General features: G+C 38.1%; 22 protein-coding genes, 1 long non-coding RNA gene and 2 other non-coding genes across 36 annotated transcripts; 11 read left to right on the forward strand and 14 right to left on the reverse strand.

Moving 5' to 3' along the window:
• Nucleotides 1-644: 644 nt before the first annotated feature.
• LOC140776719 (small ribosomal subunit protein eS26x) lies at nucleotides 645-3097 on the forward strand. The gene is made up of 5 exons (XM_073120536.1): nucleotides 645-754; nucleotides 843-935; nucleotides 1007-1091; nucleotides 1197-1327; nucleotides 2808-3097. The coding sequence occupies exons 1-5, from the start codon at nucleotides 752-754 to the stop codon at nucleotides 2871-2873; spliced, it is 378 nt and encodes a 125-aa protein (XP_072976637.1). The 5' UTR covers nucleotides 645-751; the 3' UTR covers nucleotides 2874-3097.
• A 1031-nt stretch (nucleotides 3098-4128) lies between these two features.
• LOC140775558 (uncharacterized) lies at nucleotides 4129-12197 on the forward strand. Of its 2 annotated transcripts, XR_012106775.1 has the most exons (10): nucleotides 4129-4757; nucleotides 6477-6662; nucleotides 7352-7444; nucleotides 7611-7793; nucleotides 7911-8013; nucleotides 8083-8268; nucleotides 9009-10231; nucleotides 10593-11008; nucleotides 11524-11783; nucleotides 11879-12197. XR_012106775.1 is itself a non-coding variant. In XM_073118935.1 (9 exons), exons 1-9 carry the CDS (start codon nucleotides 4512-4514, stop codon nucleotides 11579-11581), a joined length of 2694 nt encoding a protein of 897 aa, XP_072975036.1. In that variant the 5' UTR covers nucleotides 4129-4511; the 3' UTR covers nucleotides 11582-12197. The 2 variants fall into 2 exon arrangements, 1 of the variants encoding a protein (XP_072975036.1); XM_073118935.1 differs by having other exon boundaries at nucleotides 11524-12197.
• A 3403-nt stretch (nucleotides 12198-15600) lies between these two features.
• On the forward strand, nucleotides 15601-19595 carry LOC140775678 (probable serine/threonine-protein kinase WNK5). Of its 2 annotated transcripts, XM_073119082.1 has the most exons (8): nucleotides 15605-16221; nucleotides 16921-16958; nucleotides 17077-17304; nucleotides 17404-17627; nucleotides 17715-17872; nucleotides 17971-18304; nucleotides 18432-18773; nucleotides 18865-19595. In XM_073119082.1, exons 1-8 carry the CDS (start codon nucleotides 16138-16140, stop codon nucleotides 19362-19364), a joined length of 1908 nt encoding a protein of 635 aa, XP_072975183.1. In that variant the 5' UTR covers nucleotides 15605-16137; the 3' UTR covers nucleotides 19365-19595. The 2 variants fall into 2 exon arrangements, with proteins under 2 accessions (XP_072975182.1, XP_072975183.1); XM_073119081.1 differs by having other exon boundaries at nucleotides 15601-16221; nucleotides 17404-17872.
• Nucleotides 19596-19835: 240 nt separating this feature from the next.
• Nucleotides 19836-22547, forward strand: LOC140775880 (uncharacterized). Its single transcript, XM_073119359.1, has 3 exons — nucleotides 19836-20467; nucleotides 21024-21345; nucleotides 21740-22547. The coding sequence occupies exons 1-3, from the start codon at nucleotides 19860-19862 to the stop codon at nucleotides 21947-21949; spliced, it is 1140 nt and encodes a 379-aa protein (XP_072975460.1). The 5' UTR covers nucleotides 19836-19859; the 3' UTR covers nucleotides 21950-22547.
• Nucleotides 22548-27033: 4486 nt separating this feature from the next.
• On the reverse strand, nucleotides 27034-28303 carry LOC140776081 (transcription repressor OFP1-like). Its single transcript, XM_073119643.1, has one exon. The coding sequence runs from the start codon at nucleotides 28189-28191 to the stop codon at nucleotides 27208-27210; it is 984 nt and encodes a 327-aa protein (XP_072975744.1). The 5' UTR covers nucleotides 28192-28303; the 3' UTR covers nucleotides 27034-27207.
• Nucleotides 28304-33078: 4775 nt separating this feature from the next.
• On the forward strand, nucleotides 33079-34004 carry LOC140776218 (uncharacterized). Its single transcript, XM_073119848.1, has 3 exons — nucleotides 33079-33469; nucleotides 33588-33651; nucleotides 33746-34004. The coding sequence occupies exons 1-3, from the start codon at nucleotides 33161-33163 to the stop codon at nucleotides 33913-33915; spliced, it is 543 nt and encodes a 180-aa protein (XP_072975949.1). The 5' UTR covers nucleotides 33079-33160; the 3' UTR covers nucleotides 33916-34004.
• Nucleotides 34005-35453: 1449 nt separating this feature from the next.
• On the reverse strand, nucleotides 35454-37731 carry LOC140775936 (U-box domain-containing protein 16-like). Its single transcript, XM_073119436.1, has one exon. It carries the CDS (start codon nucleotides 37699-37701, stop codon nucleotides 35677-35679), a length of 2025 nt encoding a protein of 674 aa, XP_072975537.1. The 5' UTR covers nucleotides 37702-37731; the 3' UTR covers nucleotides 35454-35676.
• A 1932-nt stretch (nucleotides 37732-39663) lies between these two features.
• On the reverse strand, nucleotides 39664-40569 carry LOC140776483 (uncharacterized). The gene is made up of 3 exons (XR_012106891.1): nucleotides 40440-40569; nucleotides 40071-40204; nucleotides 39664-39930 (listed from the first exon to the last, which is right to left on the reverse strand). It is a non-coding gene; the product is annotated as an uncharacterized lncRNA (long non-coding RNA).
• A 6843-nt stretch (nucleotides 40570-47412) lies between these two features.
• LOC140776129 (uncharacterized) lies at nucleotides 47413-48130 on the reverse strand. Its single transcript, XM_073119711.1, has 2 exons — nucleotides 47799-48130; nucleotides 47413-47713 (listed from the first exon to the last, which is right to left on the reverse strand). The coding sequence occupies exons 1-2, from the start codon at nucleotides 47973-47975 to the stop codon at nucleotides 47597-47599; spliced, it is 294 nt and encodes a 97-aa protein (XP_072975812.1). The 5' UTR covers nucleotides 47976-48130; the 3' UTR covers nucleotides 47413-47596.
• A 579-nt stretch (nucleotides 48131-48709) lies between these two features.
• Nucleotides 48710-54162, reverse strand: LOC140776578 (uncharacterized). 2 transcript variants are annotated; one of them, XM_073120319.1, is made up of 11 exons: nucleotides 54005-54162; nucleotides 52890-53885; nucleotides 52590-52684; nucleotides 52362-52481; nucleotides 51980-52067; nucleotides 51419-51510; nucleotides 51223-51327; nucleotides 50674-50783; nucleotides 49388-49475; nucleotides 49277-49312; nucleotides 48710-49131 (listed from the first exon to the last, which is right to left on the reverse strand). In XM_073120319.1, exons 2-11 carry the CDS (start codon nucleotides 53863-53865, stop codon nucleotides 49048-49050), a joined length of 1794 nt encoding a protein of 597 aa, XP_072976420.1. In that variant the 5' UTR covers nucleotides 53866-53885; nucleotides 54005-54162; the 3' UTR covers nucleotides 48710-49047. The 2 variants fall into 2 exon arrangements, with proteins under 2 accessions (XP_072976420.1, XP_072976421.1); XM_073120320.1 differs by lacking the exons at nucleotides 48710-49131; nucleotides 49277-49312 and having other exon boundaries at nucleotides 49426-49564.
• A 952-nt stretch (nucleotides 54163-55114) lies between these two features.
• LOC140776577 (uncharacterized) lies at nucleotides 55115-62104 on the reverse strand. The gene is made up of 3 exons (XM_073120318.1): nucleotides 60236-62104; nucleotides 59050-60098; nucleotides 55115-55388 (listed from the first exon to the last, which is right to left on the reverse strand). Exons 1-3 carry the CDS (start codon nucleotides 61637-61639, stop codon nucleotides 55256-55258), a joined length of 2586 nt encoding a protein of 861 aa, XP_072976419.1. The 5' UTR covers nucleotides 61640-62104; the 3' UTR covers nucleotides 55115-55255.
• Nucleotides 62105-63184: 1080 nt separating this feature from the next.
• Nucleotides 63185-66380, forward strand: LOC140775813 (phosphoglucan phosphatase LSF2, chloroplastic). The gene is made up of 5 exons (XM_073119255.1): nucleotides 63185-63567; nucleotides 63966-64168; nucleotides 64873-65043; nucleotides 65562-65772; nucleotides 65913-66380. Exons 1-4 carry the CDS (start codon nucleotides 63288-63290, stop codon nucleotides 65763-65765), a joined length of 858 nt encoding a protein of 285 aa, XP_072975356.1. The 5' UTR covers nucleotides 63185-63287; the 3' UTR covers nucleotides 65766-65772; nucleotides 65913-66380.
• A 174-nt stretch (nucleotides 66381-66554) lies between these two features.
• Nucleotides 66555-69892, reverse strand: LOC140775814 (uncharacterized). Of its 2 annotated transcripts, none has more exons than XM_073119256.1 (6): nucleotides 69747-69892; nucleotides 69263-69359; nucleotides 68106-68302; nucleotides 67784-67981; nucleotides 67028-67087; nucleotides 66555-66871 (listed from the first exon to the last, which is right to left on the reverse strand). In XM_073119256.1, the coding sequence occupies exons 2-6, from the start codon at nucleotides 69351-69353 to the stop codon at nucleotides 66713-66715; spliced, it is 705 nt and encodes a 234-aa protein (XP_072975357.1). In that variant the 5' UTR covers nucleotides 69354-69359; nucleotides 69747-69892; the 3' UTR covers nucleotides 66555-66712. The 2 variants fall into 2 exon arrangements, with proteins under 2 accessions (XP_072975357.1, XP_072975358.1); XM_073119257.1 differs by lacking the exon at nucleotides 69747-69892 and adding an exon at nucleotides 69673-69722.
• Nucleotides 69893-70616: 724 nt separating this feature from the next.
• On the reverse strand, nucleotides 70617-70697 carry TRNAS-UGA (transfer RNA serine (anticodon UGA)). The gene has a single exon. It is a non-coding gene; the product is annotated as a tRNA-Ser (tRNA).
• Nucleotides 70698-70757: 60 nt separating this feature from the next.
• LOC140776104 (WEB family protein At2g38370-like) lies at nucleotides 70758-74123 on the reverse strand. The gene is made up of 2 exons (XM_073119679.1): nucleotides 73757-74123; nucleotides 70758-72379 (listed from the first exon to the last, which is right to left on the reverse strand). Exons 1-2 carry the CDS (start codon nucleotides 73919-73921, stop codon nucleotides 70907-70909), a joined length of 1638 nt encoding a protein of 545 aa, XP_072975780.1. The 5' UTR covers nucleotides 73922-74123; the 3' UTR covers nucleotides 70758-70906.
• A 521-nt stretch (nucleotides 74124-74644) lies between these two features.
• Nucleotides 74645-74725, reverse strand: TRNAL-AAG (transfer RNA leucine (anticodon AAG)). The gene has a single exon. It is a non-coding gene; the product is annotated as a tRNA-Leu (tRNA).
• Nucleotides 74726-75044: 319 nt separating this feature from the next.
• On the reverse strand, nucleotides 75045-76857 carry LOC140776567 (peroxidase 4-like). The gene is made up of 4 exons (XM_073120306.1): nucleotides 76552-76857; nucleotides 76274-76465; nucleotides 76005-76170; nucleotides 75045-75765 (listed from the first exon to the last, which is right to left on the reverse strand). Exons 1-4 carry the CDS (start codon nucleotides 76801-76803, stop codon nucleotides 75368-75370), a joined length of 1008 nt encoding a protein of 335 aa, XP_072976407.1. The 5' UTR covers nucleotides 76804-76857; the 3' UTR covers nucleotides 75045-75367.
• Nucleotides 76858-79887: 3030 nt separating this feature from the next.
• On the forward strand, nucleotides 79888-81726 carry LOC140776149 (biogenesis of lysosome-related organelles complex 1 subunit 1). Of its 2 annotated transcripts, none has more exons than XM_073119749.1 (3): nucleotides 79888-80020; nucleotides 80734-80939; nucleotides 81288-81726. In XM_073119749.1, exons 1-3 carry the CDS (start codon nucleotides 79921-79923, stop codon nucleotides 81375-81377), a joined length of 396 nt encoding a protein of 131 aa, XP_072975850.1. In that variant the 5' UTR covers nucleotides 79888-79920; the 3' UTR covers nucleotides 81378-81726. The 2 variants fall into 2 exon arrangements, with proteins under 2 accessions (XP_072975850.1, XP_072975851.1); XM_073119750.1 differs by lacking the exon at nucleotides 81288-81726 and adding an exon at nucleotides 81053-81281.
• A 524-nt stretch (nucleotides 81727-82250) lies between these two features.
• On the reverse strand, nucleotides 82251-83932 carry LOC140776026 (cationic peroxidase 1-like). Its single transcript, XM_073119567.1, has 4 exons — nucleotides 83687-83932; nucleotides 83276-83467; nucleotides 83008-83173; nucleotides 82251-82807 (listed from the first exon to the last, which is right to left on the reverse strand). Exons 1-4 carry the CDS (start codon nucleotides 83891-83893, stop codon nucleotides 82422-82424), a joined length of 951 nt encoding a protein of 316 aa, XP_072975668.1. The 5' UTR covers nucleotides 83894-83932; the 3' UTR covers nucleotides 82251-82421.
• A 2951-nt stretch (nucleotides 83933-86883) lies between these two features.
• LOC140775335 (uncharacterized) lies at nucleotides 86884-87979 on the forward strand. The gene is made up of 3 exons (XM_073118567.1): nucleotides 86884-87121; nucleotides 87228-87318; nucleotides 87501-87979. The coding sequence occupies exons 1-3, from the start codon at nucleotides 87064-87066 to the stop codon at nucleotides 87667-87669; spliced, it is 318 nt and encodes a 105-aa protein (XP_072974668.1). The 5' UTR covers nucleotides 86884-87063; the 3' UTR covers nucleotides 87670-87979.
• A 759-nt stretch (nucleotides 87980-88738) lies between these two features.
• Nucleotides 88739-90109, forward strand: LOC140775334 (BTB/POZ domain-containing protein At3g56230-like). Its single transcript, XM_073118565.1, has 3 exons — nucleotides 88739-88999; nucleotides 89097-89270; nucleotides 89390-90109. Exons 1-3 carry the CDS (start codon nucleotides 88838-88840, stop codon nucleotides 89867-89869), a joined length of 816 nt encoding a protein of 271 aa, XP_072974666.1. The 5' UTR covers nucleotides 88739-88837; the 3' UTR covers nucleotides 89870-90109.
• Nucleotides 90110-91189: 1080 nt separating this feature from the next.
• On the reverse strand, nucleotides 91190-93260 carry LOC140776476 (transcription factor bHLH61-like). Of its 3 annotated transcripts, none has more exons than XM_073120198.1 (4): nucleotides 93125-93260; nucleotides 92614-92721; nucleotides 92339-92509; nucleotides 91190-91558 (listed from the first exon to the last, which is right to left on the reverse strand). In XM_073120198.1, the coding sequence occupies exons 1-4, from the start codon at nucleotides 93200-93202 to the stop codon at nucleotides 91481-91483; spliced, it is 435 nt and encodes a 144-aa protein (XP_072976299.1). In that variant the 5' UTR covers nucleotides 93203-93260; the 3' UTR covers nucleotides 91190-91480. The 3 variants fall into 3 exon arrangements, with proteins under 3 accessions (XP_072976299.1, XP_072976300.1, XP_072976298.1); XM_073120199.1 differs by having other exon boundaries at nucleotides 92344-92512; XM_073120197.1 differs by having other exon boundaries at nucleotides 91191-91558; nucleotides 92339-92512.
• Nucleotides 93261-97449: 4189 nt separating this feature from the next.
• Nucleotides 97450-101842, forward strand: LOC140776806 (RNA-directed DNA methylation 4). 4 transcript variants are annotated; one of them, XM_073120664.1, is made up of 10 exons: nucleotides 97450-97687; nucleotides 97770-97853; nucleotides 98477-98571; nucleotides 99287-99361; nucleotides 100020-100064; nucleotides 100646-100797; nucleotides 100905-101023; nucleotides 101183-101261; nucleotides 101369-101442; nucleotides 101530-101842. In XM_073120664.1, the coding sequence occupies exons 1-10, from the start codon at nucleotides 97570-97572 to the stop codon at nucleotides 101688-101690; spliced, it is 1002 nt and encodes a 333-aa protein (XP_072976765.1). In that variant the 5' UTR covers nucleotides 97450-97569; the 3' UTR covers nucleotides 101691-101842. The 4 variants fall into 4 exon arrangements, with proteins under 4 accessions (XP_072976765.1, XP_072976767.1, XP_072976768.1 ...); XM_073120666.1 differs by having other exon boundaries at nucleotides 99290-99361; XM_073120667.1 differs by having other exon boundaries at nucleotides 99290-99361; nucleotides 100023-100064.
• A 55-nt stretch (nucleotides 101843-101897) lies between these two features.
• On the reverse strand, nucleotides 101898-103549 carry LOC140776805 (EP1-like glycoprotein 4). The gene is made up of 2 exons (XM_073120663.1): nucleotides 103077-103549; nucleotides 101898-102905 (listed from the first exon to the last, which is right to left on the reverse strand). Exons 1-2 carry the CDS (start codon nucleotides 103464-103466, stop codon nucleotides 101898-101900), a joined length of 1398 nt encoding a protein of 465 aa, XP_072976764.1. The 5' UTR covers nucleotides 103467-103549.
• A 984-nt stretch (nucleotides 103550-104533) lies between these two features.
• On the forward strand, nucleotides 104534-107334 carry LOC140776216 (DNA N(6)-methyladenine demethylase ALKBH1D-like). Of its 2 annotated transcripts, none has more exons than XM_073119844.1 (4): nucleotides 104534-104765; nucleotides 105447-105794; nucleotides 105883-106227; nucleotides 106813-107334. In XM_073119844.1, the coding sequence occupies exons 1-4, from the start codon at nucleotides 104607-104609 to the stop codon at nucleotides 107086-107088; spliced, it is 1128 nt and encodes a 375-aa protein (XP_072975945.1). In that variant the 5' UTR covers nucleotides 104534-104606; the 3' UTR covers nucleotides 107089-107334. The 2 variants fall into 2 exon arrangements, with proteins under 2 accessions (XP_072975945.1, XP_072975946.1); XM_073119845.1 differs by having other exon boundaries at nucleotides 104538-104765; nucleotides 105474-105794.
• The last annotated feature ends 537 nt before the right edge of the window (nucleotides 107335-107871 follow it).

The following is a 107871-nucleotide window of genomic DNA, read 5'->3' on the forward strand; positions in this document are numbered from 1 at the left end:
AGTAGTAATTTTAGAAAATTAAGGCATATGAGTTGGAAACTTTGAAACTAAGGTAGTCAGTCACCTACTATGCTTCATTCCCTTATGTAGGGCTATCTTTTATTTTATTTCTCTCAGTTAATTGTGTGGTGTCACTCTCAGTGTGTTAATTCCTGAGCTAACGGATGCTTTCAATCTCAAAGGAGTAAACAAACAAGAAAAAGATGCCAGCAAAAGTTTCCATGCTTGTGACTTGTTTTGTTTGATCTGGAGTCACTTTCATTTAATGTCACATATTTCTTGTGGTAGGTCACATATTTCTCTCTCTCACTCTCTCTTTTCCAAGATGATGAGAAGACCCACCAGTCATTCATATCTATGTCTGAGATTAATAGCTTGATATTGTGCTGTGCTTGAGATTATCAAGTTCTTTTTTTTTTTTAATTGTAATTCTTCGAAGTTACTAAAGATAAGGAGTGAAACTATAATAAACCTAAAGTATAGGGCGTTATCTATAAATTGTCATAGAAAATTTCATTTGTTGGGCTCGATCCGAGATGTAGCCCGACCCGTTAAAGCTGGAACTAGTGGGCCGGGCCTAACGGGCCGGGCTTGTCGTCACGATCTTATTGTCGTCCATCGGTCGGCTAGGATGAGCTCTCGTTATCGCATCTTGACCTATAAATAATCATCCATCTAGTCGCATTACTAACCAAAACCCTAACCGAGGAGAAGAAGCCGCCTTCATCCTCTGAGCACTCCATCTACGATCATGGTGCCCAATCCCTAACACTAGATAACACTAGATCTCTTATAATTTCTTGTTGGATCGACGATTTGATATCTTTCCTTCTTCTCTGCAGACCTTCAAGCGCAGGAATGGCGGCCGAAACAAGCACGGCCGTGGCCACGTCAATTTTATCCGCTGCTCCAACTGCGGAAAATGCTGCCCTAAGGTAGTTCCTTTACCTCTTTTTCCATACTCGCAACCTGCGGTTTGATATTCGGTTCTCTATATCGAGTGAAGGATAAGGCCATTAAGAGGTTTCTTGTGAGGAATATCGTGGAGCAAGCTGCGGTCAGGGATGTGCAGGAGGCGTGTGTTTGTGATGGTACGAGTTTTTCTTTCTCGATCTTTAGTGATTTGTAAGGTTTCTGTTGTGAATTTGTTTGCTTTTGATCTTATTGGGAACAAAAATTGAAATACTTTTTCGTAGGGTACACTCTTCCGAAGCTTTATGCTAAGATGCAATACTGTGTCTCTTGTGCTATCCACTCTCACGTTGTAAGAGTGCGATCTCGGGTGGCAAGGAGGAATCGCGAGCCACCTCAGCGTTTCAGACGCCGGGTATAGTCTTTGCACTTGTATTTGTTGGCTGTTATCTTTTTGTTCCTTTTAAATAATTAGTTTATTATTGCTGATATCTATATTGGAACTCATTAGTGGGCCATTAATCTGCCTGGGATTTTATTTCTCTTTTATTCTGAAATTTTCTTAATTAAAATTGACGGTCTCTTCATAAAGTAATTTAATTGATGAAATAATTGACTGTTTGAGAATGTAGTACGACGTGAAGTTTATTTTTCCTTTTTTCTTGTTTATTGCATCCGTGAATTCAGATTATTCAAGAAAAATAGTTCTTTTGGTGTGCACACTTTCTACCATGATGTTGTGTCTAGGGCATCTTCCAAGAGCATATATTAGAGATTATGATTTGAGTCACTATATTTAGGGAAATAATGGGTGTTGATAGGTTTTGCACTATAAAGTTATGCTTCCTTGTGGTGTCATGAACCTATTACTAACATTATTTTTGGTCTGTTGCTTTTGCAAGGCGTTGCATTCATTGGGAATTACCTTTATAATGGATGTGTCAACAAAAGCGTAAATTTATGCGTTGTGCATTGTAGGACTATAAATTTGATGAATGCTGCTGTTGTAGTTGTTCATTCCCTGCTGGCACATAAATTTTGTTGCTTCCATTTATTCATGATAGTTTTTTTTTGTATTTTCCACTTATTGCGAATATCTTCTTTTAGCTGGAGGTGAATTTATACTTATTTTTGTTTTCCTCATCGAGTTAATTCTTCAAATGTCACACTGCAGAAGTGTGGAGGGGTCATTGTAGGCTTATAATGTATTAGTTTATTAATTTATCTTTTTTTCTGGTTTCTTGTAAACCCACTTGGTTTGAAATATGTTAGCCTTGAGTCCAACTTGATCTCTGCACATTGGCTGAGATTGCAGTTGTGTTCTGTTTGGAAAGCGGCACTGAACTAAAAGGATTTCTAACCTAATTTAGAATTGTAGGCTTTGATTTATGGTTTATTGGCTTATGATCTTTTATTACTGGGACTGTATGTTTGCCCCATTGGCTAGCATATGGTACCTCTGGGATGAACCAGTCCTTGATGGGTGACCATCATCTGCTTCACTTTGTGACTCTGTGAGCTAATAAAACTCCACTTTTAGCTGATCATTAAAGATGGGACAATCCCAGACAAGAAAAGAAGTTCTCCAAATTGTGTACACCTATTTTATGAAGCTGGGGATTTATCTTATGCAGATTGTATTAAGTATTGGCTTACATATTCTGTTAGATTATGAAGAGATATTAAGTTCCAGACATCTCCTTGAAGTTTAGTTTCTTATTTTGTATTAATTGTGCCCAAGATTCCTTTAGTTTTGATACTTGCATTTTAACAAGATTATATATGATTATAAGTATAATAATTTATTTTTCCCCATATTAGGGTGCAAACCATTTTAATCATTATAATATATGATTATGCTGTTGTAAAGGAAGAATCTTTTGTTTGTGATGCAGGATGATGTGCCGAGGCCTGGGCAGGCCCCTCGTCCAGCTGGAGGAGCTCCTGCAGCTCGCCCTTGATGTTTCCATCCTTTAGCTTATCTAAAACTTTTTGCCTTTCAATCGAACTCTGGCTAGGGAACTCTAATAAGAGCTCTTAATCTATTTCTTTGGGAGTCTTTTTTGTTTTGAATTCTGTGATGCTTATTCAAAGACATATGTATCTCTTTTACTTTCAATGTTCCTGATTTTGAACAAGATACTATACAGTTTCTGATATTGCAAGCTTTGAAACCATATTGTCACGCAGTTGAGAATTATGCTGATTTAAACTTGTGCTTGATTGAAAAATCTATCAGATTAGGTAAAATAGGTTTTACTGTAGCTTTTCCAGTTTCAACGAAAGAATTGTTTCATTGTTTGGCCTCCGAAGTAGTTGTCAGCTGTAATTTGTTGATCGAATGCTGAGAAGTTGAATGTATAATCGAATTTATTGGAGTAATGATACTCTTTCTAGTTATGAATTGAACTATTAAACTCAAGAATATTAGAGAGAATTGAACTATTAAACTAAAAAGTTCTACTTTGCTCAAGATATATTAGAGAGAATTGAACGTTTCTAAGATGATCAATTCCTTCGAAATTGCTGAATAGTTCGAGTCATACGTTATCTCCTCCCCTCTTAAGCGTTGTATTTAATTCAACCTCAAAAGACCTCTTTGTCATCAGGCCTACAACTATCCCAAGTCCAATTTGACTGGTTCATGCAGGCTTACAAAACGTGGTGGTAGAATAAGTTTTATCTAAACCTCCATGAGACAAATCTTCCACATCCCAACTACCGTTCTCATTCTTAGTATAAAGAAAGCAAAATTAGACACCCCCTGAGCTGAAGTAAACCCTATGAGTATAGAGAGCAGTTGTATTTATATAGATATTCTTTAATTAAGTTGGAGACCAAGCACTTAGACGTATATCAAGCACTAATCTGCCCTAATGAGGAAAAAGATATTGTTTAGATCCACTTAAATGCTCTAATTGGTCCATTCCCTCTATATACAACTCTTTATCTATGTTTTATGGTATGCACAAAGCTTAAGATCTAATTATTGTATTTATTGTACTTAATGTTTCATTAGGTATCACAATCTAAAATTAAAATAATGATTGAGTCCAATCTGCTAGCTTGTAATAAAGAAACGGGCAAATCTGAAATTAATTGTCGAGTCCAATCTGATGTGGTTAGGTTAGAACGGTCCGTTTATCAATTTTTTTTTTTTTTTTTTGGTTTGTAATAAAATAGAACAAAAGACAAACCCTTTTCCTTTCCCCTTTTCTCTGCATCTCCCCCAAATTCCCCGAGACGAAAGAGGAACCGTTGGGTTTTCTCGCTTCTCTTTTGGGGGTTTTTAAAGAAGACGAGAGACCAATCCCTAGAAATCTTCTAATCGCATCACAGGACCTGAAACCTCTGCTATCAAGCCCAAGCCCCAATTTCGTACGAAGAAAAGTCCCTCCTTTGCCGCTGTCTTACGTTCTTCCGCCGACCAGATCGCAATTTGGCGCCGCGCCGCCGAGCCGATCATTTTGGATCAGGAAAAATGAGATCTTGGCTCTAAATCGTCGATTATTTGGTAGCGAGATGCTTCTTTTGCGGTTTTGAGTCTTGGGTCGGTTAAAAAGTCCCCCTTTCACCTTGCCGGAGTCGAATTCAATAGGATGGGCGACCTCCAAGCCTGGCCTTTGCACGTTAATGGTAATTTGGGAGATTCCAGTCCACCGCTATCGCAATCGCCTCGGCCGAATCCGGAGCCGTTGGATATAAAGATCGATGCCTGGCGGTTGGCGGAGCAAGCTACCAGAGAGCTAATACAACATATTCAACCCACAGTTGCCTCCGAGCGGAGCAGGAGGACCGTGATAGAGTATGTTCAGCGGCTGATCAGGGGGTATCTTGGCAGCGAGGTGATTCTTTTAGTTCATCTTCTTGTGTCAAAATAATATATTTTTTTTCTTTGTGAAATCAGCTTAGTTTTGTATGGTTCCCATTCTAGCTAACAAATGGGCTTTGTCTGTTGGGTGTTGTGATCTAACCGTGTTGTTTGTTTTATATTGCTCGTTAAGATTATTTTTGCATGTCCTTTTGCTTGCTAGGTGGATCTTTCTGTGGTTCTTTCATGCATCCTTGCTTGTCGATCTTTTTACATCATCATCTTAGTTCTCAATTGCCATGCAATTCATCCTGACTCTGAATATAGAAGGTTCCTGCATGACATTTTCTTTGCTGACTTCTGAAAAAATTATGTGATTTTTGTCCAAGTGTGGAGGAATCTCTGTCGTATCTGTTGGTGTTTCTTGCCCTTTGGTTGAAATGTAATTTGCTTTTACTATCTCCATAAATTAGTTAGTTCAGCATGATGTGGTGACTATGTTGCATCATGATTCACATGTTGACTCATGTCTAGTCTGTGAGATTAAGTGTGTTTAGTAGCTAGAAGTTGGATTTCAAGTGATTAACTTCAATGAAGTGACTCTCTTCTTTTAAATAAGGAAGTCAATTTGAAGAAGTGAAGCTGTTTTTGGTAGGTTAAAAAGTCACTTTTTAAATTTATTTTCTACTACCAGATATCAAAAGTAAAGAAGTTTCTGAAAGTGACTATTTTCTTCCCTCAATTTCTAGCAACCAAACAACCTCTAATAGTAAGCACATTTGTTATGTTGAGTTTGCCGTCTTGAAGAACTGTCTCATATTCTTTTTTCATCCTTTATTAGTCAAAGGGTTGCTTGTTTGCCTTCCATCTTGCCATCTGATTTATTTGCATTGAGTATCCATCTTATTATCTGAGCTTTTCATGCAAGGTACGTAATTGTTTTATTTTTGCAAACATAATTGTCTACTTCTTATGTTTTATTTTCTTTTGTTCTTCTTTCTAAATCATACAAATATGCATCTCACTGCGTAATGTTGTTGTTTGTGCAAATGGTTATCTTGTGTAGCTTAAAGAGCAGCAATGCTTTTAAAGCTTTAATCTTATCACAAAAAAATTGATCCTTTCCCAATGCTACCAATTTAACAGATTTCTTCTTAACTTTTTGTATAAATGATTTTTTCATCTTGAATGACTGCTCCCAGCTCTCCTTATGTAGGTCCTGTTCATTGTTATTGCAGGCAAAGTTGAGATAGTTAGATAATTATCACTTTTGTGAGGAAGTTACTTCTAATACCTGGCTATCAGAACAATAATTACAATAATACTTCTATTCTTATATTCTAACTATATACTTAAGACACACTAAGAAAGACAGATATACCATTGGCTTGATATTTCCCTTGATAACTTGGTTGCAGTTCTGTGGATAGTTGACAGATACATTTCATGACCTGGCACCATTTTTGCTCTTTGACCTGACATTAATAGTTCGAATGCAACTGTTTGTTGAACTCCATTCATGCATTTTTTTTTGTGCTAAACCTACTGCTTGGGGTCTGCAATTCTACTAGTTATTCTGTGATGAATATTTATGCAATATGCGGAAGAGTTTTGGTTAAACAAATTCAACTCTGCTACTTTCCATCTTGGTCTTAGCTCATAGTCTGAATGTAATCAATGTATGTGATACTCCATCCTTCTCTTGTACTTTATAAAAATGTCAATCTTTATTTTTCCACAAAATTTTCTGCAGGTATTTCCATTTGGATCAGTTCCATTGAAGACCTATCTTCCTGATGGAGATATTGACCTGACCGCATTTGGTATCCAAAATTCTGAAGATTCTTTGGCAAATGATGTACATGCTGTTCTCGAATTAGAAGAACACAACAAAGATTCTGAGTTTGAAGTGAAAGATGTGCAGTACATTCATGCTGAGGTTCTCATTCTCCTGGATTTCCCTTTATTTTGGTTAATAAGAGGTTGTCAAAATACTTGTAAAATTTATTCTTGTCTTGGTTAACCTTGTTTGATCTGCACTCTAGCTAAGCATCATTTTCCTGGTAACATTATGCTTGAGTTGGTGGTAGCTGATTGACCTGGCTTTCACTCATTAGATGGACCTGAAGCACTTCGAGCTTTTGGTGCTCATCCGGTTATTTTTTTGTGTATCTTTCACGAATTGTGCTGCCCTCGAAGAAGATGGAAGATGTACTATCTAAATGGCATTCTAGTAAAATTCAAAACACTCCTTGGATATGACATTATGTTCACTAACCAACTTAGATTCTGTTCCATCTATGTTATCAAGCAAACAACATATTGAAAAACTATAATCAATTTATATAACCATCCATAGGCACATATGTACAATTGGAAAGAAGCAGAAATAGTTATGTCCTATCCAATCATCTATATATCTTCATGCTAATTGTACATTATCGTCTTCAATATGACAATATTAATGCTTTATTTCTTCTCATTGATCTTTGAATTAGTTTTCATTGTCATTTCAGTAAATCATGGCGATTTGGACAAAGTACTTCTTATCTCTTTTCTTACTTTCTTGTAGTTATGCTCATAATATCTGGACATGCTGTGCTCTTTCCTGATAGATTCTCATGGCAGGTTAAACTTGTCAAATGCCTTGTTCAAAATATTGTTGTAGATATCTCTTTTAATCAGATTGGCGGACTCTGTACTCTTTGCTTTCTCGAACAGGTAATTTGACAAAAATTTCCTCTTCCTATATTGACTATTGTCTGTTTTTCCTCAAAACACACGATCACCTTTTAAGATACTATGACAAAAGCACAAAGCACTTTTGGTTTATGTTTCCTTTTTTGAGGCCCTTGCGAAACAGGTTACATTCTATTGCTGCCTTCAGGTTGATCAACTCATTGGAAAGGACCATCTCTTCAAGCGCAGCATAATGTTGATAAAAGCTTGGTGTTATTATGAAAGCCGTATTCTTGGTGCTCATCATGGTTTAATTTCTACATATGCGTTGGAAACTTTAGTACTGTACATCTTCCACATCTTCCATAAATCTTTGGATGGTCCTTTGGTGGTGAGTGTTCTGAGGGATGTTAGAATCACTACTTTTGAACCTCAAATTTCTTTACTGTGAAAAAATGGTTATTTGGTTCACATTCATAAATGTTAAAACAACAACTGCCTTTTGTAGGTTCTTTATAGATTCCTGGACTATTACAGCAAATTTGACTGGGAAAATTACTGTGTCAGTTTATATGGTCCGGTTGCTCTTTCTTCTTTACCTGAACTAGTGGGTAAGTGGGCTTACATATAGTTGCACGAACTAGAATTGGAAAGTTGGTGACCTTTTTCTTGCTTCACAGCTGAGCCACCAGAAACTCCGGGAAATGATTTGCTTCTCTCAAACGAGTTTCTAAGAAGATGTGTGGATAGGTTCTCTGTTCCCCTAAGGGGATTTGAGCACCACTCCCGGATATTCCCTCAAAAGCATCTAAACATAGTTGATCCACTGAAACAAAACAACAATCTTGGGCGCAGTGTCAGTAAAGGTCAGTATATTTCCTTTAGCTTTTCAGGTTGTGAGCAGGACCCTAGTACCATTTGTGATAAATGGTTTGGTTTCAACCCATCACGGACTAATCAAACCTGAATTCTGGTAGGGTTTGGGTTGAAATTCTAAATTATGTTTGAAATTTTGAATGGTATTGAGTAGTTCAATATGATCTCATTTTGTGTTATGTTCATTGAAACAAAATTCAAACCTGACCACAATCTGCAATTTCCACATGATTGATCCAGCTTGAACACAATTGGACTTGCTATGCATATCATAGGAATTTGTATTTATATATATGCTTTGAGTGCCATCGACATGGTCCCTTGCTGCCAGATTGTTAATGGTATGTTCAAATTTTGGGACAGTACCATGCCGACACCAAGGTACATGGGTATGGTTTGGCCTGCATGGTTATGCTAGGCTGTGTCGATGCTGCAGTATTGTGCCAAGTGGCAGCCTTTGCTGCCTGGCACGTAAATTGATGATGTTTAAGCTGACGTACATAGTTGACCTGGCGTGTACTCAATCCAACCCTTTATTCCTTTTTGGGTTGGTCTAGAGTGGCAAGTGCTCAACTATCTATAGTTGGGTGAGTTTAAAGTTCTGATATGTTATAGTTGGGTTGAATACTAGTTGTTCATCAACTTGATGAGACACCTGTGTTGCAGTCCTCATTCCATCACTTCATCTTCTGGAAGTTACTTTCCATGTTCTGACTTATATCACTTACAGGTAACTTTTTCCGTATACGTAGTGCCTTCATATTTGGCGCCCGAAAGCTTGGGCAGATACTTCTACTACCTGCTGAAAGTATTGGGGATGAAGTCAGTATGTTCTTTAGAAACACATTGGAGAGACATGGAAGTGGAGAAAGACCAGACGTGCAAGATACTCAACCTGGTGGCTTAGACAGTACAGCAGTCGATCAAAACTACATCAGTCTTATTTCATCAGATTTGAATTTTGAAGCAGGCAAGAAAGACAAGTTGAATATAGCTTCACCGACCAATTATTCCTCTGGAGTTTTGTCTGAGCAGTTCAATGATATCAGCATTTCGACTTCACAGAAAGATTGTGGAATCCCAGAGAAATTTGAAGGAGATTCCTCTAGTGAACATATGAATGCAAGTTGGCGTCCGTCGACCCAATCAGAATCTAATGGTATGATCGAAGGGATTGCATTATCAGGTAAACGGTTGACTGTTGATGACAGTGATCTTGCCACCAGCAGAGGCCCTCACTCAAAAACTGATGAAGAAACTTCTACTGCTTCACCGTCGACTAGTGAAACAGGCTGTTCACCAAATGGAAAAGCTTACTATGCTCCCCATCTTTTTTTCCTTCCAGAGAATGGTGCTAAGAATGAAGTAGCAAATCATATCAATCCATCAAATAGTGGCACAACAACCAAGGTGTACTCCAGCAGTATTATACCATTTGATGACGAGCATAGCTATGAAACTGAGTCATCAGGAAGTCCTAAACCATGGTCTTGGAACAGCGGTATCACTTCCACTGCAGGCTCCTGTGATGGGCCAACAACATTAAGTTGGAATGCTTCTCCATCAGAAGATCCACATCGCGCAGACTGTTCAACAGCAAGAAAAGAGATAAATGGAAATGGAAGTCCCAAAGTCACCAATTTATCAGATCTTACAGGAGACTATGAAATCCATTTTAGGAATCTTTTATATGCTCAAGGGTGCCAAGATTACATCGTGGGCCCAATTTTGCTTCCATTTCAACGACCAACCCATGCCCAGTACCGGAACAAACACTCATGGAATGGCCTTCATCGGCCGAATATGTACACATATCCAGGTTCAAATGGAGTGATCCCTGGACCACCTTTTTCGCCTGGCTGTTACTTGGTAAACCACCCAATTTTATCTGGTGCTTACAGCACAGAAGATATTCCAAAACCAAGGGGAACAGGCACATACTTTCCAAACACGGTACGTTATGCAAAAGATTATACTTGGGTCTGCTTATTGAGTTCAATAAGGTAGAGGTTCTACTGGTTCTATTTGATTAGATGTCAAGTCTGCTGTTAGTTGTCTGTGTCGGATTATTCCAGTATCATTGGCCAAACTGGGTCCTACTACAAATTGATTCGGCATTTGTGATCTGTGCCTAAATCATTGACCCAGTCTTTGATCGGAAGTGTTTCCTTCTCAGATCTGATTGCCTTATCTACTTTAATCTATTTTTTATTCTGACAAGTAGGTTTTAGAGGATAAACTCACATATGTCTGTTGGCACAGGCTCTTGCTACCAGATTCTAACCTTCTCAAGTGATCTCTGTGTATTTTGTAGAATGTAAGATCATATAGGGAGAGACTATCCCCTGGAAGAGGAAAGAAGTCACCTGCAAATCCAATGGCAAAACCTCATAAGAATAACCGAGCAGAAGTACCTGCGGACACAATCTCTGCAGAGGAAGCCATTCATGAACCAGCAATGCATTCACAGATTCCCAATGGAAGCAACCGTGGAAGACCTAATCCGGCAGAGATAGCACAGTCTCCTCGGCCTGCCATGAGGGGGGTTTCCCATGGCAATGGTGTTGTATATCCACAAGAGAACAAACTGGAATTTGGCTCCTTTGGTCCTGTTCCAGTAGTCACTTTGCCAGATGTTAGCAACAGGCTGGATTCTGCGAGCCCTCGTAGTCATAGCCCTAGCTCTGTGAACCCTATGCAGAAACCTGGCATGAGCTCCAACCGGGAAAGGTAAATATTTTCTCACAGGAATGACAAGGGCAAATGATTCAATTTTTTTTGGCTGATAAGTTCATACTAGTTAAAGATGCCATATGCGTACTATCTGCTCTACTGAAAGCACTTGTTGTGGCATATAGGAGATAATCTTGGAAGTATCCGCAATATTAATTTTATTTTTAGAAATTCAGATGCTTTAAGGAATTATCCGATACATATCAAAAGTATTAATCTGACGAGTATTATAGCCGATAAAAGTATAGAACTATCCGTGTTTCGTAGATCTTAAGAATATCAAATATGATGTGCAGTTTAGACAATTGAAATATGATCGTGCTTTCAACTCATTGTCTGATCGCAGAGTAGCTCTATTATGAAGTAAAGCAGCCCTATCGTATCATACACATTAGCATATAACAATAATCTACTTTGTGTGCAGAGGCACTAAATGTCTTAATAATTTGTGATTCTTCTTACTTTTATTGATCATTACGATAGTCTTGGAGTTTCATAATATGAATTTGCAGGACCATCCAACCATACCGTCTCAAAGATGTAGGCGATTTCCCACCTCTAACCGGCTGAACGCAGTGGGAGGATTTTCATATTTACAGAAGAAAGTAAACCACATATAGGAAGAAATTAGTGTGAGACAATGGTGCTGACTAATTGGTGCATATTCTCTTGCAACGGTTCTCATCAATTGTGGAGAGTGAATCTTAGAATGTTGTGGTTTACTACCAGCATGTACATTCCAATAATTTCCCTTTTGCCTTCTCCTGGTCAGGTGGTTTGCTGAATCCTTTCCCCTTTCCATCCCAATTTTCACTTCTTCAGGCAGTGCTAGATACTCAAAAGTTTGTCTTTGTTTTGTCATAATAGATGTGATACTCATCAGGGAATTAGGGGCTGTTTCATAGCTCATCATGTAATCTTATTCAGGTGAGTTGTTCTGGTTAATCTAAAGGGCTGGTAATCCTCTCAGTTCTTATTGACAGGAGAAAATGTGGGTTTTTTTTTTTTCTAACTTTGTACAATAGGAGAAATCTAGCAAATGGGTAGTTCTGATTGTGTTTATTCATAGTTCTTTTGTGCTTGTGTGCAAGTGCATACAATGAAATGCAACATCCGCATAAATCAGGATTTTGAATTGTTGGCTAATGTACTCATTAGATACGAACTCTTAACAAGTTTCTTTTTTAATTATTGTTTTTCTGATGATAAGCTAATGTACTATTTGTTCTCACTTTCTTGTTCATCCTGGTAAGTTTTCTCGTCTAGGTTTCAAAAATTTTGATCTCTTTGCACTTAGAATTGGCATAGAGAAAAGAAGGTGGTTAGTAATCCCAGTGCAATGTCACTTTATAATTAATCTATAGGGAGATCTTGGTCTTTGTATCTAACTCTCTACATATTATCCTTGAATCCAGTGATGATTGAAAAAAGAAATGGTTGCATTCTTTCTTCCATTTGTCTAATTACTGTAGAATAAGTTTTAAAGAAGTACTAGATAATAAATTTACTTATAATCATATTAGAATTATTGCGCATAAAACTGTTTCGATTTTTTTTGAAAAAAAAAGGGAATCGAAAGATTAATTATTAAATCTTTTATAATTATTTAGAATTCCCTAATCAAGGTGATTGCAATTAGAAACAATAGAATGTCTAATACGTAGAATTCTATAATGATGTATTTTGTTGGCAGCCGTGGTAATCCAAGATACCACCATTTCTAAATGTGACAGTCGCCTCTAGTTGCATTAAGAAACTATTTCCTCGATAAGTACTTCTAATTATTCAATATTCTCCAGACTCCATAAAATAATAGCAATAATGGTATCATTGTATTATTAATGGATGCATACATTATCAGGTCAAGTTTGGGATAACCAGACTCCATAGAATAATAGCACTAATGGTAGTAATATAGTATATCTATATTATTAATGGATGCATATATTATCGTCTCAAGTTTGGGATAACCTCATTAAGTGGACTCGTATTAAATAGTAGCAACAACGATGGCGTTGAAAAATTGATTCACAGATATAAATTCATACTATCTACATTATTTTGGACATTATTTTGAACAATAATAGCTAATCTACAAGTGATCTAGATCTGAATCCTGACAAGTACTTAAAAGTATTCCACCAAAGTATAATTAAGTACTCCTCTTACTTGCATCACATTATTGAGCTCAAATAGATTGATGTCGATATAGTTTGTATTTTATATCAACAAGATGGATAATTGGGAATCTAGAGGAGAAAAAAGAAAGTAGATGATAGTGCCCGTTTAATATCTCCTTGTATAGAAATAGTATATTAGAGTGTCATATAAAAATTATAGAAACTACGTATAAAATCACTTAAATACATAGTGTTATCTATAGAAAGTAACACTTAATCTTTTGTTAATATAAGAGCCAGGTGATAGATGGAGATTGAAAGGCATGAGACACTACTTGACTTTGAAATGAGACTCCCTAAGTTATCATACACTAAATCCAAACTAGAATAGACTTAAAAAAATATTTATGTTACATATACTAAGGTAAAAATAAATCATGCGGATTAATCCTTCACTATCGGACTTTTTTTTTTCTTACCCACACCTAGAATGGTGGGCCCTCAAAGCCTCCATTATTGGTGAGATTTGGGTCCCACATTCGACATCAAACTATTTTATCTCGGTCACAATAATTACGAAGTGAGACAGGGTCAAGTTATATGCAGCGAAGGGTATTAATTTAATCCATGTTAAACTTAATTTGAGTAATGTTTCAGAAAGAATTTAGCCATTTAACAATATATATATATATATCTAAATTATAACGTTACGTTAGGTATTAATGAATATAATATAGTTTGTCTACGAAATTGAAATAAGATAATGCATCTAAGAAAAATACGAATGATTCTGTGAGTACTTTTCTCCTTCCCACATGATTTGATCTACAGACAATGGCTACAAGAGAGAAGAGAGGATGGAAAACAATTCTTCACACTTATCCTAGTCAAGTTGACATCTGGAGGATGAACCATTTATTATTTAGTGGAGGGATCTTTTTCAAAGGAAAATGCCTGTCAATCATGATGCATATATAGCCTTTTTCCAGCAACTCTGCAAGGAAAGGAGGAAAAGCTCGTTGCTGCTTCTGTGCACCAAAAGATCTACTATTTGCACAGTAGACAACACAAATACTGTGAGGTTGTCGAGATCCCACGTGTGCATCCGATGGCTTTGATTGTATCTAAAGGAAAATATAAGAAATCTATAAGATTTTATCAAAGTCGTGATCGATTGGAACAGTTGAATATACTTGATCGATACGTTAACGTGCACAATTATTAAGAAACAATTAGCGAAATATTGTGATAGATCTAAAATGTAGCGAAATCGAATCCAAATTTTGTATATCTTACTTATATACTGTGCTAACTCTATAGTTTTTCTAAAAGTTAGGTCATGTTGATCTTATGAAAACAGTGCATTGACGAAAGTTTAAAGTCGCATGCATTGGGATAAATATATTTATTTTGTGGGACAAAATAAGGACAAAAAGTATTTAACAAAGTGATTCACATTGCCAAGTCAATGAATTTAAAAAAAAAAGAAAAAAGAGTTGAAGAATTTAATATCAATACTTGAGTTCACCAAATCCGACATGTTGACCAAGCCGTAAGGTTTGCCATAATTTGGAATCTTCCGTTTGGTGGTCACAAACGCCGTTTATAAATCCATCGGTTTCTTTTGTGCATTTACGCCCTTCTAAAATCTCTTATTTACACACATATATACCCCTTCAAACGTTTGGGTTTTACATATACCAGGTACAATATAGATTATTAAGCTTTTAATGTAAAATTAATTACGCTAAAACTCCCTAAAGTATTATCGATTTTCATATGCACACCTGCCTATCTTTTTAATTTTTTTTGATATACATTAATATTCTGAACTTTAAAAAAAAAATTCTCTGTTACTTTATAATATTAATGGAAAATATAAAATAATAATTATACGCTCAATTATTCTCTTTTTATTTCACAAGCTTTTTACAACATTAATTTTTTTTATTAAACTTAACGAAATAATGCTAAATGATTAAAATATTTCTACCATGTTTATTTAAAAATATATAGGTTTTGAGGTAGTGCAGCGAAATTACTAAAATAGTCATATTACTTAGTTAAATTTAACAAAAGAATTAATGGTTTTAATTTAGTCAAAGTATAAAGATTGATTTAAAATTTTAAATTACATGGATAAAATAATTTTGAATATAAGTGCGAGGGGTCAAATGCATTTAACCTTTTTTTTTTTTATAACAGTGTTTTTTAATAAAAAAAAAACAAAGGATTTAATGTGGAAATAAGAAACCCCACCCCCTCTAAATCCACGTCGGTATTTGACCCAAATCCTTCCCATTCCTAGTGGCGACAAACCCGTTAAGCACGTGGGCCCCAACACCAAAGTGCCGTCTCCTACTCTCTCACCAACTCTAATGCCACGTCCGCACAAACCTCTCTCGCTTTCTTTCTCTCTCTCTCTTCCCTCCCCCACTTCTGCCCTCCCCCCATCTCTTTAAACAAATACAACTCTCCACTATCTCCAAACCTTTCTCTCCTTCGTCTCCTCTCCTCTTCTCTCCTCTCTCTCCTCTCTCCTCTACTCCTCTACTCCTCTATTCCTCTCCTCCTCTCTCTCTTATTAGCCTTTTGCTCTTATTATTCCACAAATGGTGCTTTCAAATTGGAGCCGTAGATTCTTCAAGTTCCAGAAAGTTATTCCCATAATATCCTTTACGTGACAGGGCCAGAAAGTCCTAGCTAGCTAGAGAATTCGATCACTCAACTCGATCGCATAAAAACCCCCCTCGTGCCTGTTAACGTCAATGATTGGGAGGTGCTTCGACTCCTCACGTGCCGAGGCAGTGGTCGACATGGCTTGGATCCTGCTAAGGATCGACTACTCCAGGCTCTTCTGGCTCCTCTTCGGCGTCTTCTCCTACGAGAACCACGACGGGAAGCCACGGATCTAGCCATTATTCTCTTCTTATTCTTCTTCTTCTTCTTCTTCTTCGTTCATTTACTACTGGTGCAACAAAGCAAAGCTCGAGTTAATTAGCCGGCATGTTAGAGCCGCGACGGCGGGCCGGGAAGGCCATCGACGGCAATGGATACGCCGAGACCGATCCCACCGGGCGGTATGGTCGCGTAAGTTTATTCACTTTTAGTCCTTGTCGTTGTTCTTGGAATAATATTTAAGTTCTTATTATAGTGAATTATTGAATTAGATTTAACTATAATCTTACACAATTTATTTGAAGTAATTAATTGGATTATTGGTGTGCAGTAGGTAAGGAGGTGCATGCATACGCGATCTCACTTATTTTATACCATCAAGCGTTGAGTTTTCTTTTTTATATAGTATCGATGAAATTATTACAGGTGTTAGGGTTGGTCGATGTACCAATGAGATGTATAAACTAATTAATTGATACTCCTCTATAGGGAGAAATATAGTTTTGATTCAGTTGTTCAAGGCTAGATTAATTTCTTTTAAATTTAAGAATAGGCTAAAAATAAACCAAAATTTGAATCTTCAAATGCTATCATGATTTGATTTGTAGAGCCAATGCTAGCTAGTGGTAGTGAAATACCTCTCTTTCTTTTTCATGCCAATAACGATTGATAAGGGATGATATATGATTTTCCATGAAAGGTCCCCTTCAAGGGGCGTCCAATAGTGGGCATCTTGTTGGTGCACTGAATTCGATAGATGGGACACTTTGGCATTAAGATTTCTAAGAAGTTAACCCAAATTACATTAAAAACTTTTCCGTGGTAGGTAATTTAGGAAAAATATATTAAAAATTATTTTGATTTTGATTCTTTTCTTACTTATTCTTGCAGTTTGATGAAGTACTTGGAAAGGGAGCCATGAAAACAGTGTATCCTTATGCAAACAAAATTATATTAGCTCTTATATATATATATATATATATATATATATAAAACAAAACATAATTTAATAATGAGAACAGAGCATCCTTAACTTAGGATTCACAGCTTCAGAGCATTTGATGAGGTTAATGGGATTGAGGTGGCCTGGAACCAGGCTAAGCTCTGCGACGTGATGCGATCCCCTGACGCATTGCAACGCATGTACTCTGAGGTCCATCTCCTTAGCACACTTCACCATGAATCCATCATAAGGTTTCATACCTCTTGGATTGATGTGGCGAAGCGAACTTTCAACTTCATCACTGAGATGTTCACCTCTGGCACACTGAGAGAGTGAGTTCTCCAACTCAACTCTCCCTCTCTCCTCTTTCTTGTTCTTTTCTACTAGCTATGTTCACTCGATCAAAGAGATGGAATTAATGAATAATTCAGGTATCGACAAAGGTATCCAAGAGTTGACATCAGAGCAGTGAAGAACTGGGCCTGCCAGATCCTGCATGGTCTTGTGTACCTCCATGGCCATGATCCTCCAGTGATACACAGGGATCTCAAATGTGACAACATCTTTGTCAATGGCCATCTCGGGCAGGTCAAGATCGGGGATCTCGGCCTCGCGGCGGTGCTCCGCGGTTCACAATCTGCTCACAGTGTGATAGGCAATCTATCCTTCACTCTTAACATCTATAGATTCTATATAAGTTTCAAACCTCTGTTCTCTGTGAAGAATAGCCTTTTTGTTGCAGGAACACCTGAATTCATGGCACCGGAGCTCTATGAAGAAGATTACAATGAGCTTGTGGATATATACTCCTTTGGCATGTGCATGCTTGAGATGCTTACTTCTGAGTACCCTTATAGCGAGTGCTCCAACCCTGCACAAATCTATAAGAAAGTCACTTCTGTAAGTCATTTTTAATAACTATGTCATGCTTGGCTATGTATCCTTTGCCTTATCGATGTGTCTCATAGTGTTTGAAGTGCTTTTGGTTGTATATATAGGGAAGGTTGCCGGACGCCTTCCACCGGATTCAAGATCCCGAGGCCCGGCGTTTCATCGGAAGGTGCTTGGAGACCGCGTCGAGTAGATCGTCGGCGAAGGATCTCCTACTTGATCCTTTCCTCTTATTAAATGACCATGGTGGTCCTATACCCAGTTTGCTGACCCACGCCGGTAAGTCCGTTGCCCGGCCGGAGATTAAGAGTAATACAGCGGCGCACTTGCTAGACGTCGGCGGGCCTAATTCTGTAGAGAGAACCGATATGAGGATCACTGGGAAGATGAACCCAGATGATGATACCATCTTCCTCAAAGTTCAAATTGCAGATAAAGAAGGTATGAAGCTTTGCATAGATTATACGAACTACAATTAAAGTCATACATTTGTTTGTTACATATTAATTTTTAATATCCAAAAACATTCGTTCTAAAAATGTATCTCGATGTGATTTTAACGGATTAGGCCATGTGAGGAACATATATTTTCCATTTGACATTGTGAGCGATACGCCCATGGATGTGGCGAACGAGATGGTGAAGGAATTGGAGATAACCGATCGGGAGCCGTCGGAAATAGCGGAGATGATAGCCCAAGAGATCATGATGTTGGTGCCGGATTGGAACGAATTAGGTGAGAAGCATGATCACCATGAGTACACCTACGGAGATGATGAAGAGGATGGAAGCAACCATCCTTTTTACTATCCATCCTCTGCTACTTCCTCTCAAGGATCGTCTTTTGGAATAGGGCCCACGTATCCTCAGGGATTTAGCCAGCAGAGGACGCTAGAAGACTGGCTTCGAGGTATACCATTTTGAAAATTGCTTAAAAATTTCTAATGAAAAGATGTTGGAGATTAATGACTCTTCTCTTCAATCAAATCTTATGTGCGTAGATGACATCCTCCGTGACGATGACGACATGAGCTCTACCCATTCCGGTAAATACTCTACTGTGAACTACTACTCATGCAACGAGCAGGAACACCAAAGAGAGGATACTACTCCAGCTGCAAGCAGCAGCCACAAGTCTACAAGGTTTTGCCCCGAAGAGAACCCAGCAGTACTGGATGCATCTCTTTCCAACAAGCTACGCAAGCACTGCAACATAGCAGCACAGGATCACTCTCGTTCTCCGAGTGGTGCCGGAGGCAAGCGGCCCGCCGACGGCCGCCGCATGATGAGGAACAAGTCGATGGTGGACTTTAGAAGCCAGCTCCTGCACCGGGCCTTAGTGGAGGAGTTGAAGAAGAGGGTGTTTAAGACCGTCGGCGCTGTCGAGAGTATCGGATTCCAAGCGCCTTCCGATAGGTTTTCGCGCAATGCTTCGTCATCATCGTCGTCGCGTGGAGATGGTAGGAAGCTAAGGCAGGGATTTACGTGGGGTAGAAGTTAGAGATTTTTTCCTTTTATTTTTGGCCTTCTTCTTGTTTTTCCTCATGCAGTACTTATCTGCTAGGTTTTTTATGCCTAAATGGTGTTACTGGTTATATAAGGAGAGAAGCAGGTTGTTTGTGGATTGTGTTGGTGTATAAATGTGCATATGTTCTAATTCACATTTCAAGTAAGAGTCTTCCCAGTTGCAGTTAAAAGTATGCCTCAGCAATTGAAAACTAGTTCTAATAAATTCTGTAACTTATTTTAGTTTTTGAAATGTTTTATTGTATGCCGATCCTTTGCAATTGAAAAATAATTAAGATTGAATTTTTTTTAAAAAAAAATTAAGAATGCACCCACTCAATATGCCGATCTTCTGCAGCCCCTACTAGCCGAATTTACTGCTGCCGAATTTATTGCGTCGCCAAGTCCTACGTAAGTAATTTCCTGCCACTAAGACTACAGAGAATCCGCTGCCTGACTCTTTTACCTCCTCCAACATTGGACGGTAGAGATGGATGGATCAAAATCCTACACCGGTACTTCCACTTCTCCATTCACTCTCCATAAACGAAGCGTGGCACCCGAAAACCACCTTTTCTTCGCTGGACGATCGGATCCGATGACGGCTACGGCGAATCGACCAAACCGCCGCTCCCGATCGAGAGCGCCGCCGCCGACGCCGATCAAGACGGCCAAGGGATTTCGATCTGCCGCCATCGACGACCGAGTCCTCGCCGAGTTCCTCGAGAGCTCGCTCCAGGTCCCCAACCTCCTCCTCCGGCGATCCTCCTCCTCGATCGGCGAGGAGATCGACTTCGCGGCACTCGTCGCGCGGGACGAGGCGGCGGTGCGGCGCCTTCTCGCAGCTGCGAACGAGGTCGGCGCGCTTCGGATCGGAGGAGGGGATTACTTGCCGATGGAGGAGTTGAGATCGGCGATCGAGGTTGGCGGCGGGGTTTTCGGGATACCGGAGGAGAGGAAGAGGGAGATGGGGAGGTGTTTTGGGAGGAGGGATGGGATATCGGAGCGGTTCTTTTGGTATCGGATGGCGAGCTCCGAAACGCATCGGAGTTATCGGGTTCTTGAGGAGGCGCTGCCCGACACGTATCAGATCCTAAGGTGCACTTCTCTTCTCGGACTGCTTAGCGACCGTGTAGACTGACGTGCACTACACATGAGTGATTTGAGGTGCTTTGGTGCCTTGATCTTCGTAATTGATGATTAGTGCATTTTGGTTTTATTAAAACTAATAGTCTTAGTTTTTAAAGTACGTTTAAGAATTGCCCTTAGAAATAGAGTGATGCATGTAATATCCACCTAATTAAACAAACATGGCACTTAATCGTCTTAAAGAAAAAGACAGAACAAAGATTGATGCTTGTAGTTGCCAATTCTACTATAGTGTATAGCTTCACAAACAAGATGAAGAGGTGGTAAAATGCAATGTTGTATGTGAGGGATTATTAGTATCTCATGTTTTTCTGTCATTTTGTAAATTTAACGAACTGAAATTTACATTGTTCTTGATTCAAAGCTTAACTTATAATGATGCATAGATTTACTACCTTTTAACCCCAGTTTTTAGTTATTGAACGAAATAGGATGAAGTGCCACCTTTCTCCCCATACAATTATAATAGGAGGCTAAACTCGATTTTAAACTTTCATGGTACCAGAGAAAACATGGAGAATATTGCAGTTAAAATGGAGACGGTTGCAGAATGTATTGCCACAATTCTCTCCAAAAATGTCAAGAAACAAAGTCATTCCATGCCATTCAACAAGGCCACTTCAATTCTGTGCTTGACAAGATACGATTCTGGTAACTTGCAAGGGAATCAGAGCAAGTTTGATGCTGCCGATACTCCTCAGTCTTATGCCTTGACCCTCCACCTCTCAGGATGTGATGAAGAATTCTGCCTTCGTACTCCAGAGTGCTCAACCTCTTTCAAGGTTTCTGCAGGCTCCACACTTGTAACAATCGGCAAACAATTCCAGGTTACTTGCTATCATTTTTTTCCTTTACTTGATGGGCCTGCTATGCATCCTCATGTATCGTAAGGGCGCCCATAGTTTACAGCATTCAGGTTTGTCTTTCTTCAAGCTTATATGCATGCTTGGCAACTGTGATATCCAAAAACACTACAAATATGTTTTGATGATACTATGATTTGTAATCAAGCACCAAAATTTGGTAGTTTTAGACTTCAACCAGGCCCAATTCCCTAAGTTGCAATCTAAGTCGCACCGCATTAATTCTTTCCCAGATCATAACATATTGCAATAAAGGTTACACAAGATATTTGTTTACTTTTGTGGTTGATGGTCATGGTCTTGCTAGGTGATTGTGGTTGCATTGCCTCTTATAACCTAGTTATCTACCTTGATCCAGGATTGGTCCAATGGTGAGCTGAAGAATGCAATGGGGGAAATGCTAATCAATATGGCTAGGAAATCAACTCCCTTTATAACTATGGAATTCTTTTATTCCACAGAATCTCTGCATCATGAGCTTGATAATGAGAAGAAGACCATCTCTCTATTGTATCAGCTCATAATAGTCGTGGTTCTCCTTACCTTCTACAGGCTCTGGTTTGGATGACTAAAACATAATATGTGAAGTAGTGTGACTGCTATGATTTTTACAATGCCGAAATCTGGTTTGTGTGGTTCTGCTGGTCGAAGGACTTTTGTTTTGAGCATTGCTTCATGTCAAGAAGCACCCGGAGACTGATAGGATTTGAGTCTCTGATCCAGTATTACTTCTCCATTGACAAGTTTGAGCAGTTGTATCAAAAAAATGATACAAGGCGCTTGAAGTGATCGCTGACCTGGTAGCTCGAAGGGTTTCAGGCTACCCGTAAGGTATTTTTTGAGGTTTGCTGCATTCTTCCATATACAGAGATCAAGGGATCGCGGAAGAATGTTTTGCATGCTTGGTTTTGGATTGAGTATGGTTTCGCCCATGAAAGTGTTCTGTTTGGAAGTTTGTTCCCCTTGGAGATGCTTTGCCCAGTTGTACATTCATAGATTGTTCATCAAGCAGGTACCTGTATGTCAAGGTTTGTAACTAAAATGTGGTTTTGTACTTAAAAGTATTTTCTTTTTTACGTCATTCCATTTTATATGGAGAAAATGGAATACAGAAGTAAATTTCTCTACCTGGTTTTGGCTCGGACATCCTTGCACTCATTGATCTAGTGTGGCTTCCATATTACGATTTTATCTAGAAAACTATAACGAGTGTTTCAGTTGGTAAAAACAAGGACTGACTCAGCCCAACTCATTCTTTGACACTTGTTGATCATGACTCGATTAGATTTCTCACTGTTAAACTATCAATTGGTGACATGATAAGCAAACTAGATGTTGAAGTCTGCACAAACATGTCCCTTTATCCTGCATCATTTGATTGACCAAATCAAAACAAATAGCAGTACAACAGCGGATCGTAGATTTATAGATATTCCAGAAAGATCAAATCAGCACACTATAGCTGATAAGTTTGCAGGGTGCAAAGCAAAATTATAACGAAATGACTCCTCTCGCAAATATGATGTCAAACAAGTATCTCTGGTCAAGCTTTCGTCCTTAGTGCCTGTTAGATTTGGCCCACCAATGATCCCCTTATCTTCTCGCTCCTTCGATTTGATTCATATCAAGAAGAAGACTTGGAAGCCAATGGCACAAAACATTCAGATGATTTTAAATATAAATTATTTTCAGCTTCTCTTTAAAAGAAAATAAATAAGATTACAAAGAGAAGATCAACCCAAATTCCCAGGCGAGCTCTAAACCTCGATAAAGTAGACATTCCACCAAACAAACCTTCCACTTAAGTGTGGTCCTTCTGTGAAACTCTCATCTCCACAACCTCGACTGAGGACTTTTCTACAATCGATATATATATATATTACTTTTGGGTTTGCCAAATGTTATTAAAAAAAACAAAACCCTCCCTAATTACCCTATCGTAGGAAATTCCAGTACAGTGAATAAGTACAGTTAGGGTGGATAACTTCACAAACCACCACATGCAAATATACGTTTAAATCTCTAGAAAGGAATCCTATACTTAGTAGACTAGTCTTTTGCTTCTCTTTTGGACTGTTGGGAGTCACCTCAATGTTTTCTTAATCAAAGCAATCATAGGCGTAGAGCCTTCCAACCAATCAATAACAATACAGAAAAGTTGGCTTTGAGTGTACATGCACTACAAACTACATCAACCTCCATGATTTGGCAACTTTGCTCTGACCTACTCAGCTACTAGTGTCCCTCAACTACATATATAGATAAAGCTCCCTTCATTTTATGTGCTCTCATACACAATTCTCATCATACATTTGATAACTCGGATTACACTTATACAAAATTTTACTAGGTATACTCAATTTACTCTTTGAGTACAAAAAGATCAAAGCTGAACGTACGTAAAACCTTACACAAAGGTGGGGAGGGTGTTAGGTCAAGCGAATTCATTGTTAGACACTTTTGTTGTTGATTGCCTTGATGCTGTCGTTGACTCCATCACACAAAGTAAAACCAATGGGCTCAGGAGGCCAGGAGGGAGGGGCAATCTGTGGAACGTTAATAAGTTTGTATGTATATGTGGTCCTATTATATTTATATATATATCTATACCCTTTCAAAGCTCCTGAGGTCGAAGATGAACATATAACTTTAGACCCATTTTGCAATGCCGTCCTTATCGATCACCATGTTCGTAATGAATTAGTTTTGGACCCCCCCTCGTCTCTTGTTGCCTTTTGCGAGTTGTTCAACTGTCGATGTTAAGTTTAATTGAGTTTAGAGAGGATAAACAGTCGATGGGTCGTCACGCAACACCACCCAAAAAAAATCGAGTTTGTTCTTCTTCATTTCAGGAATCCAAGAAAAGGACTTGCACATGTAGGGTTGTAGGACCACCATCTCTTTTTTTTTTAACTCGATAGTACAGTAATTTTTTCTCATCATATAAATATGATATTAAATACTTAAGGTGAAAATTTTCAACAACAAAAAATACTATCAGTTGAGCGTCATCATCGCATCATTAACTTGGACAAGATGATTATTAAGAAATAATAAGATCCCCGTCTTGTAAGGAATTGATGGCTCATAAGTGTATAAGGAAGGAAGGAAGGAAGGAATAATAATAATAATAATGTAAGGTTGCATTATTAAGTTGTTATTTGTCATATAATATATAACTTAAAATGGCCTAATAAGACGAAGATGAGGCGATACATTCATAAATCTCATAAACAAGTGGGGGAGAGAGTAACGCTTGGATATTATTCTTTAAAGACAGGCCTCGAGTATTGTGCAAAGGGACGAGTTCATGTCTCCTGAGGTGATTTGGAAAAGAAAGAAAGAAAGAAAGGAAGAAAATTTAAAAAGAAATAAATTGGTTGAAAATAAAAAATAAAAAATAAAAAATAGTACGTGGAGTTGCTCACGTGCAGTCCTAGCCGTCCAATCCTTGCATGGGTCTGCATGCCAAACAAATTACTCAAATAATACGACTTACAAACTTAATTAATTTGTTCGGCTAGAATTATATTGATTAAAACTCCTAAATGTCTTTATTTTATGCTGTCTGTCTGGAACTATTAAGAGAGAGAGAAAAAAAAAAGATTAAAGCATTGGTGTGGGCCCACGTAGTTAACTAATGGAGAGGAGGTTGGGGGTCGTGGGGGGCCCGATCTTGGTACGCGTTCCAAATTTGACTTGAGATAATATGAAACCGAGCCACGCAAACTTCGCCGACACTGCTCTCGTCTCTTTCTTTCCGACCTCGTAAATCCATCCCCAGCTTTTATATCCCCCAGATCCTCAGTAGGTTGATTACATTCTTCTATCTATCTAAAGACACATAATACATTACATCAATTTATTTATCTTTATTATTCCTCACCACTATGCTTTTAATACGCTTGAATAAATTCTGATTTGTATTTTAATTTTTTTTAAAAAAATATTATTATCTATTTGTTAGCATGAAAAGTAAAATTGAGAGACTAGAATATGGAGATTTGGGAAGGGGAATAAAGAGAAGAAAAATAATCTCTTTTCTTTTCTTTAAAATTAATATGGGTTCTTCGTTGTGTTACTTCTTTACAGGTCATGATTTTGTAATCTATTCTTGTCGAGATTATTTTTTTATCCTTTGATTAAAACTTGTCTAGGAAAGTTAGGGCATTGATTTTGCTTCCCATCTATCAATCTTTCACATCCGAATCCACTTTGGAGCGAGCACAAAGAGGTGGATCCATAGCTCCCACGTTTGATAATCTATTTTTTAAAAAAAAGAATTTGGACTTATTACGTGGCTAGGACGAGAATTATTGTACATTTAAACTTTTCTTTTGAGTTCTTCATCCAAAATTAAGCGTGACAGCCATGTTACAACTTGCTTAAACTACTAATGTCCTTCCTAAACATCAATCATGAGAGCAATCCTCACAGGGGAAAACATAGTAGGGAACTATTAAGATGGGGTAATCACTTCTTGGCACTTGTACTCAAGTTGCATATTAGCTCTTTAGTACAAGAAACAGGAACCTATTTAGATCTTCTGTTTAACAAAATTGAACTTTATATTATCAGAATACTTTTGATAATGGAAGCAGAGGACTAGTATAACACCCCACTTGCAATTCTTGATATCTGAGAGGCTCTGGAAGACTGGAAGGGAGAAGCGCTTTCCTTTGCTTCTTTGAAGACTGGGTTTTTTTTTTTTTTTTTTTTTTTCTGATATGATGGGTCAAGTCTTTTACAGGTTGCAGGTGGAATTAAAACTAAGCCTTCTTTGTTTATCTATCCAGTAGCTGCTCTTATGATTTGATGTCTCAAAGCTATGCCCTGATTAAATAATGTTAGGACTGGAGATGAACAATTAAGAGGCCAGGGGGGGATACTAAATGCTCATGGGTATAGCTCAAGGTATTTACTATTTACACAGTGCCTTAGATTCCATGCAGATCTCAGTACTTCCGCCTACTGTTATCTGGTCTGAATCTGGAACCTCTCTCCTTGTACTTCTGTTACCAATTTACTGACTCTGGCTTCTAATTTCTAATAAACTTCTCGCCTATTTATCTTTTGCCTACTACTTTGCCCTGTTGGTGTTGTTAATCTTGACTAGGGAAGCAAAGGTAAATAATCCTGAGTTCATTCCCTTCTCTGTGATTCTGTTAGATATGTACGAGAAAATTTGTCAGGTTCTTTTCTATCACGTAATAAAGTTGTGTCGTGGAGCTTGGCTGTCTTAGAAGCCAAGGGAGGAGGAGGAGAAGGAGAAGAGAGAAGAAGGTAGATATGGTGTATCATTTGGTGTCCTGTTGGTGATGGAGACAGAGGAGCATCTAGTGCTTCTTTACTGTCAGGTAGAATCCCACGCAAAGGAACAAATGCGTTTTAGCTTTGGATATTTCTCTAGAGACTTATGGCCACAGATGGTTGTTGAATAGTTTTTAGTACTGGAATCAAGTTAAACAAAGTAGGGTAAAGAATATGAAAATTTATAGTGAGTTACAACTATTTGAATATTTTTAATTTTTTCCTAGCATCTGTTCCTTAGGAAAGTGACACATGCTTGCCATTAATTGGAGGTCAATTTCTACCGGATTGAATGCAATCTTTAGGGTCCTCAGCACACATGCAGACCTAATAAGTTTGACAATTTAGCTCTTAAATGCTGTACAATCCTGTGTTCCAACGTTGAGCAGTCTCGAGATGGCCCTGTGCATTCAAGAACTGGCACAAGAAAGAGAGCACTATTGAAACTAACTATAGTTTTAACTAAGTTTCTTACTCAATATAGATGGATCTCATTATTGATCCATTCCACCCTCTTTACAATCTAATGTTAGCAAGATCAAACCAAATTTGCTCAAACACCTTTACAATCACATCATGGTACTCATTAGCATTAAGCGACAAGTAGCAAGCAAGCAAATCCTCCAAGTCCTTGGAGCTCCTTATGTTGTTCTCCACGATCATCTCCACCATGGACTCCCTGAAGTCCTTCTGAGGGTTCGCTGATGCCTTCACGACTGCAAAGCTTTCCGATAACCCGTTCGCCTGCTTGGCGGCCTTCACCTTTGCCGCCGCCGCTGCCGTGGGTTTCTTGGCCACCACTCTTGGGCTATTAGTCCGCATCCTGAGCCGATGCAGACCAGGTGGAGACCTCTTCGGTTGGTTCTTCAACTCCTTTTCCGTGACCACCTTGGAATTCTTCACGGGTTTGGTTAGAATTGGAGGGAGGTCGAGTTCCGAAACGTCGCTTGCGACGTCGATGATTATGTCAGTTGCAGAGGAGATGACCTTGCAGGTAGGAGAAGGCGACCAAGAAGAGCAGATGCCGTCGAATTCATACGAGTCGCTGTGATCACAGTCGATGTAGACATCTCGGTGGAACGGAGGGATCTCCGTAACGGGTTCTGACTTGAGAACTCTGCAGTTGCAACCAGCAGAGACAGAGGAGGTGAGGAGCCTAGTGGAAGGGGAAGAACAAGGCTTCGTGGCTCTTCTTCTTGATCTCCTCTTGGATTTCCTCGGTGGGTCTAATGGGAAATGGGTGTCCGCGGACTTGGAATTGAGAGGAGAGGTGAGGAGCTTCTTGGCTTCTAGCCTAGGGGAGTAGTAATACGAAGCTCTGCTTGGGAGGAAAGTTGGAGAAGGAGTTGGCAGCGGCTTTGGAGTAGTGGGAGATGCCGTTCTCAGATGGTAGCTTCTTCTTGACGAGCTCCTGCTTCCTCTGCTGCTTCCCATGTCCTTGAGCTTGTAGAACCAAGCATTTGGTATCATGTCAGATAGCCTAAACCTATAATTCCCCATCTCCCAAGGGCCAAATTGGTATCTCAATCTCTCGTTTTCTCTCTTCTATCTCAATCTCAATCTCAATCTCAATCTCTACTACTCCTTTTTGCATGACTCAATCAGATAACTCTGCGGAAGGGGAGGTTGGGGAGATAAATAGGAGGGAAAGCATAGCGGTAGGGAGAGTGGAAAGAGACGTGGAAGAGTGTCTTCAAGTCATGGGTGGGGGACCCACCAAGAGGGACATGAGAAATAAATAAAAAGCTCAGGGGGTTTAATGCAATATTACTAAAAGTTGAGAGATCTTCTTCTTCGTATGAGGAAGGCCGAAGGAAGGAAGGAAGCATATCGACCATGCTTCAATTTTTAAGTGCACAAACGGGTCGTCGAAAACTTATATAGGGATCAGTACAGGGAATATATATTTTATAAGTTTATCAGAGAGGATGTTATATTTTTATTTATTAAAGTCAAATAAATATAATATAATGCATCTCTACCTACTGCTACTACTAGGAGTTAAGCCCATTTCGTCTTGACCATCTTCTGGATTAGATTAATTAGGTGATAAGGTGCAACGATAGACTTGGTGGTGCTAAATACTATGTTGGAGTAGAGATGAGCAGAGACAAAGAATGGCATATATTAACAAGCTTTGCAATGAATTTGATGCGTTTCTCCACCCAGTGAAGACTATATACAAAAGCCAATGAGACAACAAAGACCATTGTTTTACACTTAAAATAAGACACGCCAAGGTGGTGATCTCTAAATTTTATTGATTTTGCGATTAGCACCTCGTTGTTATGAGATATTTGTAATCCAACCCTAAAGATTAAGAAAAGCAAGAAAACAAAAAGGAGAGTTCCAAACTACAAATAGCTCAAAAACAGATTTAACGAATAAATAGGAGATTAATTATATCTAATGGCATATGATAGGGTGGATTATAGGAAGAAAGAATAGCTTGAAAGCAATGTGGACCACTCAAAATTGATGTGACTCTTCACGTGCATTCCTTCTCCTGAACAACTAATTACTGATTGGTTTGATTGAGACCTTCAAATTTACATTAGAATTGCTCATAAAATTGAGCCATGTCAGCAAAGATCCTTGATTTGGACTCAGCAGCTAACTCAGATAAGGCTAACTTTGGATGTTGTTAGGAGGTGAAGTCCAAGAGAGTCAGTAACCAATTGATTCGGTTTGCTTAGTTAGCTTTCTGGTCCCATTCTTCTTAGCCCACCAAAAATTATATCTATAAATACAACTCATAAGCAGCTCTCGTGAACTAATTATAGATTGAATAACCGAATCAATCATTCTGAGAAAACTGTCAGAACTAATTTAAATCATGTGTTGTATAATATAACAAACTTTAGTAACTTTTTTTGAAATCAAATATCAATTCCAAAACACTCCGTAACCTCTGCTACAGTAGTGTCCTTAACCACCGCTATCCTCGTCGCTTGAGGTTTGTTTGTCTCATATTTAGTGTAACAGTGATAAACTATTCAAGAAAACGAATAGTTAGGTTACATATTAGTCGCTCTGTTTTGTTAACAACTTCTCCTGTTCATGGATTACTAAGTGCTAACAAATAGCCTGGTAGCTCCAAATATAAGCACGTGGTAGAAATGTGACGGCCCGGCCCGGCCCAACCTCACTAATTGTTTTTCTTTTTCTAAATTCTAGAAAATATATATATATATATATGAAAATTTATAAAATCAGGAGAACGCCAAAATTTTAGGTCAAGAAAGATAGGTGCATTAATAAGCTTTCCTATTTTCCTAGTGGATCAAGAACTACAGTGTGATGCCCAAATTAAGGCCCAATTTTTTTTAGTGAAAGCCCACAGATGCTAATTAATCCATGAGTAGAACGACGGTTTTTTTTAGCAGAAGTCTCACACTTAGTAAAATAATTTACGTCGAACTCCGACAATTTTAGACTCAGTCCTATGAATCATTGAGACAGTAAGATCCAAGATCCACAGCTTAATATAAGAGAATTGAAAAAAAAAAAGGGAAAAAAAATCCTACAGTAAATATTAAACAAAGAAAACAAAGCAGAAACAAGTTTGGATGGGCCCATTCAGCCTATGATCCAAAAGACTGGGTGAAGTTTATATACCTTCAGGCTTTAGCTTAAGCTTTTAATTGGGATTGGAACTCGATGCAGTTAAGACAGATTATTGGATGTACATTAATGATCTAATAATTTTAATTGGCTATATAATTTTTTTTAGCAGTAATTAAAATTCATCGCTTACACTCTCTTTAAACAGCAATGGGGATTAGTTATGGCATCTTGCCGTGGGGGGCAGTGCATCTGTGCATGAGCTAAAACGCGACAATGGATTGACGTGTGTTTCGTTTGACCACCGCAGTTCGCAGACATTTGGAAAAGTCAAAAGTCAATGCTCAAAGATCTAACTCTTATCCTAAATAAATGTTCTGCAAAACTTAATCCTCCTTCCAAGAAAATAATAGGTCCAAAAAAAGATTACATACATATCGGATGAGGTAATCCAATAAGGTAAAACAAATCCAATATGTACACACACACACACACCAGAAAAGAAAGAAAGAAAGAAAGAAAGAAAGAAAATGTTCTCATAAATTTATATGAATACATGTAAAAACTCTGTAAAGTCCGATTAGCTAGCTCTTGTTGTCGTTGATCCCTTTGCTTGGGCCTGATGGTGGAAATTTTCCTCTAGGGAGGAAGTTGAGCAAGAGTGGCTTATACTTCTCCACCAGCTCCTCTTTCGCCGCCGCCGCCATCGTCGGTTCAGCCATGTTGCATGGTTGGATGTGGAAAGAATTGGACTTCATTGGTTGTGGAACTAAGAGGCTTTCTCCAGGCATTGCAACGATGTTTAAGCTTGGATTGGACCCAATTATAGGCCTAGAAGTGGAGGTTTGGGGTGTAACGAGGAGGATTAGAAACAAGAGTGAGAAATGATGGGCTTTAAGATCAATGATAGCCATCTAGAGAGAGAGAGAGAGAGAGAGAGGAGAGAGAAGAGATGGTGTATAGAGAAATGAGAGAGATTAGTTTGTGAGAAAGGGGAGGTGGGGGGAATTGGGTTTTATGGGAAGGGAAGAGGATGAGGAATTGGCGTATGAAAGAGGGAAGGAGAGTTTACCAGTTTGGAGGTTTGACTTGTGTGTGAGATCTCATATAAGTTGCGAGGAAACGTCAAAGAAACGCATATGAACTACTACTACTGTACAAGTATACATACAATGACCTCAAATTTAATATAAAGATATAAAGGCGGACGTAGGTAAGAGTCAAATTTTATATGCGTGAGGTGGGCCAAAGTATAGTTTACTTAATTATAGAATTTGAGAGACAGAGGTATACTAATTAATAAAGTGTTCAAAAGCCAAAGGTCTCGAGTCTTAGCCGTCCCCAAGGCGGCTGGATGCAAAAAAGTTGGTACTAATCTGACTTTTAGAATTAGAGCTTGGGATGACTCGGCACTACCATTTTCACATTAGAGGCGCCGGCCCTCCTCCACACCGTGGACAGCATAATTCCTCTTTCGACTCTCCTATTCTGTGAAAGATAGGGAGTGAAAACAAATCGTATATAGATCAGATAGTGCTCAACTCATATTCGGATTTATATTTTTAATTCGGATACATATATTGGACTGATAGTAAAATTTAAAATTATATCCTAAATAAACGAATACAAATAATTTTCAGATACATGATCGGATCTTAAATAGATATTAATTGAATTTAAAATAATTATAATATTTTATTTAGATATAATTAACACAAAATTATTAAGTGTTTTACAACAAAATTATTTTGTACATCAAATATATGAAATTAGAAAAATTAATCTCTATAGATAATATATAATGTATTATTAGTAAAAATATTAATATTTACTATTTAAATAAGTAAACTAAAAACTGTAAATCATTTAAAAATATATGCAGGTAAACGCATATCCGATATTCGTATCCGAATCCGAAAAATATATCCGATCTGTATCAGTAACCTGTTTTCACCTCTAGTGAGAGGTTTTTTTTTTTTTTTTTCCTCTTATTTTTTTCTCCATCGCTTGTTGTCGTTGGCATGGGTGAGCACTTATACACCACCACCTCTTTTCTCTTCGAGCAAGTCCCTTCCACATTTCCTGTCTTCCTTCTTCTCCTCTTCGGTTGCTTGGCTTATTGACAGCTTTTCGCTCCATTTGCTTCCTTCCCGGTGCGGTGAGGACTGTTTTGGGTGATAATGGTCTTTTAAGCGGTGACTCCAAAACTTTGTCTCCTCTCTCCCTTCCGTTCTTTGACTTACAAATCTTTGCCGACGAATTTTATTGGATATTTTATTTTGCTTTTATATTTGAGGAGTTGTTATAGCTTGATACCTATCTTTATTATGTTGTCCATTGTAGACAAATCTGGGGCTCCCGTGTAACTAACTGCCTGATGTAATTGGATATAAGGATATTGGGCCATTTCGTGTCTAGTTATTGGATCGGATAAATTTACCACCCCAATCTCCCAGTCGAGTGAAACGGGCTGGGTTTTTAATGTAACTGTATATTGGGCCACTTCAAGCCAGCCCATTCATGACCTGTGTCTGTCCATCCATATGTTATTAGTGGGTCAAATCCAGAAAATATTTTACAAACGCATAACTCCAAAGTAAGGTTGGATGATTTCCTCGAAGCCTTCAGAGCCATACAGTAAACACTCAACTGGAGCCTGATATCTCCTGTGATTCATGTCATTCTAAGCCCACCTCCTCCTCAAATTTCAGTAGGCCTGACACGAGCCACGTTCCCCTTCATGCACCACATCCATGATTTCACCATTCATGGCCCTTTATGATGAGTATATATTCATTTCCATATCTCTTTGCTCCTCTTAGGAAAAAAAAAAATTTATTTATTTTTTTCATCAAACTAGTCCTGTTTGTGGACAACTGGAAGAACCCATCCATCATAATAAGAGATGAGCATGAGGGTTCTTCCACTGTCCTCTTCTCACAACTGCTGCCCTCCATCCTCAGGACTACTATCCTATAACATCTCAGCTTTCAAGCCTAGCAACAAAAGCTCCAAGAGTCTCAGAAAGGTCCGGGCCAAGGCAGATGAGACTAGTAGTGGGGAGAAGGAAGAGAGCAAAAAGAGCAAGCAATCCTTGTTCAGCAGCCTCACTGAAGCCCTAGACTTCTCGCAGGTGAGGTCGGCGCAGGACGCCGAGCTCCTCGAGGATGCAAGAGAGGCCACCAGAGATGGAGGGAAGATGACGAGGGAACAGGTACTAAAATTAATTACCATTCTTTCAGAGAAGGTCATGATCGAGTTTGGTTGAGTTTTATCTTTCTACGTAAATGAACTACCGGGGTCGTTGACTCGTTGTTGTTGTTGTTGAGCAGTATGGAGCACTTAGGAGAAAGATTGGAGGCACCTACAAGGATTTCTTCAAGTCCTACGTTGAAGGTAATTCTTGAATGCTTCATTTATAGATATTTGGTAGACCGAATTAAATCTTCAAACTCTTGATTTGGTTGGCAATTGGGTACGTACTGTGTAGTTGATGGGCAATATGTGGAGGATGGTTGGGTGGACAAGACGTGCAAGGTGTGCAAGAAGGACACAGGAGGACAACCGAGACAAGTCGACAACCTTGGGAGATATGTTCATGTGGAATGCTTAGGGAAACCTAAACCAACCAACTTCTTCTCCAAGCTCTTCTCTAGCTAGTTAGATGATCCAATCCTAATGTAATGTAACCGTAATATTTGAAGGTGTCTTATTCTGTTCCTCTTAAAATACAAAGATTAGTTCCTGTATGAGAATGATATAAGCTGACTCGATCGATTGGCACACCCAACTGTAACAAACGCTAAGTTTATTTTGATGAGAATTTTGTAGTAATTGGGTGAGTTTAGAAGCCAACTGGATTAGAAATGGGGAGAATATCCACGAATGTTTCGATTGCTCGACAAATTAGTCAAGATGAAGGAACTCTTCTATTTTGGCAGCGGCCGTTCTGGAACGAAACAAATGCTTTCTCTTGAGCTTATCAAAGTATATTCAACAAGAAGAAATGGTTAAATAGACTCCCTCCCACCTGTGCAGTGGGGAATGATTCAAGTTGTAGTACTATCGTGTGTCATATTGATATTTAATCTATCATTCTATCTAAGCAAATATCTGGCCAACGGTAGAAGTTAGTTATGGGGATATTGATCGATTCCAATTGCACAATGAATTGAATCGGAGAACTATAAAGTCTATACTTGACAAATGACTCATTCTTGAGCTATACAGTCTATTAATTAGATCAAGGTACAACCAACGATGGTTTTTTTTATTTTAATTTTTTAGTGTGTGTGCATAGTTTTGACCGACCTTTACAATCATCACAGCGTGCGTCAATGATCTAATGGCGCGTTGGCTGGGAGCTGAGAGGTGGCAATAATAAGTTCTATCCGAACTTTATAACCTATTATAGTTCTACTTGAGTGCCGATGGATGGATGGATGGATGATAGAGAGAGACTATTATAATATAAAATATAAAAATTATTATTCTTTACCAGCTGAAATTTTAAAATAATTTATAAGTTAATGTGATATTAGAGTCAATTTTTGATATACACATCTTTATTTTAAAATATAAAAGCTTACATAAATAAAATATTTTTATCTTTGCAGCATATTACTGGATTCAAAGTATTGGATTTCATAAGAAGCATTCTAAGTACATGGCTTATATGTTAAAACATTTATAGGGGCTAAGAACTTACGCCAAACATATGGTGGTCAGCAGCTCAAGGAGGGGCATAAAACATCAAACCTGTCAAAATCATACTACCAAAATTAGGCAACAAAGCAAGAGAGGGAAAAGAAAGAACGCGCCACAAGGAAAAAGAAACCGAGCAACGTAACAAAATGGACTTGGATTAAATATATTTATAGTCAAAATTATTTTATTTAAAATTTTAATCTTTTTAAATGGTATTATACTTATGATTAAAATTAAAATTAGTTCGTAATTTTTCATTAAACTTTAATCAAATATCATAACTATTTTAATAATCTTACTGTATTATATTAAAATTTGCATATTTTCTTTAGCAAACACAATAAAAATATTTTAGTTATTTTGAAATTATTTAGTACAGGAACTAGTGAAAAAAATAACCGCTCCATTATAATTATCAGTACAGAAATTAATTTGAAAATTTCTAAATATAATAAAATAAAATAATTTTTGACATAAGTGCATCGATAAAATACATTTAATCTCTTTTTTTCTTATATAAATTTCATTGCATTTTCAAGAATAACAATCTCGATCGAGTAAAATTGTTTTTAGGAGAAAATAAGAATCAAATAAAAGAATTAAATAAAGATGAATCACTCGTATGAACAATTGCCTTATCCAGTCACATCCCCCAGACTCCCATTGACCGCACGTGAGAGCAATATTTGTACAAGCAATACCCAAGAATCACGTCTACGCCACCGCTGTCGACGGCGAGGCAGTGACGGCGGATAACCCTGCCCTTCTATCAGCCTCCACCCCCGCCGCCCATCTCCGACAGATCCTTCCGAGAGCTGCTGCCTTCCTCCGCCCCCTCTCCGAACCCGTCTGCATTAACTCCCATATAACCCACTCTATCCCAGGTGCCGCTGCCACCTCGGCCACCGCAGCCGTAGCCTCCGTCCGTCGGCAAATTATCACCAGAGCCGCCGCTGCCCTCTCCCTCGCCCACTCCGTTCCCCTCCTCATCACCCCGATTAGCCTCGCCACAGCCCCATCCGCCGCCGCCACCGCCTCCGCGCCCCCCCTCTTCGCCATCGCCGCTATCACCGCCACCGCCTCCTCCGCAAGATCAGCATCCGCCGCCGCAGCCACCGCCGCAGCTACTACGCCCCCTTCAACCAACCTCTCTATGTTCTCCCTCTCCCCGGAGAGGCCAAGGATCGCGGCGAGCGCGTCCTTCCTCGTGCTCGTGGGCCCCGTCCTCACTAACTCCACCAGTTGCGCGATGACACGTGGCTTCCGGCCCAGCCTCCTCCGGTACGAGTGGACGGAGGACAGGCTCAGGACCGCCGCCGCGGCGTTCTCCTTCGCCCTCCACGTGGCGCCAGAGGACATTACGTGTACGAGGGCGTCGACCCCGCCGTCCGCGTGCATGATGCGCTTCTTGTTGGCTTCGAGGATGGAGAGGTTGAGCAGCGCCGTTACGGCATTGAGCTGGAGATTGGCGTCCGTGGAGTATAGGAGAGGGACGAGCAACGGAACTGCGCCAGCTTCGGCGACGAAGGCGCGGTTGTCGGATGCGGATTTTGCCAATTGACGAAGCTCGTGAACCACCCGGTTCGCCGTCTCCGTCGACGGCGAGTCGGAGAGTTTTTGCACGAGGAATGATGCCGTCATCCTCGCTGCCTCGAGCGCCGCTTTGTTCGCCTTAACGGCGTTGGGATCGCCGTTGATGGGCTCCGCCCCCTCGTAGGGAACGCTGTTCTCGCGGCACCATTGGCAGATAAGGTTCTTGAGGGCTTTGTTTGGGACGAGGTCCTGGTGGGCGAGGGCTTGGCCCGTCTTGGGACACGTGGCGTGGCCGGAGCCGAGCCAACGCGTGATGGATTCGCGATCGTACGTTTGCCCTGTTGCCACGACAACGGGGTCAAGCATCAGATCCAGCGAGATCGGGCACCGGAAGTCCACCGGAGCCGCCGGATCCAAATCCGAGAAGGGGAGTTTCCCCGCAGAGGACTCCGATCTCGGCGTCGATGCACCGTAGAGCACGCACTTGGCATAGCGGACGAGGCCGACGAGGGCGATCATGGCGGCTGTCCATTTCTCGGCGACGCGATCGCCGATCTCGCGCTCTAAGCTCTCGATCTCGTCGCGGCAGCTGCGGGAATCGTCTAACCCTAGCTTTTCAAAGATCGCCTCCAGCCTCGATCTTTCGGGAACGATCTCTCTCTCTATCTCGCGGATCAGATCCAGAACCTCGGATCTCAATGCCTCCTCGGCTGGATCCGCGATCGGAGACGATCTCCGGCTCTGGCGGCGGGCGAGGCGGACGAGATCCTTCACGTCGTCGCTGAGATCGAGGTCGTCGATGGGGATAATGTCGAGGAGGGTTGCGAGATCGAGATTAAGCTCGTGGAACCCGGCGGCGACGGTGTCCGCCTGGAGGAGGAGGAGCATGCGGCTGCGCGCGGAGAGATCAGCGAGGAGGGACTTGAATCGCTGGAGGGCGAGGAGGATCTCGCGGAGGCAGAGGGAGGCGGAGCGCGGGAGGTCACCGGCGCCGTCGCGGAGGAGCTCCTCGAAGACGACGGCGAGGAGCTTGGATCGCCGAGCAATGGAGGAACAGATCTGGTGATGCGGCGCAGATCTCGAGGCATCGGAGATGGAGATCTCGCGGGAGAGGCGGAGCAGAGACCGGAGGACGCCATGGTCAGAAGGAGAAGGAAGAGGAGAAGGCAACGAGGAAGAAGAAGAAGAGGAAGCGGATATCGCCATTTCTTTACCAATGGAAGGTTGAGAAGAATACGGAACGTTTATTTATACGAGTAGATAAGCGTGTGAGGTGTGTGAGCTGGACGATAACTGGAAGAAGGTTGGAGCTTAGAAGAATCGGCCCGCCCCGCCCCACCCCGGATAAAATATCCAATTCCTCGATTAAAGAATAATTAATTATCCCCACTCGACCCTGTCAAGAGGAAAAGGCATAGAACGTACTGACATTTAACACCAGCCGTTGGATTAGAAATCGAGAGTGAGGATGACATTATAAATGTATAACCTAAAAACACGGTCCAAATTTCAGTTTGATTACTTCGTTGCTTTCCGGTCTCAGATGACGGAACGTTCGGCTGGCAAAATCAAACAGACAAAATATATATATATATTGTTTATTTGATTACTTGGTATCAATTAATGAGTCACCCAAACGAACAAGCCAAATGTAAGGCCAATTCATACATGATGGATTAGGACTCCGTCTCCCATAACAATGCCGAGCCAGTAGTTTATTCCTATTAAGAGATACGAGGGTCGGAGGATAATACGTTTTTAGGTGACTTTTTCTCCAATCCAATTGGGTGAGTTGTAGAGTTTTGACCACGTGGGTGATTTAAGATCGTTTGTTATACTTTTATTTGGCGGTTTGACATTGCAAACGTAGCTAATTTTCCACGTAATATTGATGGGGAAATTCGAGAGTTGACGTGAGATGAGATAAGTAACCCCAACCTGAGTCTAACCATTTGACCTTCACATAATAACCTTAAAAGCGTTAAATGTATATAGACAAATCTAAACTCGAATCGGATTTCCATCGACGCGTGGAGCCCTCATCTTTCATTTTGAACTCACAATGAGCTGTTAAAAAGAACGATAGCTAGCTGCTGAAAAGAAAAAGAAAAAATTGATACGAAGAGCTCTAATGGTTGTCGCATTCAATGGCAATTCTCCGTCAGTTGCGCCTTATTGCAAGCAAATCATCCCTTTCAATTCCACCAACCTAAATTTAGGGAGATTCCAATTTCACTCCTACCTTCAATTAAGGACCCCAAGATTCGGACTCCCTAACCAACCACATCGTAGTAATTATGTTATATAGAGATTATGCAACTTTAAAAAAGGGATTATGGTGAGAATAATCTTTTTAATTTAGGAATATTAATGTAGAGTAGTACCAAGTATATTATATGCACATATTTCTTATCATGATCTAGGTATGGAGAAATGGAGTAATGTAAATGGCAAAAACCAACATAGAATATCTAAAGTGGTAGGTTGAAGAGAAGCTCATGCCGCAATTTGGGCTTTTATTGATGGACAGCTGTTTATGTGAGCATGGGGCCTATTGCTCCAATTGGGCCTTGCCTTGAATTTATTGCACATCTACTTTAGGCCTGTTTATGGTGCTTGTTCAAAAAATCTCTCTATTTCTCTGCGTTCCGAATGGTGCTAATGAAAGTTTGCTAATACCCCATATACTCTTAAATGAAATGTATTAAACGTACCAAGTATAAATTTCAAATACATTGAAAGGTAGAAGTTGGATATATTTCTATTTGATGGTTCTATCCAACATAAATTAATATCTTTTATAAATTATAATTGTGTCGGTCAAGATTTTTAGTTTTATAAAGTATTGCAACTTACTCTTTTCTAAAAAATTCTGGATACGCCACTGATGTTGTTAGTGGGTCTCCCAATGTTTTCTTCTAAATGGCAACTAATCTCCATTGATCTCGTCTTGTCCTCCAGAATAGTTTGGTGATGAAGAAAGCTTAACAGTATGGCCACATCAAGATAGCAACTTGGGCTCCTCCCAACTTACTTAGCAGATGTATCTAGTCACAGTGATGCTAACATACATACACCTACCATCAACTCTACCATGGAATACTATGGACAATAAGTTTGTATCAGAGGAGCTAACTTTAAAGAGAGAGAGAGAGACTTGCTTTGTAATATTGTATTGTTATTCACTAGCTGTGGAGTTTACAAGGGTTGTTGTAATCCCAAATCAGAAATGGGTAATTTTGCAGGTTGGTAGTAGAAACACAAGAGACTATAAGCATATGTTGAAGTAATAGTTGATGGCATGGAGGGCAGGTACATCTTGTTTGCAAAAATCTTCAGTATGAGCTCATGGCGGGGGAGTAATTGGACCCCTTGATGGATTAGCTGAAGGAGAAGGTGGACCCGGTCCTCCACCTCTCAAAATAACTCCTCTTCCTGCAAAATTTATATCATTCTTCCCTGAGAAGGAGAAGGAGGCGGAGTAGCGAAGATATAAAATCTCATCTTTCTAATAGTTTAACTTATATTCGTATTCACATAGACTATCAAATCGGGGCAGATATAATCTGACCCACCTTTTATCCCTAGGAATGAGTTGACAATCTCATAGTTCTCCACCCCAGCCATTTTGGAAGGATGGTCTCTTTGAATTCCCACAAACCCATCCAGGTTACTAACCCAAACTTTTGAAGGCATTATGGTTTCCAAACTGGACATGCAATAAACACAAAGGCAACATGAAAGACTTCAACTGCAATTGCAAATAGTTTTCTTTTTATTAAATATACTTTCAAAAGACAAATTGGGGGGGGGGGAAGACATAGTCACTTGTGATTCAACAGTACTTGGACTTCAAATTAAAGACACAAAGAAGAAGAATAAAGGATGAGGTTCCAAAGTGAGTATGCGAACAAGAGGTAGAGAACAAAGAGTTATAGACCCACCCACACATACCCATCTTGGCCTCTTTCCCATTTGCCTTAAACCAACGCCACGCCTCCACGGTTGTGTGTGATCCGATACTTTAGGCAGAGGAAATGGGAGAGGAGAAGAGAAGAGAGAGAGAGAGAGAGAAAAAAAAGAGAGCCTCTTTTGTTGTTCTTCTTTCAATTCCTTGCAGTACCATTCATGGAGAGCTAACGTTTGTTCACGAAAGAAGAAAAGAGAGAAGCAGAGGAGAAAGGGGGATTGGGTAAGAATATATACAGGAAGGCGATGGGTTTGAAAGAGATGCTTCCATCTGGAATGGAGTCGCTCTCACCGGGGTGAAATCTTTTCCTCTGCGGTTCTAATTTTAGGAGGTGGTAAGTGGTAAGTGGTAACTATATGCTCTCCTTAACAAAACAAAACAAAAAATATTAATTATTGGATCATACTACAATTAGAAGATATTTTTATTCCCTTCTTGCTTGAGGTAATGTAATATTATCCTCTTATATATATATAAATAATCCTAATAAGACTTAGATACAAGTAAAATGACAGCTAATGGCAAAGAACATAGTACCAACCCACATAAATGATGGATCTGGCTTCCACGTCAACAGAGAGAGATGGATCATGGACGGACCCACCTCACCAAGATCCTGGTCAGTCTTGCGTACGACTTTGGATGCAGTCGACACGTGCGCTGCATGGGCTCCAGAGACAGTTGACCGTACCGGTCGGGATTGACAGGCTTGTTTACACGAGGCCAATCTCGTTGATTTACCATTAATTACCACGGGGAGCAGGTTCTTTTTTATTTTTATTTTTTTAAATTAAGATTTTAACTTTTATTAAAAAGATGAGCTGCTAATCGTCTAGCTTACCTCCTATAATTAAGTAACCCAACGTATAGTCTACTCTAAGACTAAAAGACCTGATAGTAATAGGAATCAAACTCGGATGCTCATAGTGGTCAGCTTTGATATATTCTAAGGAAACTGCCAATTATTTACGTATTCCGAGCACATGCCCCTCTGACCCTCCCTAATTTAATGCATGCCCAATTGCCCATCTCACCTCCTTCCCCTCCCTATTATCCCACTTTATATATCACTATGCAACATATTAATCCAAACAATTTCTTTTATTACCTCATGTACTTAATTTTTATTAGTAGTTTAATTGTTGTTAGGTAAAATAGTTATTTCATATTTCTTTTTCATTAATGTTGTGAATTATTTTTTTTCTAGGTTAGGAGGTCTATATGTACTGGAAAAATTGAATAAAAGTTATTTATTGTAGTCTGGACCAGTAGTTAAAACTTCCCATATTCGCTAGGCATTTTTCGTATTAGATCCGGTGGTTAAATTCTAATCACGCGCACATCTCGTGCTTGACGATAGCTAACGACATGAGATACTTACCCATCGATGTGACTCTACCATGGAGCACGGATATAGACGTATCCATGGCCTCCTTCAATGACAACGTTGCTTATCGGAATCCGACAACCGGAACCGGGTCGTCGCGCCGAGCACACGTGTTGGTCGTAGAAGGCTCGACGGAGCTTATCTCGCGCTGACGACGAGCAACTCCGAGCTCACGTGATAAGAGAGGCGAGGATTTATCGCCGGTCTCCGGCGATGTTGTTTAGAGAATTACTAAATGGGGTAAAAGGCGACGGTTAAGCAAGTGGTAAGGTTGTGGTAAAACTTAAAAGAGCGTTACGAAAGGGGAAAGGACGGTTGAGCGGGGGGAGACAAACGGTCTTGGGATGCCTGAGCTTCTCTGCATACTCCACTGACCAATGTTTTCTTTACATTACTCCCAAAATGTAAAATATCCATAACGCCCTTTAATTTTTTTTTCTTTTCTAAACTATAACTTAGTTCTTCAAAGTGAAAATAAATAAATAAAAATAATATTATTGAATGATGCTATTTTATGGGTCGTCCTTTTCTTGTATTTGTGAAATCAAAATTGCAATAACCTTCCAATATGGCTGCTGTTACCAAATTACAATAGCTCTTAGATTCCTAACCAAGAACCCTATCAAGAGTTTTGCACACACAACCACCAATCTGGATCAGTATATTTTGTTAATAATGTTTTATACTCTCCTCTGCTGGATCCTAACCTAATCGAACTAAGTAGTAAGCAAACCATCTCATTCATAGGGTTATTTCGAGTAGCTATTGGACCACAGAGATTATTTAGGCTTTGGTATGGATAACTAGGGTCCATCAAATTATTTGTTTCATTAGGACAATGATCTTAATCAAGAGGAGAGTTGTGGATGGATATAACGCAACTAATCCTCGGTTCTTATCCTCCCAAAAGACGTAGATTTAGGTTATAAAGCGAGAGATATGACTGCAACGCAACGTAGTGGTCGAGTTATACTATATATCTCATGACACGACGTCACATAAAGATGGTATTTTGTGAGAATTTACGAGGAAAAAAGAATTGTAACGAAGTTGCGTAGATATTGTAGGAGGATTGACACTTAACCACCGTTAGTCTTCTGGCAACCTGTGGTGGCAAATCCGTCATTTTGGCAGAAATAAAGCTGGGAGAACTTGAATAGACGAGGGAGGTCAGCATAAGGATTTTTTTTTTTTTCTTCTTTTTCCCTTCTCTCCTGCTGCTTCTCACAGGGATCAGCGCAGAGATATTGTTTGGGAATAGTTTTTGGAAGGCTTTCTCTGCCACTGCTTGTCGTCTTGACCAAGTGGGTAGCCTCTGAGATCTGCCTCATGCTACAGTAAGAGATCTAAGGAGAAACAACTAAGAAAGAGAGAGAATTAGAGCTTGACATCCGAGAACTCTCCTTTGCTTCCTTCCTCCGTTCCTTTCCTTTTCCCGGTAAGTTTCTTTCTAACTAGTACAAAAGTGGGCTCAAGCAATGCTGGTCATGGAGCTGAGGAGAGGGAGTAGGAGAGGTGGATCCGTGCCAAAGGTGGCTTCCTTGTGTTTGGTTCTTGTCTTCCTCTTCTCTGTTTGCCGGTTGGTCGCCAGCAGCGACGCCAGGGGAGGTCGTTTAGGTGAGCAAAATTCGTTGTTTTTTTTTCCTCTTTATATGGAGCTTTCCTCCTTGGTTTTGAGGACTGCTGAGAGTGATGATTTGCGAAATACCCATCTCAAATCTTAGTGCCATGCTAAGAGAGCGCTTTCTTCTTCGATAGAACTCCAAGTTGTTTACTTACTTACTTCCTCTGTAACTTTTGGCAGACATCAGAAGCTTACGAACGAGATTTTACACTCAGGTGCTCTCTTCATTCCTTCTCATTCTCTAAGTTTCCATACACTTTAATCTATTTGCGAGGCATATGCGTAATGTAATTCGCATTCATACATACATGATGACATATGTATACATGTCTGTATGATATCTTCCTACAATGCCCAACCGGCGTACCGTAGCATGTGGGAAGGTGGCTGCTCATGCTAGCCCAGGCCGCAGAGGCTGCGGGCTCTGCATGCGCCGCCTTCTTTACTATTCAGAGGCGCATTTTAGAGGCAGAGTAGGGAGTGTACAGCTAATTTGAGCCCGGTGGTGCAGGGGGTGGCGGGAAGGAGCCGGGAGCTAATCGCGGGGCCGGGGTCGTATCCTCCGCGGTGCACGTCCAAGTGCGGTAACTGCATCCCGTGCAGCCCGGTGCACGTACCGGTCCCCCCGAGCCGGCCAGTGATCGCCGAGTACTACCCCGAGGCGTGGCGATGCAAGTGCGGGAACAAGCTCTACATGCCTTGACCGGCGGGAACCACATCGCGACGGGATCCAGTTACCTCCCTCTAATATATATACCCCAAATTGTTATTCTACAGTGAGCTCAAACTTGTAACATGGAATGGAAACCTATCAGTGTATATACATATCACCTGTATACTTCTTCTTTTTTCTTCCCTTTCTTTTTCTTTTTTTTTTTTTAAACTTCGAAAAGAAGAAAATTTCCGTGATAACATTTTGATGACAGGTGTCGACTATATATTCTGCAATAATTTCTATTTTGATGCATATGTGCACTTGTTTCAATGAATTAGTACATGCTTAAACAGTATCCTCTTCTTGGATCCACATATAGGCCCCATGAGATGTCTCCATCTCCTCTTTGATAGCCTTTGTTTTTGTTGGCAAATTACAAAGCCTAAGAAGTTAATTTTATCAACAGTTTAGTTTTTGGTAGAGAGATCTACGCGAGTTGTGTAGTGTCAGTTTGGACTCAGTGATTTGGATTGGAATGTAATGCTTTTGGCACTGCAAGATTGCTGGGAAAGTATGTATATATATATATCTCATTGGCCCAGAAATTTAGAGAGCATCTTATAGTAGGAGGAGTAGTGTTGTTAATTGTTATATTGCCAAGGAAGTGAGGAAGGCAAGGAGAGGGGACATCAGAAGGGACCAAACATGAGTCTAAAAACTCAGATGATGATAAGACAACAAAGAGAAAAGCCTTTTAACTGCAACTTGGTTCTTACTGCAAGATGCTGCCCACACAGCTGGAGATTAGTCTGCATAGTTGAAACCAGCCAAATCTATGACAAATATAGGGTCCAAAATTAATTTGTGCCTGATATAAATGAACCAAAAGAAGAGTTTGCAGCATTTTGCCAAGAGTTTATACATGCATCTTTATTATCTTTAAACCTGTCATGTAGCATGGTAATATGTGAGAAATTTTATATAGCATAATAAAATTTATACATTTACGCCCAACATAATAAGAATATGAATAGATGAATATTATATCAACCTTTATAACATAAGGCATGCACCAATCTAAATTAGTTTGCACAGTTCGACGCACGCGCATGTCAATTATCTCAACATCCATAAGTCCGCTCACCATATTTGACACTAGGCCCACCGATCATCATCCTACTTGTCCAAATTAAATACACCCAAAATAAAGATGGACCATAACAATAGAATTATTTGCACGAACGACTGACTACTCGTTTGTCACTATAGATTGAAAACCTTAGCATAATCTCATAATCATAAACTTGTTATTGTATTAGTTGAATATTAACACGGTAACAAATATGTATAATAAAAAACAACATCATTAAAAAATAACATCTAATAATGCACATGAACATATTAGTGAAAATACACAATCATCATAGCAAATACAATAACGTACTTTAGTGCATAGCCTAATATTACATATACATTAATAATCAGCAAGCAAAAATAATTTAATTATCTAGAATCTCTAATTTTTTAAGTGACGAAGATGCTATTTATCGACCGACGAAAATTTGGTACAAAATAAACCCCGCATAATCACTCCCAACTCAGGACAATTTATTAGCTAAATATATATTTATTTTTATTTTATTTTATTTCATGAGGTGAAGGAATTTTTTAATTTTGTTAGTTCTTATTAGATTATGGTTTTGATCAATTTCAAACATATATTACATGGCTTTTTGGTGGAGAGCATAACTCATCATTCGATCTCATGGGGGGAAAAACACCACACTCAAGTTGGATGCCAGAATCATTATCATCATGCATGGCATTAAATCACCAGAATCCTTCCAAAGCATTAAATCATCATATGAATTTCATATGAACCCTTGGTAAGATTGGGATCTTTTTTCTCATTATCCTCTCCCCATTCATCACTAGTACCATCTAACATCAGACCCTTTGGCATAGCAGCAAAGTTCTTCAATGGGAGTCCTGGAAAAAAGAAGCCCATATGGGCTATGTACTCCATACTTGGATCTTGGATGGCAGAGCCCACCCAATGTATAGAGACCTAAGCTTTTTCTCACATAGACTACAAAAGATGTGCCTTATCTCATGCTTAGTGTTGGTTAGATGACTAGTTTGATTCAAAAACTTAAAATAATTTTAGATATTAAATAAATAAATAATATATATTACATCTTCAATATATTTACTCATGTGTGACGCTTTAATATAACACATAGATAAATAATAGATAATAAGTAATACATAATAGATAATAGAGTGTATAACCCACCATGCCGCAATACTAAAGGTTACGAAATAAAAACTTGAATGTGTTTTTTATTTTTATTTTTATTTTTTGCATCCATACCCTTAAAGAAAATCTCTTAATTTACTTGTATGCCGTATAAAGTTGATATATGATGTATACCCCTCAAAAACACGTTATTTGTCTACATATTTTCTTAATTACTTTTCAAAGTTAAATATGAGTTATTTAATAAAAGGACAAAATTACTTTTAATTAAAGAAATACTTAAAATTCGGATATTTCTTTTCATCTTTCTACATTTAAATTTTTTAACTTGTGATGTATTTAACTCTAAAATATATTCGTGCAAAACAATAAAAGTTTTAAAAGGTATACATACAAATATTAATTTTAATTTTAGAAGGTCGGACAAGTAAATTAAAAAAAAAAACCCTAATATATATGATGCCTTTCTTGGTAAATCAGAAGCCCTATTTGGATCTTGCACGAAACCCACCCGATCCATGGATCTTATCCTTTCTCACACAAGACTACAAAAGATGTGCCTTATGCCTCATGCTTAGTATCATCCCTATATGATGAATAAAAATTACCATCAAGTTGATCTTGATCCTGAGTTAGGTTCCAATTGCTTATTAATTCATTAAAAAAACATCATAAGCTATATCCAAGTGAGGTTAGATATTTATTCTATTCTTATTCATGTTTGATATTTAGCAACAAAATATGGGTAATAATTATGTGGGGTGAGAAAATAACGTTATCTTTTGGGAAAAAGAAGAAGAAGAAGAAGAAGAAGATGATAGCTTGGATAAGAGACGAAGGAATGCATTATATTTTCTATCCCAGTATATGCAGATTAAACTTAAAAGACTCTTTATAAATCTTCTTCTTGGGTTCCTGAATTGAGTGAGTAACACAAAATTAAATTAAAATTCAACCACACAAACTTCCTTTTCTCCAACTTTACTCAATTGCAGCAATCAAAAGAGAAGGAAGGAAAAGGTTTGCACAAACGGAATTGGAATTCAGATGGTATTTATGCTCTATAATTCACCACAACAATTCCCATGCAAAAACAATTTGATTACATGTAATCACAACAATATCCCATCTTGAGTGAGATTAGAGAATATTTTCTATTACTTGGGAGAAGAGGGAAGGAAGAGAGGATAAAGGAGGAGTCCGGATCACAACTTCTTATCCGAGGAATTGGTCGACGCCGGCGACACCAAAGTCCTCCACAGATACTTCCCGCTCGCCATGTCCACCAGCGTCCAGAACACGGCGCAGATCGCCGACCCAACCTGCCATCCACCCCCAAAATCAAATCCTTTCCACAATGAACACCATAGATTGCAAGAAAAAGGACAGACTTTAACGATTTCCTACCTTGGTGGGGAGGGGGACGTGCTCCTTGGGCCCAGCAGTGGTGCTCTTCTCGTCGTCGGCGGCGGCGTCGTCTTCTTGATCGAAGCCGTCTTCCGGCTCGGATTTGAGGCTCCTCAGCACGAAGAATCCGGCGACGGTGGCCGAGAGAAAGATCAATAGGACTCTCAAGGGACACATTGCTCTGTACAGCGAGGCGAGGATTAACGGATGAAGGGATCAGGGGTTAGGGATTAGGGATTTGGGATGATCGATAGCCGCCTTTTGAGGTGTTCTTGAGACTTGACTTTGATGCACTAACCACCGAGTGCGGAACCGAAAGAAAAATCGCTGCTGTATATTTGTTAATATAGAAGATAATGGGGTTGGAATTGAGAAATTGAGATCAGCCACGAGTGGTTTTGCCCGGTCAAAACACACGCCTTCCTTCCAAGAGGTGGGACCCGCCACTACGAGTAAGGGAGGGTGGGTTGGAGTTGGCAAGACGACGACGACGCAGTCCGTGGATTAATAATATTTTCTTTTTCCTTTTTGCTATTACACCCCTCTAATCCCTAGAATTACAGAATACAAGAGGCCAATTTTGAGCGAATTCTGCAAGCGAGAACGTGGGTTCGGTGAGCCGGTGGGTTGAATTCTTGGGGAGCTCAACCAATCAGGAAACAGATAGCTTTTGACTTTTTTTGTTTTTTGTTTACTTCTTTTTGTCGAGCTGTCTAGAAGGAACTGGAAGTTAATTAAATTAGGAGGGGGTGATTGAGTCAATTATTGTTAGAAGTGGAGTGCAATTAAAGAGAGGAATATTAGCTGCTTTAAGAGGAGCTGAGATCTTTGATCTGCTTTGCTGCAGGAAACACATCCTGACCGTTCAAATCTGATTTACAGTATTAATCATATTTATTAAAATACTAATCTTTTGATGAAGGAACTCTACGTCAGTTTCTATATAATAGTCAAATCCCACAACGTTATCCGAGTAGTAAACAAAAGAATTAAAAGAAGAATACAGCAGAAATAGTGATGGGTTGCAACCACGATCCAGTTAGCTAGCTAATCATCTTTCCATGGTGTAATTGTACAGCAGCGTTACATAGCATGGTGAAAGCTTTGACATCAGTCCCAGCAGCTGCAATCAGATCAATATCACGCATTAAATATCACATGATTCCTTCCTTTTTGCCGCTTGTCTAATTAGAAGGTTAATCAATAGCCCTCATCGAATTTAAGGCGGGCAGAAGGCTTGTTCACAGTATTATGGCTTCACAAATCGAGCTAATTTTGCTAGCGAAGTTCTCAGGCAACGGATTCCAGCTCCTGACTTGGAGCTCACCATCATCTGCAATTTTCAGGAACATGTTAAAGACAATAATATCGAACTCGTTTCAAATCATAATTTTTTAATTTATGCCGTCAAAGTGAAGTTTTATTTGTCAATATGAAGAACATGAGAATAATGGAGAGGTAGAGGAGATTGAACTCACCACCGGGTTCACTATTGAATTGTTTTTCTTGAGGTTCTGCATAGGCGATAAAAACATTACCATGGTTGTCAGAGTAACCAGGGAAAGCTAAAAATTCTTGGGAATATTTACCTCTTGAATTTGCATAGCCCGGCGAGCAACATCTATGGGGAAAACCACATCAGTCTTGGTCAATAATATCTGATAAGGCGTTTGCGATCTGTCCAAGTGCTCAAGTGTCAGTCCTGTATTCTGAATTAGTCCACTGCACAAATGTGCGACTGCAACTCTAAAGTTACGCCTTTATGGCTGAAACAAGAAAGTGCACAAACATAGACAATAATCCCTGTTTGAGTAAAGAAACACTCTGTATACTGATTAACAGATCGAGTGACTTCAATTGGGATGTGAGTGCATAACAGAACAGGACGTCTTCGGTATCCAAGGAACAAGGCATGAATATGGTAACACGCCTAGATATCTATGTTGTATGATAAAATACAGAAGAAAATCACACAATAAAGGAGTTTGAAACTAGAATAGAAACAATTGATAGCACTTTTCTTGAATACCCATCCATTAAGATCACTCACTCTATCACTAAAATCTGCCACTTTCTAAAAAAATTACTGTTTCCTCAGCACTTCATATTCTTGAAAAAATCCCACAACTAGAGAGGCCCCTGCCAGTGTGGATCTAGAGATGACAATATGTAGGCCACTGGCCACCTCACTCCATTATCAAAGAGGCTGTTTCTATGATGATCCTGCATTACTTAGGTTTATTGGCAAGCCTTTATCTTCACACTACGAGTTATCCATGAGGGCATCTCTTTGGTTTGAGAAACAAAAAAAAATACACTAATATAGCAACATACTGAAATTAGAGAGGCCCCTCTGAGATGTTCACGATCCTACCAGTTAAAGTTTAAAGTTGACCAAAACTTGAAATTGTTTGATAAACAATAAGAAGGCACCTAGGCATTAACTGAGCTAGTAGCCAACAAGGAGTCCTGGACACTGGTTTGATATTTCAGGCATGGAGGTTGAATATTTAACCAGTTCTTACCTATGAGGCCTGAACAAATAAAATGTGTACAAAAAGTTTGACAACCTTGATTTCCTAATTCATTTTACATATATACACCCATACAACATTCGTGGGCAAAACAAATCTGTAGGCGATAATCACGCTTAAATTCAACAGCTATGTTATCAAAAGCTTGCAAGCCAGAAGTTACCTAAAGGGGGAAAAAAAAGATATTCTTAACTACTTAATATGTAGCTGAATAGTGGCTCGACTGTAAGGCAACATCATTTACTCTATTTCAACTCTGGGTTAAGTGCATATTGTGGCCTTCCATCATTGGTATGCTACAGTACAAAAGAGAGAACATAAAAGACGCCTACATAGATTACCTTTCCATTAAATCAACAAGCTCATAATCTCTTGGTTTCATTCCCCATTTTGTGTCGACAAGAAGGCACACTCTTTGAAGGCCAACCCTTGTAGAGACATACTCCTTTACCTGCAAAGTTCAGATCTTTTTAGAAGAATGGAAATAGATCACAGTCATGTTATATCGAGAAAAAAAAAATGCAAAGCTTAAATATTAATGGACTTTCACACTGCCTTCATTATCCATCCTGAAAAGTTTCCTGACACCTAAAGTTATTAGCATGCACATGTCTGTCTAAGAAGATAAGTCTAAATACAACAAATAATGCATACTTACAATGTGAACAAACAATTGACAGTTACAATAAATTGGCTGTAACCATGAATATCAAGTTTATCAACATTGACCTCTAAATTTGTACCATCTCACAACTATGGGACTATGAGGAATCAGAAGTGAATTATCATCTCAGAGATGGATCTCCTCATGCTCCTCCATAAATCAACGCTAGTAAGACTTTAATCATCTATAAATAACAATGAATTGTTCCAGTCTTCAGAATACTCACAAGCTCTTCCCAGGCATCCTTAACTTCTTCCTTTGCATAAGCAAAACCATACCCAGGTAGATCAACCAAACAAAGCTTTGAGGCAAGCCGGAAAAAGTTGATGGTCTGCAAGATAGTATTAGATAATTAGTCATCCCAGCAAATCTAATCAAATGGTCAGCACAATTGTAATTTATGACTGGCAAATGCAGTCGACCTGAGTAAGTCCAGGCTTATCTGATGTTCGTACTACACCCCATTGTCTAGTGAGCGCATTAAGTAGCGAGGATTTTCCAACATTCGACCTACCTGAATGATAAACAAAGCTTATAGTGCAACCAAAACCGCAATGTGTCTATAAACAAGTAAACAACCAATGATTATATGCTTGTTTAAATAGATTGATACAAAGAAATTTGAGCTTTGTGAATCAAAAGTTAAAATGGTCTAAATGGTGGATAGAAGGAAAATTTATGCAGAATAAACTTACCAAGAATAATTTAATCCAATCAGACAGTTACCTATCATAGTGAAAGCTAATCATCAAAGTACAAAGCAACACTCAAAGCAATAAGACAACAAAAGACGGTAAAATATAAGATGTGAATTAGGTCCTGTAGTTTGTTCAGATAAAAAATTGCATATCACGTTCTCATAAAAGAATTTAATTTGTAAGAAAAAATGAACGGATCCAAAAGAACAGGTTGAAGTCAAGAGTTGCATGATTAGAATAACAGTGAATTATCATTTCTTAAGAATAACTTCCTTGGATAGTTACCTGCAAAAGCTATCTCTGGAATTGTAGGAGGAGGAAAAGATGAGGATATTTTTGCAGCAGCGAAAAACTCCAACTTATTTCGGAATACCTGTTAATAACCACTATGGAATAAGCTAATGATGTTGGATATGATCCCAGAAAGAAATGCATCCCATATCACCTGGATGTGTTCATGAAGCAAATCTTAAAGAATAAAGAACATCAAATGAACCACATGGTGCAAAATGAAGACCATAAAATGAAGAATATATAACTCCAAGGTGGTGTTTGCAAATATGATTACGGGTACTCATTAATCATTACAAACAAACTAGGTACACACTTGACAAAAGAAGATAATGAACATTCTTTTTCTGATTTTAATTAACCAAAGAAATCGTACATTCTCTTCAATTCTTTCTCGTTCTAAGGTGGTTGAGAAAGGGATATTATCTAGAGGAGCAGAAAGCTTCACATTGTAGCCAGAATTTTTTAATTCAGTCAACCGCCTTCGGCCCAATAGCTGTCAAGAACATTCACAAGTTAACTTTAATAAATTTACATAATAAAGAAATTTAATAAGACAAAAGAGAAAAAGAGAAATATACCACTATGGCTAAATTATACATACATTATCTTCCACAAACGAAAGGATTGAGGAGCTCGGTTGGATGGAACGGAACAGCGCATTTTTTGATATTTCAGTTGTTGTCTCTACGATCTTCTCTACATGGTATATGAAGAAGAAACATAAGAATAAAAAATATGTGAATATAAAAGAATAACATGTTAGACAAAACAGATGAATGAATTCTATGTCAGAAAAAATTATGCAAGGATGGATGCACTCATCAAATGGAAACACCATCTCAGAGCTTCATTTTCTTTCATAGAGTTCAAGAGAATTTCAACAAAAGTAAGAAATGGATACCAGTTTGAGGAACAGTGTCATCTAAGCGTTTGTTTGAGATGTCATATGGATCTATTCTGATTACACGTTTTCTCTTCTTGGGAGCACTTATTTCTGCTGACCCATCTTCTGAATTCTTCTTACTAACCCTTATTTTCTTTCCTGTTTTATCAAGCACTCGGGATGGAAACTTCCGAACTTTTTGCTCGGTAGTTTCATCTGGCTTCTCTTTGCTTTTTCCATGTTCTTCCATTACTACATCCTCCTCCTCACCCTTCCATCGACCACTCCGTTTTTCTCTCAATGCTTCAACACTATTTCTTCGAGAACTTCTATCTGAAACTCTTTCGCGAATACTTGGATCTCTTTTTCCACTTCGACCTCGCAATAGACGACCCGCCCCATCACTTCTTTCCTCTTTATTTGAATCAAACTCATCAAGATCAACACTCCTCGCGTTCATTGGTTTTCTTCCTGATAGCTTTCTACGACCCAATTCCCCTTTCACAAACTTCCCCTCCACTGATAACAATTTCTTCGTATAAGTCCTTCCACCCAATGATCTCCTCTCATCCCCAGTATCCCTAAAGGCGCCATCTTTCTTACCCCACCGATGATTCTGACCTTCTACAGATGAATCCAATCTGCTCTGCGGCCTCCTCCCTCTTTTGGCGCCATACGAATCATCTTTGCCACTGCTCTTGCCCAACCGAGGATTCCTACCTACGACGGGTGAACCCAATCTACTCTGCGGCCTCCTCCCTCTCTTGGCTCCATCGGAATCATCTTTGCCACTGCTATTGCCCAATCGATGATTCTTACCTTCTACGGGTGAACCCGATCTACTCTGCGGCCGCCTCCCTCTCTTGGCGCCATCAGAATCATCTTTGCCACCGCTCTTGCCCTTTGTTCTATCGATAAGCTTCCTACCATTCGTGATTTCCTTCAACCTCGGTTTTCTCTTGACGCTCGTCTTCAAACGAGCTCCCAGCGGCATTTTTCTATAGCCGCAGTAGCCTTGAAAACAAAACCACCAGCAACAACAACAACAAAAAAAAGGACGATCTTTTGAGGATTGCAGTTAATGTATTCGATAAAAACACGCAAAGAAACGAAATGAGAATCCAAGGGTTTACTATCTTGCTCGACGTCCTCTTCTTCTACTCTCCTACGGGCTGCTGATGCCGTGAGGAGTAACTATGTCTTCTTCCGCTTTGCCGCTCTTTTGTATTCTAAACAGGATGTAGCCCTAACTCCGTTAAAATATGAGACCATAAAATTTGCCTCTATAATAGAAAATGGTATCTGCATTAAAAAAAAAGGTCTTTAAACTGTTACAAAAAAGGAATACACTAGTTTCCGAGAGAGAGAAAAAAAAATAACTTTAGATTATTCATAAAAAATTAGTTCGTGAAAATAAAAGGAAAATATAACTCTTTTTAACATAGATAATTGTTTTTAAAATAATATATATCGAAGGTTATAGAAGATTACGTTTTTTTTTTCATCCAGCACAAATTGCAATGATGCATTCATTAACTCTTTTTTGTGTTCTTTTAAGGAAGACAAAGAAAAACTCTCTCGTTTGGAGAGTAATGGCATGTCCACCGTGCATGAAATATTGTAATAAAAAAGATGACGTGGGCGATGATTTACTCGTTCCTTTTCTTTCGAACACTTCACCTGATTGGAATAAACCGTTGTTCCAACTTTTCTGGTCGAAGCAAAACAAACCAAAATCTATCATCTTGTTGAGATCAAAATGGTAGCAATGTAAGCGAGAAAGTAAGCACGGCGAAGCGTCAAATTTCAGCATTTCAATCTGCCTTCTATATGTCCAGATGCACCAATGAAAGCATCCGGAACTGCAGTGCAATCCTTTTGTTTGCAATACTCATACATCCATTCCACATGCAACAAGCTTTAACACTTAAATTGCAGCGATTGCTCCGAGGAAAGATCAGGACTAGTAAAGGATCATCTCTACAAAGATCATGACAAGTATGCGGAAAATTTATGAACAAACGTCTCCTCTTTACCAAGCGATTCACCAGGTTCTGCAATAATTCGAGATGCACAGTGCACTTTATTGCCTAGTGGTGCCAATGACGGCCTGTTGTCATTTTACTTCATGGTATGGTAAACAAGGACGACCACATTTTTATGTGCTAACCAAGATGCCATTGGAACTAAAACTAAATCATATAGAGGCAAAAACAATAGGCTTATCCCCAGAGACACATATAGGCAAGAAGATCATCTATTCATGCTAATTAAATGATCATATCATTTGCATCAAAGTGTACATTCCTACTAGTTCCTGAACTCTCTCCTCAAAAGAGGCAAGGTGTTTGCCTTTTTGTGACACTGATTCTGTTGTGTTTATATTATATAGTCTCTTTTTCATTGAATGACCAAAGTGACTGTACATCTGGATTAGTTGAAAACAGTCCTCCCACATGTGGACTTGTAGTGTTTGAGCTTCCAGCTTCATGAGGATCATTTGATGCCCACTCCTTCCTGCAAATAGTCAGATGGAAAAAGTGAGATCAAAATGTAAAATGAATGAAACGTTACCAAGCTACAGCAGTTGTTGAGAGAGACTGACAACATGAATCTTAATGATGATATACACTATTCCATATGTCTGCATAAATAAACAACAAAGATTTTTTAGAAGTATAAATCTTGAAAGAAGATCCCACAAAGCAAAGACCTTCCTTTTCAAAACAATAAATCTGCAAAGCTAAGCGCTGCAATGAGCACAAAATAGAATACCATCAGCCGTGAGCAGAACCTAACATATGACGAGAGAATGTTGAAAAGGACAAAATTAATTGTCAAGACAAGGTCTGTTCTCTGCATTCTAATTTTACTCAAATTCTTCTGTATTTGAGGGCAGCAATGAGAATTTAAAAAACTTTCTATTTTTATGCAATCCCTTTGTTATATTTTTATTCTATATGTAAATCAACAACAAAGATTTTTTAAAAGAACAAATCTTGAAAGAAGATCCTACAAAGCAAATATCTTCCTTTTCAAAACAATCAAGCAGCCAAGCCTAAGTGTTGACATCATCAATCATGAGCAGAACCTAATGTATAATGAGAGAAATTTGAAAAGGACAAACAAACAATTGTCAATACAATGTTTGCTCTCTGGATGATCCATTCACTTAAATCACTAAACTATAAACAGGTGGTTAAAAATGTCCATCTAGTTGATGATCCATGTACTTACTATTGACTTTTTATCTGGAGAAAATGTATCATTACTGGTTTTCCCAATAACATAAATCCTGGGTTCAGTACTGTCAGAGAACAATTAAAAGTAGAGGCAACAGAAGTTGCCGGTTACTTTTTGAGCTATGTGTCCATGTTCAATTTCACTAGTGTTTTGTTATCTCAAAATCCAGATCAAAATGCTCGTCTTTACATTCTTCACCTCCACATAAAATAGCAAAAGGAATTTATTGCAAGTCAAACAGAAAGACAAAATAGATCACAGGTTTCTCAACATCTACAGATTAAATGTTCCTCCGAATGAATTAAATTAGGACCAAATGAAACATGTTGGCTATGTTTGTAACCTTAGAAGTGCCTCCCAGAGGTCCATGCGCAGAAAGACTAGGGTGAGTGAACATGCAACAAGATGGACTTCTACATATGCAAAATAAGCAGGGTAGTAATACTTAATTTGCAAATGAAGTAGAGGATAATCTTGTAGAAAAGAAAATAATAAGAATCGTTGCATCACGGCATTCTTCATCTTCATTTAAAGTTGTGCAGTGAATATCCATTTCTTTAGATGCTTTGCAATATTCCAAGTCAGTGCCAACTTAAATTATAATAAACCTCTGCTGCATTTAGAAGAAAAGGAAAAGATCCTAAATTGCAAAAGTAACAATTAACAAACAATAACTAACAATTTGGATATATAGACATTTGAACTCTAAATAAGATTTAATAGCATCAGCCCCAAGTACTTTAACATACAAATGCTGCCATATCATTTCCCACTATTCTAGATAAAATTCTCTTCTGACTTATCAACAACATCAGGCATGTCCTGCCACTGGCATCTTACTTCAAAGGAAAAAAAGAACATCCGCGTCTTATATTTTTAGATGCCCTTATTTTACTTTCTCACCTTTTTTTCAAATTCCAAAATTCCATCTTTGGTTGTGAATCCACCTAAAGACTGATATTCTCTTCCAAGTCATCTTATGATTTGAATCAAACAACGAAAAATGTAGCCATAAATGCTTTAAGTCATTATGCTTCCAATCTCTCTCTGTGTGTGGTCCCAAGGTGGGAACATTCAACCAGCACAAGATTTGGATCCAGTCCAACCAGAATGGAGGCCCCAGTGTCTAGCCACCTATTTATATTCTCTAACCTCTCTCCCAGTACCACGTGATATAAAAATCCCTAATCTCTCTTAGCATGCAAGATCACCCACATTCATGCCTACACTACTTTCCCATTGTCTCGCTGCCTCTGCCTCCGCCTCCAGCCCTCCCATACCTCATCATGCTCAGCCATATTCAAAAGAGGAAAGATATCGATTGAGTTTCCTATTAAATTAAACTATTAGCTGATGAGAATAAAAATTGATTTACTAATCACACTCGAGGAGGACATCGAGTCCTGCCCCATATAAACCAAATAATATCATATCACAATAGGGTTAAATCATCCCTGAAGGGTAAGATGCGGCAATTCACCATACTATGACAAATGATTGAGATAAGAGAGAGCGAAGGATATGTAACAGAGAAAAAAGGAATAAGTATTAAAATAGCAACCACATTCCACTTCAAAGAAAGTTTAAATATGAAAATGAACAAAAACAAATGAACTGAGGCATCTAAAGGGAAGAGATTGATAAGGTCCAAAAAGAAGTAATGGAGGAACGAGTTGAACTCATAAAGGGGTCCAGAAAACGAATAGAAATCACATGGAGTTCTTCCAAGTCAAATCATAATTTGGATGACATGACACAGACCTGCAGAAGTACCTGTGAGTACAAGCAGTTCAGAAAACTTTGCAAGTACAGAAAAACATGGCCATTACTGAAAATAATCAATAATTCAAAAATGATAGCCCCATACTTAAGAGCTCATCTTTCTAAAGAAAATTTAAGTTAGGTAGAAAATAATCTTTCCACATATGGTTGGTGTCACTGCTTCTAATCTCTGAATATTTGCAAACTTGATCATGAGCCGGCCGGATCAAATAGGCTCAATAAGTCTAAAAATAATTATAATATATGTATAATACAAGTAACATCTTTTATACTATACTTTTATTATATTCTAAAATTTGCTTAAGTGGATTGTTACGTATCTTAATTTTGTAGAGTTTAGTTATGAGTTATGATCCAACTTTTTCTAAATCGATGGATATTTCAAATAGTTCATATTTTTGTAATATTTATATTTTTGAATTAGGCCATATTTTAAGCTTGATTCAAGCCTCTTATTCAAACTTGATCAAGCTCGAAATTTGGCTTGAATTAATTAAGAGTATAAATTGCTAATTGAGGCTCGTTTAGGTTTAAGCTCGGCTTGAACTCAAAATTGGCTCACATTGAAATGATTCCAATTCAAGCTTGATCACAAATCTATGCTCAAAATTATTTTCAATTCAAGCTTGATCAGAGCTACACTCGATCAAGCTCGGCTAGATTACACCCCCCGAATCATTAGGATTTAAATTATTAGGTGTCCATTGCATTAACAAAGAGTTATAAGATCATCGGACTAAGATAGTTAAGCATCCCTTGCATTAACAAAGAACTGATGGAAACCTAGAACCTTTAAAGGCACAATCCATATTAATGTGATAGAGAATATAGAGTGTATACTTAATATACTATTGTTATTACATAGACCAAACAGAAGACATTTTGTACCTATGAAATCCATCGACATAAAGAAGTTTGGCCAGAAACAGTTCGAGTGTAAAATAGCCGTCTAAATAACTCAGCAGGAAAAATAATAAGAAAAGAGCAAGGAGCTGTGTCATAAGTAAATGAAGCTTTTCTTCAAGTCTCCAAATGATTACTCATATGTAAAAGATAACCTAAGGTTCAAAACCATTCATTCAGAAAAGCAAACGCTAAGACATCCTAGAGTGTTTATTACCATACAGCAAGGGAATACATCTACTGAACTTACTTGGACCAACAATTAGCTGGTGGAGATAGCTCAAAAGAATGGGTAGCTGCTGATCTCTCTGGTGTTCCGTACATCACATCCTTGCATGCAACATTTTCCATCAGATTAAGAGGAAGGAAATGGGTATCTCCATTAACAGGTAATGGCTGAAACGGTGTCTTCTGAACCCACAGATCATTGCTATTCAGGCCAGAACCAAAGGGAGTATATGTTCCACCATTTTGCTGATTAACCTCAGGAGCATGCTGAGACTGGATGCTAGGAAGGACATGAGTCTCATTTGCAATTTGAGGCACCAAATGATTGTGGGGCAGAGGAAAGGTATCTTCTCGGTCATATTTGTTCTGCCCTATAGGTAAAAACCAGTTGGAAGGCCCACCAACCAATCCCAGACCATCCTGCGCAAGAGGACTACCCCACATTTGCCATGTGCCTTGTTCCTTACCCAACTCATGCAGACTAGAAGCATCATCTGCTAAAGAAAGTTGACCAGAGGTTATATGCTTTTGTTCAGAAACTCGCGATCTTGACAGAGGAGACTCGATTGGAGAAGGCTTGGTAACTTCTCCGAGGGCAGCCACACTCTTCAGAAGACGAGGTCCTTCAGTCTTATCACTTGAACCAAACCCAGCACCTAGGTCCAAATGAAAGTCCAGTGATTCTGAAACAGGGCCAAGTAACGCAATGGCATCTGGATCATAGCATGGGTCCTCAAAGTGCTCTGGTTCTTCAGATATTGAAGTTGGCGCGGCATCTTTGAGAGAAGGAAACATGGGTCCAGGCGTGAAATGAGAAAGAGAAGTGCTACTAGATGAACCACTTGCTGTGCTATATACAGGAAAAGGCAAAGATTGCCCAAAATTAATTTGGTTATCAAGAGGATAGCTGGGCCGTGACAGGTGTCCAGCTGGAGCTTCTGTATGACCATTTTGCGTTTGATAGCTGGATTCATTTGTATCAGGATAAGGAGAGACAGTTGCTGAACGTGTAAAGAGTTGATGCCATGATTTCTTTGGGGCAGTGCTCTGGGCTTGCCCATCCAAACTTGCCTAGATAGAGGAGGAAAAAAAGGTCACAAAACAAGGGGAAAACTCAAGAAATTAATTTATGTCATCTTGTTGAAAATTTCTAAACAATACAGTTGTACAACAACAACATGATACTAGTTGTGTGGATAAGAACTCACAGGTCGATTGCAGTTGGCCCCCGAAATCCTATCATCTCCATTTGAAGTAGCTTTTGCCATAGTATGTGCAGCAGATTGAGCATCTCGTTTGACTGCATGACTATGATCAGCAAAGCCAATGGTTGGTTTGCCTGCTTTGCTAAAAGAAGCAGCAGAGCCCTGAGCACTTCTCCCAAAAAAGGAAGCACCAGTGAAACCTCTTGAAGAAGATAGAAAATTCCCTGTCATGCGACCAAAGTACTTGGGCTTACTTGGTGTCACCTTATTACCATGGTTAGCTTCCAAGGTATGTAATTTATAATTATCTGATGTGTTTTTCTGTAAATCTCGTCTCTCATTCTCACTCTTCTTGTCGAAATCACGCTTCTTTTCGGTTTCCCTAATTGTTCTCCTCTCTAAGTCTTCAACATCAGAATTGCTTTTGCTAGATCCTTTATCCTTCTCCTTCCTTCTATCCTGCCTCCTTTTTTCTGCCTCCTTCTTGTTCTCTCTTTCTCCAACAGGAGTAGCACCCTTAGAACGCTCTTCAGCTTCAAGCTTCTCTTCACGTAATCTCCTCCTCTCTTCTACCAATCTTGCAACCTCCTCCCTCTGCTTTCTCTCTTCTTCCTCCAGCATTTCCTTCTCCAACCTTGCCTGCCTTTTCTCTTCAGCCTTCCGCCTTGCTTTTTCTCCTTTGCTCCCTTGCAAATTCCCTCCATTGTCTCCTCCTTTCAGCCCTTTGTGATCTACATCAGAAGAACTATCCTCCCTTGATGAGCTCAACCTGAAAACCTTTCTGCAAAGCCATCTCACGCATGAGAAAAAACATGAGATCAACTTGCAGGCAGAAGCCACCATACCCGAATATGACTTCTCCGTCAAACACCTATCGTCAAGCCAGTATCGTGGAACGGAACAAGGCCAGTTCCCATTTCCTTCTGTCTGCCAATCCTGATTGCACATCCAGCCATTCTTTGCAACGAGATCGCTGATTAGCCTTGAGCTCCCGCCAGGCCCAGGAAGGTCCAAAACAGGTCTTTTTGAGATATGCCCACAGTATGAGCACATGAACCGGCCGGCCCCAGGGTTCTGATCACGGTATGGGGTGAGGCAATTCCGACATCGGCGAGTGGCCGTCTTCCTGAGCTTCTGCAGCTCGAGGGCCTGAGTCCGGCGGCGCTCCCGCAGGCGGGCAGACCGCCTTGCCCGCCAGATAGACAGCTGCGGCAAAAGGATCTCATACCAGAAAAGAGTCAGCAGGAGGACCAAAACACAGGCGAGGCGAGGCGAAGTGACCTCAAAACGAAACCCTGGTGGTAAAAGCTGGGAGAAAGCCCAGAGAAAAATGAGAGGAAGCACCAGCCACGGCAGCATCGTGGCGACCCGCCGTGACCACCTCTGCACGACGCAGAGTATACACATTATCCAGAAAACCCTAGAGCCCGAACGAAATCGCAGCCGAACACCACAAGATCGATCGCCAGAGCCCTAAATTCCACAGAAATCTCAAACCCTAGAAACAGGAGGACTCGCCCTCTTCGCGCGCTTTCCGATCCGAGGCGTACTCTTTGTGGGTAGAATTATAACGGGATAGAATCACGAAATCCCCAATCCAGAAGCAATCGTATTGCGTGAAGCCTGACCTTACAAAACAACAAACTATTCGAATCTCGGAGCCGTAATCCGCTCGAAACCCTAGGCAAAGCAAGCGATGCCTTCTTTCCGCGAATGGATTTCCTAAGGCAGATGTATTATAGAGGAGGGAGAGGCCGAAGACTTACGAATTCGAGGTCGTTCATGGCGGAAACCCTAGCGTCGGTGACTTGGGATATACGAGCCCACGGCTATGGAGAGAAGGAAATATAGACGGAGGAGAAAAAGATAAATGACTAAATTCTTTTTTCCCCGTATTCCTTATTTGTTTTCCCTTCCATTTTTTTTTATTCAGATGGTCCAATGTTCCGCCGCAACTTTATTGTTAACCTTTTACTCTTGGTAAGAACGAAGAACAAGATAATAGGTGACAAGTTTGTTGAAAAAGAATACTATATCTATCTTTAAAATACAATATTATTTTCTAAAAGATATAAACTGGCATTAAATGAAAGATAAAAATTAATATCTATCTATCCCTACATAAGCATAAAGTAAAAAGACAATTTGATCAGACTTTAAAATAAAAACATGAAACCGACAAAGAGAAAAAGAAGAACTATATTGAAACTATCTCAGACTCATGGGGGAGAAAACATCCCCCATTAATCATGTGAGTCTGTCTAACAAAAAAACATTCAAAAGTATCACTGTCAATTATAATCCAATTAACAAGACAATAACACAAAATTTTTGGGGATATATACTGTCAAATGCAACAGGGGAAAGTTTTAGTAGTTTATTTATATGCAAGATTAGTCATAGGAAACTGAGAAGAGGGACATTCTCTATTGGTTTATCCTCTTTGGAGGTAGTAAAGAAGACTTCCTAGGTCCTTCTTTCAAAGCCAAGCGTAGACTGCACACTGGATGAGATTAATTTGTAGGACTCTGCAGGTGATAGATAATAATTATTATTATTATACAAATGCTTGGGCTAAAGTGGAAAAGTGCCATCCTCTCTTCACATGATTCAGGACCCTGGATCGTCATAAACGAGGTGCCAGGTGAAATCGAAATTGGATGGCTCACGTGAATCCGCTTGTGGATTAGATCCCATATTTTCTTCTTCTTTTATTATTGTGTGGTTAGGAATCGTTTCACCATCGGGATTCACGTGATTTGTTATAATCCACCCTCATCTTTCATTTATGCGAACGAAGTCCAGAATAGGAGGCTTGAATTGCAAATATTAAAAAGTAACGTGTGGAAAACGTATTGAATAAGTTTCACAATAAACGTCCAAATTACTTGGATTGGAAAGGAAAAAAAACAGCAGCAGAGAATATATATGGTTCACAACGCGCTAGCTTCACTAGATATTTAAAATAAAAATTGCAAAGGGTCATAAAAAGCTTCCTAGGATTTCCACCGGATCGAAGAACAGCGAAGAACCGAGATCGAAAGAGACGGGAGAGATGGAAACGATCACCAACTCTTGCTTTTCTTCGGTATTATCGCCGCCTAATCGATCGCTTGAACTGGAGACATCATTTAGGAGGAGGAATTTTGGGGGTTTGGGCACCTATAGAGCACCTTTCGGATCCAGTGGGATCAAGTGTAAGGTCTCAAAGAGCGGAACAGTTGAAGAAGACCGGAGCACGGCGGGAAGGAGCGGCCCCAAGCGCACGGTGGAGGATTACAACACCGCCATGAAGAGGATGATGAGGAACCCATATGAGTACCATCACGATCTTGGTAGGAATTGCCTCTCTTTTTATGAGATTTCTATATAGGTTTTGCTAAATATAGAGTTTTGTCAATTGGGTTGTGAGTATTTATCTTGTTGATCGGAAGATGAGAGTTTTGATTTGCAAATTTAAGAAGACTTTTTTTTTTCCTACTAAACCGATTTTTATAGGCATTTATGTTTCTTTGTAAATGGAGCTAGTTTCGACTTCTACATATTGTAAATTTCTTTAGTTAATTTCTGATTTCTTTATTGACATGTTGTTTTATTGAACAAAGTGGCTTAGAATAATTTCATTTTCGAATAATGTAATGATTTTTTTTTCTTTCTTTCTAGATGATGGCAATTTCCAAAGAAAGTCCTATCTGCTGATCATAGATTTATTATATTTCTATCTGGTATTTAGGCATGAATTACACTATCATAAGTGATAGTTTGATTGTTGGATCCCAACCTCAGACGCCCGAAGATATTGATCACTTGAAAGAGGAGAAAGTGGCCTATATATTGTGTTTGCAGCAGGATAATGACATTGAATACTGGGGCATCGATATCCAAGCTATCATCAAGAGGTGTAAAGAAGTTGGTATTCGCCATATGAGAAGACCGGTAAGCCATCCATCATTTCCTTGTCTATAATTCTGTCATTAGAACGGAATGAGGATCTTATATCTGGCAGTGCAGTACAAGTTATCATACTCTATTCTACCTTGATAATTTTGAAAACTTTCAATTGCTTGAAACTTTCTTTTCCTACCTCAAAGTTATCTCTCTTTTATTTTTTCCTTTTTTTTCTTTTTGTTTCTTCTAAATATAACCTGATACATTTTGCGTGTGTGAAGTCCTCCTATCAGGTAGATACTTCACAAATAAGTCCAATTTAAGGCAGTATATTATGCTTTTCATTTCGTCTATCGATATTAAGAGGTTCACAATTACATCTGATTTGTTGACAGTTCCAGCAGCTTAGAAATGCAAGATTTATGTTCTTTATCTTAACAGATGATACTTCTCCAGGTTCTTAACTACAAGATTGCTTTACATGATCTCAGTAATTTTCCACATTCATAGAATGTAAAGGCACCTAAAATTAACATGATTCCATGGATGTGCAGATATAAGCAGTGACATAATTGAGATCTTTAGTTAGCTACATTATTCTATCATTGGCATATTTAATCCCTCTTAAATTTGCTACAGCATATGTATTTGATACCCTTTTCTTGAGCAGTTTCTAAACTGTGTGCCATGCAATCGACCTAGAACACAGTGAAATATTATTTGCTGCTGACCTTATAAATCGATTACAACAGGCAAGGGACTTTGATCCAGATTCACTGAGGCAGCAATTGCCAAAAGCAGTTTCATCGCTAGAGTGGGCTATATCAGAGGGGAAAGGAAAAGTTTATGTCCATTGCACTGCTGGACTGGGGAGGGCACCTGCAGTTGCTATTGCTTATATGTTTTGGTTCTGCAACATGGATGTAAGTCCTAAGCTCTGATACACACACACGCGCGCGCGCGCGCACACACATACATATATATATATTGAAGTTATCTACCAAGTCCCTTTTGATTTGGGGAAATGTGAATAGGTTATGTCAATAAGAATTCACCTCCTTTTAGGTTATAACTGAGGTCAGTCCATAGGTCATACTTTTAAATTCCCAAAATGATATTTCATTGCATTATCTCTTAGAGGAAGGTCTATGAATGATTTTAAATAATTATACAGAGATTGACGGTAATGAAGAGAGTCGTAACTTATGGTTGTTGAGATGGTCATATTTATCTGAGATAGTTGCAGCAATTAAAAACAGTTCTATATAGTTTTAAGTATGCATTATAGATATATCTTACACAAGAATGCCATCTAATAAGTAAATAACATTTTTAATATGTCAAAACTTAAAAGTCTCTCCTCCCAGTTTTTTGTTCCATATATATCTTACTTCTTATAACATGATTAAATTTGTGATGGCATACATTTGCTGCCTTGCAGCTTAATACAGCATATGATGAACTTACATCAAAAAGGCCCTGTGGACCTAATAAAAGAGCTATTCAAGGTGCTACCTATGATCTGGCTAAGAATGATCCATGGAAACAGCCTTTTGAGAATTTACCAGAACATGCTTTTGTGGATGTCGCTGGCTGGGAAAGGAAGCTAATTCAAGACCGAGTGCGTGGACTTAGAGGAACTTGATAAGAAGGTATGATTTCTTCGTCATATCCACTAAAATACTACAGGGGACATTCTATGTTTTAAATTTACTTCCATTTTCTTCATGCTTTAAAGTTTAAACCAATCACTTAGTATATATAATAATCGATTATCAACTTTGTGGTACAGGATCAGGATAGAAGATTTTATGAGCTTGCACATTGCTAATATGGAACACATCCAAAGGATCCAATCAGGACCTTGCCACAGATAAACAATAGATATTAAGAAATAAAATAGTCTCCAGAGCTTGGTATTGTCATGCTTACTGAGGACTCATAAGATTCAAGTTTCTAGATCCCTTCCATTGGCAACGTTTTGCTGCCAAATGGAAGGAAAAATGTTGACAATAATCTGCAGCGGAGAAGCAGCAGCTCTTCAGATAAGATGTGGTGCTAAGGATCACCAGCAGCTACTTAATCATTAGATAATTATATTTAATTGATCCAGTCAGCAATCCAGAAGCAAGTTAATTATCTAGCCAGCTTTGAGGGAAACCTCGCAGAAATTTCTGACACGATAAGACTCGAATTCTGTAATCTTATATTAAAAGATGTATGATTTCTTGATATATATAGACTGCACTCACTTCAATAATTGTCATCACAGCATGGATATATGAGTACTCATCTAACAAGTTAAAAAAAGGTTCAAATATTAATTCTGTGCTGGTGGGTATTCTCATCACAGCATCAACATGCGTATGAGATAAATGCAGATACATCCGTTAGAAAAGTTACAAGTAGATATAACCGGGTAACATCATATAAATGAGTATAAAAAGCAATGTTCTGAATTATGGAAGCTGTGTTTAAGCACAAAACATAGACTGATATAAAACAATTAGCATCGACTAGATAGATAATGAGGCCTGCAGAAGCTAGGCAAATCATAATTACACATGGATACAATCCACAGATCCTCTAACTTCAAGCATCACTCAACGCTGTCTCTTCAAATGAGCTAGTAACTGATTCTAGGCTGGCCTTCTTGCATGCATGGATGGTACCACAAACATCAGCAGTCTCGAGGAACTTCTCACCATTGAGTAGGATAAGAGGACCGTAGTGCAAAACCACCCGCTTGCACTGTGACGAAGAAAGGATCATGAGAACTAGTAGAAATTTAACTAGGAGAAAAAGTGGATCAAAGCATGGAAGTCACATCCTTACATATATCTCAGCTTTAAATATTAAGTCTTGTAATATTAAAAGATAACAGGAAACAAGTGCCGAAGAATTTACCTCTTGAACATAATTTTCCATCTTGCTGCATTCCTTAAGAAGGATTTCGATTATCTCAAACTGCCAATTGGAATGGAAATAAACTAGTTAAGCACCTTGCAAACAATGCATAAGCAGTAATTCCATTAGTTAGATAAGCTTAAATTTTTTTAACTATCACATATGATACTTAAAAAAGGTTTCCTCTCACAAGCAATGCCTACCTCAAAAAAGAAAAGGAAACATAGGAACTAGTTCCATACCTAATAAGATAATATAAGTCTGAAAATTAAAAGAAAAAGGAAGATGGAAAATAAGAAACGCCAAAGTACATAAAGTGCATATCAATATAAAATAAGTATAAAAAAAAGAAGCTAGTGCTATTGCCTCATTATGTACCAGCAAGCTCAAAGCTATCAACACAAGTAAGAAAATTAATCAGGAACTACTCTCAATGAATGCAACAAAATGACAACTTACAAAATACAAACCATACTAAAATTGAGAAATATATATATATTATAATGTAGGATAGTCATCAGCAAAATAAGAGTATCAAGCACACAATATAGGATACGAGCCAGGAGAATGGTGTGCTATGATTATCGGAATATTGTTAATTGTTCTCTTCTAAGAGAAATACAGATAGCCTTGTTGTCTAAATTCTTGAAGTCCTTTTACTTTGATATGGCTACTTTGCTTGTTCATAATTTTAATACAAGTCCTCAAAGGCAGGTGAGAAACAGGCTTGTCACAAGAAAGCAAAGTAACCAGTACCTGGGCATCAGGATCTTTAAGTTTGGAAAGTATTTCTTCAACAATATGATGGCAGAAAGAACAGCTACTGTTGCTCCTTGGAAGAGTCGCATAGGCCATCTCCTCACAGAGATTTACCTTTCTGCAGAACTCATCCGGACGTATCTTGGTCATCTCAGCAAAGAAAAGAGTTGCATAGTAGTCCACCAACAAAACGCACTGCCAAAAGCAATAAAGTAATTAAGAACTCACCCAGAAGGATTAGTACATTGCAGCTTGTCATTCAACAACATACTCACTTCAACCATATGTTGCATGTATCTAACAAAGAAAAAAAAATTACCTGCTTTTCAAAAGACTTCATCTCGGAACATGCTTGATGAAGGATCCCAACTATCTCACCTTGAGTCTTGTTCTCGCAAAGGTAATAAATAGCCCGAGCAGTAAAGTCTTCACATACCACGCAAAGTTGTTCATTCTTTTTGACTGCTTCAGAAAGTTCAGTCTCAACTCTTGGTGGCTCAAGATCAACTTCAGTAACTGGAAGAATGTTAAATGATTATAAGCTTGACTCCCAAACAAATTATTTTCAGCACAAACTCTTAAGGCATGGTTGAAACTTAATAAATGACAAACAAATCTGTATGCAGATTGTAATCCTTGCATAAAGAAAGCAAACTTTTCAATGAAAGGTACAGATAACAACCTAAAAGACCTCAGATCTCAAACATGAGTTTCAGCAAATTCCTGTATCTGTTAGTCAGTAGCTCATCTTCATTTCACTTGCAAAGTATGCTTAAAGTTTAATATACTGGTTTTCTCCAAATGGAACTAGATCTACCAGGTCAAAGTCACGTTTTATTCTATCCTTGGTTCTACAACTATCAGAATTCATATGAATGGAACATCTTATCGGTAATATAGATAGATCTCACCTTCGCCAACCATGATATGATCATATTCATGACTAGTTTCATTAGAAGCAGTGCCTGGTGAGTATTAAAATTTAAAGAATTTCCACCGGCATCATAGTTTCGTTTTGCCTTGCAAACCAACTCTATATCATTTGGACATAACATCATCAAACATCACAATTACCCATGAAGTTTCATCAACCTTAGAAACAAAGTTCAAACTTATTAAATTTAATGCAATTCTTGATGACTTGCTCAGATACATCGGACTGTCCACATGCGCTGCCACAAGATTACAGTCAACATGATTAAAAAGTTAAAAATGCCGTGACTGCTACAATATTCCACAATCCAAAATCACAATGAAAGATCAATCACTTAAGAACAAATTCCAAATCATTGCCTAGGTGCTAGTAACATAAGTTTACATGTACCTTAACGGACTTCAAATTACCAATATCCTTAAAATCAAAGAGACATCATATAGATTACCTCTCCTGTACCACTTTTCCCCAGAAATTAAAGCAGATAGTAGAAACCAACATTAACAAAATAAGAAAGGGGATAGAGAAATAGTATGCCATACCTACGATATCAGTAGCCACAAATATCCTGGCATCTGCAATTGTCCAACTGAAGACCAGCACAAGAAACAAGAAACCTTCTCTCAAACCCATGATCACCTAGCACATAAATATTTACCGGGTTTAGTATACTACCACCGTTGGGTACTATTAACTAATAATTTTTTTAAAATAAAAAAAAAAAAAGCAAACTTTCTTTAAAATCCACTTCAAAAAGTGAATTTAAGCCAAAATTTGATCAATCTGAAGCATCTATCAACTATTCCGAACAAATTCTCATACGTAAATAAAAGATCGCAGGAATAAAAGAAAAGAAGCTAATCCAAAAATTAAAAAACAAAACCCTAATCGAATTCTCCAGCGTCATCGCAAGGGAACGGAAAAGATTTAAAAAAAATAAAAAATCTCCTACCGATCACGCAACGAACGAGGGGGGGTTCGCAAACGAGATCAAGATTTTGCGACAAAGCGGAGGAGGATTGTTACCTGAGAGGAGAAGGCGTGTGAAACACGGAGCCACGAGGAAAACACGGGAGCGAAGAGAGGAGGAAGCACCCCTGCTTCTATTTGTATCTTTCTTTTTCTCTCTCTTTTTCTTATTTTCCTTTTCGTTATTATCGTTATCCTTTTCAATTATTGCTGGTAGATTGCTTCGTTATAAGAATATTGCATTATCCTCAACTACTTCAACTACTTCGTAGAGTCGGAATAAAATAAAAAGGCAACAACTACTAGTTCGATTATATTTTTATAAAAATATATTATAATCCAGATATCACGGAGATCTTTATCCAATAGCGATATATATATTAGAGAAGACTATGAAACTAAAATTATTAGAGCACAGGATGTACATAACATTACAACATTACAAGACATGTGGGCCTTATAATTGAAAATAACTGGATTCAATCAATTAAGAATAAACTCTCTAGGAGATTTGTAATCCTTTCATGAAAATCACACAGCAATTATTTGCGAAATAATAAAAGATACTTGTTCATGTTGAGGTTGGAAAAGATTAGATAATTATATCTTTCACACACATTAACTCTTTAATCATCAAGAACCTCTCTTACTTTAGTCATCTGTTAGATTTTTTTATTTTATTATAACTAATATATGAGTATTACGTGATTTATTTTAGTGTCCGAAATATTATTTATTAGAAAAAATAGAGAAAATTTGAAGGTAAAATAATTTTTTGGGGGGGCTAATATTGTCAAATTGTGAGAATTTTTTTCATAATTTAGGGAGTCAAGGTGCACTAAAAATAAATAAAGAGGTGCAGATAAAATAGACAATAGTTAAAGAGTTTTATTATTCTAAAAATAAAAATAAAAATATTAGAAAATTCGTCGACAGCAGGGTTCGAACCTGCGCGGGCTAGCCCAACAGATTTCAAGTCTGTCTCCTTAACCACTCGGACATATCGACAATTTTACTAACAAATTATATATGTTATTATTAGTGAAATAATATATGAAGATTAGTACAAGGATAAGAAAAACAATGGAAGTGCATCTCATTATGCCACCTCTTGGTTCTAAGATTAACAGATCAATATAAATGACAAAGTGATTACATAGTAATCAGTTTTGCAATAAAAGAACTAAGGATAGCTATGCTATCTTGGTACTCAGCTCTTAAGCCGCTTTCTTCTTCTTTTTCTTCTTTTTATTCTTGGCTAACAGTAGCGTGAAACCGACAAAACCAAACTTCTTCCTTGTTGTAAAGAAATGCTTGTGAGCAATACTGTCATCTATCCTCGGGGGAGATAGAAGCTCATGCTTTTGGCTTAGAATCTGACCTAGAGAAACCTTAGACCTTTTAACTATTTTTCCATGCATTCTTGCTTCAGTATCTTCAGGACCCATCAGCTTCCTGCTTAGTATCTGGCCAATAGACAATGTTGGCTCTGAGATGCTCTTCGACTTGTTAATCAAACTCAAACCATTCACATCAAGCAACTGAGTGTCTCCTCTTCTGGGAGTTGCCGAATAATTCTTGAACTTAGTAGAGTTATGGGAAAATCGCGTCTTCTGATTATGTTCAGATCTTAGTCTTCGGAGGGCTTCCTCAACTGCAAGCTTTTCCTTATTCGCAGCATCTTCCCTCATTAGGGCCTCTTCTAGTGCCTTCCTGCCGGTTGCTACATCTGCTGTTACTTCCTCCACCTTTTCCAGTAGCTCGAGTTCAGATTTGTTAGCTGCCTCCACTTCAAGCATTGCAGCTTCGACTCTCGTTTGAGAAATTTCATGAGCTTCTCTTGCTTTGCGGGTCAGTGTGGTGTAATCTTCAATAGAAACTGTGACTGTAGAGGGAATAATAGCTGATTTCAGGATATCTGTCATAGTTTTGAACTCTGCAAGTGCAACAGCTTCTGATGATTTGGCTGCTTCCTTCATTTTCTTGGCCATCAGCAACCTGACATTGGCTGTCTTTGTTCTACACTTTGTCTGCTCAATCTCGGCAGTCAATCTAACAATTTCAGATCTGGAAACTTCTGTCATCTTCTTATGCTTCTCTTTCTCAGAATTCAACTGTTTGATCCGAATCCATAAATCTGAAGGGCTTTGAGAGCCTTTACTTTTTGCATCTCTGATCGATTGCAATTCTGCCATCACTTTACTCAAATTTTGCTCCAGGAACGAGGCTTTAGTAGTGTTTGAACATACCCTTCCACGAGTTTTCTCTAGCAAGAACTTCTCTTCCTCTATTTGACTTTTTAACAATTCAATGGTTGTTTGCGGTCCAGGTCCTGATAAACCACCTGCAGTCTTGTTCAGGTATGCCTTTGCTTGCTTTAATTCCATTAAAGTTTTGCCAGGAGACTGCTTTCTGCTGATACTCTGAGCCACTGATTCCACACGATTATTGTAGTAGATTGGACATTTTTCTTCAACATCTGAAACTGGGTGCACCTTCATGGTATCTGAATAGATCTCTGCAACTTTATTAACTTCAGAGGTTTCCTGTTGCAGTTGTAATTTTAAGCCATCAATTGTCCTTTTTATCATTTCAAGTTCTTTTAACACCTTAAGTGTTTCCCTTTCCTTCACAAAGAGGTCCATCTCTAACTTTACAGTCTGCTCCTCCACCTTCATGAGTTCCATCTCCTGATACAAATAATATTTCAAAAATAAAATCCTCATCTCTTGGTCATTGTATTGAATGAAATAAGAATTTGCAAGTCTCTGACTAATATAGATAAGCTGCTTCTGAACATTCCAAAACTCAACTAATACAAAAAGAATGTGCGGGCCAGAAATTGTTGCTTATTCATAGGTCGATAGGAGAGAGCTTCTGGATCTTCCAACAAGAACTTAAAAGGAAACAACATAGATATCACGACAAAGTTGTTTCTTTTTTCATTCTTTATGTCAGTAAAACTGTACATGTATCCAATTAGATAGAGAGAGAATCAGTTATTAAATAAATGAGATAACCTCACAACAACAATACCTAACATGTTCTCAAGTCAGAAGTGATAGTCTTATAGACTATAGAGGACCACAAGAAGTATGTCACCTTTAACATGGATTTAGGTCATTTGCATCTCTCCATCCAGCAGTTATCACCATTTCATAAAATCAAACAAGGATAAAGGATGGAAAAGGGCTTTACAACATATATATATATATATATATATATATAGGATTGACAAATTTTGAGATCATTCAAAAATCACTCTCTGGTAGTTAGTTTGATAGGTTTGATGGTCCCAGGCTGGAAAGATTTCTTTAAATAAAGAGTGAGAGAGGACTCGAACCTCCCTCAAAAGCAATTAACAATTAACAATTAACAATTAACAATTTGGGGATCCTTAAATCAAATCAGTTCAATTACAGTCTGAAAATCATTAAAATTCCTTTTGACTTTCGGAATGAAAATTATTGTACAATGAAAAGCGTAGCATAAGAATTCATTCTCTAGCAACAAAATCGTTTGCTCTAATTAATTTTTTCTCATAGTAAAGCATCAACTCTCGAGTTCAAGCCCAATAAAACCCTCCCAAAGAGTCAAAGTCGGCCCATTGAGCATCTTTTTATCATTCTCCACACTCCGCAGTAGAAATTTTTGGACTAATTGGTTCTTTCTATTAACAATAACACCTTGCCTCTGTTAACACAATGTAGAAGGCAAAAGCTATTTACTATTAAATTAGAGGAGTAACTTTACAAATGATCCCTTCTGCATCAAGACATCACCAGTTACTAGTAAATATACACACAATTACTCTCAATATAGAAGGCAAAATTTACCATTAAATTAGAGAAGAAAGTTTACGGTAAAAACGTCTGCTTTTTCAAATTGTTACTCCAAAATGGTCCCTTCCGCATCAATGCATCAGTAATAACCAGTAAATACACAGACATCGCTCTCGATTAAAAACTTCACAGGAAACCCAACTCACGAGTCAATGAAGCAAATCAGCAAACACGTAGATTACCATACGAGCAAAAGACACTAAAATCTTGCACACGAACTCTCACCTCGGGGCGTAGGTAGAACTGGACCGGGGCCTGCGTCCTCCACGTGGCTGCTGCTGCGGCGGCGGCGGCGCCCTCGAATCGATACACCGCCGCCTTCACAGACTCGAAGGGGGCTGATGTGTCGACCTCACCTTTTACACCCACCACCGACATTGCTTGCGCCATTGGTCACTCAGCAGCGCCGACTTCTACTCTACTTGTTTTGTTACGGGTTGGAGCCTTGAGGACGATAAAGAAGTAAAGAAGTGAGGAAGAATGGACATTGTTGTGAAGCCCGTGAACCGTGAGTTTTGGGTAGAGAGAGAGAGAGAGAGAGAGAGAGGTAGAGACGTAGATTACGAGAATGGAGTTGCCGAGCTGGGGTTGGATCCTGTAAAAGGAGGCATGCATGTGCGGTAGTGAGACAAAGAAGGGCCCGGAAGAGCAATTCCACTTGACCAAGGGGAAAAAGATTTTTTGGAATCTACTGGCATGTCGGTGAATGCTTTGGTCTTTTCCTCGTCTTTTAACCCCTTTATTTCACCACTGGTATACATATATTATTATTTTTTAATCTTTCGTCACGTTAGGCATCGTAAAATCGTAATTATCCTAGCAACGGTAGCATTACAGATGATGCTATAAACGACCAAAACTTTTTCCCTTACTCGATAATCACATCATGGCATCCATGAAAATTTTGTATTCTTTAAAAAAAATTGCATCATATCTAATTTTAGTTCAAACTACAAGAGGAGACAACAAAAAAGACGAGTAAAACGTACAATTTCCTCTATATTGTTTTCAGAAAACCAAAAGAAAATTAGTACTTTGTGTTGGAGGTATGCGTGATAGTACAAACTACAAAGCTAGTGGATGTGAAGTGTGAACCAGATAAAAATGAGATAATGTTGAGAGTGGGATTTGAACCCACGCCCTTTCGGACCAGAACCTTAATCTGGCGCCTTAGACCAACTCGGCCATCTCAACAGTGTGGAAATCTTTAGATTTATTTCTACATATGTCTTCTTAAATTCTGTCGTTTTTCCTCTGTTTATAAATTCTCTTTTCTTGGGTCGTGGCTTATTATGCATTGTTTTCTTCAAAAGAATCTTTATCTGCAGACTTGCTTCGCCCCCATCAACCCTCTTTCTTCTCTGACTTGCTTTGATTTCTGGAATTTGGATCTTCTTGCTCATGGTAGGTCAAAAGGACCAACATACTCTGAGTAAGTTATTAAGCAAAAGAATCTTTCTGGGAATAGTAAAATCACTGTTTTGATAACCTACATGATTGAAACTAGCCACGGTAAAATAAAATAAAAACACCCTCTTTCATTGCAATCTGAGGTTACAACGTGTTTCTGTTCCCAATCACAATTTTATTTGACTTCAATCCTACTCAAGCAACTCAGTTGGATTGGCAAATTTTCCTTCTAGAATATCGGTTAGGTAAAAGATCTTGCATTGAAAGATAATGATACTAAGAGCATCAACTCCACACACTTATACACCTTAATACACTACACAACAAGTTGAAAGGATTAAGATTTTTCAAAACTTAAAGCATCATACTTTAAATACTTGACTCGTTTCATATAATTCTGAGTAAGATGGTTCGACCATCCATATGTCATCCTTTGTTGACCTTCCTGCAGTTCAGCCTGATCTCGCCCTTCTTGCCTGTCAAAGGTTTAATATCTCCCATCTTGATCATGCCCTTAACGAAGTCGGAGAAGAAGGAGCTGTAGCTGCTGCTGTAGGCCTTGACTTGGGAGTCTGTAGATCCTCCATTAAATAGCTCTTGGTCTGAGTGTAATAGGCCCTTGAATTTGATAAGATTCTTGTAGTAATTGTTATCAAAGTGTGTTGGGGTCTGGAGATCTAGTGGTGCTAAATTTGTATCACCAGATCCAGTAGTCCTGGGGCAATTTGCTTGCCTTGTTTTCGCGAAGGATCTGTCGATGTCTGTATCATTGTAGATATGAGCTCTGAAGTTGACACACCTTGCTAGGCCTATTGTATGACCACCTAAGATATTAAGGAAGGAAAAGGTTAATCTCAAATTGAGAAAGATTAAATTACTGGCATTTCTAGCTGATGTCTATGAGTGGACATGAAAACAACAACTAGTGGACTCAAATGACTAGGTAAATGAAATTAGTTTGCAAGAGAATATACTCCAATAAGTTAGGCTGTACTTTTTGTAATTAGCATCTCTCTTTTCATTCATGAACTTCACGAGACTAACTGAGTTCTTATTGCATTACCAGATAGTGCTACCAAATCTTTGACAGAGAGACCCTGAGCTGCAAACTTAGCAGTGAGATTGGCAAGGTTCATGGATGGAGAAGGGATATCATTGTTGGCCTTAGACAAACTCGCTGTCTTTGAATCCCTTCTCCCTAGCTTCACATTCCAATTAGGCCCTCCGAGCTACAAAAATGCAATATATTGTGTCAACATAAAAGGCTACGCCACAAGTTACAACCAGCAATTAAGTGCATGGTAGAAGGTATATATTGAATCACTACTTAACTAGAACGACTGAATCTCTTGCAGCGATCGCCAATATGTCGGCGCATGACACCACGCCGGGGCACACCTTCTCCACCGCCGACTTTGCGCTGTCGATCACCTCAAACCCCCTCACCGATCCTTTGTTAGGCTTCGCAGTCTTCTCGCCGGTGAAGGTGGCTGTGTCGTCCAACAATAACGAGCCGTCGCATCCCTGCGCAAACAAGAACAAAAGGAAAGCATAATACGAGAGAAGCACGGTGATGCAGACATGCTGCATGGCTTGCAAGAATTACGTACGTTAACGAAGCAGTCATGGAAGAAGAGGCGGAGGATGGAGGCGCCCAGGCGGTTCTCTTTCGCTACCGCGGACTGGACTGCAGACTTAACAGTGCTGAAAACGCCAGGGCATGTATTCGAGTAGTAATTAGTAGTGAGCTGCGCCGATGAGCTGCCGACGGCGAGGAGGAGAACAAGTGCTAGAGGGGCAAAGGTTGTGGAGAAAGAAGCCATTGCCTTGGCAAAGGAGTGTGTCTGGCTTGAGAAATGCATGCCAATATATAAAAGAGTCTTATGGCAGGAACTTAATTTGCACCTAATCTTGTAGGACTAATTGGATTTATAATGGAATGGTTATGGCTTGCTTACTCCTTACTACTACTATCATAAAGAAGCATTTAGCTCTATCGGATTAGCTTCGAAATGGTCAAAGGATTCGTCAAAAAAGACGTCGGCCAGACACGAGCCAATTAATAGCTGCCTTAAGTGTAGAGCTGAAAGGAAAGAGATAGACCAGCGAACTGTCCAATGGTGACTGCTTACATATCTCACGCTGTATAGAGTTTACTATTAGATATATATGGTGAACTTTAGTACATGTATAGTGAGATAGATTGTATTATAACTTACGAATATCTAATTTTTAACTTGTAGAAGCCAAATTCTTAGAAAAGAAAATGTGACAACCTTACATTTGATTAAGACCCTCGAGCTGCCAAGAAAGGACACCAAACATAGATTATAACATTGTGCCATTAATTTGGTCTACGATGAGTCCAAGCAAGTAGAATACTAGCCATTTAATGATTTTGGATTCGTGGACAAGAGGAAACAAAATGTGAAGACCATTGATGTAATCAATCTTTATTTCACAAGCTGACGATAATAGCATAATACTATTGTGGACTAATTCTTTAGTCCTTTAATATTGGCGTTGGCAGCTAGATATAAGAAATAGAATTAATAGTTTTTTCTTCATGTCAGCATTATAGATAAATATTGCTTTCATCCATATCTTTTTCATTACTTATAATCCGAACCCTACATGAAAAGAAAGAAATACTTTATATTTTCATATCAAGAAGAATATCTAAAGCTTAAACTAAACTTAGAATTAAAAAAAAATTATGATATTACTCGGTATCAAAGTTCAAACAAGAAAACTTATGCAAGAAAAAGAAAATCAACAACATATATCTTGTACTCGATCTAAATTTTAAGCAAAAAAAAAAAAATCTTTTATTTTTTAACAGTTATAAATTGAACCACATGTTCTCTAAGTATTTCTTCGAAACCTAACTATAGTTTTATTTACTTACCCCTTGTATTCATCCATAAAATCAATTTAACCTATGTATAACTTTTTGCATTACATCAGTCATTATATTTTTGACTAAAATAAAACTCTTACAAGTGTGATCTTAACTTAAAAGCCCTACTATATTAATTAGACAATCTAATTAGAAGGAAGGTTAATTTCGATTTCTTCAATAATTTATTCTAAAAAGTATTTTGTTTATTTAAGTAAATTTTAGTTACATAAATACTAATATTATACTTAAAATAATTATATTAAAGTAAGATATTTTTAACCCTTTGGAATCCCAAATTCTCTGTGCTATGATAAGTACCACATCACATGAGACGATTTGACAAGTGAACTAATAAAGCTCTTAAATCTCACGATTTATTTGTGAAGCAATCCACAGTTCCAATCACAGCCACTAGTGAGTCGATACCTACTTCATAGCAGCGCCACATAATAATTACTCTAATTCTAATTTTAATAATTATATCAAGTCCAATCTCACCTAAAATATAGAAAGGAGCAGGAATCATCTTTTTGTTTCTTCCACTTGGTCACTACCTACTTGCTTAAAATATACTTAAAAGAGTTAGAAGATAACTCAGGCTGTTCGTTTCTATTCAAGTTAATTATTTGGGTTTTTTTTTTTGCACTTATTATTCCTATAAATAATTTCTCAATATATATATATTCATGTAAAAAAAAAAAGTAAAGATTTTAAAAGGTATATATACAAAAAAAATTATATGGTTTGAAGAGTATGCAAATAAAAATAGTAATTTTAGAGGAACATATAAGTAAATAAAAAAAATTAAAGGTATACATAGGGGAAAAAAAAAAGAATCTAATTAATTACCATCTCATGCATACGTGCATTAATTGTTGTGATTTTCAACTATATGTAGCTTACCCAAAGAACTAGGCAGCATTTAAAGGCAATGATCTTGATTTGGCCACTTCTTTTGCTTTCGGCGAGTACCACTTTAATGAACAGTTATATCTAAGATTAAATATCATTACTAGTTAGTCAAAATAATAATAATATAATTAAATTGTTCACTAAAAGGAAGATGTGTTCTTTCTCTGTTCACATGTTATTGATTATTATTTTATTTTATTTTTTTTTACTTGTGATGGTTTTAGCTCTACCTCTGAATGGCTTGTTTTAGACCGTTTGCTACGGCAAAGAAGAAGAGATATGGAGTATTAAGCACAAAATTACTAGGATACATAGGGTTTAGAATGTGGACCTAATCTTTGTTCCATATACCCAGGACTCCTTTGGAAGATTCCTGGGGGAATTAGTCGTCGAATTATGCGAGTATTAATCTTTGTCACCGGCTAACAATGTCCGAATTTGCTTTAATTTTTCGGATGAGACGTGACATCAATCAACTAACACGTGGTCGATGGATAAGAGATTTGGTCTGCAATCTCTAAAACCTTTTCAGTTTTCTTGTTGGTTTGGGTCAAAACGACTGGGAAACTTATAGGCGTTATTTTATTCAATAACAAATATATATTTTGATAAGATAAGAAAGTGATAAGCTGTGAAGATGATAGAAGGAAAAGAGATTGCTCAGCTGCAAAATTTACCAAAGTGTTGGAAGAACTAAGTAGCTAATAAGTTTGTCAATCTGTCATTATTTTTTGTTCACTTAAATTGGTTGCAAAGTTCTTGTCACCTTTTCTCTAATATAAATAATTTTAAATAACTTAAGTATCTTTATTAATAATTACGATTAGTTTGGATGCATAGCCCTATTATCGAGAACAGATAAAGCCCAATAAGTTCGTCGATAGTCATTACTTTTTGTTCACTTAAATGAGTTGAAAAGTTATTGTCACTTTTTCTCTAATATAAATAATTTTAAATAATTTAGATATTTTTATTATAAAAAAATTATTTAAATTATTTATTAGCTTGACTTCATTCAATGAATAATTACAGTTAGTTTGGCTCGATAACCCTATTATCGAGCCCAGGTAAAGGCCCAAGCCCATATGCATATATAAATATATACGTATTTGGTCTATCACGTGCTATGCACGGTTCGGCGAGGTAGCTCCGGACCTTCTCGGAGATGGAGGGGGCGAAGGGAGGAGGTGGGAGATTGGAATCGTCGCTTCTCCAAATCGTTCACGAGCACCAACGAAGGGCCACCCGAATCCGAGATCAGACCGGTTCGCTTCTCCCGTTCTTCACTCGATTCGATTTATTGCATCCGTTTGCTTTCTCCTATCCATCCCAGGAAGCTGCAATTTTTTAGCTTCTCCTTTGAAGAGATGTCGTTGGCCGTGCTGCATGATATACGAATTGAAATATTTTTTTAATCTGGAGACGTTTCAATCATCTCTCTCTCCCCCCCGCCTAGTTTTTCTTCTGTTATTAGGTTTATGCCAAGTTACTATCCTGATTGATTTGCTTTGCTGAGCAAGAAAGGTAGCCGCTTTAGAGAGTTGCTCAACATGATGAATGCTTTCTCTGATCTTACATTTCGAAGTCTAGATTCAGTCTATTTGGATTTTAGGGTTCTTTCATGAATTACTATTTATAGTAGGAGAGTAAACATTACGAGTGTGTTGGATAAATTGCCAGCATTTCTGAGGATATCTTGATGGGGAAGTGTTAAAAGCTTATGGTGACAATATTACAGAGGTATATGACAAATTGTGGAGATGAAACTAGAAGAAAAAGAAAAACTAAAGCAGAAAGTTTTTCTTTTCTTTTATGTCGCCCGTCGACGAACATATACCACATTAATTAGCTTGCCATCCATGCTTTCATATCTGATAGTAGATGCTTGCACTAAGTTTAGAGTTCTTTCTGATATAGCTGTATGAGAATTTGGTTAATAGTCTCTGTTTCTTTTGCTTTTTTGTTTTTTCGAACACAGATAAGGCAAAGAAGGACGCTCTACGAACTGCAGTGCGTGTTTCTGATCTTCTGGTCGACACCGTTAATGGTGGTGTTCAGGAATCATTCGTTAATGAAAAACACATTGAAGTTGAAATACGTGCATTACTTAGTACAATTATGCGATATAAAAAGCAGACAGATCAGTGGCTTGCTGCAACTCATGCGCTAAATTCTGTTTTGAAGGTAATTATGTTTCACCTGTTCATGTGTTAGCATCTTAGGTCACTAAGTCTCTGGCACTTATGAGATCTTCATTTTAACGGTGTAACTGCAGTAGAGAAATTTGTTTGGTGCAGGCATTTGCCGCAAAAGAAAGTCTTACCATCCACATTAATTTCCAAGTTTACAATTTTGCTCAGGAAATCAACTTGAACCTATCGTAGGAACTTTATGTGGAATCTTGAGTAAACGATTAGTGAATCATTTGTTTAAGTCTTGAGTGAAGTGCTTCTAATTGCTAGTGGAATATTCTTCTCATTGTCTTTATTTATTAGATGTTTTCCTAATACAAGTATTGTAATTGGATTACAGGAGATAGGGGACTTTGAGAACTGGATGAAGATCATGGACTACGATTGTAAAAGCATCAATGCTGCAATCCGCAATATCCATCAAGTATGAGAGCATTAACCAACCAAGAAATTCCCCAACATTGATCATTCTATGGATACTCTCCAAAAGTGCACAATCTGATGAAGAATGACAACATCAGGAGGAGCCTCTTCTCTCTTATTTCTCTTATCGAAAAGACAATCTGATGTAAACAACTTTGTCCAGGATATGTCTATCTCCAACTAAATCTGTGGGAAATTTTGACAGTAGGAAACGTAGGATTTCTTTTGTAATGACACAAGATCTTTGAAAGTCTGAAAGACAGACCCAATACAGTTACTTCGATTGTAAAGTTGTTGAACAACATAGTGATTTTTTTTTTTCCTGAAGAAATCCTACTCTTTATTTTGTTTTACTAGTTTCTATCCCCAACCAATCTATAAAGTTTGAAGTTTACTCCTCAAATAGCCAGCTACTGAAGGATGTCTTGTTGTACTAATTCAACATCAAGAGTTAATATTTGTGGGATATTAGCAGAAAATTAATAGATGAATTGGAAGGGCCTAATAGCAAAGGCTGAGGATCTGCTGTTTTAATTTAGGAAAATTTTCGATATACTCCTTTCCTCTTTATTCTTTCTTGCTTGCTTGCCAGACATCTTCTAAGTTCCAAAAGAAAAAAAAAAGTTTTCAAAACATAGAAAGAAAGAAAACTCTAGTATCGTGTACCATTTGAGGAAGAAAAGTACTCGACCACTCATAATGCTGCCAAAGTAGAACTGTTCATATAAAACAGACGAAGTCAAACGAGCTTGATCAGACGAAGTCAAACGAGCTTGCCTAATTCACTATTGGCAGAATGATTAAATACGTCATATTAACACATCAACTAGGTCAACTCAAGGACATTAAATTAGTAAGTTTGGATGATTCACCCTGAGGATGAACTAGAAACAGTGAGACATTCATATATAGAACTACCACAGCAGCTACCTTTTGCAGGAGCCATGCATGAACTTTATTTGTTTGCACTTCCATTTAGCATTACAATACATAAAGATATATAGACTTAGGGGAGAAGGTAAACTTCTACCTTCTCTTGAACAGTACTATCTCAGTTTGTCTTCCTACAGTTAGTCCTGATCTCCCCACTGGATCCAGTGAGAGGACTAATATTCCCCATGTTCACCATCGCAGCAGCAAAGTCACTGTAGAACTTAGCCATGTTAGTAGAGTAGGTAGTGACTTGAGAATCCGCAGAGCCACCATTGTAGAGCTGCTGGTCTGAGTGCAGGAGGCCCTTGTTGTTCACCAGATTCTTGTAGTAGTAGTTGTCAAAGGTAGAAGGCGTCGACGCGTCGAGGGGCGAGAGGTTGTCGTCGCCGCCGGAGCTAGGGCAATTGGCCTGCAGAGAAGTAGCCAGGGAGGAGGCTATGTTGGTCTCGTTGTAGATCCGGTCCCGGAATGATGTGCATCTGGCCTGACCTATTGTATGACCCCCTGCACAAAATAACAGCCTTAGAACAAGAGTTTAATATATCTTTGGTTTCATTATGTTAGTTGTTGTATGATTTTGGTCATTTTACAATTTATATTCTATATTTTGCTCTTATTATCATTAAAGATCCCCATTAGATGGGCATAATATTATTATTTATCATTCAAAATATAAATTTTTAGCCTCTCTTTGTAATCGTTACCTGAGAGTGCTATCATATCAGTTGTGCTTAAACCCTTATTTGAGAAGTCTGTGAGTAGAGTGCTGAGGTCTGAAGTCGGCTTTGGTATGTCGCTGTTTGCCGAGTCGAAGCTTGCAGTTGTGGCATCTCTCCTTCCTAATTGAACAGTCCATGAAGGCCCACCCAACTTATTGATTTCAAGCACGTATATAACAAGCAGTTAGAAAATAATAAATAGATTTTAAGTTTTTAGAGCAATCGGTGCGTTAACGTAGTCTTTACTACTTACTGCAACCACAGAATCACGAGCGGCGACGGCGAGGATGTCGGCGCACGACACGACTTGCTTGCATACCGACTCGATCTGCGATTTGATGGTGTCGATCACGTCGAAACCTCTCAAGGAGTTGTTGTTCGGAGCCGCAGTCTTCTCGCCGGTGAAGGTGGCAGTGTCATCCAACAGCACGGATCCATCACAACCCTGCCAGTTGTTGCCAGTTTCGATCAGTTAATAACGAGTTGCCAAGCAGAAGAGCTCTTGACATTGAATACTACTTGTTTAAACAACATGAGACAACTAGAAACATGATTCATTTCAAGGTGGCGAGTGTGAACTAGAAACTAAGCAAAAAACATCGCTAACTTAGGAATAAGCTATTGAAAGAAAAAATGGCGATCATCTTTGTCTAGGATCACTTGCATTCACAAAGCAGTCATGGAAATGGAGCCTGAGCAGTGAAGCTCCCATGCGGCGCTCCTTCGCTATCGCAGCTCTGACGGCGTATTTGATGGTCGACAATGCATGAGGGCAAGATGTATCATAGAACGTGGATGATAGCTGAGCTGAAGCCACTGCAGCAATGCACACCAAGACCAGAGTATACAAGAAAGCAGATGAGGAAGCCATTCCTTACAATGAACAAGCGCTATAAGCCAATAAGAGAGGTGTGGGAGAAGTTGATGCAAATCAACAGGTATTTATAGGCAGCATGGGATGCCACCTAGAGCTCTATCTAGTCATCTTTGGTTACTCTTGGACTTTTTTTTTCACCAAATATAATAATAATTGGATTAGGTTGATTATTAAGTTGGATGGTCAATATTGGAAAGCATTAGCAAAGGAGAGAAGAGCACGCCTGCATCTCTCTCATCATGTACTTTTTAGATATGGTCATCTCCTTGTATATATATATGTATAATTATATATCCCCCACCTACCAAAGACTAGTAGTATTTTCTAAGTATACATACCATCTACTACGTGGAGTTAGAACATCCTATCTAATGATTTATGCCGAGTTTTTAAGTTAATGTTGACGTATTAATAGCTCCCTCTCTCTTACTTCATACCGTACTATATAGATTTCAGAAAGTAAGGAATAAAAGTTGCATGCCATTGTCTATCAAGTAATCAAATTATTATTAGTTTTCAGTTCATTCGAATGTATTTTTAAAGAAAATATATATTAGAAATAGAAATTGTCCTAAGGTCAATTCAAAGGGTGGCGTAGTGCCTAAAATTATTTAATGAATAGATCTTTGTGAGATCTTATATAAAGATGATTTAAATAATCCTGGAATTGAGTCAGTTGATTTGGGGAAACTTCATTCAAACAGTGGAGAATGTATGAACGGTGGCAATTGGTAGAATCTTTTAAGTCAATCAATAGGGGCGCCGTATCCCCACTTGACATAGATTGAATCTTGCATTAACTGTCTCTGCAAATCCCCCAAACTTTGGAACTTTCTTATGCTTGTCAAAAGCCCATCTTTCTCTTCTTCATTTGGCAACAAAACTTCATAACGTATTGTTCATTTGATTAGTGATTAGGCTTCCTTAGTGCGGCACGAATAGGAAATCAAAGGTCTTCGATAAAAAATATATAGTGTTTTTCAACTAAGATTGTTGTTCGTTATTGCATGCCAGTAATGCATGATGTGACAAACTTCCCACATTTTAATATAACTTTGATTCAAAGAGAAGTAAATGGCAGTGGATCCACCTTGACATTTGAGGTTCTTGCATTGCACTACATACGTAGCTTTCGGCTAATTAAGCGAGGTGGGAGTCTTCGCGTGTCTCTTAAAGTTCTCCCACCTTTGACATTAGAAGACGAAGAGGCCAATAAGAGATGCCATCCGATACATTTCTAAACAAAACAAAAAAAAAATTAAACAAGGAGATGTCTTCCAAATATTTTAAGTTGAAATGGGAGTTGTTAGGTATGGATATGTGTTTAATACTGATAAGTGAAGATGGTCTCAAGTGCAGACATGAAACATCCAATTTGATCGGTGATGATGTGACAATTTGATATTGGTAGTAAGCTTGGAGAGCTCAAGTTTGACTTGCACACGAGTTTAAATCTTTTTAAGAATCAGTGCCGATTTATGCGCTCATAAAATGCGTGCCAGTCTATTGATCAATAGTATGTATACAATGACTTGAATTATATTTTATATTGAATATAAAAAAGTCATAGTATTTGAAAAAATGTGATCAAAATTATTGGATGCACAATTAATGCTTTGACAATTAGTGTGCATATAACCTTGAGCTCCGATTGATATGTATAAGATCATCTTGTATAGATCTCGAGTTACTAAGTAGCCAAGTTATGCATTCATCAAATGTGTGCTTGCTTATAAATCGTACATATATGACGACTTATACAAGAGTCAAAGTCATTAGATATATATAATCTATAGCTCCAATTGATATGCATAATAAGATCATCTTATATGGATCTCGAGTTACTACTTAGCCAAGTTTAGAATTGGGAAAAAAAATTATTTCTCTACTATTCAGTAGACCAAATCTATTTAGATCGTGATAACCTTAACTTTAATCCGATAGGCTCCTTATATTTACCTTGCCGGGATTATCGTTCAAGAGATACTTGGAAGGATGGGTAGAAAAAATCATAGAGGAAATAGTTATTTTCTCTAATTCAGTTAAAAATATTATGAAAATAGTGATGTAAAAGATATTTTCATACTACTATACAAATCTCTAATTTAGTTTTGGTACATATATTTAATAGATTATAGTAAAAATGAATACGGATGTTTATTTTAGTGGTTATAATTTATTGCCCGTTCATGTGTTTATTATAATCACTGTTTTTCACCCCTTGATGGACGCGATCGATGCGCTAATAATATACATTTGACAGGCCGGACCAACTCGGACAAATCAGCCCGCACGGAATCCGCATGCTAAGTTTCCATCTTCTCACATACTGCTAATCTTTGGGCCAAGAAACGAGGCCTGATATGGGCTTAGAATTGGATTAGATGGGAGTGCGATGGACTCTAAACATATGATTAAATTAATACTACTATTTATGCTACCATGAATCTACCTGCCCTCCATCGATATCATCTCGCTTATCTAGTCTTCTGTCTCCCTCTCCTCTCACTCCTCTCTCTTCTTTTTAGTCGTGAGCTCCTATTGCGGCTCAAAAATATCTTCCTCTTTTCTATGTATATCAACCTTGTACTTTATTAAAATTAAATAAACTAATTAAATTAATTCTCGAAATTCAAAACCTCATAACCCCCAGGATTGGACTAAAGCTCATACAATAAAGAAACTCACCGTGCTAACACCGACCTAGATTACACTAACCACGTTCCTAATCCTGAGACCCATTTCTTCTTCGGCCCACATATTTGGCAAGTCGGTGGACTCCTCTTCCCCCCCACTCCCAAAACCAGGTGAATCCCCCCTTCTCTCTCTCTCTCTCTCTGATCTCCCAAACCAACGGCCCAGATCGTCCCAAAACAACAACCTAAACGGTCAGACCCTTATCCACTAAATTCTTGCATCGCGTTTGACGAAGAAACCCAAAACCCCCCACTAAGGTGGCTAAAAAGGTAAAAGAGAAACAAAAGGCAGCAGCCGGTGGTTTTTCTTTCTGTTCCCAGGTTTGCAATTTAAACCTGGGGCACCTGCTGCTACTATAAATAAACCACTCAATCTTACCGTTCTTCTCATCTCGATCGCTCACTCACAGTTCGCAGTGAAACTTGATTTGGTTTTCAGCAACGAATTCGAAGAGAGGCTTTCCACTGATGGAGGGGATGAGTTCTTTGCAATCTTGGGTCGCCGAGCACAAGCTCACTAGCATTGGTAAGTGAGACTTTAATCTACTCTTTTAGTGCATGTAAATGTTAATTAGCAGTTGGATTAGTAGCACTGAGTATGCTTGTGGTCTTTTCTTTTTCTCCCTCTGTAGGAGGACTTTGGGCATCTGCTATTGGGGCTTCACTGGCCTACACTCGTAAAAGATCTCCTCTAAAGCCCAGCCTTCGCCTCATTCATGCTAGGTATGTCTGAATAAATTGGGGATTTTCTTTTTCTTTTCTTTTGGGGCCTTTGAAGCTATTTAAATACGCATAATGTATGTATCCATATGGTATAATACGTATAACAAACATCAACCATTTTTTTGTATCAAAAAGTTAGTAAGAGAATTAATGAGTTTCAATGTATTATCTTTTGGATGAAGGATGCATGCCCAGGCCCTGACTCTTGCAGTGCTCTCAGGAGCTGCAGCACTGCACTACTATGACTCTAAGAGAATCAAGGTAGAAGAAAAAGAAGAAGAAGTTGTTAGGCCTCATCAGCATCCTGGGACAGCCATGGATGATGAGGAGTCTGAGAGGTGGAGTTGGTAATTGAGATGATACTAAAAGAGATGATATGGAGAGGATTGATAGCATCTCTGGAGACACTTCCCATGACTTTTGAGTTAATAGCTACTTATTAGAAGCTATTATGTATTGTAGTATGCTATATGAGCTTATGAGCACTTTCTACCTAGATTTGTCCACAATCTACTGCAGTGTAAATTGGAAGAACAATAAAGCATGAGTATTTCTATTAGCCTATACAATGTGCATCTCTGTTCCTGCAAAGAAAATAGGAAATGTAAGGGAGGTCTCTGCACTATTTGGTCAAAATGCAATGTACCTTGCATCTTGTTGATTTTCCAATGAAAATACTAAAAACAATAGAAAACGAAACTCTAATAATTTTATTCAATAATCTCATATATATACCTAAAAATTTAAACATTTTGGTTACTACTAACAATATATATAAATTGACATGTGCTATAGAAAGACATTAACACCTCCAACTAAGTGGGTTAATAATATAGGTATCAAGATGTATCATCCAATGCCTCATTGTTTGGTTCTATCCACCATAAGAGTTGGTTAAAAGAAGCATCCTTCAAACTAATTCCAACCAACCACATCACCAGCACCACCAATCAGAGTGGTGGTTGATGTGTCAAAAAAATTGGATGCCTCAATATCTTGAGGTTGCCAAGTAATTCTTCCTACTTAGTTGACAAATCCTTATCAAATCCACTGAGTGCAATACACGAGGACAGGCCCAAACAACTCCATGATCTAAATTAGACGGCTATGGTTAATTTTGCCCAACATCAAACCCAAGTAGACCCCAAATGTTCTTCTAACGAACACCTTGTATAAATATTGGATTTGATGATAAAAACAAGATGAGGTTGTGTGAGTTGGAAGATAGTGGTTATGTCGTGCTCACCTTATACCTTTCTCATCTCTGCGAGGTTGGAAAGTCCCTCTCAAGCTTTTTAGCTAATCATTTGACCCACACAAGTTTTTGGAATAATCTAATTCAAGTATTCTCCTTACACACAAGAATCTCCACCTAAAGGAATTTATTGGACATGTCGATTATTTGATTAGCAACCCACCAAACTTATGATTATTTTTTCCTCACGGTTTATAAGAACAAAGGAGTTATGAGACACCTCTTAGCATCTAGGAGAGCCCAGAGGAGAGGAGAGAAGGCAACATGGACTGCTGCATTTGTGGTCCAATGGCATCTGTTTACAGACCTCCAAGGAACACCATCTGCTCTAGTTGCTACGAAGGAGCCAAGCGCATGATCATCTTCCTCAACGAGCAAGAAGAAAATCAACCAAAGCTCTATGGGTTGAAGCCTACACCATCTAAGGCAAGCTCTTCCAGTTTGATCTGTTTTTGGTCAGAGTTCTATTCACTGGTTCTGTTTCTTAACTAAATGATTTTTCTTGAACATTTGATTCTTTTAGGGGATCGCAGATGCTTTCACGCGGATTGAGGAGATGGAGGAGAGGAAAGAGGAAATGAATGAGAAGTTGGGTTTCCTGGAAAGCCTAGTGGTTGCATTGGAGGATGAAATCCATACAGACATACTCATAAAACCTGGAACTGGACCTCCAATTCCTGCTCATAGAGCTCTACTTGTGAGTTATTCTTAATCTTGACAAAATAGGATGATCACAATTGAACATAATTCTTCATGTTACTTTTGATCGAATTCGCGTTAGGCAGTGCTCATATACATGATTAATTCCTCTTGCAGGCCACAAGGTCAGAGATCTTTAAGAACATATTAGCATCCGATGAATGCAAAGCCCCAGCAGAGGACTCAATCTCATTGCCTGAGCTAACCCATGAAGAGCTCAAATGCCTGCTTGAGTTCCTCTACAGTGGCAGCCTACCCCTGGAGATGGCCAAGCAGCACTCCTTTGCATTGCTAATAGCAGCAGACAAGTATGACATCCCCTTCCTCAAGAAGTTTTGCGAGAGACAAATCTCGAGTTCTTTGGACCCATCAAATGCACTCCAAGTTCTTGAGGTCTCAGATGCTTGCTCTAATGGAATTCTAAGAGAGCAAGCCATGAACTCCATTGTGAGGCATGTGGATGAGGTGGTCTTCTCGTCTAGTTATGAGGAGTTTGCGTTGAAGAATGCTCATCTCAGTGTGGAGATCACAAGGGCTCTGGTGATGCAGATGAGGGATAGAAGAGACGGAGCAACTCTGTGTGTGGAACCGAGCTGATTAGATTGAGGATTTTATACGAGTAATTAAAATGGTTGTCATAAGAAAGGATAGTAACTGTTTGATAGGTTGTTATAATTGTAACAATTTCATACGCCCCTGCTTGTATTGCCATTCATATCTTTCTTCTTCTTCGGAGATGGGGTATTTTTTAACGTTACGGAAAATTAATAAAAATTCTGTTAATTTTCAAAAAAAATTAAATAAGAAGTAAGGAAAATTTATTATCATTCATACTAATCGATATTTATAATTCAACTGTCGTATTTTACTTTTAATGTCTCAAAAAATCCCTGCTTAGTTTTATTAATAGTTTGTTATCATATAGATTAATAAATTAATTATAGATTAAAAAAAATGACCTTAATATCTTTGAATAACTTGTTATGCTTACCGTGAATATAAAAGAGAACCAAATATGAAGGCCAAATAAGGGGTATTTTAAGTAATTAGATTATTTTTTGTTTCCAGAAGTAATGTAATATTCTTCCTTTTAAGAAAAATAAAGTGTTATAATGGTATATAATTCAAGAAAATAATTTATAGAGCTTTATTTTGCCGAAGCTTATATAATCTCAAACTCTGGGCTGGGCCGATAGGACTGGACTAAGACGGCCCATGGGCCATGGGCCATGGGCTTAGAATAGAGAATGTTATAATAATTTTAAGAAAATTTATCAAAGACACCTTCCATTTAATTTTTACTTTCATTTACACCCTTGTATTTTACTTTTTATGTCTCAAAAATACCTTAGGTCAATCTTATTTTAATAACAATTTATGTGACGTTTGATCTAGTTCTCCATTTATTTTTACCTTAACCTAAAAACTTTATGCAAAGATGTTAGTTATGGTCATTCATCAATAGTTATCTTAATTCATCTAAATGATAACTACTAATTAATAAAACTAACAACAAGGTATTTTAGACAAAATGCAAGAGATAAAGAATAAATATACATAATAGAAGCAAAATATAGAGTATTTTTAATAAAATTTTCCTAATTTTAAATTTTGCAGCATTACCCATTTTTTTTCAACCGGATAATTTGTAATTGGATATGATTAGTTTTACAAAATAAAACAAAATTAGGTAATCCAGAAAAATGAGCAACAATTTTAACTTTCCATGAAGTGACCCAATTATTATTATTATTATTATTATTATTATTATTATTATTATGTATATATATATATATATATATATATATATATATATATACAAGTAAAATATAATTACTAGAGATTCCAGGACTTAATAAGGAACCAAACTAATAAATGGGATTAATCAACTTACCCAAAAATATTTGGTTTCACCTTGTCATTTCTAATATATGAATATAGATACAAGATACAAGCACCAATACACATAGAATGATAGAATCTCAGCATTTAAATTTGGATGTTTTTCTCTTTGAGAACTTTATTCATATATCTGTAGCAATCTAATATATAAATATATATATATATACGAGGCTAGAATTCAACCTTTAGCAAGCTGTATTAATTCCATATATATATATATATATATATATAGTAGAAGAGAAGCTGATACCCTAGGCAAGCTTGCGCTGTGATAGTGGGAATTAAGTCTTCTAACTCTCACATTCATCACTCTTCTGTGCATTTTTTGATGGCTTGCAGCACTGCTTGTCTCACCATCTGCGCATCGACGCTTTCAGCTTGATTCTGAAAAATTTAACATAAATCTCATAATCTTTTTCAAAGAGAAACGAAGTCCAAATATCTGAGCTAACAAAAAGGATGTTAATTATCTCTGTATTAACCTACCCTACTTAACATCATAAGTCACTCATGTATGTGTAGGATTATTTGAAGAATTAATTCTCCTAGCCATGTAAGTGTGTATTGCTTTTAAGTAAAGGTAGTAATGCATTCAGTTCAACCAAACCTAGCTATATAAGCACAGGATAGTATGACATTTTCTCTTATTAGTTGGCTGCCAAAGATGGTGCTCGTGCATATACTTAAGATAAGAAATTTTAGAGATCAATTTAATTTTACTAAGACGATGTTATAGCATGTAATGCAGGTTACAAGAATGCATGCGTTATGCATATAGTAAGCCTACACCAAATGGATATGCCTGCTTGAAAAAAATATATTGAGGCTTCCACTATATATATATATATATATATATATATGTAAGTGTTAACTATGGCTATTTCGTGTCAATAAGTTGATGTAGTCATGTGATAAGATTGCAAACTTAATATGCCATATATGTAGAACAGTAGAAGTATTTATATGCCACCAGGAACCTACTAAAGAGTTCTAGTCAGTTACTGTTGTAATTAGGCTTGCTTCTAAGCTCTCAAAAAGAACAAGGACTTGTATCCAAATCTTGTGATTTATGCAAAGATGAAGAAGAAGAAGAAGAAGAAGAAGAAGAAGAAGAAGAAGAAGAAGAAGAAGATTTGAACTAGTGGATCCCTGTGATCATCTTACCTCACCTCCAACTGCTTCTAGGCGGAATGTGTCACTGCAGGAAACATTAGCATCTAAAACTTCCAGGCCCAACTCCTCGAAAGCCTCTAGTATGGAGACAAGCAATCCTGGCCAACTCTTTTCAGATAATACATTGATGAGGAAACCTTTTTCTAGGGTTTCAACAGTCACCTGCTGAGATTAAGATGCATATATGGAGGAATATAAGGATCTCTTATTCCAAGAGCCCATCGTGGAAACAAATGAAGTTCTACGATGTTATTGCTGGAAAATACCATTGTCACGCTGCTATCTTCTACAACATCTTGTGAACATGCATCAACCTTTTGCTTCAACTCCATAATGTATTTGGATGCGTCCACTATTATAGAGGTCTTGTTTACCTACACGAGATGTATTGTATCATTGTATCATGAAGTTCCAATATATAAGAGGCCTTTTTCATTGAATTAATTATGGACTTGAAGGTATATATCCTCTAGTGAAGGATATCTTTGCAGTTTCCAATATACGAAACGTCACCAGATTACATGTATATTGATTAACATAATGAATTGATGGATTGGTGAAAATAATCAGAAATTAAATGCAAATTAAACTATGCAAACAGATAGAGAGGATCCCATGTAACCTACGATGGTTGACACCATGGATGAGAAGAACTAGTGAAGAAGTTTTTTGGAATTATAGAGAAATGGACACCCAAATATCATTGGGATAAGAGAATAAAAGAGCACATATATCCATTCAAGAGAAAGAAGAGCTTAAGAAATTTTAGTAGATTACAGCATGAGAGTGAGTGACAGATCGAAGAAGCTGAAGCTTCTCTTGCAGGGCACCTTTCTTCTTCTCCTTAGAGCTCATCTCCTCTCTCTTTCTCTCTCTCTAAAAAATTTCTTCGAGAGGCTACATAAAGGGAGGAGATCTCATCCCCTTATATGTAGTACTCCTAGTTAATTAATTCCACCCGTATAGAGTTGCCTCGGTTTCCTAAGACACCATGTTGTAAGTAATAATGCAAAGAAGACAAACATATTATGTAAAGCTGGCGTCAAAATTAAAAGAATTAATAAGTGTTTTCTTTTTCTCAACATCTTACTATGAAATTACGTGTCAGGATTTTCTCTACGTCAAGTCAAACTTATTTCTTTCTCCTTTTAGTCTACAATGAATTTCTTTTAAAAAAATTTGTATACAAGATCTATCATAGGTCACCTCATGCATATGTATCTTATTTTAAATGCCTTCTATCAACATTATTTTATGGCACCAAACATTCTCTCGATCTAGATCACAACAATAAGGAGCTAGCCCATGAGAAAAGGAAAGCCACTAATTTGTGATTGTCACCTCCACGACTACAACTTGTTGCCATTATTCCTCATTTTAAAATTACTAAAATCCTCCAATAACTACCAGCTCCAATAATTGCATTAATTCGTAACAATCAGCTAGCCCATGGTATTTATATTTTTATCACCCAGAGGTCCAGAGTTTATATACTATGACAACTAAGATATTATGAAAGTTTTAACTCATCGAGAAAGTACTGTCAAAATCTAGAGTATGAATCACAACACTAGTTAATTAAGTTTCGGTAAGATTAAAGTTTTTAGAGATTAAACAGAGTGAGTTATGGGATTTAAAATGACTTCAGTAGGGCTAATTACTATAGAAAAGGATAGAGGAGAAAAGGGGATATGGGGTGGGGTAACGCGGAGAGAGGGAGAGAGATGGTGAGAGGAATCCAAAAGGCTCGTGAAAGGAGAAGCGATCGAAAGCGTCAAAGAGAGGTTGTTTGGGGTTTGGCATGGCGTACGTGAGAGGAACGCAACGCGTGTTTTGAGGGGGAATGTGAGTTGTGAATGCCTCCAAATCCCCCTCACGGGCTTGCATGCCTCTCACCACTTAATTATATATATATATATATCACCATACTTTTATATATATATATATATATGTAACTATATATATATACATAGAGAGAGAGGGAGAGAGGGAGAGAGGAATCATTGGATTTGGCCAACATGAGGGATAACAACAAATAAACAATGTACGTACTATATAAAAGTATTCCTTAATTACGAACAAATGTATGAATACCTACAAAATATGTTTACTCGTAAAGATATGATATGCATATTATTAATTTGTTATCTAACCGCTTAAAATCCTAGATTATTAATAATGACAATTTCTGAAGATCCAGCTTAAGCTTTTCGTATCTTGCAAGTTTGTCATGCAGGCCAAGTAGCACATGAAGCGGATACAAGCTATCAAACGTTAGTGTAAGTAATATTGAGAATGGTCCCTTCATGTATAGCACGTAAAGAATAAATGTTTCAAATAAGAAAATGAAAAGAATAAATTAAAATATACCAGGTGAAGTTAAATACAGGACCACACTATATATAGAACCACTATGTTCCATGAACATCGCCATATTCAGCTTTATTCGTTAAAACAATATCACAAACTCTGAGGAAATAACAGCAATAAAATATGAGCCCAATACCGCAAGCTGGGTCTAACGTCTAACTTAATTTTTATATACCCTACTAATATAAGTTATAAATATGGTGTTACATTTAATTCATTTTATTTTTCCAATACAGTGATAACTATGTTAAAGTTAAACACTTTTTAAATAAATATATATATAATATTAGAGTACCTTTTGAACTCTTTCTATTTCACAATTAATTGATCATGTAATACATGGATCCTATTCACTGAGAATTTACGAAAAAATTATGTTTAATTTCACTTAGCTCGATTGACAGCTCCAAACTATTTTGGGTTACTACGATCTTGGACAAGTGAGAAATCTCTTTAGTTTATTATATTTTAATGACATCAGTTAGATGGCAAAGGAAAGCATCACGTAAGCTGTCAATATTATCCAAACTCCAGCTAGCCAGCAATCTCGATCAAAGAGACATCTTTATGCACCAAACAATCAAGACAAAGTAATAAGAGAATTAAGATGCTGAATGCACTAGCTTGGTAGCTTCCCATTTCAATATATTAAATCATAAAAGATTAAAATCCTCGTTATCTATCGACTTAATCTATATTTAACTAATATAGTAGCTAATAGAGTAAACATTTTTATCTACTAGTTATATCCCTATTGAAAATGACTTGGAATTAATGACAGATTGCACCGTCACTTTCTTCACTTATCATACTTACTGTTACCGTACAACTGATGTCTGAGATTTGAACACACAATAATGGCAGGATAATAATGTACACAGGAGTGACAGAAATCATATATATATATATATATATATATATATACACATTTATATATATATACACACATGTATATTTGAATATATGAATGGTCCCACAAAGTACGTGAGCAAGTAAACTGCCTCGTTGGCGAGAGCATGGAGACACACATAGTAGCCAGCACTAGGTTTAACAGTAAACCAAAGGAAAAAATAATAGACTGCAACAAATCTCGTGACTCTGACCGTAACGCAGAGGAGAGTAGATGACAACTCGTGAGAGCTGGGACTGGGAGCATAATAGAATGGATCCTTTGTTCCTTCTCCCGGGGGCCATTGTTTGCTCATAAATATATATATATATATATATATATATATATATATATATATATATATATATATATATATATATATATATAATTTAGTTAGAACCAGCTTCCAAGTGAAATTATCGACAATATATATATATGCCTCTCTATTTTATATGTATATATAGTTAGAATACTATACATCTCGTTTTGTTTCCTCAGATTCCAACCTTACCCATGATCTGCTGGCTATTACCATATAAAATTGATTGTTGATTCGATATTACTAATATATACATCACTTTAGAATCTATGTCCAAGCTGAATCAAATCGCCACAGGACAATGTCACTAAATTGGACAAATTTATATAATATTTTAGATTAAAAAAAATGTCATTTCAAGCAGAAATTTGTTAGGCCCGATCATTTTTCACCTAATCTCGATCTCATTATTTAAGCTTTAAAAAATGTGCTTTTTTTTCTTTCTTTCTTTCTCAGAGATATCAGACTTGAAGGATTCTTTCATATATTAGATTTGCATGATTAGCTCAATCTTATTCTACATTTAATTTATGTTTGTAATTAGAATCATTAGAGATTGAATAAAGTTGATAAAGCTTTCTCTTTTTCATTATTCTTTGTATACTTTGGAATGATCCATAAGGCTTTAAACCCCTAGTTCTTTTGTATTTGTATTAGATAGTTAACGAGATCGACCGAGAAAGATGCTCTCGCTGTGGTTTGTCGGCGTTCCTTCCTTACACGCTATCTATTGGCTGCCAATCATGCGCCGATAAGTACCCGATTGTACAAATATTCCTGCAACCATGGTTGCAACCGGTCTGCTATGATTGGGGTTTGCATGCATGGAATCGAAGAGGACTGCTATGAATTATTTTGTTACCACCACTGTGGCACACTAATTAATTGTCTGCATATATGCCTGCAGACATCCAAAGCTTCCCCTGTTCACGTGTGTCCCGGTTCTACTAATCATTGCCACGCAACAAATCCACGCTCGCACTTCTTCTGCCCCGCTTTGTCTCTCAGACCCTTCCCCTCCTCGCTAATGATGAGCTGGCTTTCGCCTCCTTTATGGGGGTTTTTAACTACGTAGCCTTTGTCCCCCCCACCTCTCCTCTCTACTCCTCCAATTAAACCGCCCATGCATGCATGTTCCAGTTCCAGTTCCAGTTCCAGTTCCAGTTCCAGTTCCAGTTCCTCCCACATCATGCATGCATGCATGCCAAACTCTCTATTGTCAACACTTGGGACAAAGTATCTACTTTTGGGTTATCGTGAGAAGGACGAGGAGCACCTCGGCACTTTAATTGATGCAATCTCTCCTCAAACTTGGGCTTCAGCTTGAGTTTAGATCTTAGCCTCCTCTATATCTGTCAATGTATGCCATATTGGGCCTAATGGGCCGTATCTGGCCCAATATGAGCTTTTCTTACCAGTTCTATCTCGGAGTGACAAATATAAGGGTGTTTCCGGAAGTTGCTAAACCGAATAGGGTGTAAACCGCAAATACTGTAAATTTAGGGTGTGTAATGAAAGCCACTCAGGACTTCACATTATTTTCTTTTGCTGTTGTGTTCGTTGCTCTCCGTTTCCACTTCGACTTCTTCTCGCTACGAGAATTGAAGGTTGAAACCCTAACCCCAGTTTCCCATCTCCTAGGCGATGCTTCAGGTCGGAGAACCCTCGTCTTCGACTCCTCCTCCTCCGAATCTTGTAAGCGAGAAGCCGATCGTTGTTAGGGTTAAGAGGAAGTCATCTCAGGCTCCACTCGACGCCTTTTGTGAGTCTTTGTTTCAGCTTCTCAAATTTTTTACTCGATTTTCCGTGGAAGAAGAGAAATTTATGTTGCGGTTGGTTTCTAGGGTTGGAGATTAATGAAAGGCCGTGTAAGAGGCCTCTGCTGGATGTTCAGAACCTCTCAATCTCCAATTCCACTTCAGGAAAAGGTAACATCTATGTTATTCTTGATTCATCTTCATCCCAAATTTATTGTTGACTATCAATCAAATAGATAATCATTAGGACTCAAGATTACATCAAACGAAAAGATAAAGATAAGACTAAATTAGTGTTGTTATCCAATGTCAAGGTTGAAACGTCCATCGTGAAGTAAATAAGAGTAAGGTTTCGGCGTCTGCCTATTTTATGACTATCCATGTGAAGTTAAATGTTTTTAGATGGAGTTTTCTGTCACTAAGTTTCTCTTTGTAGTGAAAGATGAGAAATTTAGTTGCTGTTTCATGCTATGCCACCCAATAATTATTCTTTGTACTATCGAGAGTGCTAACCTATTTTATGACTATGCATGTGAAGTTAAATTTTTTAGATGGAGTTTTCTGTCACTAAGTTTCTCTTTGTAGTGAAAGATGAAAATTTTAGTTGCTGTTTCATACTATGCCACCCAATATTTATTCTTTGTACTATCGAGAGTGCTAATTATAGTTGCTGATTGGAGACTCATATTTTTCCAGAACAATGTGCCAAATAGACTGATTTAGTTGCTCTGAAAGATGCTCTCTTCTGTTCAATCTTATGAAATTTGTACTCTTTGTTCTTCCTGTGGCTGCAGTTCCAGATGAAGCGGGAAAGAAGAAGCTCCTAGTGCAACATATTGAGACTATAGGGCACTCTGAAACTGCTACAGATGTTCTGCATTCAATTTTGGTTGGCATTCATCTTTCTGCATTTTCTATTTCTTTCTTGTCAATTTTGTCAGTATGTCATGTTAATCCTGCAAATTGATTATGTCGTATTGTTTTATCATGTGGAGCCAAGAAGGGCTATCTCTATTGTATAAGGGATTAATTACACTATACTTCTGCGGTTAGCATGTTCAGACATTTATGTATATAAATGGTACAATGAGACCCAAAATTATAGAGAAGTAGGTGCAGTTGCTCATTATTTATTACCCTGCCAAATGAAACTTTCTAGTTCTTTCCCAGGAAACTTATAGGATTGTTCCTATGGGAAACTATTCTCCCCATCCCCTGTATCATATGTTATATATTTTATTTGTATGGTCTCTTTTGCACATTTAGATGAGCTCTTTGAATGTTACTCCTTTACTGGATGAACCTAAACTGCATCAGGTTGATATCAAAACCTAACGACTAAATGACCAAGCAATTAACTTATAGGAACTCTGATTAGTTTACCTTGCCACTCTATTATGTCTTTCGTGTACTTTTATCACTTTGTGTGCTTGATCATGTATTGCACAATCAGATATGTACTTAATTGTCTCTCGTTGTTTTGATCTTATTTATCTCATTTATGCAATGTTGTAAACTTGTAATGCATTATTCTTATGGTAACAGGTGTAGATAACTTTTCATTTTACAACTTAAGTTACTTAATCTTGTCCTCCTCTGTTTAGCAGCCTGACGGCACTGGCTTGAAGGAGCTGAAAAGGAAAATTGTGGTGCGGAAACGCAGCTTCAAACAAGTAAATGTAAGTAAAAGATCTTGCCTAAGTGGATTGGGAAAGAGAAACTCTTTTTTTTACCCTTGCCACTGAGGGTGGGTGGGGTGGTAGTGATTTGATGCATTGACAACATTTTTCCTTGTATGTGGCATGTAAAAGTTCCAAACTACAAGTTGGTCCACAGCCTCATATGTTTCATGAATATATCTTCAATTTATATGCTCAACTTTTGCATATTTTATTTTCCAAGTTTTGTTTTATCTTTTTTGGTGGTATTACAAGGAAATAATTTCATGTAGCTAACCCCATAAGGCTCTTGTCTTTTTGTACTGAATCGTGAAAATTTCACTGCAACTTTTTAGGTAAGATTATGGAAAGTTGGATTTCCACCAAAACCTTGCCTTTTATCTTCATTGGTCCTAATACTTGTGAATATTCTTGCAGCAATATAATTTTGTAGATCTGTTTTCACCTTAGATTTTTTCCAAGGAAAAGAATATCTGAATGATGTCGCAACCTACATAGCTGTCTAGCTGACAACCTTCCTGCTGTTTTTGTCGTTTTATTTCCTCTTACATTAATATGGTTCCTTAGATTTCTTATACTTGTTTCATTAGTTTGAAGTTGTAGACTTGTAGCAAACTGTTAAAATATAATAGCTGATTTTTTTGTGCTTTGCTGCCAGCAGAAACAAGATCAGCTGCGGTCAGTAGCTAGAGAAAAGCTTGGGGTACACTTCCGAATCATTTTTCTCTTAAAGTTTCTACTACTTAATGTTGAGTTTACAGGGATGAGGGTTCTATTTATTCTTTATAAGATCCATGTTATGATAACCTATCAGACTGGCAAGTAAGCAATCTTCTTTAGAGTGTATCATTTCCAGGATCTTGATTATTTAGTCCGAAGTAGGCTTCCTTATTTTGCAATACCTGTAGTCATTATCATACACCTGAATTGCCATTGGTTGTAGTATCTTTGCTCTATCAGATATATTTGATGAAATTTAATGGTACTTGGAGCATTTGCATGCTTATGTTACAACATTTTGCTTCAAACATTTTTAAATTTGTTGGTAGAGATTTTCATAAGGCTTTTGATTTGTCATGTGGACATATACGACAGTATTACGACTATTGTCACTGTGGCTTAGCTTTAGATGGGTTACGTTCTCATTTGTGTATACTTGAATATGCATGCCGTCTATGCATTGATCTTGTCATTTAAGTTTCTTGGTTTCCTTAATGTAGACAGAAATAAAATGTTACGAATTTATTACCATATGAATTTTCTGGTTATTTATGTATTATGTAGGATCTAGCAAAAAGTGCTCGCTTTGAACAAATATGGAAAAGGAGAAGGGGAGTAAAGGATGCAGCTGATGACTCCTTAAGAGCGATATGCCATCTTTATGATGTTGTCCGAGTAGATAATGATGAAAAGCCTGAAAAGGTGCAGCAAGAAGAGTGAGTAGCTTTTTAATCCATGTACTTGTATTTCTACTTTTTTATTAATTTAATTAACGTTGTCATCATTGTAATATTTAATATTCACTTTACATATTATTGTGCAGAGATTCTTCTTTCGAAGATGATGCAATTTTATGCAACTATCTGCCATTAATAAGGGAATTCCTGCCAGATGCTGCTGCAGAAATTGAATCGAATATGCTTGCTTACCCATCCAGAGAAGGTTCTCTTGGGTTTCCCCCTGTAATGTTTAATCCCATTTGCTTTCACGTGCATGTGGAACTTTGATATGCAGCCGATATCCCGTATTCCAAAATCTTGACAATTAGCTTTGTTCTGGTACTTCTTCTAATACTAATGATACTATTGTGCTCTGGAACAGATAACTATGTGTATGACCTATACACTTTGGGAGATTGCCCTGATACAATCATGGAAGAAGCTAGAACTGATTATCCACTGTAAATATTTTTCCTATCCTGTTTACCTCTTAATTATTTCTTAAAATACTATTTGACTTGGTGATGGATTTTCTGGTATCAGTACTGAAATGTTTTGCCTGCTATAGGGTTCAAGTAGATGATGACGGTGACTTTTATGATGGCCCTGTTGACTCTGAATACGAAACTGATGATTCAAATGGTATGTGTTGCTTTTCCTCAATTAATCTGATTGTTTTCCTGCATTGTGGTACTGCATATCCTTAGCATATTCTTGTTCCTACGGCAGCTGAGGATAACCCAATGAACGATTATCCTGATGAAGATTCATTCGAAGAAGGTGATGATGATAGAGACTCTTTTGATGATGTAGAAAGTCAAGACTTGGAATATGAAAAGGAAGTTATTGATGTTGATGAAGAAGAGGACTGGCGATGGCAACATCGCTGAGGATATGTATAATCTGGAAGTTTGATGTAATCAGTTTAATTATTTTTCCTGTGAATATTTTGGTCTGCTCAGTATGGTCATCAGAGATGTCTCTTTCCATATTCTGCAGTAACTCTGTAACTTACTGAATCTTCAATAGATTTAACTCTTTCTTGCCACCACTTTCTTTGGTATCTCAAATTATCAGATCAAACTATAATTTATAAATCAATTGTTATCTGTACTTGAATTGATTGTCCTCTTACGAATTATGAAAAAGTAATACAGCAACCCTCCCAGGATCACACAGAGAGCTATGCCATCAATTGCCCCACCAATGATCAAAATCTTTGCCAGGAGACTTGAAGAAATACCTTGAACCCTCGCAGTTCCCTTGGGGAGCTTCACCCAGTATCCAAGACCACTCAAACCCTCAACTTCTCTAGCACCTGCAACTAATCCATAATGAGAACACTCCCTCTCCGAGTTAATGCCACTGCCATCCGAGTAAAGGACAGCAGCACATGAACAATCTTCCAAGCAAGATTCCACACATTCCTCCTGGCTCACATTTACATTTGTGTCAGGAGTCCTGAGAACACTAACAACTCCTCTTAGTTTCACCATAACAACCTCAGCGCCAAAGACCCCACAGAGCTCATTGTAGATCCCCTGCTTTAAGTTTGCAGTTACATTACTCTGTATGCTTGACAGTTGAAGATATCTGCAAGTGCTGGTAGAGGAACAAATCCCATACACTCCACAAGGAAGGGGAAGGTCACAGAATCTAAGTGCTTTATATGATGGTTTGAAGTTGCCTTTGTAGTTTGAGAAGGAATAAAGAACCAGGTTTCCTTCACTTCCCAGTGCTAAGTACTGAGCAGCTCCTGAGCCTACCGCAAGAATCTGAGCAATCTTCCGAGAACTATTGTCGAAAAGCTTCAGTCCTCTTGAACCCAATTTAGCAAATGCAATCTTTCTTTCGCTTCGAGGTTCGAACTCCCAGTATGAATAATTCTCCTCTCTCCATTTCAGGTAAGCAACCACCTTGTCCTTTTGGATTTCGAATGAGTAGGAAGCCGATGAGTTGGTCGAAGAAGAAGTCAGGCAAGCCGGCACGTTGAGCCGCTGGCCCCACAGTAAGACGTCGGTCGGATTGTCGAAGGTCTGCCACTTTGTTTGGTTCTTGGCATCAGCGAGGATCAAGTTGCCTGTGTCCTTTTGAAGATAAAGTCCCTGTTTGGTATAAATGGAGGGAAATTAGCACATTTGAATCTTTATACCAAGACTACTTAAATACATTCCAATGGTAAGCTTTATTATTTCCGAGACCTTACCGTCATACTAACGAAAAAAAAAAAATTAACTCATGCATAACTCTAAGAAATGAGGATAGATAACTATCACCTTCACTCCTTGTCTAGATGTCCTTGTTTGCCACCCTATTCTCCCCTCCCAGTCCATCACTCGCAGATCACCATCTTCCATCAACCCTAGCACGCATTTCTTCTCAGGAAAGAACTTAACATAATGGTCAGAAGCCCAAACTTTCAAGTCCTCCATTAGAACAACAAGGGAGCAAGAATACCTCCCACCAATAGCCTCAACACTCAATGCCACCCTGAAGTTTGGTGGCTCCTTTGCTGCATCCAGAACAAATGCTCTTCCTACAAAATCCGGCTGGTAAGCAGAAGGGATTGGGATCGTCACTTGCCCACCAAGAGGGAAATCTAATCTACAGAGAACAACAAGTGATAAAGAAGAGAGAAGAACAAAGAGGAGGATGTTGGATTCCATGTGGGTGTTTCCTCGATGGATTTGGTTTGATGGGCTGTTTAAGATTCACAGAAGAGGAAGAAGCTGTCAGGGGTTAATTGGAAGGGAAGTGATAGTATTGGAAATGATGCTAAAGTAGGAAGTGAGCATCCTTTGGGATTCATAAACTATACGAATAATTATTCTCCCAATTCTATTGGCTGCATCATGCAATGCAACTTTGCGTTTGGTTTTCATGAGGGAAACATGAAACTTTCTATAAAGAAGAGCTTTCCATATATACGTGATTTAAAACTTGAAAGGTTTAATACATAAGTTTCTTTTTCTTTCCTAAGTGTGGATGGACAAAGATCTTGGTGAATGGGTCCACTTATCCACTACTCACAGATAGTGGATAGTTAGGTTGGTGGTAGTAATCTTTAATGCAATCTTTTTGCAGGCTTTGCTACTATTCTTTTAAAGGTGACAAGAATCGAGATGAGGATCCACACTGTGTCCCTTGTAGGTCCTCATATGCCATTCATTTATGTATCTAACCGAGCTTTATAAATGCAATTTGATTTGATAAGCGATTATTTACAAACCTTTTTAGTGCTATCTCGCAATCCAATAGTCTTGAAAAATCCCAGAAAGACTTGAAATAATTAGAATTCTCAACCTACAATAAAAATAGAAGAACGAAACAAAGAAATGCTCCCAGGAGAGCATCACAGGTGCTAAATCTCAAGCCAGAGATCCGGCGGCATGCCAATTGCCAACAGAGAACAACAGTATTGGCAAAGAATAAAAAAATAGAGATCACAATCCATCTCATCCTTATATGGGCCTAAGTTTGGTAGGGGAAAATAGAAATAATAGTGCTGCTAAAATTTGAGACTGGACCTGATAAAATTGATCTCAGCCTTAGGGGAAAATAATTATGCTATTTTTTCAATTGGGAAAACCCCAACCCTTGAAGTCTTCCTCGTAATTCGGGGAGACCCACCTTTGACGGTTGGATCTTCGCTAAACTCAAAACCAGTTCAAATCGACCGTCCAATTATACCGTACACTAATTCGAGCCGTCTCCTTCTCCGAGTCCGAGACCGAGATCGTGACCGAGACCGACTCCGAGTAGGCTTCTCGATTCGCGTAAAGCCGCTCGCTTTAAAACCCGCTCTTATGCGACGATCGACCTCTCTTCCTATTACTATCTCGTATCGGTTCTTTGTTCTTCTCCCGGAAAATCTAATTCTCGTTCCTTCCGAGATGATGGCGGGTGAGAGAAACCTAGGTGGGGACCCGAGAAGAAGGCAAGGGATGCCGCAACGACGAGGGCCGGTACGTTTTTCTTCTCGCTTATTGCATACAAATTTTGTTCTTTCCTTGTTTCTGGTTCTCGAATCGTGATCAATGTGATGTTGGAAAGGTAAAGGTTTCGTTTTTACGGGTAGTCGGCTGATTCCCGGGTTGCGTTCTTGAGATTGTCGCGTACAATGTGAATTTCTCAGCTGAATCGTGGATTTAATTTGAAAGTTTGTTTATATTTCTGTGTTGTTTTTATTTCTTGATTAATCCTAATTTTCTTGGAGATGCTCCCAAAGCTGGCATTGCTTGTGTCAAGGATTTATATAGGGCATAGGCTTGCAGGTATCTTTGCTGATGTAGTTTAGGATATGAAAGTTGCAGAACAGAACCCATATTTGTATGTTGCTATAAATTGTTCTTTTTCGTGCATAGTAAGTGGTAACCAAGAGCAGGAACACTTTGTCGTATGTAGTTGAACTTTTACTGCTAGTTGATACTCTCTTTCCCATTATCGGTATCATCTTGTTTATCTTCAATACTATCAAATAATTTGATGTTATCTTCTGGAAGATTATTGCATCTTATACGTACTCCAATAAGTTGGTTTTAGGCGTGAAAACAAACGTGTATCTTGGCTACATCAAATTCCTTTCAGATGTTCATGCTTGCAGACATAAGCTTTTGTGCTTTTCTAAATTTGGGTTGGAATTATAGGTTTCTGTTGGCAACTTCTTATCGCAGGGAGACAACGAGGTTTCTGTATCCCGTTACGGAGGTTGCAGTAACAGAGCTATACAAACTATTATACCAACAAAATCAGGAGCTTCTTTGGATAGCAGAAGTGGTGCTTGTAGTTCACAACATACTGAATGTGATTCAGAGATTGGCCCTTTTGATATATGCATGAGGAGAGGCAGATCCCCTGTCAAATTGAACCTTTCTCTACTTGAAGTTAACAGAGAAAGAAGAAGGGAACAAGAGTTCTCTAAGACTGTTCCTCAGAAGCTATATTTGAGACCTGGAATGGTTCTTCTGAAGAATTTCATTAAGCATCATGACCAGGTTTGACCATCTATATTCCTCTTTCAAAATCTGTTAATGGTTTTGGTTCTTTCAATATTCAACATATTCTGCTTTCTGTATATACCAGGTTAGAATTATAAAAATCTGCCAAGAACTTGGTATTGGTCCGGGAGGATTCTATAAGCCAGGCTATGGAGATGGTGCAAAGTTACACCTGCAGATGATGTGCTTGGGGAAGAATTGGGACCCAGAGAAAAGCTTGTATGAAGATAAACGCTCATACGATGGTGCCATGCCACCAAAAATTCCGGTAGAATTGAAGAAGTTGGTTGAAGATGCAATCCAAGCTTCTCATGATTTTTTAGGACGGAATGAAAAGGGTACTAATGTTGACGAGGAACTTCCTAGGATGTCACCTGATATCTGCATTGTCAACTTCTATAACAGCAATGGGAGACTAGGCCTTCATCAGGTATATGACATACTTTATCTTGTTAAACTAAAGGATATAGTGTCTTTCATTTCTATGCAAATGTGACTACCTGTCATGAGATGTTCCGTGGTAAAAGGACCTATTATGCAGCAGGTATACAAGCAGATGTGTCAGTTGTTCTTGCATTTGTCAACACTCAACTATCAGAACAAGATTGATCATATTGCAGCTCTTTGAGAAAATAGTTATTGAGTAGATTGTGAATCTCTCAGATGTTGTAAATTTGCAATTGACTGTGTTTTTGCTTAGGTTCCCTCAAATTCTGAAATCCACTTAGGTAATAGGGCATTTTGTTCTGGGGTCCACCTCTAGCATAAATGCTAGATGCTTTTTGATAATAGATTTTTGAGATGGATTTTTGTTATCTTAATCTCAACTTAGTTGGTCTACATGGTCATAAGGCTGTTGGTTGTAAACTTGTAATGTTTATTTACACTTTTACCAAGTTATATATGAGAAGCATCAGTCAACCTCAGTAGAGTGGATATTATTATTGTCGAGATTGTTGGATAAGAATTTTAAAAAATTTCATCGAGCTGATCGTATTATTATATTCTCATGCAGGACAAAGATGAGAGTAAAAGCAGTCTTCGTATGGGGTTACCTGTTGTGTCCTTCTCTCTGGGCGACTCTGCTGAGTTCTTATATGGAGTTGAGAGGAACACAGAAAAGGCTGAAAAGGTCCAACTTGACTCTGGTGATGTTCTATTATTTGGTGGCAAGTCTAGGCATATATTTCATGGAGTTCCACATATTAAACCAAAAACTGCTCCTAAACGACTGATTGAGGAGACAAAGCTTCGGCCTGGACGTCTGAATCTTACCTTTAGGCAATATTAGCATGCAAGTTTCATGTCTTCTTGTACTTGTTTTGGAAGCTAAAACTCAGTAGATGACTCCTTACTTCCTAGCTCCTACAACTGTAATATGGTGTTTTGTTATGTAACAGTTCTCTTATGTACATAATAATGTAACAGTTTGTTTATGCTGGGAAAAAAAAGTGTTTCTCTGGTATGTTAGACAAGTATACTTTCTGCTTGAGAACTTGTTCGGGCTCAAAACTAAAGTAAATCAAAGAAAGGAGCCAGTTTGGATGTATAAGAAACAAATGTTTTCTTGCTTTATTTGTATGTATTACTGTTGTTATTTATGCTAACTCATATGTTGACGTTATCTATAATCCTAGACTTCTATAAAATTATGATGGATTCAGGAAGTCAGGAGTGAGACATGCCCATTAGTCTCTGCTCCCGTGTGTAGTCCTAAATGCTTGTGTTTGATGTCGCATCTCCACTTACAATAATAGCCATATGCAGGGATGAGTCAGTCAGCTATTTTCTATGATTTGATTCTCTATGGAGTCATGCATGATGTCATATGATTTAACTTCTTATCACTGTCATTAGCGATAATAATATCGTGATAGCCAACCCCATGCGTTGGTTGAGATGTCCAACCAAGAAGGATTAGTGAGTCAATACTGTTGGTTAAAAGTCGTTTTGCTCGTGTGATTTAACTTCTTATAACTGTCATTAGCGATAATAATATCGTGATAGCACAACCCCATTGGTTAATTGAGATGTCCAACCAAGAAGAATTGGAGAGTTAATACTGAGGTCAAAC

Source organism: Typha angustifolia, chromosome 14 (assembly GCF_048772165.1).
Source record: "Typha angustifolia cultivar Huaian chromosome 14, ASM4877216v1, whole genome shotgun sequence".
Classification (NCBI taxonomy): Eukaryota; Viridiplantae; Streptophyta; class Magnoliopsida; order Poales; family Typhaceae; genus Typha; species Typha angustifolia.

Bases quoted from the DNA above. Each gene is read 5' to 3' on its own strand.
- LOC140776805 (XM_073120663.1), bottom strand. From the start codon at position 103,466: ATGGAATCCAACATCCTCCTCTTTGTTCTTCTCTCTTCTTTATCACTT. The intron at 102,906-103,076 runs GTGATAGTTATC...TATACCAAACAG, and splicing joins CATCTAGACAAGGAGTGAAG to GGACTTTATCTTCAAAAGGA.
- LOC140776578 (XM_073120319.1), bottom strand. From the start codon at position 53,865: ATGCCGCTGGGAGCTCGTTTGAAGACGAGCGTCAAGAGAAAACCGAGG. The intron at 51,511-51,979 runs GTAACTATCCAA...TTTATCATTCAG, and splicing joins TCCAGAGATAGCTTTTGCAG to GTAGGTCGAATGTTGGAAAA. The intron at 49,313-49,387 runs GTAAATATTCCC...TCGCCTATGCAG, and splicing joins GGGCTATGCAAATTCAAGAG to AACCTCAAGAAAAACAATTC.
- LOC140776567 (XM_073120306.1), bottom strand. From the start codon at position 76,803: ATGCATTTCTCAAGCCAGACACACTCCTTTGCCAAGGCAATGGCTTCT. The intron at 76,466-76,551 runs GTACGTAATTCT...TTGTTTGCGCAG, and splicing joins TCCATGACTGCTTCGTTAAC to GGATGCGACGGCTCGTTATT. The intron at 75,766-76,004 runs GTAATGCAATAA...TTAATATCTTAG, and splicing joins AGATTTGGTAGCACTATCTG to GTGGTCATACAATAGGCCTA.
- LOC140775814 (XM_073119256.1), bottom strand. From the start codon at position 69,353: ATGGGTTTGAGAGAAGGTTTCTTGTTTCTTGTGCTGGTCTTCAGTTGG. The intron at 67,982-68,105 runs GTAATTTTTTTT...TGCTTTTGGCAG, and splicing joins TGAAGTCTTTTGAAAAGCAG to TGCGTTTTGTTGGTGGACTA. The intron at 67,088-67,783 runs GTACTGGTTACT...TCCAATTGGCAG, and splicing joins TTAAAGATCCTGATGCCCAG to TTTGAGATAATCGAAATCCT.
- LOC140776216 (XM_073119844.1), top strand. From the start codon at position 104,607: ATGCGACGATCGACCTCTCTTCCTATTACTATCTCGTATCGGTTCTTT. The intron at 105,795-105,882 runs GTTTGACCATCT...TGTATATACCAG, and splicing joins TCATTAAGCATCATGACCAG to GTTAGAATTATAAAAATCTG. The intron at 106,228-106,812 runs GTATATGACATA...ATTCTCATGCAG, and splicing joins GGAGACTAGGCCTTCATCAG to GACAAAGATGAGAGTAAAAG.
- LOC140776476 (XM_073120197.1), bottom strand. From the start codon at position 93,202: ATGAGCTCTAAGGAGAAGAAGAAAGGTGCCCTGCAAGAGAAGCTTCAG. The intron at 92,722-93,124 runs GTAATCTACTAA...CATCTCGTGTAG, and splicing joins CTGTCACTCACTCTCATGCT to GTAAACAAGACCTCTATAAT. The intron at 91,559-92,338 runs GTAAGATGATCA...TAAATTTTTCAG, and splicing joins TAGAAGCAGTTGGAGGTGAG to AATCAAGCTGAAAGCGTCGA.
- LOC140776026 (XM_073119567.1), bottom strand. From the start codon at position 83,893: ATGGCTTCCTCATCTGCTTTCTTGTATACTCTGGTCTTGGTGTGCATT. The intron at 83,468-83,686 runs GCAAGTGATCCT...AACAACTGGCAG, and splicing joins TCCATGACTGCTTTGTGAAT to GGTTGTGATGGATCCGTGCT. The intron at 82,808-83,007 runs GTAACGATTACA...TATTTTGTGCAG, and splicing joins TGATATGATAGCACTCTCAG to GGGGTCATACAATAGGTCAG.
- LOC140775880 (XM_073119359.1), top strand. From the start codon at position 19,860: ATGGATGGATCAAAATCCTACACCGGTACTTCCACTTCTCCATTCACT. The intron at 20,468-21,023 runs GTGCACTTCTCT...TCATGGTACCAG, and splicing joins GACACGTATCAGATCCTAAG to AGAAAACATGGAGAATATTG. The intron at 21,346-21,739 runs GTTACTTGCTAT...ACCTTGATCCAG, and splicing joins CAATCGGCAAACAATTCCAG to GATTGGTCCAATGGTGAGCT.
- LOC140776719 (XM_073120536.1), top strand. The intron at 936-1,006 runs GTAGTTCCTTTA...TATCGAGTGAAG, and splicing joins GCGGAAAATGCTGCCCTAAG to GATAAGGCCATTAAGAGGTT. The intron at 1,328-2,807 runs GTATAGTCTTTG...TTTGTGATGCAG, and splicing joins CTCAGCGTTTCAGACGCCGG to GATGATGTGCCGAGGCCTGG.
- LOC140775813 (XM_073119255.1), top strand. From the start codon at position 63,288: ATGGAAACGATCACCAACTCTTGCTTTTCTTCGGTATTATCGCCGCCT. The intron at 64,169-64,872 runs GTAAGCCATCCA...CGATTACAACAG, and splicing joins TTCGCCATATGAGAAGACCG to GCAAGGGACTTTGATCCAGA. The intron at 65,044-65,561 runs GTAAGTCCTAAG...GCTGCCTTGCAG, and splicing joins TTTGGTTCTGCAACATGGAT to CTTAATACAGCATATGATGA.
- LOC140775936 (XM_073119436.1), bottom strand. From the start codon at position 37,701: ATGGCGATATCCGCTTCCTCTTCTTCTTCTTCCTCGTTGCCTTCTCCT.
- LOC140775335 (XM_073118567.1), top strand. From the start codon at position 87,064: ATGGAGGGGATGAGTTCTTTGCAATCTTGGGTCGCCGAGCACAAGCTC. The intron at 87,122-87,227 runs GTAAGTGAGACT...CTCCCTCTGTAG, and splicing joins GCACAAGCTCACTAGCATTG to GAGGACTTTGGGCATCTGCT. The intron at 87,319-87,500 runs GTATGTCTGAAT...TTTTGGATGAAG, and splicing joins CTTCGCCTCATTCATGCTAG to GATGCATGCCCAGGCCCTGA.
- LOC140776806 (XM_073120664.1), top strand. From the start codon at position 97,570: ATGCTTCAGGTCGGAGAACCCTCGTCTTCGACTCCTCCTCCTCCGAAT. The intron at 99,362-100,019 runs GTAAGTAAAAGA...CTTTGCTGCCAG, and splicing joins GCAGCTTCAAACAAGTAAAT to CAGAAACAAGATCAGCTGCG. The intron at 101,443-101,529 runs GTATGTGTTGCT...TTCCTACGGCAG, and splicing joins CGAAACTGATGATTCAAATG to CTGAGGATAACCCAATGAAC.
- LOC140776218 (XM_073119848.1), top strand. From the start codon at position 33,161: ATGAGCATGAGGGTTCTTCCACTGTCCTCTTCTCACAACTGCTGCCCT. The intron at 33,470-33,587 runs GTACTAAAATTA...GTTGTTGAGCAG, and splicing joins GGAAGATGACGAGGGAACAG to TATGGAGCACTTAGGAGAAA. The intron at 33,652-33,745 runs GTAATTCTTGAA...CGTACTGTGTAG, and splicing joins CTTCAAGTCCTACGTTGAAG to TTGATGGGCAATATGTGGAG.
- LOC140776149 (XM_073119749.1), top strand. From the start codon at position 79,921: ATGGAGGGGGCGAAGGGAGGAGGTGGGAGATTGGAATCGTCGCTTCTC. The intron at 80,021-80,733 runs GTTCGCTTCTCC...TTTCGAACACAG, and splicing joins CCGAATCCGAGATCAGACCG to ATAAGGCAAAGAAGGACGCT. The intron at 80,940-81,287 runs GTAATTATGTTT...ATTGGATTACAG, and splicing joins CGCTAAATTCTGTTTTGAAG to GAGATAGGGGACTTTGAGAA.
- LOC140776577 (XM_073120318.1), bottom strand. From the start codon at position 61,639: ATGTGTATACTCTGCGTCGTGCAGAGGTGGTCACGGCGGGTCGCCACG. The intron at 60,099-60,235 runs GTGAGTTCTTAT...TCCTCTATCTAG, and splicing joins GGGCCAACTGCAATCGACCT to GCAAGTTTGGATGGGCAAGC. The intron at 55,389-59,049 runs GTAAGTTCAGTA...GACTATTTGCAG, and splicing joins CCAGCTAATTGTTGGTCCAA to GAAGGAGTGGGCATCAAATG.
- LOC140776104 (XM_073119679.1), bottom strand. From the start codon at position 73,921: ATGGCGCAAGCAATGTCGGTGGTGGGTGTAAAAGGTGAGGTCGACACA. The intron at 72,380-73,756 runs GTGAGAGTTCGT...TATTTGTATCAG, and splicing joins AGTTCTACCTACGCCCCGAG to GAGATGGAACTCATGAAGGT.
- LOC140776129 (XM_073119711.1), bottom strand. From the start codon at position 47,975: ATGTGTCCCTTGAGAGTCCTATTGATCTTTCTCTCGGCCACCGTCGCC. The intron at 47,714-47,798 runs GTAGGAAATCGT...GGTGGATGGCAG, and splicing joins ACGTCCCCCTCCCCACCAAG to GTTGGGTCGGCGATCTGCGC.
- LOC140775558 (XM_073118935.1), top strand. From the start codon at position 4,512: ATGGGCGACCTCCAAGCCTGGCCTTTGCACGTTAATGGTAATTTGGGA. The intron at 8,014-8,082 runs GTAAGTGGGCTT...CTTGCTTCACAG, and splicing joins TTCTTTACCTGAACTAGTGG to CTGAGCCACCAGAAACTCCG. The intron at 8,269-9,008 runs GTCAGTATATTT...TATCACTTACAG, and splicing joins TGGGCGCAGTGTCAGTAAAG to GTAACTTTTTCCGTATACGT.
- LOC140775334 (XM_073118565.1), top strand. From the start codon at position 88,838: ATGGACTGCTGCATTTGTGGTCCAATGGCATCTGTTTACAGACCTCCA. The intron at 89,000-89,096 runs GCAAGCTCTTCC...TGATTCTTTTAG, and splicing joins TGAAGCCTACACCATCTAAG to GGGATCGCAGATGCTTTCAC. The intron at 89,271-89,389 runs GTGAGTTATTCT...TTCCTCTTGCAG, and splicing joins CTGCTCATAGAGCTCTACTT to GCCACAAGGTCAGAGATCTT.
- LOC140775678 (XM_073119081.1), top strand. From the start codon at position 16,138: ATGTTAGAGCCGCGACGGCGGGCCGGGAAGGCCATCGACGGCAATGGA. The intron at 16,959-17,076 runs GTATCCTTATGC...TAGGATTCACAG, and splicing joins AAGGGAGCCATGAAAACAGT to CTTCAGAGCATTTGATGAGG. The intron at 17,873-17,970 runs GTAAGTCATTTT...TTGTATATATAG, and splicing joins TCTATAAGAAAGTCACTTCT to GGAAGGTTGCCGGACGCCTT.
- LOC140776081 (XM_073119643.1), bottom strand. From the start codon at position 28,191: ATGGGGAATTATAGGTTTAGGCTATCTGACATGATACCAAATGCTTGG.